The 141,932-nt window shown below is 40.9% G+C and overlaps 2 protein-coding genes and 2 long non-coding RNA genes across 6 annotated transcripts; 2 read left to right on the forward strand and 2 right to left on the reverse strand.

The window, feature by feature from the left end:
* Positions 1–42,260: 42,260 nt before the first annotated feature.
* On the reverse strand, positions 42,261–46,617 carry LOC129212838 (uncharacterized). The gene is made up of 3 exons (XR_008579295.1): positions 46,563–46,617; positions 45,227–45,301; positions 42,261–42,965 (listed from the first exon to the last, which is right to left on the reverse strand). It is a non-coding gene; the product is annotated as an uncharacterized LOC129212838 (long non-coding RNA).
* Positions 46,618–48,203: 1,586 nt separating this feature from the next.
* Positions 48,204–93,429, forward strand: PKP2 (plakophilin 2). 3 transcript variants are annotated; one of them, XR_008574401.1, is made up of 15 exons: positions 48,230–48,578; positions 56,301–56,413; positions 58,983–59,677; positions 65,322–65,460; positions 68,426–68,633; positions 74,055–74,232; positions 82,101–82,218; positions 83,711–83,872; positions 84,717–84,890; positions 85,700–85,853; positions 87,988–88,177; positions 89,206–89,293; positions 90,848–90,965; positions 91,821–91,969; positions 92,204–93,429. XR_008574401.1 is itself a non-coding variant. In XM_054806737.1 (13 exons), exons 1-13 carry the CDS (start codon positions 48,365–48,367, stop codon positions 90,914–90,916), a joined length of 2,499 nt encoding a protein of 832 aa, XP_054662712.1. In that variant the 5' UTR covers positions 48,204–48,364; the 3' UTR covers positions 90,917–93,429. The 3 variants fall into 3 exon arrangements, 2 of the variants coding, with proteins under 2 accessions (XP_054662712.1, XP_054662702.1); XM_054806737.1 differs by having other exon boundaries at positions 48,204–48,578; positions 89,209–89,293; positions 90,848–93,429; XM_054806727.1 differs by having other exon boundaries at positions 90,848–93,429.
* Positions 93,430–114,210: 20,781 nt separating this feature from the next.
* On the forward strand, positions 114,211–121,219 carry LOC129213817 (uncharacterized). Its single transcript, XR_008579543.1, has 3 exons — positions 114,211–114,346; positions 114,487–114,567; positions 118,983–121,219. It is a non-coding gene; the product is annotated as an uncharacterized LOC129213817 (long non-coding RNA).
* Positions 121,220–130,225: 9,006 nt separating this feature from the next.
* LOC129202900 (cytidine and dCMP deaminase domain-containing protein 1-like) lies at positions 130,226–139,953 on the reverse strand. Its single transcript, XM_054816570.1, has 10 exons — positions 139,938–139,953; positions 139,596–139,684; positions 138,335–138,521; positions 136,908–137,360; positions 135,449–135,495; positions 134,455–134,567; positions 133,450–133,570; positions 133,256–133,306; positions 131,422–131,452; positions 130,226–131,022 (listed from the first exon to the last, which is right to left on the reverse strand). Exons 1-10 carry the CDS (start codon positions 139,951–139,953, stop codon positions 130,982–130,984), a joined length of 1,149 nt encoding a protein of 382 aa, XP_054672545.1. The 3' UTR covers positions 130,226–130,981.
* Between the last annotated feature and the right edge of the window lie 1,979 nt (positions 139,954–141,932).

Raw genomic sequence — 141,932 nt, forward strand, 5'->3', positions numbered from 1 at the left:
GAGAAAGGGGAAAGAATGTTTGTTGTTGTTTGGGGTTTGTTCTGGTTTTTTTTCCTCCCTTTTCTCTTTACCTTAAATAAACCCATCCGTTCACCTTCCCGAGCACGCCGGGGCCGGGAAGGTGTTTCAGGGTCCAAGGGTGCCCTCTGCGGGCAGGAGGGCTCGGCCGGTCCCGCCGCAGCTGCCGGCCCCGCAGGGCTCCTGCCCCTTCCCTGGTCTGTTTAAAGCCCAAACTTCTTCGTGAGAATATTGAGCAGAGTCACGATAGGGAAACTGTATCGCTCTCCTAGTAGCTAAACTTCGGTCATTTAAATGATTAGAATGATGTCGACCGGGTTTATCCTGAGCGCTGGTATCACAGGATATTGATGCGTGATTCAATTACTACATCATCAGGCATGCATCAATCGTTGAGCACTCTGTATTGCTACTCTGATTCGGGAATGACACAAATGTGCTATTTGATTCAAAGAGTAACTGAACTCGGGCTGGAGGGAAAAAGGCTGGGTTCACACAGTAGGCAAGACACTTGCACAAGTGTTACTGCGTTTATGCTTTTGATTTTTCTTCTGGGGTTTCTCTCCCACAACGGTGCTCTCTGTTGACACAGATTTACAAATTATACATATCATGAAAAAGGAGATCCTGAAAAGTCACAAAATTGCAGTGTACATTTCAATAAATAAAACAAATTCTGATAGAAGAGCTGCACTAGAAACATTTTTTTTCATTGATCTGCTTCATTTGATCGTCTCACGGCAGCTTCATCGTACGCTGTTCGGCACACTTCAGCAGTAGCTCGCACCCCTGGTCTGGCAGAGGCTGTACTCTGCAAAAACAGGTACACAAGGATCATCTTCTTATTCCCCTTATAGGACTGGTTGCTTAAAAAAACCCTTTTCTTCAGATGTTGGTATCTTATATAAAAATGCTCTCTTAATGAACGCTAAAAAGCAAGTGTCTCCACTATCCTTTATTTCTGTAGCCTGTGTTACACTACCTCAAGTGGCCAACGAATTGAAGAATAAGCCACCAATAATTGGGCAGATTTTTTTTTTCACAGAACATTTTAAAATGTGACATCCTATTGATTCAAAACAAGAAAATGCATTGTCAAGCAATACTTTCCATTGTTGACTTTTTCTTACTTTAATTATTTTTTTTAAAATAATTTTTTTGGAAATGAATTTATAAGGAAATGATATACAAATTTTATCTAGAAAATATTGGAAGAAGACATAAAATTATCACAATTTTTTGGTTCCAAAATGAAACTGGTGAAAATTTGAAAAATGGTTATATTTTGAGCAACCAAACTACTGTGTTAGAATGTAGTTTCTAGGGCCTTTTTTCAGATTATTCTAATGTCCACCATGTATCAGGAATAATAAGATTTTTTTTAGTCCATCTTAAGTCTGTCCCTAAATAAGGTAACAGATTCAATCCTCCTTAATACCATAAAACACTTTCATAACTCTTTGTGTAGTGACATTATTCCCACTGAGACTGCACTGAAATATACTATTTCAAGCGAGCAGAGATAACCGAATCTGCTCAAAGTGAATGTTTCTTTTTACAACGTGATTAAAACATAAAGGAAATCTTTTGATAGATATATTAACATCTTCTGTTACCTTTACATAGGGTAGCACAGCTAAAATTTTCATTTAATGTTACTTCTATTTACCTGACATTTTATGAGCAATCACTAAGCCAAGGCTGTCACAGCTCTTCTCAGGGGTCGCAGCAAAGCACATTCCATAGAAGAAATTAAATCTAAACATGAGCTCAATTTTTATCATGATAATCTCAAAATTACATATGATTTGGGCAAAAAAGTCAAACACTTTTATAGTGCACATGGTTTTCTTAAATAATACTAACTAGTCTAGTAATGCCTCACACATAGAGAAACTGAGAAAGAGGCAGAGAAGCAAAAAAGTGCGCACCAGGTCACCTAGCAGACCAGTGGCAGAGCCAGGGGTAATTTCTGTAGAGTAAAATCTTGATGTGTTTAATCCTATTGAAGTACTCCGTCTGTTTGGCCACAGTAGAACTTTTTATCTGAAGAAACAAATCAGAAAATTTAAAGCACAGTCTGGCAAAGAAATCTCTGCAGACAGAGCCCAATGCCCCAGCACAGACTCACTGGCATAAGTGTATTTGCATATGCATAGAGAGGATCTCATTGCAATACCAGGGCTTAAATCATAAATCACAGTCTTAAACCAAGACATTTTAGCATCTTCCCTCATAATTCTGCCACCAGGTAGATATATGGAGAGGACATATCATTTCTTCCTCCTTTATAAGGTGAGGTTGCAGAATTTGAAATCCTAAGAGGTCTGCATCTTTTATAACTTTGGTGTAACCTGTAGCCATAAACAGACCATGAGCTTCAGTTCAGTCACCTGTGCTGGTTCAGAACTGCCAAATTTAGTCCAACTGTCAAATGCGTAATTCTCCAAGCTTGAGCAATGCATGGTAATGAGGAGAAGATGTATTCAACTTAAGCTGCACTGTTTCAATTTTTCCTTTGAGGATTCACAGCTCATTACAGAACATCGGAAGTGTCTTAACTGCTTATTTCATCAGTCCAGAAGTTTGCGGATGAGGAAGTGTTTATAAATTATTTGTTCAAGGTATGTTGCTCTAATGAGTAGAATCTGTTCTGAGTCAACCAAGAGCCACAGTCAAGAGGAACAAGTGTTCATTAGGATAAACAGCTCCCAGAATGAAAAGAGAAGTCTGATAAATATAAGACTGGTAGTTCTTAATGCTTATTTATGATTTCATGAGATCCTCATTCAGAGTATCATTTTTTGAAAGTATCTGACAGAAACATCTCTCGAGCTTAAGGCTCTCTTACACCCACCTTTTCCACCTGAGAATTTAAGCAAGATCACCTCTGCTGCATTTGAGCAGAGCAGTTTTCCTGCGATTTCAGCTGTGCTTGTTTTGTACTTGTTTTTCCAAACTCATCCACATGATCAGACATACCTTCGTCCCAAGTTCCCAGCATGGTCAGGTCACTCTTCTGTTTAAATTTAGCGTATGTGTGGGAAGGAAAAAGAAAGTAGTGCTTATGTGTTGGCTGCCTTGGATCTACTGCAGGAGGAGCAGAGGATGCCTAGTGCTTGGGAAGGCAAGGCAAGGAAAAAGGTCCTGTAATTTCCCTGTATGCACAGAGCTCAGGCCCTGAACTTCCACCCAGCCTTCTCTCCGCCACTTGGCAACGCACGACTAGATGCCGCAGACATGTCTCAACCCTAATACAACCTCTCAGGTAAAGTTGGTAGCGATGACATTGTTTCTAGGGTATCTTTGAGGGAATATTTTGTAACTTCTAAAAAAAAAATAGCCATTGCAAAGCACTCTATAAACACTGTGCCTCTGAAGCTGCACTGGTGCCGCATCTGCAGAAACAGTGCTGGACCACTAACTTCTGGAATCCTTCCTGCCTCCTTTTTCTCTTGGGCAGCTTAGTTTAAAGGAGACAAGATCTGCTTCTGAAGGCTGCCTACTGCATGCTGAGTTCAAGGAGGTGAAGATGTTTAATTGTTGTCTGATAACAACCCATTATCGTCCAAGTTTTCACTCCAAAAAACAAACATTGTTTCTCCCAACCGCTTGCTTAAACATTTATCCTCATAAATCCCTGGCTTTCCTTGTAGCTCTAAAGCCTTTCTTTTCTCTACTGTGTAGAAGGAAGAAAATGTTGTGTACTTTTGTGAATGTAAACACATCAGTTGCCATGGGAGCAGGTGCTGGAGCTCTGATTACTGCCTGCAGCTGCCACATTTGCTAGGTGCCCAATTACCTTACCTGGTTACTCTAATTGAAGGGAGAATGAACACAATGCACATTATTTAAGCAAAATGCTTCTTGACTGGCAAGTGCAAGATGAGTGGTCCAAAGGGTTCGTGATCTGTTGCTTGCAGCAGCCTGTGTCATGTGTTTTCATTACAGTATATGTTACATAAGGTGATTAACAGAGATGAGAGCAAAAGAAAAAACTGTGATGGAGAAATGTGTTTATAGAATACGAGGTAGCTTTACAGCTTGAGATAAACAGCACTAGAAGTGGTAAGTGTAACAGCCAATCTTACTTTTGAGTGTTTTAAAAAAAAGAAGTCCCTTTTCTAGAATCAAGTAGCATCAGAGCTAGTTCAAAACAGGACAAATAAGTATCAGTGTAGGATGGCTGTAGATGTCAGCCCATCCCCTTCCTTCTCCTAATGCTCTTGTTTACTTTCCTCCTTTTGAAATCCACTCTGCTTCTACCATAACAACTTTTATATAGGGCTGAGCCTGCTGTAATTAGCTGGCACAATAACAGCCAAAATCCAAAATAGAGACCCATGAAGGGTCTGTCTCAGCAGAGATTTCCCTATATGCGTCAGTCAGTGCGAGAGCTAATAAAGACAGCAGAGAGGCAACAGAAAGCCTGGGCTGCACTCACAACCAGCAAAATAAGAGAGGGAAAGCTTTTGAGCCAAATTGTTGGCAAAGCTTTGAAAGTGTAAGCATGTAAACAGTTTTGTTTTGTCTGAACGCAGCAGGAAGCAGGACTCCGTGTCTGCTCTTTGTAAAAGTGCAGAGCTGCATGCAATACTTGACTCCACTAGATGTTCCCTCTTCTATGCAGAATTAATCCCTCTAGATCCAAATTCTGGCTGACAACAGGTCTAAAGTGACAGTGTAAATGAATGCTAAATGGACTAGTGTCTAAAGACTAAAAGTCTGGAATTTTTTTCCTATTCATCTGTGAAAAGCAAAGACCACTTATGAGGTGCTGCACTCTCCAGGTGTTACTATTACTGATGAGAGGACATCAATCCCGGCAAGTAACATCCCAGAGGTTTAGTCCTTTCCAGCAGGTCTTGTCCACACACATTCTTTGCTGACTTGTTACCATAAACATACGTGGATCTATTAGATGAGACAAAATGCAAGATGACTGTAAGTGGTCTAGGCTCTTAAAGCACCTCCAGCAATACCTTCAGGTCACCTCTCCTTTCTGTCCTGCCTCAGGAGCAAGCCCAGTGTGGTAGAAACGCATCTGAGCTGGGAAAACAATGGAGAGAAGAGGATCCTTGGGGTATCCTTTGTGGACAACCTCAGGTGCTCCAGAAGACCTGGACTACTACTTTCAGCTGCCTCAGTCTCCCAAAACCTCTCCCACAAGGCACCTAAACACCCCCCCAGCACCAGACTTCCCACACGCTCTCCCCTTGTGTAATGCCATAGCACAGTCAGCTCGGAGGTGATCTCCTCCCAGAGGACTGCCACCAGGGACTCTGGCTGGGAAAGACCACATGCAGGGCCACAGTCAGAGCCAGGGCCAGTCCCCACTCTGTTGGTGCCAAGGAGAGCGGCACTGACATGATCCAGCCCCGGTGCCGCACTCACGAGCTCGAGATCCCTTGGGATCCATCGGCTCTGCCCTTGCTCTCCTGCCTGGCACTTGGCTCCCATGCAGCTGGCCGAATGCTGTGGGTCATCCATGTAGCACTTGCCTTGTCCCCTCTTTCAGTGCCTTGTGGAAAGTCCTAGTGAGGTCAGTCCTTTTCCCCATCTTCGAACAGAAGAGGACACAAAAGCCTGGAAAGGAACTCATTCACAGCAGCTGGTATTGAGCACTTTTGAGCAGTATTTATTCCAGGCCTGACCTAGGTATAGGTCCTCTAAGAAAGAGGATGCTCAGCAGGCAGATGATGACTTACAGGCATTGCCAGTAAGTCCGGGTATGGCAGTCTCCTTCAGGAGTAAGGAGACTCTTCCTGTGTTATACAGTGAAAAGAAGTTCATAATGGCTGTGGTTTGCCAGATTTGGGGATAAAACTGCCTCTAGGGAACACCAAGGTGCCCATGACATCTTTTCTTCTCCTCGAGTGTTGCTTATCAGTCTAAATATACAGTGGTGTATCTCAGGCAGCATCCCAGGCTGGGTCATTTTTCTGAGTACTGCAGACAAGTTGACGGGAAGGCACAAGCTCTAGAAGTGCTTTGTCAGGTATGTCATAAGGCATAAATGACAAAGTCAAGGATGTGTCATCCCAAGTTTGATGCAGATATGCTCAAAGTCCCCTGAAAGCGTTTCAGTGGCCCAACATAGAGATGCTGATAAGGTGGTTTTGTGCTGAGCACCTTTACAGCGGCAGTCTTTGAGAAAGATTTGAGAGTAAAGCTGCTATATACTCATTAAAAGTTGGTCTGGCTTTAATGTCTGGTTCAGCATATTATAAGTTTAATTCTAGAGGCATTATGCTCTTATCCAATAATTAATGCATACACTTAGATCTCAAAGAGCGCCCTGAAGTTTAAACATGTGCTTAAGTGCTTTGCCAAACTGGGACAGCAGCATGTACATTCTTCTGAGATGCAAGCAAAAGTGTATAAATTAAAAACCAAAAATGTGAATGTCATTTTATGGATTGGTCTACTTTAAGATAATTCAGGTAATAAATTATTCCTTCCTATTATAGGACACATCTTATCCAAAATATTTCTTTTTTTATTTGTTGCTTTGTAAAAGTCTGTAGCATACAAAATTGAATAGGGCCAACTGAAGGTTAACCATGGATATACATGGCAGAAAAAGTACTTGAACTTTCTCATATGCTTATTAATATCTACATCATTAAAACTGCAGAGAAGTATCTATCAGGACTTTTAAAGAATACACAGAAAAGTTAGGAAAGTAAAATAATTAAGCACTTTTCTGAATCCCACTGGATGTGAATCCAACTCTAATACCTAAATATCTCTCGAGGTGTTCCCCTGTATCTAAGGCAATTAATTCTAAATCTTAATAAAGAACAATAGAGCTTCCTAAGGCCAATGTTTAAGGCGTATTAGTGATATAAGGTGTATCTCTGTGCTAGGAAATAAGATTTATGTGAATGAGGTAGAAGCCTTACTATTATTAATCCTTCTTGTTTTAAGACCATTTCAAGTAATTCAGCTCACAAAACATTTTTTAAAGAAAACAATGCTTTTTTTGTTGTTCTTAACACAATAAAAAGTTACAGTATATCAAAAAACACACTTCAGAGAAAAAGTTAAGAAATTCTCTCATACACTGTCTTCTAATTTAATTCATTTGTAAGGTGCAGTACATAAGTAATTAACTTAGCAAGGAGCTGTGATAATTTAATCTGAGATAGATCTAACACAATATAAGTTTTCCCTAATTACTTTATCAGAGAGGAACTGGAATTAGTTTTAAAACAAAGCTGAGAAATTTCTCTGAATGCCAAGAAAATACTTTGAAGATACATGTAATTTGTAAAGTTGTGCAAACCACATTGTTCAACATTTATAGTGTGGGGTCTATAGTCTTATTCGAACAGAAATTACTTATTTAAAGCTATGATTCTGTTCTGGTTTATCTTTTTTCACTAATTAATCATTCAGATATTTTTGTGGACAAGGAAGAGATATCTGTGTTCCAAGTTTAGGATTGCACTTTAATGTACCACCCATTTATATTCTTTGTAAACACAAAATAAGATTGTGATATTCCATCACTGTAGTACAGAATGATGGTTTCCTTCTTGGGTTTTTTTTCCCTTATTCTTGTGGAATTTTGTTAACTGAATGCTCTTAGTGGTGTTTTCCCTGGAATTCAGCTTGTATGCATCTTACGAATTTCTATTTTCTATTTTTATTTATATTTTATTTCTGAATCTTCATATTTAGAAGATGAGTTGTCACAGGGAAAAAAACTGTCCCACTCACATGATTTGATGAAACAATTTTTACTTATTGATAACACAAAAATAACGAGCAGTGAGTAATCTATACATTCAAAATCAGTATCAGCAGTATAACAGATAAACCACAACACTGGGCACTTTGATAATGTCAGTAAACACCTGAAATTTTCTAAACAACCTCCTAAAATTAGTCTCAGAAAGTTATAAAACCCCATGTATGTGCCCCACATGTATTCACAGAGCTGAGCGCCCACGCAGTCCCCAGCCTCCCTCACAAGACGCGGTTATGGGCACCCGTGCCCTTTCCTGGGAGTGTGGGTACTCAAGCATCACACGTGCCCAAGCTGCTCCCTACAACCCACTCATCCTCACGCCAGGGAGCAAACACCCCACAAGGTCCCACATGCATACCCCAAGCGTGGGTCCCTACCTGCTGCACCCCGCACCATCAGTCCAGCAGCTGGGCGCAGGCTACTCGCAGCCTCTGACAAGGGAGGGTGCTCCATCAGGCACAGACAGAAGCCACGGCGCTGCCGGGGTGACTTATGGCAGTGCCAAGCCTGGTTTTGATTTGACTGGTGATTTGGTACCACTTCTCACACCAAGGTCTGTCCCCCTTGTTAAAAATTTTCATGCTTCTCTTACAATTCAACCTTCCTTCTTTTCTCAAAAATGTCTCGGTGATCCCCTGGTCAGTGTTTAATTCTGCAAATGGTCGTTTCAGACAAACTTCATCATTGTTGCTTTCTTCTCGGTATTACCAGTTTGGGGGCAATCACCCTCCCAGAAAAGACATCGTGAAGTATTGCATTCCCGTGCACAGTTTGCACGCCCGCTGCTTTCCTACCACCCCTGGTTACCTATGACATCTTACCACAAGGGGCTGCGCGCGTTTCCCCACAGCGGATCATTTCGGGTAGAAAGGGGCTCAATGGGATTGACATACAGCACTCCACTGACAAGAGTATGACAGTAGGGAAACTAATTTAACTAAATGAGCTAGCCAAGGTCACTTTACAACAGTTGGTTTATAACCTCGATGTCCACAGCCCGCAACTGAACATGGAGCAAACATCTGTTGACAGCAGAGCAGGCGCTGTACCTGTTCATTAACCTCCAGAGCTGAGCACACAGCTTGTTTGTTCCCTTATCTATTACCGAACGCTTCTGGGTACGTTCCTTGCCTGGATGGTCAGGATCATTTGGACAGTGCAAAGCCTACTGGGGGCAAACTAGCCGGCTTCACATTCACTGTTTTGTTGCATGTTAGCTACTGGTTATTTCTTCTTTCTCACAGAGTTACGCAGAACCAGCAGGTATAGCATTTTGGTTTTCTGTTAAAATTCAAAAAGAAAACATGAGCAAGATTCATCCTGATATATTCCCAAACAAACTTGCATTCCAGACATAGCACATAAAGCATTTCTACAGAATATTCAGCAGCATCTCTTTCCTTCTCACCACCCAGTGACAGATTTCATATTGTGCTGATTACAACCAAAGGGAAAATCATCTCAAATTATTTAATCAGAGGCATATATAGGGTGTCCTTTCAAATACTTATTTTAAGTGATATCAACTACTTTCACATTCAGCTGGGTAGTCACGAAGCAGATTTTACATCATACTATCAGCAGCAAGCCATCAATGGGAACCAACTGAAAATTAAGAAGTCATTTAATTGGCTGAAAGCAATTGAGAGCTACCTGTTACCAAGGCAATGCAAATCTTCTGTGTCTGAAAAATTATGTGGTATCATGATGCTTTGATCACCAAAAAACCCTAACATACCTATGTCCAACAACAGCAAGGACTGCTTAAATCAAGATTTTTTAAAAAAATCTTAAATTCCTGGCTATATCAGTACATATGTACTGCAAATCTGCATGTATTAAAGGAGGAAAAGTTGTTAAAGCACTAGTCTGCAATACAAGGGAACTGAGATTTGGTACCCTATGTTTTTCCCATGTTATCTTGAGCAGTTCACTGACAACCACATTTACAACAGTATCTGACATTTAAAGATGCAGGCAGATGCCTGGTGAGATTTGCAAAAGCTCCCAAACCGGGTGCATAACTTCCACAGTTCGTTTTGTTGTTTTTTTTTAATTCAGCACACGCTGGAATCAATGGGCAGCATCCCTCCAACCTCAGTGGATTTCAAGTCTGTGCTTTCCTTGCCTGTCCAGAAAAAAAGAGGTCTTTATTTGAGCTAGTTTATCCCCCTGCAGTATAGCAAATGAACAACCATGATTCACGTAAGATGTATTACTTACGTGATCCCAAACAATTAAAGGTAATTGCAAGCAGGCAGCAAGAGGGAATAGCATGTTATATTACACTCTGTAATTCACAGTGAAGAGAGTGGGCCCCTGATATACTGTGGCTGATATTACTCATACTTGGCCAGAAGCAGGTATTAAAAATCCTTTGCTACACATCTCAGCATTATATGTACACTAGAAGTTACTTATTTAAGCATGTACAGTCCTGGTAGTTCCTTTTGCTGTCTCTTCATTAATTAGATCCCTTTGTACTGTATGTGTTGACTTCTGACTTACACTTTGTTTGACCAGTGTCAAACAGGGGAATTCAAAGTGAAAAGAGTTCACTGCCGATGGAAAGAGTGACTATGAAAATATCTTTTACAGGCAAGTCTTATCCACAGTGCTTTGGCAATAGGCATGGCTCCCAGGCTCTAAACCAGTCATTACTTCTGCTTACTGGACAAATTAAAATCCCTATAAAAGTGATATTTAACTTTGGAAGCCTTCAGTTCTGGATCAATTCATTTGGATTTTAATCATGCTGGTATAATAAAGTTGCACACACTGAGGTATTGGTTGAATCAAATTCTTCTCCTTTGATAGATTTGGAAATCAGAATCTACTTTTATTCAGAACTTGTCTTATGTTCCCCCACATTTTTTACATTTTTGTCTTCCTCTTTTTGTTTCTTCCTTCACTAGATATAAAAGGAAGAAATGTGCACTCTTCTCAATTTCTCAGATTTGTTACAGTGCCAGGTCTTCAATTAGGCACTTATACCAAATGTAGTTAACAGAAAATGAAGTTCTGTAATCTAGCCACTAAAAACAACCAGAAGCAAGAAACATTCACCATAAAATCATTATTTCTTTCCACGTACCTGCTAAAGTGTATTTTCTCAGTGATCTGGTATGTTCTTGAGTCACAATCCTGTCTTTTCTATCATCCTCCATTGTCCACAAGAGATTAGGCAGACATGTTCCTTCTAGCACGAGCTCACCTAGACTGTTTCCCATGAAGTAGGAGGAACATAATTTGCTGCCCTTCTTCCTACAGCGTACCCCAGCAGGCTGGGAAAGAAGGAGGAAGGAAGCCCAAAGAAGTTACGTAGCTCCAGTTCCACTTGGTTTCCCTTGGCAATTAAACCAGGTCACAGGAAGAAGGTGGAAGGATGGTCAAGCACGCACCCAGAGAAGGTCTAAGTCTATGGTTCACTGCCTATGCCATGATTTAGGCAAAGACACTATGTCCTTCAAGCAAGGTCCTGAAGCTCTCAGTGTCATTTCTGAACGTGGGTCTCCTACACAGTAACACAACTTGCTGCCCTTACCCTATACTGCAATTTGATGTGCCAGTTCATATATTTCCAGGGGGTTTATTTCCTACTAAGAAATTAAGGGGGGAAAAAAGAGCAGTGAAGACCTCTATAATGAAGCTGGTGACTTTTTTCCCTTGAGTGAAGTTTTGCCAGTGTATATCTAATTTTACAACTGGATCATAAGTGAACAAAGCCACTTTTTAATGAAAATATTCTTTTTTTCATTTTTCAGACTTTTTCATAGAAGTTACAATAGATTTTGTCTGGGATTTAAAATACCTTTCTCTTACCTAGCAATCACATCTTCATGGTCCTTTCCTTAGAAAACTAGAAGCATTTTGGAGGTTATCTAAGGACAAACTCTGGGAGATGACTCAGTTACCTCCTGCTTCTCCTCAACTGACATCTAGCAGCCTGCCTCCTTGTGCTTTTTCCAGACTTATCTATGCAAGACGAAATTGTCCTTAAAAAAACCACAACAAACAAAAAGTCTCCCACCATTACTAACACGAGCTCATCTGGAAAATCTTAGAAAATTAGGGGTAAAGGGCTGCCCATGTGATCTTTAGCACTGCTAAGAAATTTTGTTTGCAGCTGAATTTACTTTTGTCCTGATTTCGGCTGAGATATAGTTAATTTTCTTTCTAGTAGCTGGTATAGTGCTGTGTTTTGGATTTAGGATGAGAAGAATGCTGATAACACACTGATGGTTTTGGTTGCTGCTAGGTAGTTGTAGTGTCAACACTAAGTCAAGGACTTTTCAGCTTCTCACACCCTGCCAGGTGCACCAGAAGCTGGGAGAGCACAGCCAGGGGGGCAGCTGACCCAAACTGGCCAAAGGGATATTCCCTACCATAGAACATCATGCTCCAGATATAACTGGGGAAGTGAGCTGGGAGGCAAATTCGCTGCTTGGAAACAGACTGGGCATTGGACTGTTTTATTTTCCTCTCGCATGCGGTGGACAATTGCATTTGTGCATAATTTGTATTATTATTATTGTTGTTATTGTTATTACTATTATTATTCTCTTCTCTTGTTATCCTATTAAACTGTCTTCATCTCAACCCACGAGGTTTTTTTCATTCTCCCCATCTCCTTGGTGGTGGGAAAGGAGTGAGCGAGCAGCTGCGTGGTGCTTGGGTGCTGGCTGGGGCAAAATCATGACAACTTTACATGGTGCTATGCAAATTATCTGGGAAACTGAAATCCTGTGTATACAATGCTTTCTAATATAAATAAAATCTTTTGATTTTCAGATATCTTGGTACCACTGTGAAATTCTGCTTCTGTTTCCAGGAATGGACAATGTCTCTGTGAGCTACACCACAGTAAAAGCCACCCAGTATAGCTGATGCTGCCTCTGTCCCCTCCCTGCACACAAACTCCCCCAAGTAGTGACTTCCAAACCAACTCTACATTACTGATCAGCTGTGATGGGCCACAATTCTGTAGAAAATTTGCTTTAGGAGAGCTGTATTGGCAGAAACTCATTTCACCCTATACCAGACTCGGAGAAACTAACTGTTATTACCTCTTCTTGGTAATCTCTGCAGGTCTGGAACAAAAAGTCCTTTCTTCTTCTTTGCTTTCATATGTCTTAGCCCTCTCAGTCCTCTTGAAGAAACTTCTTTTGAAGATCTACAAGTGAATCCTTTGTATCACAAGACAGACACAATTATTCATGGTGGATGCACAGATTACAAGAAACAGCTATTTATAGAGATCACGTTTTTCTCTTTCTGTCTGGTTTGAAAGAAGAAAGAGGAATATTTTGAAGGCCTAAATTGTACCTACGTAGGTGGACAAAGCAATTCACGGTGTGAAAGGCATTGAATTAGGAGCTTTCAAGATCCAGGCTGTCAGAAACACTAAACTTAGAGGCTAAGGTGGAATTTAGGCTGACTGCATATGGCCAATAATCTTCAGCAACATAAAGCAATTCTTGGAAGCTAACTAAGCCCTAAACCACAAGCAATGTGTTCTCAGTGATAAAAGAGTAAGATTAAATGTTTCCAGCATACCAGTAAAATTCAGCTGACGTTTTAAATATAACCTGGATTGAAGATTACCTGTACAGACATATTACTCTATGCACAACCAAAGCTCTGATGATGATTTTTGGTCCGTTGTGACTTTGATGCACTTAGCTCATTAATCCAGCTTCATTCAGATTATTTCTAGCACTGCAGCCCCTGCAGAGCTTTTAGAAACTGCCTCAAAACATCTCACCTCCAGATAAACTTTCCAAAACAAATGTTGGTTTGAGGCATGGGACTGTGTATCATTTAGTTCTTCTGTACCCGAACAAGACTTTTTAAGGCTGGAAAGATCTTTAGACTACTGTAGAAGGGGATGAGTCAACTTTACATTGAGACACAGAGCAGTGGAGTTTCTACTTTGAACAGTTTTAAGATGTGACATAACGCAATTAAAGAAAGAACAGCTCCTCCAGGGAGTTCCCAAACACCTCAGAAACTTACTTCGCACTCTATGGTGCCTGCGCAACTATAGCGGGGGGACCAACAACAAAGATGTCTTTACCATGAAGATGATTGATAGTACTGTCAAAAAAAAGCTTTACTGAAAATCATGCATTAAGTAGTAAACAGATGATGCAATAGTATAACCACCTTCTGGGATCCTCAGTTTTATATTCCTCACTGATAGGAATACCCAGGCTAGTTAAACTTTATCAGGACGTTGTCACACGGTATTGGCAGCAGCGCAGATGAGAGGCACAATCATAAAAGGGCTAACAAGCCTTTCCTGCTACTTGATTGTTTAAGGTGGGCTTTTAAAGAGAGAAGCAAGTTGGATCAAAGAGAAATGAAGAACAAACACACATCGTCTCCCATCTGGGCTGGTTACAGCAGGGAAACGATTGTTTGGTTATTCCAAAGATTTATTTTCTGGATGGTGAACACAAAAATAAACCTTAATGAAAAGCCCTGAATCTGGATTTTGCTTTGGTGGTTATTTAACCTTTCACTAGCTTACTGTGTGTACTTTCCTTTCCCTGACAGTGGCATGAGGCCAAAGTTTTGCTCAGTATCTGCAGCAGGTCCAGGCACAGGGGATTGCAGGAATAGGAAAGAGAAGAAAAGCTTCACTGACCGACAGCTGACCTGCCTACCTGGGAGTACGAGCTGCTGGAGGTACTGAGGCTGCTGCCCAGCTTTATGGTGTCATTGGGAAAAAAAAATTGATCCAGCACTGAAAGCAATTTAAAACTGGATATTTGAGGCAAGAACCAGGAAGAACACACCCACCTTAACACTTCAGTAAATACCATCAGACTTGTTTTAAATGATTTTACATACGTTTGTTGGGGTGTATCATGTATAGAGCAGTGGGTTTGGTTTATTTGCATTGTCATTGCCTGGTTTTAATAGTGTTCACTGTATTTTCTTACACTGAGAGAAAACTTAGTTTAGCTCAGGCACACCTTTTATGACCTTACTTAAAAATTTATGTTTATAGTACCCCTTCACTGTTAATAGCAATGATAATATTGAGAGTCCAAAATAATAGCTTTATAGTAAAATTGACATAGTAATATACCTTTTCAGTTAGTTAAAAGTTACCGTCCCTCTTTTCTAACAAATAATACTTACATTATGGAAACTAGTATTTGAGTGGAATAAGTAAGATAGAAAGAAATCTACTCAGTCTCTGTTAAGTCTGTCATTAATCCTCTTGTCACTTTTTGCTCAGAAATATTTATGAGACACAAATTTATGCTGTGGCACTGTTGCAGTCAATGGCAATCTGCCCATGGGCTTCAGCAAAGTCAGTGTATCTTCTTCACCTTATAATGAATGGTTAACCTAGTGGTAATGAGACAAGAGACAAAAGAGACTCATCCATTTAACTAGCTCCTTATGCTTTACTTGCCTTGTAATAACATCTCTTCTATAACTATACCAGCCTTTAAAAAGCAGGTGTGACAGTGCATTACTTTGTCCAACTGTAAGCTACTCGTGTACTTCTACTTAATGATCAGACAAAATTGTCATCTGGGTTTTTTGTGGGGTTGGGTTTTGGTTTTGTTCTGAAAAGATCTTTTTTTTTCCTGGAAGTAGATAAACTGATTAGCCGCCCTTTTACAGGAATTCCATCATGGGGAGATAGAATACTGCAGCACTAAGTGCTTTGTTATTATTTTTTTTAATTTAATTGTCTTTTGTGCCCTTAGAACTCCATTACAGAGACCAGAAAAGCTATTAGCAGCACAGTATGTAAAGTGGGAATTGTCTCTTGCCCTGCGGCCATGATTTAGCAAAGTACTTAAGCTACTTACCCAACTACATGCAAATTGTCTTAAAGTGCATTGGCCAATGCTGATGTTACTGCTAAATGTGTGCTTCAATACGTTGCTGAAGAGGAATCTAATTATTCATCTGTTTAAAACTGAGCACGCCATGAGCTCTTTCAGTGTAGCAGGTCCTCCTCTTAACTCTCATAGATGTCATAATTATTCTTTTCTTTCTGTTACTGTTTTCTAAGCAGCTACAATCACACTCTGTAAGAAGCCCAGTATTTTAACATACCAGGCAGCCTGGGCCTTTAGGGGTTTTGAGTGTGGCTCTCCAGCGTATCTGGATGCTGGCTGTGCTTTGCTAGGAAATCGCCACCCGGTGTAGGTTTCACCTGGCTAACTTCAGCTATCTGCAAGGCTTATGTCTTCATTTTTGTTGATGTCCCTCACAGTCAGCAGAGAGAAACAGGAATGTCTAAACAACGACTCAAGTGCCTCATTTTAGACACGTACCTGAGAATGAGTGGAAATATCTATTTCTTTCCAGTGATCATAAAGTCAGTCTTGGGGATCAGTTCATATGGTAGATACTAAGATACCCATCACGACCACTCCGTCATATCAGGAGGAACATAAATAGAAACTCAGGCACCCACAAATGTCAGAGTTGGGCAAACGCCTAATGATTTTAGGAGTCTTAGGCATCTCGAATGTCCAGAACTCCCACTGCTCTGTCATGGATATTGCCCCATAGTCCACATTTTGCTCCAGGTGAAAAAGTTCCTGCAACCACTAATCCAGAGGGGTTCAGTATATTCTGCATAGAGACCCTTGAATGGATTGAATCTGAGTGAGCAAGCAAGTTAGAAAAAATGTTAAACAGATTAAATCTAGATTCAGCAGAGATTCATGATTTGTGTGTGCAGTCACTGGATCCATAAATACTAGGTACACAGCTCTAGGCTCTGCCCTTTTGAAACAAAGGTGTTTAATGAGTACATCCCGTTAACGTCTGCACCAGACATATAAATACGTAAAATGGGAAATAAATCACAGCTACTAAAGTATTTCCTTCCTCATAAATCAATGTATTCCTAGTAAGCAGCTTACACATTATGGGTTCTTCACACCCACCCACATGTATTTTATTTCAATTTAAGCTGAAATAAGAATCTGAGATCCCAAAAAGCTTTCTCCTACCACCAGATAAATAATGGGACAGAGCCAAGAAGTCTGTTTTTAGAAATTGTTATTAGAGCACAAATCTCCATTCAGTTCACATAGTACTCATAATAGTGCGCTAGAAAGGCCCAGGACCACAGGTAGCACTGCAAATATCTCACCGTTGTCGGTACCCATCATAGCAAACTGGGAAGAAAACCAAAATGTTTTGGATCAAACAGATCATCAGTGTTCCTCTGTTAAAGGGGTGCTGGCAGAACAGATGGCTTTACGTATGACTATGTTGTTTGAATGGACTCAGATTATGAAGTGGCTGAAATTGTTGTTTATCAGAGACTTGCTTGTTTATTTTTAAAAAACTCCCTGGAATTTTTAATTGCCAAAGAATAAAGTGACAATGTTTTCAAATTTCCTTCAAAAACTTATCATTCCAAGGACTCACTGGAGCTGCCCATGAAAGAAAATTCTCCATTTACAATTGCAGTTTGGTATCTCTGACTTGGAGAATTAGTTGATATGTGCTATACTGATTTTGTATTATTCACGTTCCTTGATCTAACCAGGTCAACCAACCCTGCAGAAGCCCAGGTATAGGACACAGACACAATTATTTCTATAAAATAAGTCATCATAAAAGACACAAACTTAATTGAGTCACATGAGATCAGTTGTTCATAAATTCATATCGATTGACCTTAATTATACTACTTTTGCTTCAATTTGTTACGAGATTGTTCTATTACTTTTCACTGACACTATATCAAATTGACTATAATGAGCCACTTATCCCCTTTACTGCTCTTAGATTTTGGCATCAGCATCGAAACCTCTAGAATATCCCCTGTATTTCAACACAGTTAAATCAGTGCTCTCTGTCATGGTTTAACCCTGGCAGACAGCTAAGCACCACTCAATTCTTGTGCCTACTCGCTGGCAGGGCAGTGTGAGGAGCAGAAAAGGCTTTGACGCTGTGTAAGCACAGCTCAGCAGTAACTAAAACAGCGTTAATCAGAGATAGGTATGTACCTCAGAGCAGCAAGTTTATGTTCCTTTGATAATTCCTGATTTGTGTTAGATTTTGGGTTTATTTTAACCATTCCATGTGTTTTTAGCTTTTGAGAGGCAGATTTGGTGACAATACAGGGTCTGAATTTTACTTATGGTTAGCTATATAGTACACACAGAAAAGCTGAAATTTCAGTTACGCTTATTGTTATAAAATGGGATGCAAAATCAGAACCTGTGTATACTTAAGCCTCTGCTTGAATAACGCCTCTGCTTGAATAACGCCTCTGCAAGTGAACACATTTAGTTCAAAAGGAAGACTAATAATTTCATCAGGCTAATCAGTATGCAAAATATGATTCCATTAAATAAAATGGGAAGTGTGAGGGGAGCAGTTTTTCTTTGGTTTTGTTATCATTTTGAAACCAATTATGCTGCAATTAAACTAATTTAGATGATCTATACAGTTATTAACACATTTCTATGTTAAAAAAACAAACCAACATGAAAACAGAAAGAAGAGTTTCCTATATTAGCTGGCGTCACTGTGTTGGTCTTTACACAGTTACTAATAATGTTTGTTCCAGATGTCTAAATAACCGTGTGGTTTTTCCTCACATGTCCATTGACATTTTCAGAATCACCTGTATATTATAGAAGAAGCTCATACTGTCAATTCGTCTGAGTGAGTGAATGCAGCCAGCCCATGAATCTGTTAGTAACATAATTCAGTTGAAACCAGGTTTCCCATTTTTTCGGCTGGGATAGAGTTAATTTTCACGACATGGCCAGGACAGCTGACTCAAACTAGCCAGACATATTCCACACCATGACCTCATGCTTAGTGTATAAGGCCGGAGCTGGCCGGGGAGGAGGGGCTGCTGCTCGGGACTGGCTGGGCATCAGGCTCTGGCGGTGAGCAAATTGCGTTGTGTATCACCTGCTTTGTATATTCTGTTATAAGTACCATTGTTGTTACTTTCCTCTCCCTTTGCTGTCCCAGTAAACTGTCCTTGTCCCAACCCATGAGCTTTACCTTTTTCTTCCCATTCTCCTCCCCATCCCACGGCACGGGGGGAAGGAGCGAGTGAGCGGCTGCGTGGTGCTCAGCTGCTGGCTGGCGCCAAACCACGACACCAGGACATAATGATTTCTCTTTCAATAGCAGTCATTCACTTTCATTTTTAAGGCATAACATCTGAATTTTCCTAATGATATGTTAAAAATACAATAGAAATTGTTTGGGTTTGAGTTATAAATCGGGCCCTTTGCTTTTTCTACTTCAAGCAGACCCTGTTGCTGTTTGCAATAAATCTGTCCCTTTCAGGAGCACTGCTGATTGTTCCTCTGACTTACCCTTATTAACTCATTTTAGGGTGTCTCCTAATGTTATGGAAAATCTTAGAAAACCGTTTAAGGGATAATATATAGCACAGGCCTGTTAATAGTAAATGTAAGACTAAAACCCAGTCTCATTCAAAATCTTTGTTTGCTATAAATATAACAAATTTGAGCTTAGATAAGAACAGAGGGGTATGGAAAAGGTTTGCTCAGTCTTTCCTATTAAGGAAGTGTGGGAAGCTATTTTGCAGAATGAAACCAAAGAGGTAAGGAGAAGAGAGCAGGAATAATTGATGATATTAAACGGAGTTAGAGAAATAGATGACTGAATGAGAGGTATTTGCATTCTGCCAAACTCTGTCCATTAGGTTTTCCCCTGAAAAAAAAAAAAAAAAAAAACACAAAAAAAAAAACCCCACTGCTATTTTGATGTATATCTCACCATTACTTTCAACTAACAAAAGCGGGAGCACTTGACTAAAATATTTTGGTTTGATCCAGTGTTTAAAGAACAAAAAGGAAGGAATGGAACAATAAAAATAACAGGTCTTAGTGTGTGCTCAGATGTTATTTTCTAATATATGTTTTAAGCATATACTGTTAAATTTCTAACTGGAGTTAGAATGCAAAAATATAAAGAGTTAAAACTCTTCTACACATCACTGTTCTGGGAAATTTCCAAGGAAAATCAAAGTATTTGGTTGCTGCCTCCCTCGTATGTTATATTCTCTTCCCCACATTATTAAATGGATCCTGAGTCTAAGATTGCTGTAAAACAATTATTGTGTCAGTGGTTCTAGGAAAAAGAGATGAAATAGCATTGAAAATTTTATTGCTGTAGTTGAAAAAAATCTCATAAAATATGCAGCAGCATCTCTTTCACTTTCAATATTTAGATGGCTTCTGAAAGACCTTATTAAATCTTTAAAAGACTTGTGAGATAGTGACTTCAGCTGAAACAGCTTACAGGAATGTGCATGATCATCCACATTCTAGCGCCAATCTGCTTTACAATCTCTGCCAGGGCACTTAACCTCTTTGAACTAGTCTCGCCCCACCCCTGATGCAGAGATAAAATACACTAAAAATCCAGAGAAGAAAGGTTCTCGGACAGAGTTTTTACCAGTTTGTTCCTTGTTAAGGTGGAAATCTGCTTCATTCTTGGGGAAATCTGAGTGCTCTGGAGACAAAAGCCTTCCACTCCTTATTCTGTAGGGAATGCAGGGAAGTAGCTGTGACCTCCACAGCAACTCACAGGCTCGTACACAACAAGTATTTTGGCTCAAACCCACAGCACAGATTTCCATAAAAATGAGCTAACCATGTCAGAGTGAGACAGAGGCAAGCTGTGATGCTCCTGTTCCATTCACGCTCGGAGCCGAGGATGTCCAAGCTAGCTCTGGGAACGATCGCATTGCCTCCATTAGTACAGCAGTGGACTTAGGTCTCTATTTATGTATTAACTGGGGCCTTTCTAAAGTTAACTCATAAGCATCTTCATAGTCTTCAGTTTTTGCCCTGTGATGGCTCCACCCTTGTCTCTGTCCCACCGCTTCCATTTTGAGGTGTTGTGTACCGCCACACAGAACAAACTCTCCACAATCAACCATACCATCCAGCCAAAACATTTGAAACAATTTAGGTTATTTTGGATCTGGTGCTTGTTTACTGCTTTGTCTTAAATGGTTTATGTATCCCAAAGTTTACTGGAATTAAAACAAAAAATAAATAAATAAATGCCCACAAAATAATGTGACATATCACATATCATTTATCAGGTATTAGCTTTTCCTGCTTCCTGCTCCAGTGAGACATTTTAAGTAATCCCTTCAAGGATTATTTTGTGTTAGTGCATTTCAGCAGGAAAGGAACTGTGACCTCATTAAAGTCCACAGATGTCTGTAAGTGTGTAAAGTTTCCAAAGTATTGTACTTCTATACATGGTATTTGTCTGCATAATATAAAAGAGTAAGTACTTTGAGTCTGCAAGAGTTAAAGTTATGATGGGATTATCATCACAAAAAGCATTTTTCAACCTGTTCATAGATTCTGAGGGATATTTTATTTTCAATTCATTTTTTCCTGGGAAATAGCCTTTCAAAGGAAACACTAAACAAATATTTTCCAAAGTCCTACTATTGTTTTTGTTATGGTTGTTATTACAATAATAATTGTTGTTGTAATGATAATATTTTTATTGATAGTAGTAGAGGTAACACTAGCAATAATAAGGACTTACCCTCCCAAATGTTTTTTTGCTGCCCCATCATGTGAAAAAAGCAACCCTTTGCATTTTGGCCAATACTTCTGCTACTGTGAGGATTCACTTAGCACCTAGAATACCCAGATTATGCAAAAAGTGAGCAGATTTCTCATACAATAAATCCACAGTGTTTCTAGATAACAAGACATTTAAATCAAAGCAGCTTGACACCTTGAGATGCAGATGTCTTTAGTCATGTAGACTTCTTTTGCATGGCATAGCATCTGCACATGCTAAGAAGCCCTGAGAAAGTTGCCTTTTTCTGTGGGAACACCTGAGGACACCTAGAGTCCTCCAGTTCTCCTGCTGGGAACAGAGTTGCACAGCATTGCACCAGGGACTGCGAAGAATTTCTTGAGGAACATAGTTCTGGCAAGAACAGGATCTGAGGTTAAGCCAGGCCATGCCACAGGGACCCTGGCCATAACTGTGTGAAAAGCAGCTAAAAAAAAGACACCTTTGGGAGTGGTTTTGGCATCGGTCTCAGTCTGGTGGTGCCATCAGTTAAAGTCCCAGCAGACAGAGGAGCAGACCAGATTACTAAGAAACAGAGCAGACAAGGCAGTACTTCATGCAGCTGAGGAAGACACTTGTGGCCATGCTGGCACAAGTATTTGGGCATATTGATAAGACAGACACAGCCCTCGTGTTTTACAGGAACAGATGTCTTCCAGACCACCCTTTCTTCATCTGAGCTGAGCCCATGGTCTGTGTCTGTCTCAGGTTACAGAAGCATGGCCTGGTTGATCTCTGTACTGCTACACCTAGTCTAGGTGGATCAGCTCCCCGATGGCTCCTTGGAGTTTCAGGAAGACTCAGGAATCTGTGATTATCCAGACTGCATTTGAAATACTGATATCAAGGCAATCCCTTGAGGAAGGACATTTTGCATTTGGCCCAACATCACATTATGCCACTGCTACCTGCCAGAAACACAGTATCCAGTCACCCAGTAAGCCATAATTATTCTGGTAAAATATGTGACTCGGGACAGCAGGGAATATGTAGCATCCCTCACCGTTTGGATTAGTGTGATGACATTGATGTTCCTGTCAGCTGGAGGAAAGATGTTGTTTGTTGATCATGCTTAGACTGTCTAGCATTGCAGAAGATGTGGGCATCATGCATTTGGCCACTGTGGTCAGTGATGGTGTTCATGAACTTGCATTTGTGATGAGCAAAAACTTGCACAATAAGGGATTGCTATTTCTTTCACAAATAACTTCTTACACAGCCAAGGACTCATTCATGCTGGTACCAGGTGCGGATATGAATCCTACTTACCGTGCTGCGTGGGTGGCTGTGCTGAGATCACCCGCAAGCAGATAGCAGGTCCCAGGAGCTGCAACATGTTAAAAAAAAAAAAAAGAAAAAGAAAAAAAAAAAAGGAGGGGAGAGACAACTGGGGACAACAGTAGTTCAATCTACTCTTAAAAACCCACAACTCTGACAGAGTCCTGAAGCACCCCCAAGGGGTAATCCAAAATACGTTTGCTGCATTCAAACCTCTCTAGAGGTTTGTTGGTGAAGGAAATGCAAAACATTGGAGAACTTTCAAACAAACGCCCCTGCACTGGAAATGAAGTGCCTGAGTCAGGGTTTCCAGAATAAGCCATCCGAAGCCTAGTGTCCTGTCCTGTGGGAAAAACTGAGCACAGCTTTTAGTTTGTTGGGGAGGCTGCTGCCACCTGTCTTTATTAAGCTTAAATTAAATCTTGTCCCTGTTTCCTGAGTGCCCTTAACTAGCTTAACCGCTCTCTCCTTTGTAAGTTTAATTTCCTGCTACAGAACAGCCTGCAGGACAAGAAGTCCATTTAGGTTCATCCTTCCAAATGCACGTGAGCTTTCCAGGGCTGCCACAATCTCCACCAGTATAATAAACGTATCCTGTGTGCTTGCATAATGCTTAGATCAGACAGTACTACTTTAATGTGTACAACTAAAAATGTACTTTTTTCAGCAAGGCTGGTTAATTAATTTAAAAATTATTCTGTAAAATTCATGCATGAAGAGTTTCAAAGTCCCTCAGGATTTGCAAGGTTCCAAAATAACTTCTTGTTTCTGAAAATATATGTTTTAAATCTATTTCAACTTGTTATCAAACTACTAGTTTATGAAAAACACAAACAGTTTTCAGGGTAAAATTGGCAGGAAGATTAAAATTTACATGGTATCTTTGAAAATTACTTCCATGTTTTGTTATAAGCATCTCAAATATTTCAATGGCATAAGTTTTGTTTATCCTAACGTTTCATTTATAATTAAAAAGGAGGGAGAGGGGGTACTTTTTTTTTTAAGTTTCTCTAAATTTCTGTACAGGGCACTTTTTTATACAAGAGAAAAAGATCCTATACTAAAGTCCTGCTCCAAGCTCAGTGGGAGAGAGGCTCCCTCCTGTGGAATGCGAGGTCTCCATAACTTTTCACTTACACATGAAAAATCCCCTGTGGAAGTAACCCATGCTTTATTTAGTTATAAATTAGTGACATTTTTGATGTAATCAAGAAAATAGCCATTATCAAAATCTTTGAGATTAAAAAAACCTAGGCATTAAATTCTCAGTGAAATCTCAACGGAATCCCTTGCTGAATATATGTCCATGGAGCTGAAATTTCTCCCTTTATTTGTAAAGATTAGCCTAGAAACCTTACTAAATGATGCTGTTTTCAAATTTTGTAAGAGAAGGTCAAGTAGATTTGAAGGGACTCATGAAAAAAACAGTGATGCAGGAATTTCCAGTTCAGAATATTTCCCATTTAAGAAGGGCACCATTCAATAGTTACAAAGCCAAACAGCTGAAGAAGGATAAATCACAAAGCTCCCCTGATAGCATCCTCTCTTTGTTCTTCTTTCCTGTTTAAAAAAAGCAAACAAATAGACTTTATGTATTTAGAGATCTGCAAAAAAAGATTTGCAAAAGGATGATGCTGATCTTAGTTGATTTTCCCCCATTTTTTCTCAGGGAAAGGAACACAAGCCTCTTAAATTCTGAATAAGTAGAAGTTCTAAGGTGTATATTTAAAGCATGATATTAAAGACTTGTTTACCTTATTATCAAAGTTCTATAGATCAAAATGCTAATTCAACATAGCCTCTGTCTTGATTTCCTCCTTTTACCATCGCATGCTTTAAAAATACTTGGAGCATTCTTAGGGCAGTAGGACATTAATCGAAGAAATGAAAATGGTGTTGATTTAATACCATTAAAGAAATTTTAAATCAATTCTGCATTTTTTATTACATTTTGCTTTTGGGTCCTTTTTAATGAATGGTGTAAATGTAATATCATTGCTACGTTTCCAATGCTCCATTTCTTGCTACGCATCCCATTTTTAAAGAGCCTATTGTGATCTGGTTGTATAAGATAATCAGAAAATTCAATCAAGGAGAAATATTTGTCTGAGTTTTTGATTAGTCTCGTCAGATTTTTTTTTTATGTTGCATTGCAACATTACCTAGATATTAAAATATACAAAAAAACCCCAACCAAAACAAAACAATATAGTACATCTATTATATTGTTTCAATTTTTAACAACCTATTTCAGCTTACATGAGCAAATTGTTGTGCATTTTATCCTAGATATATAGGAGCTACCACAATGAGGATAAGCAAAACACTCCTTTAATTTTAACATGCATATCTACTAGGCTTGCAGGAATATAATTTATAAATAATTATAGGCAATGGGTATTTCAGTTACAGAACTCTCATAAAGAATTGGTTTAGCAATTTGAAAGAAATGTACTGTGGTGGATCTCGCTTTTGAAAGTTGTTTACTTTCTTTCATTCTCAGGCCAATGGCTGTTTCTGAGTAGGTTAGTCCTATTCAGATGTTATTGGTTTATAGAGCCAATACTCCCCTCGATAATAAAGATAAAGTTCAGTTTCTGTTCTCAGTGGCTATATTCCATTAATTTCACCACTGTTGCACAGTAGACCCTGGCCAATTTGTTCTTTAAATTATTGTATTACTTCTTAATAAAGTAATCATAGTGTACATTTTCTCTCTTAACTAGAATGAACGAGAAATGTACGTGGAGAGGACGGTAGCCTCAGCTCCGTTCCTCCCCACAGCATTGCTGATCCAACACAATCTTTAAAAACACAACTCCATCCACTTAGACACCAACTTTGATGTCAGTCTCGTGTTGCAGGTTGAGGTTGATGTGTATGTTAGCAGGGTTTTAATTACCACATATCACCTCTGATTGTAAGATGAAACTTTATCTTTTACTGAGACAGAAACGCCTATTTTTATTTTCCAGATAACACGCTGAACCTGTTTCACTTAGGCAAACCAAACCATATTTTTAAATAGTTAATATTTTAAGTGAAATATATAATATGCATTTATAAATAGACATAAACAAACACTGGTATTAGTAGGAGAGAACAATTTCCTTACATGAAAGACACTGAACTTATGCCCGCTGATTTCATTGTGCTTGTACCCTGTTCAAACGATAGATGTCCTATTTCTCAACTGAACAGATATTTCTGTATGTGCCCAGCAAAAGCCAGTGGTACATACATATGTTTATAAAATGATTATTCTAATGCTATTCAGAGAAAGGACAGCAGCATAAGCTAAGTGCGTATTTACAACACAGCTAGCTCCTCAGCTTAAATTCCATCTTGCCATGATAAAGTGGCAAATTATCTCGCTCTTGATCAAAATGGCTCTCAAAAGTCTCAGTAATTACACACAACATAAGTAATTTCATTTTAGAAACTATACAAGAAGGAAAATGAGCATCCACATATTAAAATCCAATACTGCAAAATCAGATGCAGCTGTAAAATTAGAGCTCAAGTAAATAATCTGCTCAGTGTAGCAAGCCTGACTGCAAGCGTAATTACTCCTCTTGTAATTAATTTTAATTAGATGATAAGAAAATAGGTAGACCAGTTTAGTAAACAAATTTTAATAAACATAATCAAGAATGGCGTTGCATCAAAATCACCTTGTAACACTTTCTTTTCTTCTATTAGGTACTTGCATCGATCTATTTTCTCTTAAAATTTGTATATTTAATTGAGTTTCTGTGAGAATAAGTGTATCTGATATATGATTTGGGTTGCAGACATAACTTTTTTCCATTATAATTACTATAGGCTCATATCTTGAACAGGTGGGTCAGAAATTAAATTGCAGACAAATTATACCTTGAGATTAGGCAATATTATTTCAATTACATCTTGGAATTTGATTTGGGCATGCAGGTACCTGGACTGTCAGAATCACAGGCTCACAGAATAGTCGAGGCTGGGAGGGACCTCAGGAGATCATCTAGTCCAACCCCCTGCTCAGAGCAAGGTCAGCTAGAGCAGGTTGCTCAGGGCTGTGTCGAGCCAGGTTTTGCACATCTCCAAGGATGGGAGCCCCACAACGTCTCTGGGCAACTTGTTCCAGTGGACGATCACCCTCCCGGTATTCTTTTACTGGATACCACTGAGATACCACTGAGTGATAAAAATGGCAGCGTCAGGGTCTGTATCAGAGACCCTTGGCACAGGCTCAGTGAAAACCAACGGGGTCTGTGGTGCCACCTTTTCCCATTCATCCAGAGTGGGTGCGGAGGATTTCACTGCATTTGGGGTTGGAGCGGGGGGGGTTGCTCTTTGCCAGTGTGTATTGGCTTCCAGACCCTCAGCTGTGCTCAAGGTAGGGTGGGTGCCACACAGATGTTGTCCACTCCTTGCTGCCCAGTTGAGAAAGGAGACCAAATTAAGTCCTTCCCAGCTGTATACGGCAACCTTCGTTGTGCAAAGCTATTCTGACCCCCACGCCCCTCTCATGGTGCCAAAGGTTATGACTTGGGAGCAGTCTCAGCCTGTTACTTTAATATAAAGGATGTTTTGGCAAAGTGTGCAACACCTACATGCTTTTGCCACATTGCTGTCTCACCTGAGCTCTGGCATCACTGTAAAGTCTTCTCAGCTCTGGCCACACGTGGAAGCATTGTTTCCGCATGAGCACACCTATGCAAGCCATATTCATCTGTGAGCACCTTCCAACACTACAATGTGCACAGCTGGGGGATTTTCCTTCTGTCGAGGACTGAAGCAGGTATTTCTGCTGCTCCATGGACATCTCAAACCAGCACTTCCAAGTGTGCAGGGTGAGGATACCTCACTCTCAATACTCCCAGCTGGAGGAGTGTGGTGTGAGGGTGACCAGCCCAGGGATCCTTTTTCCCTTACTTTATACTAGTTTGCATCTTGTTGATGGAGCAGATGGTTACTTGTGCTCTAACAGTAGGTCGTTCGTAGGAAAATAAAATCCGTAGTGAAATGAAGAACAGTAGTAGTTCAGTAGTATGCCGAAAGATCATATTCATACTGACTTGGCACAAACCAAAGGAAGGCTTGATAGAATGTGAAAGGGAAAATGTCTGTACAGGCTGTGCTTCATTTGTTTACAAATCAGTTCTAGGCCAGTTTGCAAGTTGTACTTTTGAACTCCAGGGAGATTTCTTCAGCTCTGTTTTTCTTACTCAGGTGAGGATAAGTGCATTTGAGAAAATGCATCATTCCTTGTATTAGCTAATACTTTGAGGCAACAGGAAGCTGAATTTATTTTACCATTGAAATTTAATATTTTGAATTTTTCTAATTACTCACGACAGTGACACAATTAGGTGCTTTTAAGATCAGGAACCCTGCTTTATCACAGAAATGGTGTGGCAGATGGAACTGAAGTGTAAGATAGTCCAACATTACAATTTTATCATCTGCCTTAACCAAGGTTTAGAGGATTTTGGTTCCAAAGAAAAGAGTGTAAATAAAGCTGTGATGGTCCATTGCATTTTTGGTCTCTGCTGAGGCTGAGAATAAAGGTCACTTACAATGATTTGTGAAAATTACCCCGGTCAATTAAAAATTAGCCTCATGGCCTCATCTTATCTCACAGAAACAGTCTAACGCAACAGAGCAATAAATTCCAGTCCCTGAGAGGCCAGCACCGGGGTTCAAACTGGTATAAATTCCTTAAATTGTCAGCCCTAGACAGTTTTGATTTCCCCCTTCTCTTGCCTCGTGAAAGTCACCACAGCTTGGAGCACACAAGAATGAGCAGATCTCCAACTCCTGGGTCAGCATCCATAACAATAAGAATGAAAGGCCTTTCCTTGGCCTTTCTGTTTTACCCCAGACAGAAGACGCAGCTTGTGTAGTATCCTTTTCTGGAAGCCTACGGTAGAAGAGCTGTGGCTGACGTTTGAACCTCAACAATATCTATATAGCCTTCCCTAACTGTGTTTTATCTTTTTTTCATCATATCCTTGGACAGCACATGGCAATATTTAACTGATCTCAAACCTTTCATAGAAAAAGAGAAGACTGAAAAGGGTTGTACAGAGGGATCACGACCCATGGCCATATACTACTTCTTCCAGAACACTTTTTGTACCATGTTCACTATACAGACCAGTATTCACCTGAAAAGTTGTTTTCCTTTGCTTAGGAGTTCTTCTGTAAGACACACGTTGAATTATATTTTTGACATAAGCATTTGCAAGTTTAGCGACATCACTTAACCATCTGGCAGTCTTAACATCATCTCCCTCTCCCCACAGGCTTCTCCAGGACCCTCCTTTGAGCTCCTTCTAATTTCAATCTTTTATTTTTTAACTACAGTTTTGTTGACAATCATAGCAGTACACGTGAGCCAAAGTCTGTAACAGCTAATTGAGATTTTTCATTGGCATGATTTTGGATTGTATGCTTCACTTCTTTTTACATGACAATTACAAAGTTAATTAAATAATTCTGAACACAATTAAAAATTATAAATAGGCAACATATGAATTGATACTAGCTTGTACATCCCACATAATACTTGTAAAATGCCTTTTCATTTGTCAGCTGCAGGGCAATTAGCGTATCTGTGATTGTCAGATGATAGTTTAATAATCTTTGAGCATGAGATTAAATTGGTGTTTAAATTAGCCTCACGGTTTGATTTGGTTTTTAATAGAGTACAATTTAGCTTTCCCAACAGAAATTTTCTTGTGTAGGTTTGAAACACCTAGAACAAGAAACTACAACAAAAAATAAGATAGCTGCAAAAAGACCTAATTTAACCCAGGAAATGAGATTTAGAGTTAATTCCACTAAAAATAAATATATGGTATGGAGAGCCTAACTTTATAAGATATCTCTTCTTCTACCTTCTCAAGTTTCTTTATGCTGATCACTTAGGTATGTGACTCTGCACTGGGACAAAAAGCATTCCCTGTTTTACGAGCATAAAAGCCTCAAGATAGTATGCACCACTGTTCATATTAAAGCAGCTGTTAAAAAGAAAGAAAAGAAAAAAGTGTGCTGCAGCAGTCCTTTAAATTTTTAGTTTATTCCCTGTGAAGAGCCATTTTTCTATGCCTTTTCAAGCAAAATTAATTTGAAAGACAGATAAAGTATTTCTCTTGCTGTCTTTAAAAACCTATAGGATTCAACCATTATTCAAAATAATACAGCATCCTGTTGGAAGAGCAAGCAAGCAATCGTTTGCTGGATATCAAAATAAGTCTGATGTAATCAATGGTTTAATCCCTATGAATCTTCAAAAATGAAATATGCTGATGGCTTCTCTATTGCCAAGTAATTAAAGTACCCTGCCCTCCCTCTTTATTTGCAAAAAATATTAACGTTGCTTCAGACACTTCTGATGTCACTGTGGGTTACACTACTGAAAAATCAGCTAAAGCAGGCATCAGGCAGAAGATAGTCTAAAGCACTATAAATCAGAACATGAAAGCATAGCTGACAACAGAAGGGTGGCTGGAGATAAGTGTTATTTCAGCTAATGTTACCAGCCAGCCGAAGCAGAACTGGGTAGAAGAGCAAAATGGAAGAGCTGTTTTAAGAATGCTGCTAGCATGCATTAAGATGGAAAAAAATGTAATAAAATTACCTCCTTTTAGCACTGCTCCTAGTAAATGCTACATACAATATTGAGATTTTCATGCACGCTGTTTTGAAATAGCTTCTTTAAGATTTCACACATGTAGGATATAGAATTGTGTCTCCATTTTATATTTAATTTAAAAAAAAATGTTGTGAGATTACACAGAAATGCTACAGGTCAATTATTGTCCATAGGAATAAAATCACTTCTGTGATTTATACTTTCCAGTTGATGGCCATGGTAGATATTAAGAACAGCCCCTTGGGCACTCAGTTACCCTCAGGTGACATGGAAAATACACACAGAATGTTCATACTCAGCATTTTCTGGCAAAGCCAAATTCCATTTCCTTCATATCGTAGCTTCTTTTCCTTCTCTCCAGTTTTATTTGGGGAATAAAAATGTGCTTGCAAGATTAATGTCACAGCATTAAAGTTTTGCTTCCTAAAGAAGTTGGAGTTTATTGCTGCGATTGGATAATCCTTCATTTGAGTCATTTTGAAAATTCAGCTTAATGCACTCAGGTTCATATAAGATTCCTTCAGTTGTATGTACTGATCAAAATCTAAAGTTCTTATCATATCAACAGGCATTCAAACAACAGATGAGTCATTTTGCAACATTTTGGAATAGCCATTCACTGTCCTATGCTGTTTTTCCTTCCATTGTTTGCTTTCTTGCCTCTTACAGCTGAAAAGTACCTTTGCCCTTAATTGTTTACTCTGGCCCTTCCCATTGTAAATTTTTCCTTTAAGTTATTTATTACCAGATTTGTGTTGGCCAGGCTAGAACTGTACATATTGTATTTGTGTCTTAGTTCTGATATTTCCCTCACTCAAAATCTTTTGATTTATAACCTTAGTGTTCATTTCCCATAGTCCTTTCAACTTGAGATGCAAGCTCTAATTGACATCGTCTGTCAATGATTTGAGAACTTTTATGCCAGGTACTAATTCCCAAGGCAAAGGACCTTTCAATGTTGTTAACTGTCTCCTGTGAGTGGATGTAGTGATTGCAGGTCCTCTTTCCTCTGGCAGTTTCACAGAAAAGTCTCGAGAAAGGGGAGAAGCAAAATCCAGTGAGCACTGTCTCCAGCCCTAATATTGTGTGCACTATTGCCTTATTTCAGCAATAAGTTCTCAGTAACAGTCAGAAAAAACAAACACCAGAAGCTGACAAGTATTTTTTGTGTTCACAGAGCCGGGTCACCGCCTCCTCCTCTCCCTCTGCACTTCCACCCTGCTGGTCTCTCTCCCTTTCTGCTGCGCCGTCGAGGCCAGCCATAGCACTGCTCTCACATCCTTTCCACTCAGCGTGACTTGTCCCCTGTTGCTTCTTCTCCTTCAGCAGATGGCATATGCACGGCTAATAAACACTAACACATGTGCCCAACCAGCCGTTCCTCGCAGTCTCAGTCGCGCTGCTGCTCCCTTTGGAGCTTCTCATCCCTGCCAATCTTCCTCTTACAAAATAAAACCACCAAAATGACTGCATCCTAGCCTTGTGGTTTAATACAGACCTGCAAAGATGGAAGAGTCACGTGCAAACTATGCGATATTCTTGTGGTCCACATTGTTCACACAAAGCACAGAATTAAATGCTCAACAGCCTGCAAGAACTTGCTTTCCTACGTTGCTTTTCTGGGAAGTTCAGGGGAATGCCATCCTGTTGTAAACTTTGTACAGGCTGGAAAGGGGTAAAATCTGATAAAAGCTAGCAAGACAACAACTCCCAGGGAAGAAATTCCATGTTTCATAAATACCCAGAAGAGTGGGGAAAATCATGCAGACATTGCGTGGCAGCACAGGAAGAACAAAGAGCAGCAGACCAGAAAGTCAGACAGAAGAACTGTGTGTGTAACACTACTAGCATGGATTTGAAATCTCTGCGTGATGACAGCCTGATTGTCCTTAAATGTCCCTGACAATAATGCAGTAGTTCCTCTGATTTCAAGGACTACAGTTTCATTTTTACTTCAGTGACTCCCAACCTAAACTGATTTAAAGAAAGAATAAAGGCTGACCCCCCCAGTCTCTAACTTGCTATCACTTTAGCTTCCCACCAGCAATGTAACACAAGCAGTTACAGTGATGGTAATGATAATGTTGCTAATTTCTATATATTCTTATATCTTCTTTACTTTATATCTAGTGCTTGCATCAAATAGAAGCCTACTTGAGGATTATTTTTAAGGTTTTTTTTCAATTATTTGAAATTGGGTTTTCCATATTTCCCATCAATATTTCAAGCAAGATGGTGCCTTTTTATTATTCTTTCTTCTTTCTTTCCTAGCTTCTTTCCTCTTGATGAGAACAGATGGGAACTCTTTCCCCATCTATATGCTGGAAGCAGATTCCACCTTGCTCAAGGTAAGCCGTAGCTCCTCTTCTCCTTACCTTCTGATGTTTGGTCCTGCCTAACAAACACTGCCCGTTTGAAGTCAAGAAGCTGACATGCTTCTCAGCTAAAAAGAGGACATCAAAGTAAAACTGTTCCCTTTCAGAACATATGGAACTGCAAAATCCCTTGAACCTTGACCATCACTGATAGTGCCAATGATGCTATCTTTTTTCTTCTTCCTTTCTGAGGACTACCTCAATAGCTCTTGTCTTTAGTTCTCAGTGGGCATCCCCTAAGATATGCCTAAATATACAGAAACTTTCTTTCTTCCTATCAGCTATTTCCACATGGATCCACACAGTAATTTGAAATCTATCCCTTGTGCTTTCCTTGCTTCTTACTTTTATTCTAGTAGCCCTGTAACACCTCCTGCATTTACTGCATTTGCTGCAGTTTACTTCAGCTGGACTTCAGATGTCATGAAACACACTCCTCACAACAAAGCAATAAATTCCTATTGACTGATCTGGTGATGACTTTTAGCCCTGGGCTGTGCTCTCCTCAGTCTGATCCTCTTCTGTGTCATCAAGAGCATAACAGCTGCTGTTGATATAAAGAATAAACAGTGCAGATCATGAGTCAGTACTTCTCTTTCTGCCATGTCTGCCATGTCTGATGATTGTTTCTGTTGGTGTCCCTCCAGCAGAATTCTGCTTCGTCATCAGCAGAAATTTCACCAGATATTCAGTCTTCACTTGCATTTTGCTGCTGTTTCTTTTGACAACAGTATTATAGCAGTGCAAAAATTCAAAAATGTCATTAGCCATATTCTAAGTAGCCTTTTTCTAAGTTTGTAAAAGGAAAATAAACAACACTTTGAGCAATTGTAACTTTAATTGGAGATTCAATCCAGGGAATAAATCTCAGTGCTTTTTAATTTTCTTCTCAGTAGGCTACAAGGTTGTATAATTTCTGAAAAGGAATATCACTGTTTAAGAAAAATGGCTGACAAGTGCAGTCACACTTTTCTTCCATGTACAGTAATCACCAAGAAATAATGTCAGCAGTTATAAACCAGTTTTTGAAAAAGAACACAGACAAGACCTTCTGTTTGACAACTGTAGTTGTGTTTAAGCAACATAATCAGTGTTTGATGCATAGATTCTTTCTTTTTGTTAATCACATTTATTTCACACTGAAGCCTGTAATGATATATACAGTTATCTTTTATAAAATAGAGGATATTATTTATCTTCTCAAGTACTTCTCCTTCTGGAAGAGCCAAAAAATAGGGACAGAAGATTCTCTTACCTAGCTGAACAACATTATTGCTACATGATAAGGAGTCATTTGATGATAAATACAACAGATATGGCTCAAAGATTCAAGGAAATTCATAATTAAAACAAATAAATTGCCAGCAGAAGGGTTGAAGTCCTGGACTGGAGCTCAGGATTCAAGACCTGTATGACTTTAGGCAAAGTGAGGTTGGAGGTCTCCTAGAGATTTTTTAACTGGCAAGCTGGGAGGTCTATAGAGCTTTTCACTGCCCTGTCTGCTCGACTGACTTATTGTGGCTATTTCTGAACTGATGAACTCCAGAGTGTTTCTGAGGTGGACACAGGCTGTGCCCTGGCCAAATCCCAGCTCGTGCAAGGATGCAACAGGCAGTAGCCCCACCTTTTCACTCCCCCTCTTCACACCTTGACTTTCAGGTGAAGGAAGTGTGGCCACACAAAGCTAAACATTACGGTGTGCAGCCATGTTATTCTGTAGCCTAATTCTCTGTCAAATGATCAGGACACCAGGACACCAGACAGCAGCCCAAGACATTTTTGTCCCCCACCCCTAGCGCAAACAGCAATCCATGAGAATATATAACAATAAGCTCTATACTGCTATGCTTTTGGGAATATGTTAATAAAAAAGAGTTAAACTTCTACACTGGTATGGATAAAACATGCATTCCTTGGTCCACATGCAACCAATGAATGCATAAATCCATGCTCTTCACATCATAAATTATTTGTTCTTTGGTCTTTTGTCCGTGTGGAATTGCAATGAATTTAAAGCTCAACATCTCTGAAAACTATTTGCGGTCCTGTTCTATAGCTATAGACAAGAAATCCAGATTTTCTTCCTCTCTAGCCAACTCCCCTGGACAGAAGAATGAGAGTATTAGTCTGCGCTTGTCTGTGCATACCTCTCTGTGCTCATACACAAAAAAGAAGAGTCACATCACCCATTACTAACATACTGTCATATCTCACAGCAGAACACCACCCAGCACTGAACAGTTGGTCAAAAAGCTCAGAGCAGCTTGCACAATGGGGTAGAAGAGAAAGTAGGGGAAAAAAAAACCCAACCAATCCTAGAAAGCTGATACAGCACCAGAGATCTATATAACCAGTATTCAACTTTCTTGATCTGAAATATTGCCAAGAACTTGTTTCAGAGCTGTGGAATATAGCATATATCCTCTGAAGACAGAGCCTTTTTTTCAAACATCTCCCTGTGATGGAGAAAAAGGAGCTAAATTAGTCAGGGCGGAAGGGAATAAACAAGCTGTTGGTGATGGATCCCAGTAGCGAGAGGAAAGCTAATGGAAAGTAACTCATGCATGTTTTCCAACTGTCTGCAGTTTCTACACAGACACTAATTTTCCTCTTCTTTTTCATCTAACATGCATACAGTTACATGTATGTATTTTACATATATGTATGCCTATATATTTTTGATGAAACTACTTAATTTGCTTCCAGTACCGTGCATTCTCTTATGTTTGGCATCTTGCAAGAGAGCAAGGTCCGTCTCACGTGGGCTACTGCACTCTGAGTTATACCAAAGTCTTTGGAGACAGGGAGAAAGGAGAAAAAAGCATGAAGCAGCAGCAGGGACTGAGAGACTCCCAACAGACGTGAGGGGCAGCCTGCAAGAAGGAGTAGACCCGTAGCCGTGCAGTTTCAAGTTACCTGCCTGCTACTGCCAGATTTGATCCTGCCCCTCATCTGCCAATCTCACAAAAAAATAACCCAACAGAAATTTTGAGTTTTTTCAGCAGCAGTAAGGTAAGCCTTCTTACCCTGTGGCCAAACTACTGCTACAGCCAACACAAAGGATAAAGCAGAAGCAGCTGATTGAAAGTGCAAGGGAAGAAGTCGGAACCACCATTTCAGTGACAAACCATGTGAGAGGTGACATGAAATGGTACCCTGAGAAGTGGTGAAAGACAGACACTTCTTTAGCAACCCAGAAGAGGCTGTATGGGTTTGTTCAATGACAGTTGATGGACAAGGGGAAACAACTAGACCTGCGAGGATCAGAGTGGGCAGGAGGGAGATGTATTATATTTCATATATAATGAAATCTATATATATATATATAATAATCTATAAGAACATCTTAAATAATTGTCATGTCTTGATTTATTATTTTATATTCTAAATGAAACATTGATTTAATAACTGGAAGCCTTTGGTGTCCTTTCCATGTTAAAAAACAGAGTTTGGGGAAGAAATTCCAGTCCCTGGCTGCACACGATTCCAGGTCTAGTGAGGAAAACTTTCAGCAGGGCTTTTAGAGAGGCTGGCAGGAGGCTTGTCAGTAACAGAAGATGCCCACAGTGATCTTTCTAGTTAAATTACTGGCCACTGCATTCCCAGGAACTGGCAGACACTGCTTAACTTTGTGTAGTCCCTTCTTCCAGCTAAGATCTAGACAAAAAATGTTCTTGTCTGCTTAGACTGCTCTTCAGCTGAATATTCCAGTTTAAATTGCCTATTGAGATATGGGCTTTTTGCAGCAACAGGAAATAAGTTATCATCAAAAGCATGTCTAGGGATCAATTAAGTTTCATCAATGTCGGAAAAAGTACAGTTCGAATAAGAATAGCCAGCCTGGATTCAGATTATGGAGAGACTGACTGACTCATTTTACAAAAAAAAAAAATCATAAGTGTGTTGCCAAAACCAAACGAAAAAGATTTAGTGGACGCCAAGGCAATATTCATTGTTGCTGTATCTCCGTTACTGCCACTGGCTTCACATCAGGGAGATATTTGGCTGGATTACTTCAGATTTTCAGGAAGTGCTTTCCAAAGCTCCCATATCCCATTCGGAGTTATTGTCTGGAGTTGACGAAGAGGAGTGAAATCCAGTGGCTGCTGGCGCAGTATATCAGAGTAATCTAAAGTGTACAAGAGAAGGAAATTCCTATAGTTAACAATTTTCATTAAGCTAAAAATTAAACAGGATACTACAGAGACCAAAATGGGACTGCATACATTTCTATAATTTATCTAAAAGATTCCACAAACTGGCAAAGGAAGCAATGACATCCAAATCTCCTGTTAATATTAAAATGATACTTAACTTCAGAGACATAGCACATAGCAAGGAACAGTCCACTGGCACAGAGAACTTCTACTGTTTAGATCTAGCACCTGGATTAACAGATGGCAGATGCTGTGATATTGATAAATATACATGAATTTATTATGCAACAAAGGAGCAAAGAGTAGGGAGGACATAAAAGTGCTTGAGTAAATTGATCAAGCCACAACTAGAGCATGTTTGTAGAAAAATCCCCACAGTTTCATTTCATTTTGCAGATGGCTGCAGGTAGGGAAATACTTGCCAAATATTCTGTTTTGGTGATGTTGTCAAGTTTAGTTCATGAATACTTTTTAAACATTTTGCAGTTTTTGGAACAAAGCAAGCAATTCAGCTTTGGAATTCTTCCATCGTTTACTCTCTACACATAAGGACTATGTTTCTCTTGAATATTTTGGGTTAGTTCCTTTTGACCTATGGCTCTTTTTCACAAATTAAAACTATGTGATTGTTTGTGTGTTTACACACTTGACCTTCCTCGTTAAAGCTGATGTGTATTTGTGTTGGGTTTGTGTGGCAAGGTTTTGGTAGCGGGAGGGGCTACAGGGGTGGCTTCTGTGAGAAGCTGCTAGAAGCTCCCCCTGTGTCTGATAGAGCCAATGCCAGCTGGCTCTAAGACGGGCCCGCCGCTGGCCAAGGCCAAGCCAATCAGCGCCTCTGTGATAACATATTTGAGAAGGGGAAAAACACTGAGAGGGAGAGCTTTTGCAGCCGGAGAGAGGAGTGAGAAGATGTAAGAAACTCTGCAGACACCAAGGTCAGTGCAGATGGAGGGGGAGGAGGTGCTCCAGGTGCCGGAGCAGAGATCCCCCTGCAGCCCGTGGTGAAGACCATGGTGAGGCAGGCTGTCCCCCTGCAGCCCATGGAGGAAGGATGAGGGGGTGTAGAGATTCCACCTGCAGCCCGTGGAGGACCCCATGCTGGAGCAGGTGGAGGCACCTGAAGGAGGCTGCGGCCCGTGGGAAGCCCATGCTGGAACAAGTTCCAGGCCGGACCGGTGGACCCGTGAAGAGAGGAGCCCATGCCAGGGCAGGTTTGCTGGCAGGACTTGTGACCCCGTGGGGGACCCCACGCTGGAGCAGTTTGCTCCTGAAAGTCTGCACCCGTGAGAGGGACTCCATGCTGGAGCAGGGGAACGATGAGAGGAGTCCTCCCCCTGAGGACAAAGAAGCGGCAGAGACAATGTGTGCTGAACTGACCGTAACCCCCACTCCCCGTCCCCCTGTGCCGCTGAGGGGGGGAAGGTTGAAGCCGGGAGTGAAGTTGAGCCCAGGAAGATGGAGGAGGGGTGGGGGGAAGTGTTTTAAGAGTTGATTTTATTTTCTCATTCCTCTACTCTGTTTTGCCTAGTAATAAATTAGATGAATTCCCTCTCTAAGTTTGGTCTGTTTTGCTCGTGACGATAATTAGTGAGTGATCTCTCCCTGTCCTTATCTCGACCCACAAGCGTTTCGTTATGCCTTTTCTCCCCTGTCTAGTGAATGAGGGGAGTGAGAGAGCGGCTCTGGTGGGCACCTGGCCTCCAGCCAGGGTCAACCCACCACAGTATTCTACAAGACCATCGACACCACCAAAACTACAGCAGTGGTTGGATGTCCAATCGCAAATCTCGTACAGAAGTGTCAGCCAAAATATTTAAAAGTAACTCTCAAGACAAAGTACGTACATTACCACCAATCTGGTCAAGACAAGGACAGTTAACAATAGTGACAAGCCAGGGAAAAATCAGATTTGGAGTCTGCCAAGACTGGAAATACCATAATAATAGGAAAATTTAACTAGTCTTATGTAGATTTAAATGCCACACTGGGGTATTTTTAGACACTGTACATGAATATTTCATGGATAAGCTAGTCAGGCAACTCAAAGAGGAGAGTCTGGTTTTGACTCTCTTCCCAGTGGTATTTCTGGCTTGTGTCACAATGTCACTATTAAGGGAACTAACTCTGTAATAGTAACTAAAATGTTATATTCAACATCCTTGTAGGAAGTCTGAAGGCCTGACAAAGAATCCTCTGCACTGGTCTTTAACTTCAAAACGTCAGCTTAGAAGCAGTCAAAAACGCTAAATGAACATAAAGGAATTTTGAGGTGCAGAATAGGGAAGAAAACAAGAAATAATGAACATATCACTGTATAAATACATGGTGTATAAATCCAAGGCATCTTAAATGCTGTGTGCAGTTCTGGTGTCCCCTCTTAAAAATAGTAGACCTGAGCTAGAAAAGTGAAGTCTGATAAAGATGATCAACAGCCTGAAACTATTTGCATGCAGAGAATCATTAAAAGGTTAGGACTTTTCAACCTGAAAAACCAATTGCCGAGGAACATAATCATGAACTGTATAATCAGTAGCACAGAGAGAATGAATAAAAAACTGTTATTCTTTTTTTTTTCATAATACCAAAAAGAGATGACATCAAGTTAAATTATCATCTAGCATATTCAAAAAAACACAAAAGGGAATATATCTTCTCATATCCTATAATTAAGCTGTATAACCCATTACAAAAGGGCAATAGTGATGCAAAAAGACATTATTCAAATTCATGGATGGAAAATCATTAAAGACAATTAAACACAAAGGTACTGCCTCTGACTAAAGATATCCCTGAGCTGCACATTACGGTAAGCTGGAGAAGTATACCAAGGGAGTGCTGGTCCATGTTTGTGCTGGTTTTGTACTAGGCATTCACAGACTCACAGAACAGCAGGGGTTGGAAGGGACCTCTGGAGATCATCTAGTCCAACTCCCCTGCTAAAGCAGGATCACCTAGAGCAGGTTGCACGGGATCATGTCCAGGTGGGTTTTGGATATCTCCAGAGAAGGAGACTCCACAACCTCTCTGGGCAGCCTCTTCCAGTGCTCGGTCACCCTTACAGTGAAGATGGTTTTCCTCATGTTCAGATGGAACTTCCTGTGCTCCAGTTTGTGCCCATTGCCCCTTGTCCTGTCACTGGGCACCACTGAAAAGAGTCTGGCCCCATCCTCTTGACATCTGCCCTTTAGATATTTATCTAATATTTTAGATATTTAAACCCAGTTCTCTCAGCCTTTCCTCATACGAGAGACGCTCCAGTCCCCTAATGATCCTCATAACCCTCTGCTGGACTCTCTCCAGTAGTTCCCTGTCTTTCTTGAACTGGGGAGCCCAGAACTGGACACAATATTCCAGATGTGGCCTCACCAGGGCAGAGTAGAGGGGGAGGATAACCTCTCTCGACCTGCTAGCCACACTCTTCTTAATGCACCCCAGGATACCATTGGCCCTCTTGGCCACAAGGGCACACTGCTGGCTTACGGAGAGCTTGTTGTCCACCAGGACTCCCAGGTCCTTCTGTGCAGTGCTGCTTCCCAGCAGGTCAACCCCTCACCTGTACTGGTGCATGGGATTATTTCTCTCTAGGTGCAGGACCTTGCACTTGCCCTTGTTGAATTTCATTAGGTTCCTCTTTGCCTAGTTCTCTAGTCTGTCCAGGTCTCACTGAACGGCAGTGCAGCCTTCTGGTGTGTTGGCCACTCCTCCCAGTTTAGTATCACCAGCAACCTTGCTGAGGGTGCACTCTGTCCCCTCATCCAGGTCATTGATGAATATGTTGAACAAGACTGGACGCAGAACTGACCCTGGGGCACACCGCCAGCTACAGGCCTCCAACTAGACTCTGCACCGCTCATCACAACCCTCTGGGCTCTGCCATTCAGCCAGTTCTCAATCCACATCACTCACGTCACCCACACTTCCTAAGCTTGTCTATGAGGATGTTATGGGACACTGTGTCAAAAGCCTTACTGAAGTCAAGGTAGACAACATCTACTGCACTTCCCTCATCCACCCAGCCAATCAAGCCATCATAGAAGGCTATCAGATTGGTCAGGCATGATTTCCCTTTGGTGAATCCATGTAGACCACTCCCAATAACCTTCTTTTCCTCCCCATGCTTAGAGATGGTCCCCAGAATGAGCTGTTCCATCACCTTTCCAGGAATGGAGGTGAGGCTGACTGGCCTGTACTTTCCCAGGTCCTCTTTCTTGTCCTTTTTGAAGACTGGAGTGACATTGGCTTTCCTCCAGTCCTCAGGCACCTCTCCTGTTCTCCATGACCTTTCAAAGATGACGGGGAGTGACATAGCAATAACATCTGCCAGCTCCCTGAGCACTCGTGAGTGCATCCCATCAGGGCCCATGGATTTGTGGATGTAGAATTTGCTTTTCACTGTTGGCCACCGTGACAGCATGGTAGGCTATCTAGATCTTTGATCTGATCCAGGACAGCCATTTTTCTGTTCTTATGGCACTCCCTAAATTGTGCAGGAAATGCCTAGCATATGAACTTTTTGATTCTATTATACACACTGCTGCCTATGCTAACTACAAAACTTAAAAAAGAGAAAGATTTATAGAAATTGGAAAGTATAAGGAACAAGGCAGCTATTTACACTGCAGAACTGGTTGCATTTATTGTGAGCCAGGACCAGGTTGGACTGTACTTTTCCTGACCTGGCTCACCCATGACAAATTACTACCAAAAATGTGCACATAAAAAGTTAATCAATCTGACTTCCTACCCCCCCCAAAAAAAGGAAGAAAAAGAAGGGAGAAAAAAAAAAAAAGCCCATTGGGAAATCATTGTGTTCGTAGAGCAGCTCTTGACAGCAGTTCTTGCTGGCCAGCTGGACCTGCTGGTCTTACACACAGATTGCTTATAAACTATTCTGGCAACTATCTGAGATTTTTCCTTTCCCAAGGAAACAGGCCAGCCAGCTTTGTGACTGCTTTGTGCACAAAGCTGCTAAAGAAGAGTCAAGGATCCAACCCAGAATGAATATTCATGTACACTTTGGTTTTCTTCCAACTTAATCTCCTGTATGTTTTAGTGCGCTCTGTCATTTTCTTATGGTGACTGGTTTGGATGCATTAATCTGGCATTATGCAGCTGAGTGTCTATTATAATAGAACTTTCATCTGTGCATCTTCAGGTTGTGGGAAAACAGTATGATATAGAAATAGCCTCCCATTATGCATTAAATAACATTGTAAAAATTGATTAGCTAGGTATGTGTGATATTTTAGATATAGTTAATCTCACTTCACAGCAGAAAATGAGTAGATGTCCTCCTCAATCCCCTTCAGGCCTGTCTTCTACAACTTCACAAAACATAATAGGAAAAGAAATCAGGATATTTTAATGAAACTAATGATTTTATTTTTGCCTGTAGGAGGGGTATTGACAGCTCTTATTAAAAAAAAAATCCACAAAATTTTAGTGTTATCTCCAAAGATGCTTTGATGGGGGAAATACGACCAGTAAAAACCTTTCTACTAACACTAGAAAAAAGATTGTTTTAAAATGTTGGTCTGTGTCCTCAATAACAACATCTCCTACATCATAAAATTAGGAGCAAAAAAGATAAAAAATTATTTTCAATTTCTGGATTACCACATTTCTTCAGGAATAGCATTTTATTCCTCCACCCCTGACTTGTATATGAAGATGAGACATCAGTCATTTGGAAGTATTGTTTACTTGTACAGAAGACAAAAATCTCTTATATTTAGCCCCTATCAAAAGAGGGCCTTGATAAAATTCAGAGCCTCTAGATGATACTGCATGCAATAACAACTCCAATAAACACTGGTATTGTGCTCCTGTGTCAAAAGTTTAAGAGTATTCATACCTCCACCTACATATATGACATCCATGGCCTGAGACAACTGAATAAGCGTGTTACTCAAAGCATTGATCACAGCTTACTGAAATTAGCTCTGCTTCATTCCTTTCATTCCAAACCTTGCAAACAAGTCACATTACATTGTTGCTCTTTTTAGCATAGCATCTGATAAGACCATTTGAATATGTCTTCCTACATCTTTCCTGGCTGTCTCCCCAGCACCCAGATGACTCAGGAAGTGATAGATGCAGAGCAAAACCTTTGTTCCAAAAACTGGTTACGTGCATCTCTGAGCCTAAAAAGAAAAAACCGAAACAAAACAAATCATACTTTTAAAGTATTACACTTGGTTACTAAAGAGAGGAACTAGGAATGGTAGGATAAAACAGAGCACAGGGACCTGGAAAGAAAAGAAATACGGACAGGAGAGCAGGCCTTGGGCACAGGCAATTGCCTAGGGCAGCAGGAACTCCGGCAGCAGACAGACAGCATACATGCACAGGCCATGCTGTTATTTTATCAACCCTTAAATGCAGCATTACCAACTCTGCCCATGCTTCCCTGCTGCTCAGTTCCGCCTGCTTTGCTAGCAAGCCTTGAGCCAGCTGTGATAAACTGTGTAAGAAGAGAGCAGTCAAAGCAACGTTATCCACGAGATATTGACTGGCTAAGACAGAATGGGCTTTACCACCTTCCCTCAAAACTTACTGCCCACCCCCTTCAGTTCACAGTGTGCAGCTGGTCCTGCCGAACACAAAGGATCTGTAGGGAGATGGAAAATCTAGACTAACACTGTCTCCTCCGCTCTTGCTCACTGAAAAATATCTTCCCAATGCAGCTGTGCAACCAGGCTCTCTCCTACCCACTGTGCAAAGAGGAGTCCACTAACAAGTAAAACCGGCCTGGACCCCACTGGGGAATCTCCACAGAGGTGATTCATAGTCAGGCCTCTTAAAAACCTTATCTCAGTTCTCTCTGTTCCTGCTGTCTCATCCATTGTGTCCAGACCTTTTTACAGCATCACAGAGAAGGACAGCTGTCATCATACACAAGGGCAGCCACACACCCCTCCCTTTCTCTTGGAGACTGCTCTGTCTACTTCATGTATCAGAGTATGATTGAACCCCACATCTTGTGCTGGGCATAGCATCTGAAAATATCCCCTGGTTGAATGCATCCCAATGAAGATCTCTAAAAGATCTCTAGCAGTAGCACCCCATTCCCATCAGGTCAAGCTTGGTGTGGCAGTGACAGCATGTAAAACTGCTCAACGGTCGGTGGCTCAGGACTAGCTCAAGCTGAGATTTTACCAGGGCCTACATCAGCCAACATCAGCTGCCACCCTAGTATAGGTGGGCTAGATAACCAACACCTCCAGCTGCAGGAAGAAACAAATTGAGGCAAGACCGATGAAATGAACACTGCTTTATCACCCAGGTCAGGATGCAAGTTAATCCTGTCCTACTACACAACAGAACAGCCATATGCCTGAGGAGCCACTGTTATTTGCAGCTTCAGGACCATCCTGAGTTCCTGCAGTCATTGGCTGTCTTGAGACATAAAGCAAAGCTCATAGCTATAAGGTAGTTTTGATACAACATTTTGCAAGTTGGGAAGTTTAGTCTGCTCTAGGCTCTGGCCTGGCTGTCCAAAAGCAGCATTTGCACACTCACCTCACTGAAGTGAGCAAATGAAGGTTTGTGACATTCCAATACGGATCATTGAGTGTGTGCGTGCACACGTGTGTGAGTGTTTTCTTTCCTCAGGCAATTTGCTGCTCCCTTGAACTCTGTGTAGGTCAAGGTAGAGAGCGCCCATCACAGCTCTTACTGCTTTTATTGTCACATCTCTGTCAGGCAGAGAACTGCTATCTCACTCATTTTACCAATTAAAAAGTTGTACTTTTCCCCTAGGTGGCTCTAAAAAAAAGTTTACTTTACATTATCCTACAGGACAAAATAGATGATATTCTGTTTCTCTGCTTCCAAAAAATGATGCTGGGGTGAAAGAAATAGGTATGTCATTGGAAGACAGTACAGGAAACAAGTGCCCGGTGCAAAAGACAGACGGACTGAACTTCAGTTCTACCTCCTGTAACAGATCAAATTGCAATAAAATACGGATCTCGGATTTTTAAGCATGGAGTTAACTCCTTCCTGGGTACGCTCTGCAGGCTTTACCTCCCTAGGAGCAGCGGCAGGAGCGGGCTTGGTCGTGGCGTTCCAGCAAGGAACACGCGGTGGCAGTGCGGCCTCTCTCCTCGCAGGGGTTTCGGGCACGGGAAGGATTCGTTCCCTTTCCCTCGGCGGGGTGACTCAGGTGAAACAAGGGTAGATGTAGAAACAGTGAGGCTATTCCTGACTAACCTGCACTTGCATATAACACCTTCAACCATGGGATTCAAAAGAAAAAAAAAAAATCCTGAGCGAATGGCACTTAATTTTTCATATGGTCCTAGAGGTACACATAGGAATAATTTTGTGGGCATTTAAGAATGAAACCCTTGCTGTGGAGCTATTTCACATTTAAACCAAACACCTCAATGTTCATACTTACACCCGTTTCCTCTAAGGTTCCTGCAGCTGAAAATAATCTGTTTCCAGGGTACGAACCCAGCTTGATCCGTAAGTCCTAACACAGATGGGGGGGAGGGGGGGAAGGGAAAGAAGAATGAAAGGACAAACTACTACAACTTTAATATAAATAGTATTTGTGGAGGACTGATGGAGAAAGGTTACATGGTTTAGGCCGAGCATATCTGGTCAGAATAACAAATAAGTCTTATAAAGAAATACGGGGTTTGCTGATCTGCTTGACTCCATCAGACACTGGACAGAAAGCAAATGGTTTTGTATGTCATTCCTCATCCCTTAGTCACTATATGCATCATAATTAAATCTATTTTTCAAAAATCTACATGAGCAGTCATCCATCACAAGTTGTGGTCCTTTCAGGGATAATCCCAACTATGTTGCTTTGCATCTGCAAATGGCACTGGTAAAGTATTTCCCTCTCAAAAGACTCCGGTTGGTTTTTTTGCAATTCAGTCGAGAAGAGGTGTTAATCCAACATAAGTCAACTTCAAGGAATTGCTATCAGTTACACGATATTTTCTTATTTTCCTCAGGTAAGAAAGAGCTTTAATTCGTTTGTATTTCAGATCTTGGCTAAGCATTGTCTGAATTGCTGTGCAGGCAAAATTCTTTCTCTCTCTTCTCCTCCCACCCCCCCAAACTTTCCAGTCAGCATTCCTAGTTACAAGGAGAGAAATCTGTCTCAGAAATCTCATTAAAGATTTTAAAGCCCACAGCAAACGGCAGTTTCTTTTGCCACGGATCTCACAAGCACAACTAAATGTACATACTTGCAAAATAAAGTTAATAAAAATTTAACATTTCTTCCAACAGAGTCAATGTTAATGTGTGTGTGTATACAGTGTCAGACGCATCTGAGGACATACACTGCAAGAGCATTTTCTAAATCCTGAATCCATTTCAGGTGTATTTTATGTGTGAAAGCAAAGTTTCAACTATTAAAACTATCCAGAATTCATGTTTGTGCTAGAGTTCAGAAATGGAGAAGAGGGTAGGGAAAAGGAGGAGAGGAGGAAATGTCTCACATTTTTTAAACTATTTTCTAATCTCCTCAGTAGTCCTCATTCATACGTGCAAAGAATGTAGTATCTGTTGTTTACTGGAAATGCTTTTGTGACTGTCTGTATGTCAGCAAAAGGGTCTAACATAGTTTCTGACATAGTTTACATTCCTTCCTGGCTGTGATGTGTCTTCCCCATTGTTTTTCCTGCCTTATCCTGCCCTTTCTTTCATTTTTTTTTAATCCTTCCACTTCTCTGTTACATTTTCCCCCTGCCCATTGTAGTTCTGCCACATACCTCCAACTTCCTTCTCTCCGCAAATGCCTGCTCCTCTTTCCCAGCTGGTACCCCCACAGCTTATCTCCAACCTTTCTGCTCCCCTACATAACCTTTCCCCATTTATAAGGAAGGAGTGTGTCACTCCATTTCTCTTCACCAGTGAAACTATTCTCACGTATCATTAACATGACCTCTTTAGTGATATGCCACGTTAGAACAAAAGGGAATGACATTAGCCAGACGAAGTGATGAGAAAGGCCAGAGCTCCCTCCCCCTCTTAAAGAAAAAAAAATGGGAGAGAGACAAAGAGTAAATCACGGGCAAAAGGATTCCGGACTCCTCAGTGTGGAGGCAGTTCCTCCTCCCCATACTGAGTTATCTGAGAATAAAGAAGGTGCTCTGGTTTTTTACGTTGTGGTACACCCTAAGACAAGGATCACCCCAGTTTCTCCCTAGCCACCCTGTACCCTCACTGCTGTCTGAAATTCTGGTGAAAAGCAAGCTACGTCAGCTCAGTTTGAGTCCCAGCATATTTGTGAAACAGTAGCACAGGAAGTTAAAAGCCACATTAATTTTCATTTGCTTTTAAGAAATACTAGCTTTTCTGTTAAAATACTACATTTAGTTTGCTGGGGATTTTTCTTTTTTTTTTTAATCATGCAACCCTGGATCATCTACTTTTTCTAAAGCCCGCACTTTTCTATCCCCAAGACTTTGCATGTTCCCTTTTTCCTCCTCCTTTCAACCCACCATGAGTAGAGTGTTTGTTTAAACAGTAACTCCAAGCTGTGTCCTGAGATAGCATGAGAACTTCAGCCTTCCTCCGTCTCGCCTTCACCGAGCCCTATTTCAGTGTGTAAGAAGCCACTTATGATCACGCAGGCAGGCACAGACCTTTGCAGGGGCACAGCCAGTCAGATTTGGGGGGGGGGGTTCAGCCTTTAATTCCGCAATTCCTTCACCACCTCTTTACAACGAAAGGGAGAGAAGGTGGCTGCAATTCCTCTCTCTGCAAATCCTCAGGACAGCCTGAAAAACACCGGAGAGCAGGAAAACCTCCCAAACCAGCTGCTCTAGAGCCCCTTAACACAATCCCGCCTGAAACTTTGATCTTCACAGCCAGGGACCACTCTATTGAAGCAGTGAAGTTTCACATCTTATATTTTAGGTTGAAACTTACGTGCATGTGCACAAAATGCAGCCAAGCGTAACATACAGAAGTGTCTTATATCTATACCATGATGCAAACGATCTATAAGGGACGACGCATGAGTACAGTGTATATTTATATGTTTAAAACGTGTGCATGTGTTGTCCCCGCGGGGTGTACGTGTGCCACAGGAACCCAGTTCCCCCCCTCCGCCCCCCGGGGGTCCCAGCCCGGCTGCGCAGCCCCTGCTGCCCCGGGACACCCCGGCGGGCTGCCGCCCGGGCCGGGACCCGCTGCCGCGCGGGGACAACGGGGACAGGCGGTGGCTGCCTGAGGCGGCGGCCGCGCCCCGCTGGCGAGGGCTGGGCCGGGCCGGGCAGCGCCTCTGCGCCGGACCCTTCACCCCGGCGGGAAGGGAAGAGAAGGAGAGGGGAGGGGACGGCCCGGCCCGGCCCGGCCCGGCCCTGCCCCGGGCGGCCGCGGCGGGCGGAGCGGGGGCGCGGGCCGTGCCTGGCACCTGCGCGGCGGGCGGGGCAGAGCCCGGGGCGGTGTTGGGCGCTGGGCGCGGCCCGGCCCGGCCCGGCCCTCGGCGGCTGAGCCCCGGCGCTGGGGAAGCGGCGGCGGCGCAACAGGTTATCGGCGCGGAGCGGAGCGGCGCCCGGCTGTGCCCATGGAGGGCCGCGGCCCCGCCGCCGAGCAGGGCTACATCCGCACCGTGCTGGGCCAGCAGATCCTGGGGGAGCTGGACAGCTCCAGCCTGGCGCTTCCCTCCGAGGCCAGGCTCAAGCTCTCGGGCGGCCGGGCCGGGGAGGAGAAGGCGCTGCGGATCCACCAGCAGGTCCAGCAGACGCTGGCCAGGAAGAGCCGGGGCTTGCTGCACAACGGTGAGTGCCCGGCCCCGGCCCCGCGCCGCTCGGTGCTGCCTGGCGGCTGTCGGTGGCGGTTTCGGAGGCGGCGGGAGAACGGGAAGGGGCTCCGGGGCGGCGGCCCCGGGGTGAGACCCGAGCTGCCCCCGGGCGGCCGCAGCCGTCTCCGCGGCTTCCCCGGGAGGTGCGGGCTGCTGGGGGCAGCGCGGTACCGGTCATCGGCCTTTACCGGGTTTGACGGAAAACCGTGGCTCTGTCGCGTCTTCCCTTTCGTTTTTCCCACCCAAGTGAGTCAGAAGTTTCTCCCTCCCAACCGCCGTAACTTGGTGAGTGGCGGGGGCTGCTCCCGGTTCACCGCCGCCCGTGGGATGAATCGAGCCGAGATTCTCCTAATCCAGCAACCGCTTGCTGTGCTTGTTTTAATACCTATACCTTAGCTTTACCCACTGGCTCTATGTGCGAAATAAAATGGGGAGAAATGTAGGAAATGTCCTTCCTTGTTTCAGCTGGAAATTAAAAAAAAAAAAAAAAAACCAACAAAAAACTAAAAGGAAGTTTGGAAAAGTAACTCTAAGAAAGGCGTGAACGGGAAACATGGAACGATAATGCTACCAGAACTGTATTTACCTCATTCTTTGACGTGCACGATACAAACTGAAGTCAATCAATCCTTGCCTCTAAGATCTTGTAGCCGGAAGGCCAGATCCGTCAGTAAGGTCTGCACAGTCGTGCCTTTTGCCAGGGTGCGACTGCAGCGTCAGGCACCCACGGGGTGACTTTGTCAGGTGCTGAGGGTTAAAAGCAAGCTTCTCGAGGGGTTTAGTCTTAACTATTAACGGTGAAGAGATGTGTTGTTTTCAAAGTAAATTAAAAAAAAAAAAAAGCAACCCTTACCATGAAAACTTCAATCCTGTTTTTAAATAGGAAGATATTTCTGACTTACAGGTTGTATAATCTGTTGCTTGGTTGTCATTAAAGAAGCTATACTTTACTCATCCGTCTTCTCAGGCAGAGGAATGTTGCCTTGTACTTCATCTGGCTTCCATCTAAAAAACAGCTCATGGCAAAAATACATACAATGCAGACACAGACATACTCTGCTCGGACAGATTAGGTACACACATTGCATAAACAGGTATACACAGCTATGCAATGTGCAGCTACACATGCAAGTCCTTAGCTTGGCAGGTCTCATTTAAATAAGCTTTCTAAACACTTTTAGAGTGACTTGATTTCTTTTTCTCTTAATAGCGAGCCTGGGAAAAGTTTTTTAAGCAATAGTTAATAAATTAAATGGTGTCATGAACTGAGATCATGTCTCTAAACTATGTATAAAACACTATGAAGACAAAGCTCCATCCTTCTAACTCATCTTCTCTGAAATATATTAACGGACCTGATGGATTTGAGGGTAGTTGTCTTGCTTTGTTTTTCTAAAGGTCAAGTATTTGAGCCCTTTGCATTTCTGAGACGCCCAAATTTTTAAGCTTCAGGATCAGGAGTGGCAAATGTCATGTCTGTTACATGTATTGGTCATGCATAAAATCAACTTCTCTTCTTTCAAATATATTCTTGTGCCCAACTCATCCTGCATTTTTTTTAGTCCCACTGCAAAACTCAGAAAAAATAAATGGAACTGGAATCTATTCCATATAGTTATACATGTGTGTATATATATGTAATATATGCATGTATAATTGCATATAACTGTCCATCTATCTGTCTCTCAAATATCTATAATGCAAATCAAATGCCTATCATGTATTTAATATGTTGACTTTCCTGAGAAATACAGATATATACACATGTGTATCCCAATGTGCTTTCTTCATGGACTTGCTCAAAATTTGACTATGCTTTGAGAAACATTTGAATTTTTATATGTAAGGTACTTTTTCAAAATATGCGCTGTTTTACATGCAAAAACTCACTTTCTCTGAATTATAACAGTTTTCTAGATACATTCACCAAGGGTCCCATATTGTTTACTGTTGCAGGGAAGACAATACAAAGATTTAGAAGGAGCAGGAGCAGGCCCCTGTGATATAACTGTCGTATCTGCAGGAGTATTTCAGGCCCCGTTCAGCAAGGTACTTAGCACATACCTAACCAGAGTATTCACATACATGCCTAAAATTAGCCAAGCACATAACCACTGGGTATGAAAAATCAGTGGTAGTTAAGGTCTTACCCATCTGTGCACACCCATTTTCCACTGGAACTCGAAGCCTTGAAGCTGCAAGAAGTAGTTTGTCAGGCAGCATAATTTTTCCTTAAAGTTTCGAATTAAAGGTGTTTGCTTAGCATTCAGCATTACCTTTTAATGGAAAAACATCTTTTTGCCTCCTTCTCCCATATTGTTTGCAGGTTTATGCCTTTTGCCCCCCTTTTTGAGGGTGTATTTCTTCTTTTTTATAATAGAAATTCAGGTCATCCTCAGATTTGAGGATTCCAGCAGCTGCCAGATCACTGAAGTCACGTACTGCCCCAACTCCTTTCAAGACTTTGTCAAACGCTGTTAATAGTTTTTCAAGCAGTAGTTTAACAACAGCTGCAACTTTCCCAGTTCATCAGTTGCTGAACCTTTATAAATTGGAGATTACGCTGCCCTGAAAAATTTTGAACAACTAAGCAGCTGCATCAAATTTCTGAATGCTATTTAAAGGTGGAAATGGGATGGTAGATAGTTCAAAGAACTATCAAAGAACTGTCAAAGAAAAACGGCATTCAGAATCATATACTTTAACGACTGGTGTTTTTCAGCTCACGTATGATGCAACAGTATTGATTACTTTATGTTCACTGTAGTCTATTAAACTTTATTCTGTTTATGAGTCCACTTGCCTCTGATCTTGTTCCATTTGGATTTTGATTGGCTTTTAAAATTAATTTGTGGTATTCCTTTTATTTCTTTAGTATAATCCCTTGACTAAAGTCTACTTTCCTGTACCTCCTGTACATCCTTACGAGTTCCATTGTAAAAAATGAGGGCAGAACTGGGTAATATATCATACAAAACCAAGCAACCTGATGTATTGCTGTCTGTGTAGAAATTCTTTCTGGAACACAGGCTTTTATAAACACTGTGTTTATAAAAAACAGAATTAAAACTTATGTGATTTCCAAATCAACAGCATGAGATACAAGACGGTTGCAATCAGAGCCTTATTGATTCTTCACATTTCTTCATTTCTAAAATTCTTAGTAGTATTTTTTTGTTAAACTTGCTTTTAGAGGTTTTGGGGGAGTTTTTTATCCTGAGCCTTCTCTTTTGCAGAATTCTGACCATATTAACTGCTCTGCAGTGATTTTCTGTTTATCTCTTTGTGGGAAAAAGGAAGGAGAAAAAATTCCTTGTTAGTGACTTCCACTTCTTATTGGTTTCATTACATCTCTCACCTCTGCTTCCTGAGCCAGAAGAAATCAAATTTTCTTAAATTTGAGCACTTGTGTAAATGTACTGACCAGCACAAAGTAAAAAAATGTTAGAAAAGCTCCTTTGAGACCAGGCATGTACTGGCAGAATGATGAAGGAGCATGATCAGAAAGAAAGCTCTTTGATCTGTAGATAAAGTGATTCAGTGAAGTTTTTGATATGCCATTCTTAAATGTCACCATCTCAGTCCGTAGTGAGTGGTAGAGTATAAAAAAGGATTAGAAGTTGACAGTCCAGGAACACTTACGAGTCTCTGTCGTGGATATAATCACCCACCTGCCCTGAGCAAGAGCGGACAATGGATACTCGGCAGGTGGGCACTCAGGATGCGTGAAAATATCGCAGTCCTTAATAGACTTCTGTGTAGAGGGTACAGCTACATAGATGCCTGCAGTGGCGGGGTTTAAAGCCAAAATTTGGCTTTCATGGTAACCATTCAAATATGAAAGCACTGAAAAAGACTCACAACTGAGCGTTAACAGTGCACATGATTTAAGGGGAATTTGATACACCTAACTCCTTACCAGAGGATAATTGTCTTTTTCGTATATCATATATCTTAGAGATGCCTCTTGTCATTGTTACTTTGGAAAGCCAAGCAAACAGGAGATTGATCTGTCTGCAGCCATAGGCAGCGATTGCTGGGGAGGAACTTTCAGGGACTGTGCGATGTTGGACCTGTCACATCCAGGGGAGCAAAGGGGGCTCGAGAAGAGCCTCTATGAAGACGGATGGGATTTTTTTCCTCAGTTATCCGTACAGTCTCTCTCCTGATAGCGTAATTATTTTGTCAGATCTCAAAATTTGGTCATAACTGTTGCGATATCAGGTGATTTTTGTGCAGCTTTTATTTTAGGCGTGGAGAAGAGCAAAGGGGTTTGGTTTTCCCCCTCCACTGACCACATCCAAAGCGTTCCTGAGCTGCTTTAGTTCATACCGACAGGGGAGAGGGGAGACTGTGATAAATGGTTCCACTCAATTGCCCACACATGGGTGGCTACTGCTGCCTGAGATGCCTGAGTTTTCCAAAATGTCCTCATGGGTTGACAGACATGACGCAGGGCCTGTAGGAAACCCATCCTTTTCTTGACTGGCTGCTGGAAATCAAGCGTGGTATCCTATGGCCTCTCAAATGGCATTTGTCCCCTATGGATGTGTAATTGAATTGTGTGCATATTTTCCGAAGAGGGAGTTTTTGTGAGACTTAAAACACTGAGTCTCACAGTTAGAAAATATTAATCCTAACAGTAAATGAACCCATAATATAAAACTAAAAAAAAAAAAAATTAAAAAAATCAGTCATTGCTTTCTCCTTTTTTTTTTTTTTTAAACCAGTGCCCTGAGTGTATAAGAACTGCCTAACGATTTTTGAATAACACAATACTGAGCAAATGTGAAAGGTGTGAAAAACATGTAGGTTTTTGTAGTATGGTGAAAATAAGCTGTAGGAAGCCTCAGTGACAGAGGCAAGTTTTCGTTAGATCACCTATTCTGCATCTCGTAACTAGTGGAAAGACGCAGCATTTTAGTTACCACTTTTTCCTTTAACACGCTGGCTTTTGGCACAAGTGAAGAGGACACGGTAAAAAGACATACATTTTATGGCTACCTAATTAATGTACAGGTAAAATGCTGACAAAATAATTTAATTTACTTGTGTAAGAGCAAGCAAGAGATACTGTAAATGCGAAGTGAAATTCCGTAAGCTAACATATAGTGTGTTTATCTCTGAAAGAGAAAAATGTTTACTGACGGATAGTTTCACAGGGAGACTGAAGGTTAAAAAAAGAGGACTGCTTGAAGATAACTGAGTGTTGCAATTTCTGATTGGCTGTATTTTGCTTTTGCAAAGAGAGAACTGTTAGATATGTAGTTTATCCTCAAATAGTTCATGGACAGCCTTGTTATTTTTAATTTATCCTCATTTTTTTAATAAAGACAGGGAGTTTAGAGTTACCTAAAACATGCACAAATTACTTGCTGAAAGGGTCTTTATGCCCTAAGTAGATAAATGCTGAGAGTAAGTTCTCATTAAGTAAACTGGACAATAAATACTAACTATAAAGAAACAGAAATGTATATGTATTTAAAGACTTACTATGTGAAAGTACTTTAATATGCAGCAATGACTAAAGCAAATCTTTAAAAAGCAGGCACAGGCAATAGGCTGAGATGGAGTCTTATTGGGCACCTGAAATAGTACATTGATATGGGAATTACATCACACAAACGAGAGATTAATATGAATTTGTAGATTTTGGATGTCGGTGAACATTGGAAGGAATTCTTTTTCAATATAAAACAAGTTTCCTATTACTGCTTTCTCATGTACTTAGGTAACCCTCGGGCTATGGCAACCTTGTAATGTCACGAAGGAATTATTACAATCCAAATCATGAGTTTGACCAAGCTGCATCATTCCACTCTCATGATGCAAAGTTACCGTGAATGTGTCTTAACAAATCACCTAATACATGTTTAAATCTGTCTCGCATGGCCAATATGAGAGAGTTGGAAAGTATGATTAAATAAGCAAAATAACTGCAAAGTATGATTGAATTAGGCTTCAAATTATCGCAGTCTTCTATTGTATTGTATTGTATTATACTATATTATATTATACTATACACAAATTTGGACTTATCCAGGTAGCTATGTGCTAGTGAGAATCATTCATAAATTATTCTTGTTGCATGAGTCTCGTTTCTTTTTATTCTTGTCAAGCCCTTTACTAACTACAGACACTAAGGATCAAGGATACAGGAGTACTGAAGCTCCTAGGGGCACTCGCACGCACCTAATGAAGCCCGGAGTCTAACTGCGTGACCTGAAAGTCTCAGCTATTTACCACACATACACTAGGGGCTTCAAAAATCCCAGCAGGCACTTGCCCGCGTGTTTTTGGCACCTGAATTCCCATGGGCATATGACTTCTACTATTTTTACAAGTGGAGACTTCATCAGTTTGACCAAGTTAATGACTGGTTCTTTAGATTTCTTTTCTGTAGTATCTCAGGTAATACCTGCTATTTTGAAAATGTGTGTCCAATTACCTTCTTTATTGACCACTGTTATCTGTTCAGCCTGAACTTCTGCAGCACACACTGGCCCCATTTATGACCGATTTGAGGTGTATCTTTCAACTTCTGCTTCACCTCTTTAAACTTGTCTATGTTATAACCTGTGTTATTTATATTCCTATATGCAGATTCTCATAGTAACACAGGAATTTCGTGAACACTTATTTCACCAGTATCTGTTGCTTTTAAAAAAAATTATTAATAGAAGCACTTCTTCTTTGAAAATGTATTGTATCAGTGAAAGAGAAACAGCCTGAAGTTTTTTGTTTGGTTGGTTGGTTTTAATTAAAAGAAGAATGAAGTTTTAATGAAAGAAATAATCACAGTGCACTGTTCTATTTTCAAAGCTGGGTTGTGGGAAAAAAAGAATCAGAGCAGATACGCTGTGGATCTTCTGCGTTACCTGTAGGTGCAGATTTGAAGTGTCATTAAACAACCCTGCTTTACAGCATCATATGCCACGTGCCTCCATAAGCCATGGAATTTGTTCATGGACTCTTCGTGCTCTTTGGGTAAAGGACTGAGAACTTTAGTGAAGCATTACTCACTCCAATATATTATCATTAAACTAGCACCTAAGGGACAAGAAACATCAACAGTTGAGGTAGACAACAAAGAAATAAACAATCTGTACTCAGTGTGTGCTGTTTATTGACAGTGGTACGTTGTGAAAATTGCATCTCTAGGGTGCACAGTAAGAGAGGCATGTCAACCCCTGTTTCTCATCTACAGTCTACAGCTGTAATATTTTAATTTCTTGTGTACTGCACAAGTTATAGTCAGCCTCTAATGTAAACCATACATATATGTTCAAAGTGGTTATAGTGGAAAATAAGTGTTCTTAGTAGCTGTTCAGTAATACCATTTCTCGGTACTTAATAATGTCATTATCTGGGATATTCAAAGTATCAGCTTGCTATGTTAAAACATTTTTCGTTAAATAGCTACATGAACAACAAGACTTCTGAAAGTTAAAAATATGTCTTAAGTAAAATAAATAGGAAACTGAAAAAAATGGCTTGTGTCCTTGGAAAGCTTTGCTTCACCATCTTTTGAATGTGATATACTGAATGCAAAACTCTTTCCATCATTTTCCTGTCTGATTTTCAGTTTATATATATTAATGGCAGTGCAGACTGGGACATTTCCCTAGTACTGTAAATCATCCTTTATAACAATATCATGTTTTGTTAAAATCTTACTAATATTAGTCTTTGGTTACAGGCAGTTTGCACCGTGCATCCAGTGTTCCAGAGCGTGTCTATAACATGGGACTTACTGAAAATGATTTTGCACCAAGAACTTCCTATGGTTTCTCGTATTATCAGTCAAACCAGGTGAGGAAAAGAAGACAAGAAATAGAAATAAATATCATATGCATAGTTTATCCATTTTGTTACCACAAACGATAGCATGTAGATGGTTTTTCAAGGGTTGCTTGCTCACTTGTTTGCTTTTTAAAGCCTGATTTCTAGAAAAGGAGGTTTTTACAACTGAGATTTGTTAACATTTTTCCCCCTTCTGGTGACATCTGAGCCCAATAGCTAAATCCAACTCAGTCATATAGATGGGCTCTCTGCAATCTTGTTGGTTTTATGAGAATTGGCATCAGGGTAGAAAGTGAAAAACTATATTAACACTCCACTAAGGCAAAGGCTGTGACAAGTCAGATCTTTGTCCGTCCCAGCAGGCAGCAGGTCAGCCAGCATGTCCATAGCTCAAAGGGCTGGAGGCCATGCTGCCACTCACCCAGCCCAACAGTTGGAGGTCACTAGAGGAAGTCCAGCGATCCCACGGGGTAACGAATGACATGGGTAGGAGCTGGGAATGTGGTGAAAGAGGTTAGGAAATTAAGCATCCAAGACCACAGGAAAACAGATTGCTTTAGTTTCACGATGACAGGTAGACTGTTTCTTATCATTTAAAATAATCCTGTTGCAACCAATTTTAGCATTACAAGAATTTCAGCAGTACAGTCCTTGCAATACAATGGGGTTTCTAAACTATCTAATCATAAATTCACTTGTTATTTTGACCAACTTTTCTCAGGTTCATGGCCTGAATGCTAAGATAAGTAATTGATTTTCTGCAAGGTTTGTGACACAGCTTATAACTGGTATGAATCTATTTGAGGAAACAACCATATGACTTGGAAATCCACACATAGCTCAATAGCAACGCTACTGCATGATCAGTATTAGTAAACCGAAACCAGTTCAGCTTGGGAACAGAAACATTTATTTAATAAATAGCTGTATATGTAGAGCCAATTCTTTCTTAATTTTAGATTACTCAAGAATGGCTTATTCTCGTTAAAGGAAGTAGCCCAGCTTCTGGCCAGTTAATGAAGCAGCTCTGGCTCTGTATGGGTAGAGTTAGAACCATTTACTTCTTAAATACATTTCCTTCTCTGTCCTCCTATCCTCTGTTCTCACCTATCATCCAGTCCATAATATTTGATGTGAATCTCTTCTTTCTAGAAGACAAGAGGAAAACTGAAGGTGACATAGGAACCACAAGAATATACTATAGTATTCCAGGCAGGAAAAAAAAAAAATAATAATAAAAGACAGACTATTTGTCCTGTGTGAAAGCCAGAAAAAGCCACAAGGTCTAGTATTTCACAAAAGCATTAATTTCCTTATCCCCAAACAAAAGATAAAGATATCCTTGCATAGTTTCTGTAAAATAAACAGATATATCCAATGATCCTTGCCTCAGCCTACTATATTCAGCAACCTTTACTCCTTTTGTGAGTTGATTATCACCCTCAGTAACTCCTCAACAGTGAAATTATGGGATTTCAGTCTGGCCACTGCTAAGCACTGTCCCTTCAATTAATAACTTCTGTAAGCTTCTCAGCTTAACTTAATAAATGCCTTTAATATTAAAAAAAACTTTAATACAACATAGAAATAGAATATATGGGGCTTTGATTTATGGCTGGATGACACTATGCTTACTGATTTTTTAAAAAAATTGGGCCATAATTCCTTTATTTCAAGGTCAGATAGGCTCCCAAGTTGATTTAGTTCTGGAAGGTCTTGAATAGAGTATGGTGTCCAAGTGAGAGCATAAGAAAAAGGTAGAAAATTCGAGAGTCCCCATATGGCACCTAAACAGTAAGAATCTTGAAGACACATCCTGCAAAGAAAGGTTGAAGGAATTGGGTTTGTTGAGTTTAGAAGAGAGAAACTTATAAAACAAGATGGTGATCCATTACTGTCCATGCCCATTAGGGATAGGAAGAGAAAAATCATCTTAAATTGCAACTGTAGAATTAAGGAACCCTTTGTGATGGTGAAATGGTCAGTTTGGTTTCCTTGGAATGTTATGTAATCTCCTTCATTATTAAGAGGTTAGACAAACAGGGAGGGGACTGTCTCTTCTTACTAGATCCTAACACAATGTGAACAGGAGGGCTAAATAACCTTATATTAATAAGGTTAATAGCAATATGCAGACACTTTAGTATAATATTTTAATATCTGATTAATTTTCTTCTGTCTATTGGACAGCCTTGAATTTAATTTTAGTAGCAGATGTGGGTGTTAATCCCCACGGAGTTACAAACTGAAACTAAAATCTCCATTAATAAGCAGACTCTTCACTACCAGGCAAAAATGACTTACGCTTCTATTTTGAGTTAATGAGAGAAGACTAGATGCTTAGACTTTTGTCTCCTAATGTTTAGACCATACTTCTTTGTTAGGCAGATACAAAGAAGTGTTGCAGAATTGCATTTAATACACAATTTTGGTGATGTTCACATTTTGTTTTCTGATTCTGATAGCAGACCTTAGAATTTTTATTTGTTTGTTTGTTTGATTGATTGATTGATTTGCTATTAATTCTAAATGCTGTGATCTTACTGTGACACCTGTTCTTTTATGCACCCTTGAACAGGTGGCCTCACCATCCTCTTATACAAATGGCTGGGGGACAAGGATTACTTACAAGACAATGGAAGACAGAGCTCAAAGACAGCCTCTGAAGAGACTAGAGGTTTCACCCCAGCGAGATCCTGAAAGATTGGCATATGTGTCCAATGATTTTCCCTATGACAGAGGGATTTCAACAGGATTCTCCATGAGGCATGGAGATAGCAGGAGATCCAGCAGGACTGTGCCACCAAGATACGCTCGGTCTGAGATTGTTGGTTACACTCTTCGTGATTCAGTGAACAGAGGACGCTCTTTTAAGAGACAGTCCCAGATGGCAGCTATTAATAATGCTGTCGTTGATGGTGTCTACCCCAGCCCCACTGTACCTCTGTACCATCAAGCAAGCAACAGTCGCAGTATGACTAACCTTTTGGAGAAAGAGAACTACCTGACCTTGGGCAGTGCGATGGGACAAGTCAGATCACCAACTGCTTCCCATTTGGGGTCTCAAAACAGGCAATCTTCAAGGTCCAGCTGGTACCAAACTACTTTCAGAAGCACACAGACCAGGAGGGAACCTTCCCAGCCAGCTTCAATAACCAGTGTCACTGCAGAAATTGATGGGAAGAGGATGCCATTAACAGCTGCTATGGCAGCAGCAGGGAGAAATGGTTTCCTGCAGAGCGAACAAGTCACCATCAATGGATCTCAGCTAGGGTAAGCACGATGCAGGACCTGCTTTGGTTCTGGGGTGTCACAGCTGAAAGGAACCTGTTTATTTAAAAAGAGAAAGTAAAGTGACAGCTCATAGCTCAGCAGCCAACACAGTGTATGAAATGTCAGTGTGGGGGATGCAGAAGGTAGGTTTGCTTTAAAAAGTCCACTTCCAGTGCAACAGAGGAAAGGGAGAAAAAATGTACGTCCACACCTCCTGCTCAGATTTGGGACCCCCTTTTGCCAAGAATTAATCAGTTTTACAACACATGAAGTAGTCACTGAGTAATTTACAACCTAAGTCACAATACACAATAATGCATTGGCAAATTTATGAGACCTGATGATTTCAGCCATGGTTATCACAAGAATAGGTCAGAAATGTTCCAGCGAAGCAGCTTTTGGCAGATTGACAACTTCCAGTTAAAAATCCTTCATGGTTTCGAAGAAACATTTTAGTTTTGATAAACTTCAGTTAAAACACAGGCAGAAATTTCTCTTACCACTCTAGCACCATCCATCCCTAGAACAAATATAAACAGCTCTAAATCTCAGCATACCAGAGCTTCTCACTACCATGAGATCCTACATGCTCTGAGGATGCTATCTTAATTTGAAGCCCTATTAGCTCCGTGGCAAATTCCCAAAGCTGCCATCAAACTTTAGGAAAATTGTTCAGAGTCTTAGAAGCATTAATTATTATTTTTTTCCAAAATTACTTTTTTTTCCCCTGAAATTCCCTTCCAGAGAAGATTTCAGAATGTCTAAAATCAGTTCCGTCTTCAAAAGAGAAAATTTATCAGTTCTGAAATTCCCCTCAGGAGTGAATATTTTTTTCACTTTAGAATTATTCTGATTGTTTACAGAGCTCTTAAGGCTCAGTGGACAGAACAAACCACTTTGTAAACAGGAGATGGTTACTTACACTGTTTACTGTGGTTTCTGTTGTTTTATAATCCAAATAGGATCCCAAGGCTTCTTATGTAAGTTAATCATGGTGTAATTTATAACGGCGTTATTAAGAAATGTCTCTTTTTCCATAACTGTGTATCTGTTAAGTTCATTTTTCTGAAGGCCACATCTCTTCTTTTTTTAAATTTGCTACTGTGTGAGATGAGGTATCATCTGATGTCACTGGTGTGTACAGGTCAGATATTTTCTGTCAACTACATGTTGTATGTAATGATGAGACTGACAAAGATGTATGGTCTTGTGCCCACATCTGATCTGGATTGAAATTTTCACCTCTGGGTGATGCAGGAGTTAAGAGATCTGGTATCAGTGATGTGACTCTTAAGTATCCAGTCTTTATAGCAAGTAAGTCAGTCCAGAAAAAACATCTGAGAGCTCACAACAGCTGAAGAATTTGGAGTAGTAATGTTGAAAACAGGTACCTGGGAGGACTTTGTTTCTCAGTAAGACAGGCATATATCCCATTGACTTAATTCACTTAACTTTAAGCACATTCTTGAGTGGGTTTCTGAGCCACAACCAGCAATTTTGATATTTAATTTTGTGTAGGAGCAATTTTGGTTCTTCTTTTGCAGGTGCAGACTGGAGTCTGGTTGTCTGCCTGCACAAAAGTGTTTTTCATACCTGGAGATGTAAACACCTATCTTCAGTCATTGTGCAAGTGGCTTGCTTGAGACCGTGCTGAACTCCCGGTGGAAGATTTGTGACCTAATGGAAATCTTTTTGACAGCTTAATTCCTTAAATGCCAGTTTTTAAGCTCAGCTTTTGCTGGAAATTACAGAGAAAAACAATTGGAAGTGCTGTGAAAGCTTCTAAAGTTCCTTTTGCAGATGTTTATAGATTTCATTTGTCTCAGTACTTCTATTTAATTTACTTGTACATATCTTGTTTAGATTTTCAAATATCCTAGGTTCTATTTTAGTTTCATAGCTAGGTTTTTGGGGGAGTGAGGGGCTCTTTATTCTACCCAAAGTGTAAAAAAGTCTCTGTAAAATACATTAGTGAAGAGAATGGTGAAAAGCAGCATGTAAGATACAATTCCACAAGAGATTTGCACCACTAGATTCTTAAATGACGAGGAAGAAACTATAGCCATTTTAGCTGACTGAAGTCAGCAATTGTTACATATGCTTATGTACTAACATGTATATGACAGCCACATACATTATTGCTGTGTTCAGACATCCAAAATACAGATTTAATAACTCCTTTTGTAATTCTTGTCACTGGAAGGGCTTGCTGCAGAAATCCTGTTTTGGTTGTATTACGTTCTGGTTCATCCACATCTAGCTACTGCACAGTTTAATGCAGAATTAAGTATTTAAAACATAATAGATGACATTTTGCTTTGGGGTATACACTGCAGTCAAATCCGAGATATTTCATTTAAGTCCATCATTCTACCAGTAGTAGAATAATTTCTTCTGACAAGACTTCTCAGTTTAAGAAGTTAGTAGAGACTTTCACATTTCTTGTCATTTCCCATTCTCTTTGATTTTAAGGTTGCATTATGTGATACATTGCTGCCTTGCCTGTTGCTCGCTTAATAATGGAAGGGGGAGAAAAAAGATAACCCTGTTTTCTGAGTAATTTGACTTTTCCAGAAATTTGTACTTTTTCTAGTAAATCACAATTTAGGTCTTTCCAAGGCTAATTAAGAGGATGTAAAGTAGTTGTGTAAGGTTAAAGAGAAGTAGTGGGCTAACTGTATATAGCATTTGAAATGTATATAAAAGCATTTTCAAACTTTCTGTAGAAGAATTAGCTGATGCTATGAAATCAAAGTAGGAAAATCAGAGTATAGAGATGCTGTCTCTGTGTCTTCTGGTAAAGTGAAGCAGTTAAAAGCATCCTCATATCAAGGGCTTAGGAGAGAGAGAGATTCAACCTGGAGCTGTTTGAAAAACAGCTGCTTACAGAATCTGACCTCTAAATGTGCTGAGAGCTGTCACAAAATGATTAGACAACAGTGTGTATATCTCTCAAAAATGTTAAATTCTGGCAATTAAGGTGAAGTCAGAACTTGTCAAATCATTGTTCTGTTTAACAACCATTGCCTGAATGTCTATTTGTTTGTCGTCATTACACACGCTAATCAGCCACACGGCTGTTAAGTTTGCCAGTAAATGTTTTGAGAGTAATCATTGCGTCAAATTCTATTTTGACCAAAGTTAAGGTGCTGCAACTTTATGAATACCATTGAGGGACAAAGATTATATTGCATCCTTCATTACCATCAGATAAAATGTTAGCGAATGTTCTTTTTATCCAGTGTGAAACAATCCTAGTACGGCCATGCACAACAGGAGAGAAAGATTTTGGCTGCTGCACATGAAGGAGTATCAGCCATGGAGAGAGAACTCTGGTGAATGGTGGGCTGCTCTCAGTCTCAATGCAGATCTGCACACCCAACACTTAGAAATTTGGTCTCTGGCTGTATACGCATTTATCTCAGCCTGGCAGTGACTGCTGATGGGCCTTTACTACTCGAGGACATCCTTGGCATCCTGAGGCTGAGTTCCCTTGTAGGTTCTCTGGTGTCCCATGGGGGATCAGGTCATGCAGCAATCTCGACCTTGGAAAGTGCATGGATGGAGTCCTTCTCTGCTGTTAGTCACTGAAATGACTCACCATTTAATACATCAGAGATGTCTGCCACTCTGTAGAAGGTGACTGAATTTGGTCAAAGAGCTCCAAAGTTATTGCAGTGACCAACAGGCAGGTAGGTGTGCTCACACGTGTACGTATACAATATGGTCACAAAACCCTTGTTGATTTAAGAAACCTGATTAAACCCCAAGCTTGAAAAGCCTGTTCTTCTCTTCCACCTAGAAGAGAAAAGAAGAAATATGATCTGGCTTTTTTCCATTACTCATTGTTCAAGATGTTTAAGTAGGTTTCTGATCAGTACATTCGACTTGCAATTGAGTAACTACTTTGTTTTTAATCCGGGCTGAAGTAAACTCTGAAAATCTGGAAGCTGTAAGCATTGCCAGACCAGAGCCCAGGGCATTAGGGACACTAACCATAGTTCTGTCTAATTTTATTTTGATTTAACCTTTCCATTGACATCCTCAACACACTGTCCCCTTCATTTCATCTTTGTCTTGCACAAGCATGCCTCAGCACCTATAGATACAGCATATTTGCTCAAAACGCTATCTCAGAGGAGGGGAGAAGACAAGAAATAACATGATTTATACCAAAGGGAAATATACAGGCAGGTGGAAACCTCAGGGCATGGGACTATAATTTCATTTGCAACAGGTGCATCAAAATTGTTGTTCATTTTTTTGCTGTCGTTGCAGCTATACTAACTGTCTTTTGCCTGAGCAAAAGCAAGCAGCAGATGTTGATTTACAGTGTAGCTGGTAGGAAAAATTCCAACAAAATCCATTTTTGTCTCAGAGGTCATGAGTTCATCATACATATTTTGGGGAAAAGAGACAGATTTTGATGCATTTGTAACAAGATTTCCTGTGAGAAATCTGCCTGATTTCTGCCTGGTTTGTCTACCTTGCTCTTCTGCAGCCCATTGCAGGCAAGCCAGGGCTTCCAGGCTCTTTCACTTCTGCCAGTCCATTATTGATACAGTCACAGAGCTGTCGATTTTTTTTATTTTAGATGCACTTACTAAGAATATTCTCAAGTAAGCCATTCTGATTCTGGTAGCTCTGAAGCAAGGAGTTATTGCCAATAACTACTTGTTTCGCTGTGGTTCACAGACTGCTCTCTCATCCCTGTCTGGCCAGCCTGGGATCTGGTTCTACAAAATAGTTTGGTTTAAAAAAAAAATAGAATTCTCATGGTTTTGTCCACTTTTTTTTTTTTTTTTCCTCGGGGTGGAGAGTGTTTGAAACAAAAAGTAAATAAAAAGGCTGGGGAACATAACCACCTGTCTCAGAGCTAATGCACCTAATTATGCCATGAATTTGTTTTATATTCCATTTACTAGGGAAAAAAATGGGTAAAGTCTGGTGACTTCTCTTTCCATTTTTTAATATGGTTGTCTAACACAATTATCATTCAAGCAAACATGCTGGAAGTTGGGAGGAAAATGGTCACACATATTTTTAATCCTACCACAGGCGATGTACATAATTGATTTAATCAGTGGTGTTTTTATTTTGTCCCACCTGGAAAAAGGCTTTGCCCTGAAAAAAGGCTTTGCCCATCTATTTCAAACTAGAACTTCTATAAGCTTGAAAAAAGCAGGTACTCAGCCCTGCATATGTGTAGTCTGAGGACTGAGAAACTGAAAAAAGGCATGGAAATAAATATAAAAAAGCAGTCATGACATTACTGAGAAAACACTGAGGTATCTTCACGATCAGTAAAAGACACTCTAATTTGGTTATGGCCTTCTTTGGATCTTAGTCCTTCATCCACTGATGTTTCCATTTTGTTTTTATAGTTTGAAGCACGACTTGCTTTGTCCAGAGCCTCTCATTGTTGCAACACTTTCATTTATGATTTTCTCTTCCCCCAGACTATTAGTATCTCTTAAAGCTTTTTATAGTATTTTCTACTACTGGAAAGGGAATAATTTTCTAAGAAAAGCTAAAGTTAACTTGAAAAATATTAAGATCTTGGTATAACAAGAAATTTCACAGGCTAAATGTTAATTTTTCTGCAGTCTTGCTTCACTATGTTTCCTCTGCCTGTACTTTTAAGGAGCCCAGAAGGGGAGATGACTCTGGAGCGTGCAGTGAGCATACTGAAGAGCGAAAATACACAGTCTACACCTAGGATTCTTGCTGCAGTGACTTTCATACAGCATGAGTGCTTCCAGAAAGCAGATGCCAGAAGAAAAGTAAGTAATTATTTTTATGCTGGTTACAATCAGGTAGAGCAAATAATTTTCTATACTGTGTGCCAACATAAAAAAAAAAAAAAGACACTCCAAGAAACCTTGTAGGATACTGATGTTGAATATTTGCCCTAAAATATGCTGATGCTTTTTGCTGTAGATTCTTTTAAATTCATGGAATGGCACTGGTCTATGCTAGTAAAAATTTGGTCTTTAGCATTTTGTGATAGGAGACATAGAAATGTAGGGTAAGGATTCACCCAAACCATCTGTAATTACAGATGTTTATGACCAACTTTTAAAAAAATCCCATTGATTAGGATCCCACAAGCTCCTGCAGGCAGGCAAAGAGCTTTACCACCCTTACCAGTTTTTCCTAAAGTATAACTTACATCTCCCTTTCCCAAACTGAGTTGATTAGTTTCTATCCTGTCTTGATGGATATGGAAAAAGTGTCTTTTTTTCTGTCCCTTAATGGTTTTACATGTATTAAGGCTGCTAAGTGTATGCCCACTTAGTCTGCTCTTTTCCAGGCTAAACAAACATAGTTCTTTATGAGTAAGTCATAGAGTCTGAATTTTTTGTCAATATAATTGCTCCTGTCTCTCATTTTTGACGGGAATGCTTACACCATTGGTACAGAAATATCCCAGAAAAGAAAACACTGGGAGTACAGTGCAAACTTATCCAAGCTTCAGGGTTTGCTAGGACCACACAAATGCATTAATACGGTGTATGGATTAGCCAAAGTGGTAAGGGCTTCCTGGGACTGCTTAAATGCATTAATACATTGTTTGGATTAACCAAATTTCTTAAGTCTCTTACAAGTTTTTTTGAAAGGGCATATTAAAAATATTGTCGTCTTCCTTTTCTTTAAATTTCACTATCGAACACAATTATGTCTCTCTTGCTGAACAGTTCTGTACATTAATGTGTAAGGTGGTTGTTTATTTCACCCATTTAAAAAATTTTCTTACACCTGTTTTGTTTCATAATTTACTTGTTATTATTCATACGTAATCTCAGCCTGTATTCATGTATATGCAGTCCAGGTCAGTGACAGCCAAACATCACTGAGTCCTTTGGTAGTTTTGCTTCACAGTAGATCAAAGTCTGTTTTGGGAAAAAAAAAAAACCAAACCAGCAGTACAATTAGCAGCCTTAACTTCAGTCTGAGGACAGAGCTTCAGAATTGAATGTCTGAAGGTGGTTTATTATTCAGACCTCTCTCAGCCAGCTTCCCTGAAAAACAAGTGGATGAGTAAAGGAGTTCAAACTGGAGCAGTCAGCCTGAAGCCTTCTTCTGTTTTCCTGTCTATCCCACATATCCTAGCTGAGGTTTTTCTGCTTGGTGCCCATCAGGCTGGTTCACATTGGCATTCTCGTTTCCCCTTTTTAGCCTTTCAGCCTGCATTTCTTTTCTTTGTCTCCTGATGCTTTGTTCCCTGATACTTGATAGTTTGTGGGTCTAGTGGCTTTTTGTTTTTCTTGTGAACTTGTGGTCTTACAGTAGTTTGGCGAATTTTGTCTACCGATGAAAATTTAGACAGACAATTCAATAGCTTTTGTAAATTCTCCTCTGCACATTAGGTCAAAATCGCACCACTTCTTTTACAAGAGATACAAATCACTTAAAATTACCAACAGAAAGTCTGCACAGATGTTTAAAAAAAACCCAACCAGCTATGGTATCTGTGTCAAAAGGGCCTATCTGCTGTAATAAAATAGGTTGATGTGTCTTCAGCGTGTTTTATGCTCCACTTACCTTAAGATATATTTCTGTATTTCATTCTGTTAGCAGCTAGATGGCTGTTGAATCAGGGAGAATCAGGTCAGCAGTGCAGCAGCAAGAAACTGTGCCTTTTGTACAACAGAATCAGAGGAAAGGCAGGCAGGCAGTGTAGTTTGTCAGGGCATGAACAGCAAAAGGTTTTGTTACATTTCATTTCTTCGTGTTGGCAACACCTGTCGGTCATATTGAATTCTTTTTATCATTAAACCGTGGACTACTCAAAACGGTTGTATCAGATTTCTAAGTCTTTCACATGCTGTTGATTCTACACAAGGATGAGTTTGTCCACAAAACCATATGGCATTTTGAGATGCCAGAGGAAACTGTCTTCAAGTTTACATGAATGTAAGTATTTTACATAGTAAACTCATTCCTAAATGAGCCAAGGCTTGCTTATGCCACATCACAGCTCATATTGTATTCATCATTTGCCACAACATGTAGAACTTGGAAACTATTTGTACAGCTGCTGTAAAATAACATCTTCTTAATTCTTCATTCATTTGGGGCCAAAACCTGATTTTTTAAAGAATTAGACACTGAAGAGTACGCTTTGTTAAATGTGGGTGGTTCAGTAGTTAACTAGCTTACAATGTTTAATTATCTACAATTTGAAGTTTACTAGTTTACTATTTCTTCTCAGTATGTAACAGATAAGTACTAAGTAGAATGTACTCTTATTTAATATGCTTTCAATGCATACACAAAATAGAGAAAAATACTGTCTTTCCATCAGGCTGGCTGCTAAGAAAAAAAAAGCAAACTTGGCACATCCAGAACATTTTACATCCAGAAATCTCAAAGCAATTTATAAATGTTCCAGAGTTAAATCTCAAATATCCATTTCACCAACATGGACACTAAAATACAGAGTAATTAAATGTCTTGTCAGAGAGTACAAATCTGCAGTAAAGCTGGAAGAGATTTAGTTTCATTCTCTTACATTAATTATTAAAATATGATGCCTCCCTTAGTTGTGGATTTTAACTGTGACTCATATGAAAGCCTAGAAATTAACAGTCATGTCCAAATGATTAATGATCTGTACTTCAAGTCCTTCAAATAGGAGCAAATGAAAACAGTCCTTATGACTATTTAAAGGTTTGCTGGGGGGAGGGTGGAGTTTGTCATTTACAGTCTCTAACTATTCTCTGCTGTGTTTTGTTTTCCTCACAGGTTTTCTTCCTTGGTGGCATCTCCAAACTTTTACAGCTTCTTGACGTTCAGAACGAGGACATTCAGCGGGCAGCATGCGGTGCTCTGAGAAACTTGGTGTTTGAGGATAATGACAACAAACTGGAAGTGTCAGAGCAGAAAGGGATCCCGCTCTTGCTCTGCTTACTCCGACAGACCAGGGATGTAGAGACAAAAAAGCAAATAACAGGTAGTGTTTTCTGTGCAGCCAAGCACGAAGTGCTTTAAGTAGTGCACAAGCTTTCCATGTGAGGTACATGATTGTTTACTTAGGCCAATGTTTAGTGACTAAGCATGAGAACGTTGTCACCTATTCAAAGCTATTCCCTCAGGGTGAAATTCCAAAGTCCTTACTCAAGACTAGACCTTAAGACAGTAAGAAGAGACTAGGAACTGCAACTTCCCCTCTTAAAGCTTCTTCAGAAATGAGAATCTGTTTGTTTGCAGGAAGCTGAAAGTCCTTGACACTCCAGAGAAGAAAGTGAGGCTCCAAATAGCAATTTCTGTAGAACCGTCTTGGTGAGCAGTGTTTGGAGTAGCCCCAGAGGTGCCAGGGACCATAATTATGGCCACTACTTATGCAGCAGCTCAGCCCTCACTTACTGACACTTTGCTGCTGGTCCATGCTGGGAGCCCCTTGTTGAAGACTGTCTCCCTGAACGGTCAGGTCCTGTGGATATACAGTGGGTGTCTTACTCCCCACAGACCCTACTGCCCCAAATTCATACTCTGAGCTCTCTCACTCCTAGCTGTTTACACCCCAGAGTCTGTCTTCTCAGACCTGTGACAAGCAGAAAACTCTGCCACGGCAACACCAGGCTTCTTTTCTGTGTGCATGGGAGAGAATTCCTGCAGGACATCCATTTGACTCTAAAGATCATATAGTACCATCAGTGGAGTGACCTGCCTTCTGGATTCAGTCTTTGCAGGGCTTATGTTCTCATCCTTTTAGTTCCAATGTCCTTGAGGAAGAACTGTTAAAAATGAGTAGGACCCATTGCAATTTTGAAGGAAGAGGCTTTTGGATCAGAAACCCCATATTACACCTCTTGTTGTACATCAATGTAGCAGGAACAGTGGGGAGAAATGTCTGCCACTTCTCACAAAGAAACCTGTGCCTCTACAGCAGCTGGTTAAGAAATGCCCACCACTTAATCCCTGCACTCATGTTTGACCATGGTGTGTCTCTAGGATGTCAACCACTTGTGACCCACGTTCATTCTAGTTAGCATGCAAAGGAAGAGCAGGATTAAATTTTATACATGGAAGAAAACATTATGAATAAATGAATGGGGATTTATTTCAAGTGATCTTTAAAGATACCAGGAACACAAGCTATTAAAGTAACAGTGCTTGGAAAGATACAGAAGGTGTCAAGCAGCCCTGCCTTGAAGCAAAGGCATGTTGAGACCTTCTGTAATTCTGCATTCTTTTAAGTCTTTGAAATACTGGGGTCCCTAAGCTGGAGAACAAAGCTTTGTATTGTTGGCTCTTTTGGCTCAGTTCTACAGCTCTGCAACATTAAAATGTTTTAAAGTTTTTCACATTCATTAGATGCAGAATTGGGTCACTTAGTAACTTATTGCATAGTGTGTTGTCTCTCAGTGCTATTACGCACCAGTGAGGGTAGCAGTGGCCAGAAAGCTAATGTTCTTTTCTTGCTAACGATTCATCATTTCTGACAAGAACTTCATTTGTGCAGGATAACTCATACAGATATGGTGAATATTACTGTCTTCCCCTTCACCAGCATGAAAATGGATGAAGGGGCACCTTCTTTCTGCAGTTACTGCTCTCAATGAACATGAGTATTTACTTATAAAACTTACAAGCAAAATATTTAAGCAATATTGAGCAGGATGTTGTAGTTTGCATAAAGCAAAATATTCTGACATACCTTAATGTCTATCAGCTGCAAGGGATGGCTTTAAAAATCCAGGAAAAGATAAGTATTTCTTGCTTTGTTCAAGACCAACTGTGCAGTTAGGAGGAAGTACACTGGGTCCCTTGGTGAAAATGGCACTAGGGCATACTTTTTGCCATCACTTGAGGAATTCTTCCAGCTCCCTAGCAAGCTGCAAGGAGCCCACAGGGCAAAAAGCAGCCTGGTTGAATGAATTTCTATGAGAATATAAACTTTGCTTCCAGCCACTTTTTTTCCCAGCCCACACTTCAAAGACAGGCAAGGAGCGGGCTGCAGACAGGAGGTAGACAGTCACTGTCAAGCATATGCTTACTAAGGTCAGTGCTTCCAGATGATCTTGGCGTGTACGGCGATATTTAGGAAACACTGGAATTACTGTCCTGTGCAGATTGACTACGTAGCCAGAGAAGGGCTGCAACATAAGGCTTTTCCAAGCACAATGCAAACCTCTGAGTGCCTTTCTACCAAAATGGTTAAATGCCACTGAGCAACAGTTTCCCTGACTGGTGGCTCACCTACAAGTTTTGTTTCTCCTCTTGCATTGCCTTTGGCTTCCTACAGGACTGGTGGAGCGTCATAGCTATGCATGCAATCACACTGCAGTGTTGTAACACTTCCAGGAAAAGGTTAATGCAGAACTTTGGGCTTCCAACTGGTCAGCATGAGAAGCCCATCTGTCTTTCCACATCATACTTATTACTTGCCTACTTTGACTGTAAATTAGAGACTTCCAATGTGTGATACGATAACTAGCTGAATGTCTTCTCCCATAAGAGATTAGTAAAATAATCTTGGTACCTGATAATACCACACTGAACTCTGGTGAAAGGCTCCTGGCCAAGGATCGAAAGCATGTGGTACTCATTAATAAAGATGTCCAAGCTCAGCAGAGGAAAGCTTTTTGTTTCTACTGCTGTGTAGGAAGCATAGTACCAAAGCACTCCACTTGATAAAGTACACGAAGATACGGAAGTTGTTGGAGAGAAGGAGGTTAAAATTTCATGGCATAGAAGTTTTCTCATACCATACTTTGTTACCTGTCAGAAATATGATCTAATACTTGTGCACATAAGTACATCTCGGCCTTAGAAACTTATCTTTAAGGTCACTGGCTTATTAGTACCAGCTGTGTTAATACAGACAAATATTAAGCCATATCATATCGTATCATATCATATCTTCTCAAATAATATTTTGATGGCCTGTATTTTCTTCTGACCTGTTGTACTGGCTGTCCCTCCTCTTTCTTTCTCTCTCACTGTGCAGAGAGGAACTAAAAAGCCAGTAACAGGAAGGTAGGGAAAAGACCTTCCAGGATCAAAAATGTGACTCTCTTGTGTATTGATTTCACCACACATAAGAACCTGCAGCTGCTCATTCCTTTGAATATGCTCCCATAGGCACACCAGAAATGGTGGCTAAACCATGGCACAGAGGCAGGCCAAGAGCTAGGCTGAGGAATACAGTCTGAGCATCGTCATGCAGTGTGCCTTGTATTGTCCTGTGAAAAGACTGAAAGCAATGAAAGTGTATGGACATAAATGCTGACTATAGCAAGCGCTGTGTCCTGCCTCACAGTCTGTGCATCCCAGGAGAACACTCAAAAAGCACCAAACCAGTACCCCCACCAAAGTGGCTTTGTGCTTATGACAGCTGTTTGAAAGTTGCCGTGGACCAGTTTACCTAATGCCCATGTGCAGAAAATAGCTGACTGGTGTCTCTGTGCAATGTCTCTGCTTGTATGACTTCTCCCTAGGGGGAATGAGACCTCTTCAAGGTCACATTGACTGGATTTGCTAGCTTCATAAAATCATTGATACAAGTAAAGAAAAGCAACCATGGGCTCTGTCCTTTGTTTGACAGACAAACTTCTTGCAAATCTCTAAGAAAAGGAATAAGGTTACTCCTGAATAGTAGGAGAGGATTTCACTTGGAGACAATGCAAGAGCCAAGACAGGAATGGCATTTTCTAGTATTTGGAGAGCATAGTGAGGAACAGAAAGTAAAATGGCTGTGGCATGAAAAAAACAAGAAATACTAGCTTTTGAAGGTAAGCCAGATGAGCCTCCAGGGAGTATCTAACCTCTTGATCTTGTTATCATGCAGCATAAATCTAAGAAATGAAAGAAAAATTTTCCTGCAGGGAAGATTACAGCACAAACAGAACTGTCATTAAAAGAAATATAAATTTAAAAGGAGACCCCACTCGTTTTCCCAAATAACCATCTAAGGGAAAACTATGCCCCTATGAATACATTATAGCATAGCTGCAAGGAAGGAAAGAACCCATTCCTAAAGACATTTTCTAATGTGATCAAATTAATCCACGCCGAGAATGCCACTGAGGGAATCCTTCTGAGCCCAGTGAGACAGTGCCTGTGGGTAAAGGAAAATTTACAGTGAGAGCAACATCTCAAATGCTGTTCTGACAATTCTATTCTAGGTATCTGTAATTCAAAATGCACTTGTTCCTTTTAATATGATGTTCTGTCCTTGTGCCCTTGCATTTGTGCTATTCTGTCTTAACCTGCTTCCCTCACCAGTGCCCTTTGTACTGCACGTCTGATTTTCTATAAGCCTTATTTATCCTTCAGGAAAATACATTCTTCCTTTTATCCCCTAATTCAGAGGTTTATGACTTGATGCCAGAAGAAGGAACGGGCCGCTTCTGGCTGGCTTTTGTTTTGATTTTACTATTGCTCACAATAGCTGTAATTAAATTCAAAGTGTAAGGGGATACAAAAGAAACATTTTTTTGTTGTGAACTGATGAAAGGAATATTCACTAATACTCTGCCAGTGTTTGGAGGAGGAGGTCTGTGAAACTTAGAGTAACGAACTGGGGAAATAATGAACGCCTTTGTAGTGAAATGCAGAAATACATGTCTTTTTTCCAGGGAAAGAGTGCTTTAAAAAGAATTGTCATCTGTTGGAATAGAACATAAGCAAAGCTAATCAATTATACAAGACTAAATTTGAGATTTGTTTTGGTGTTTGGAAATAGTGAGTAGACAAAGTGTATAGCATTACTTAATGATTTGTTCAGTGACAAATGTCTGGACAGTAACAGCCAACCAGTGTTTAACACTTTTCCCTCCTATGAAGAATTTTGCTATCAAGTGATAGAGGAACTTAGTAATGGGCATCTCCTGACTTCCAGCAGATTTCCAAAGACCTGTAAACTCATTCTCTGTACCTCCCATCTACCTCTTTGCATGCAAATTTATTCTCACACTCATAGGTCTTTACTTAGTACTTGGAAGTGCAACTAGTCGTGCTGGGCATTCAAAAGGGACAAATTCCTCCCTGGAAGCGTGGAGAATGATTACTGGTGGCGGTGGTGTTAGGTCTATTTAGTTTGTGTTACTTTGGTAGTGCAGAAAATGATTGCTGCTGATGGGCAATGCACATGCAGAGCCATGGAAAACTGCACTTCTTGGTTGGGTGTTAGACTGACTAAATAGAGATCTGACTTTAATTACATGGATAATTGTGCCCCTTTTTTTTTGCTCCATTTTCATGTCTTCAGATCAGGGCTGCTGAACTCTTATCACCCCCTTCTGCTCCTCTTCAGGCTATCAAGTGATGAGCAGGCTCCTTCACGCATTAACTTCAAGGAGTCTGAGATTAGGTCTTTCAAACTGTGGGGGAGTCTTTTGCCGCTCTGATTTTATTTTGGATATTGCAGGTTTGTTATGGAATTTGTCCTCCAATGACCAGCTGAAGAACCTGTTGATTAGAGAAGCCCTGCAGACGCTGACCGAAGTTGTTCTCATCCCTTATTCTGGCTGGCCAGATCGTGATTACCCGAAATCAAGTGTTTTACCTGACCCTGATATCTTCTACAATGCCACAGGATGCTTGAGGTGAGCACTCAGGCTACAAGTACCCAAAACAATAATGATGTTAAAACAGGCTGCACACTTATTTTCTTTCTTGCTTTGAACTTTGATGGCTCCAAGTTAAGAGTTTGCATACAGATGATGTTTTGAAATATGGCCTCATGTACGTCAGACCAGAATTACTGCTCAATACAATGAGAACAACTTTCTTTGTAAGGCTCCTATATATTCATTTGATGGATACTCCACAGACTAAATATATTTATAACAGAAGATAGTAATCAGAGGTCTGGTTGCAGTGCAGAGTTGCGTTGAAGTCAAAGAAATCCTTCACTGAACAACAGATGTTGGTATGATGTATAAAATTAGCCCTGACTGATGATGATAGTAGTTGTGAGAAAGCTTTTTTAAATAGTTGTAGGAATTGTGTTACAAATTAGCACTGGAGAACTAACAGTAACTTAGAAGAAAGTTTAAACCTGTGTGAGCCTTTTAAAGTAATTTTAAGACTCTAGTGCAGTGGTCTCCAAACCTTTTCGATCATACACCCATATGAGTAAAAAACTTTTGAGAACATTCCCTCAGTGTATGTATATTTATTTATTTATAAATTATATACATATACTACTGTACTAATATATTATGTACATTATAAACATACACAAAAGCAGAAATTTAAAAGGATGATATGAAGATTAAATAAACACTATTTTATTTTTCTAATTTTATTTATTAATTGTACAAAAATATTTCCTTCCCAAACCCCAGTGGACTGTCTTGTGCACCCCCTGGGGAGACCAGTGAATGTATAACATGGTGACCTTTAAAGCCTAGGTCTAAAGTTGTATGATCTACTGATACAAATACAAAAGTGACACTTTCATAGGATGTGAAATTCTTTGACCTATATAAATATAGTTTATAACTACTTTGTTAATACCTTTGTAATAAACAATTCCTGCTTCATTTTAATTTCTAAAATTTATGAAGCATAAGAAGTGACTATCCACTGGAGTCACATAAAATATGCCTTCTCTACAAACTCAACATAATTAAGACTCTTATACGTAGCTTGAGTATGTGTCTATACTTCTGACAGGCGAAACAGATTTATGGTTGCATTTGTTGAAAAGTAACAGTGCAAAACGTCGTGAAGAGTCCTAGGCTATAATAGGCAAAGCAGTAAGGTTTATTTCTTTGTAACACAGTTTCTTAGTTGTGCTGGAGCAAAACACAGGTATAGACAGTAATAGGATTTATCATCGGATGCCTCCATTTAGAGAATTTGATTCTATGTAAACAAGAAACTAGCCTTCTATGAAGAGTAAAGAAAATTCACTATATTCACAATCACTGTTTCAGGGTAGCCTCAACAGAAATTCATTGTGATATATGTTTTATTCAAGGAGTGGTAATGCTGTTTACGGTGGATAACTCATTGTGGGCAGTTCCTCTGAGCACAGTTTCTGCTTCAGACACCCAGGAGTGTTAGTGTTTCCCGTAAGAACCGCAGAGTTGGCAGCTTTCTCTCACAATTTCCTTTCTTTGCACTTTACTGTTGTACAGCCCTGTAAGTGCCATTTGGGCTACCAAATAGGTGTATAGGTCCATTAGTGGAACAACTGAAATGCTCGTGTACCTGGGATTTTCTTTCCAGAGACTGAGCAAGTCATATGTACAGTAACATTAGGTATTAATGGGATGACAATGTTTTCTGCCACTTGTGTTGGGTAAGTTCTGGTGATCTGCTGTAGTACCTGCTGAGTCCTACCAGCTTTACCAGGCACAGGAGCAGTCCTTTGTGTGGTAAGCAGAACACACTCAGCTGTGGCCAAGTCATTCTTTTTTTTTTCTACTTGGCATATAAACCACAACTAATAGTTATATTCAGTAGCATCTCCAAGGGCCCTTTGGATAAATACATGGAGTTAATCTTGAGCCATAATCACTTCTCATCTAAATAGATGACTTGGAAAGGAGACACGGTTACCTGCAAGCACAGAGAAGCATTCAGTTTTTCAGCTGCTGCCAAAGATGCTTACTTTCATGTATCATAATCTATAGCTAAACTGATTGGAAAGTGACTTAACCTAAATTAGGAAAAAGCCATTTGTTACACCAAAGCAAGTCCTGTCCAACTCTTTGCACAAGTTCAAGTAAATTGAGGCCAGGCTTCAGCCATGGGGTGGATGAATAGATTTACAGTTGTGTATTTACTACTGCAATCAGCTAATAGACTCATGAACACAGCAGCAGCTACTACAGAGAAACACCAAACACCCTTAACTGACTGAAGTATAAAAGTCACATCTTTAATAAAAACACCTTTAAAATAACAGTCCATAAAACTGGGGCCCTTTGTGAGTTCAAAGTTATTGCATGTTAAATAAATACGAGTATTAGGGATACGTGTCTGTTGTTTTTACATTCAAAAATGCATGAAAGGACATAGTTTGAAATAATTAATGAGTAATGGATGAGTGCAAAGGCATTGCCTGTGTTTTAAACTCTTCTTAATAAAGTACAAGGAATTAATTTTGAAATTTAGAGGCTGGGAAGCTGCCCAGTTTTGCCTTACACATACCTGCTTTGCTAACATGTCCTATAGCAGAGTAGTTGTATCTGTACTGCATGAATTTTTACTGTGTAAACAGCTCTCTATCTGACTCATGGGTGGTTTCAGAGGACAAATTAATTGTTAGCTATACAAAATACTCGACAATAAACTACCTTTTTCTGCAGGAATTCCTGCACTAACTATTAATTAACTTCATCTCTAAGTAATAATTAACTTTTATTTACTCTGATGGCTTAAAAGCAAATACAGAGAAACATTAACTACTCAAAATATCTCTAGCTAATGCTAGTGGTGTTGTCTATGAAATGAAGCAGGTTGTCTTTTTTCATATGAATTAGCCCAAGCTGCATATGTGTGCAGAAAAGAGTCTGGCTGTTAGCCATGCCACTCTGTGGTGGCATGACCTGCTCCTCTCTTGTGCTTGGACTCTGGAACCATCTCTTCCCAATGAGCCAGCCGATGAGGGCACAGGATCATTCTCAGTACTATTCTTTCTGAGCTTGTTGCAGCAACTTGACACGACTGGATATGTGACAAATAAGGAGTAGCTGAGTTGTTTTAAATTAAACAAAAGTAGATTCTGAACATACCTTACTCTGTACGGAAAGTCAGTGAGTGGGGTTGCTCCAGTTAGCTCTGCAGCCCCAGTGAAGTGTCTCTCAAACTGCCCTTATCGAGATGTCCAAGGATACGTTATCTATTTTAAAAATATTATGTCCATGTTCTAGTCCTTCCTTCTCCTTTTTAAGAGCTTAAACACTAAAAATTACAACTGAGGAGAACAAGAAGGGCTTGAAAATTCACAGGTAAAGTTGATCTGCAAGATTGCCAACATACTTTCTAGCAGGGAATAGTTTTAATGAGGCTTGCCCTATTTGTACAGACCAAATATCCAAAATTTTTAAGATGGATCAGTTTGCTTCTCTTTATTGGAAATTAACACACCTCCCAAATTAGGTCACTAGAAGTATTCTTTCCTTATGTATTAATTTTAAAAAAAAAAATCTCTGCACAAAGAAGTGCTGAAAACTAAAAGAGCACACCACGAAATAAAAAAACTGTGCACTGAGGGAATGATGTTACTAATGAAGATGTTTAAAGAGTGTATGTATTTGCCAGAATATAAATCTGTAATTAGTCCTCCCTTTTGTAATACTGGCATGTTTGTTGTGCATGTTGATAAAGTCTATAGCCTGCAGCTTCTATTACAGGGTAAAAATAGTACTTTGAAGTGCAATACGTTATGCATAGTACCGTACCTGGTTATAAGAGAATGCTAAAACTACTTTTCAAAAATTTACATACACCTATTGACTGACAGGGACACGCACAGTCCAAATCTAACACCATCATCTGACATGGGTGTATGCCCACACAGTTACCGACCAGTAAATTAAAGCTCTCTTCATCCTCTTTGGCAGAATTTCAGAAGGAGAAGGGAATCCATATCTAGCAGATAATATTGCAGATACTGACACTGGAATGAGTGAATGACTAGAACACTCCCCATTCTGCTAACCAGTTATTGCCAGACTTGTGGAGTCCTGAATTTTGGCTGCCTGTGTCAGTGTATGCAGTCACTGATAAGGAAGTCTGAAGTTAGAAGGATTTGTTAATCCCATTTTCTAGGTCTGTAATTTGTCTTAAAGCTTTGCTTCTGACACAGTTTTACAGAAATCATGGGTCACAGAACTTAATACACTAAAAAGAAGCTGTGTACACCACATAATTCTGCATTAGCAGTTTCAATAGGTAATGGTATTGTTCAGTCCTGAAATATGATAAAAAGCACTGTGCCCTGGACAGGCAGAATAAGCCAAATCAAAAGACTTTGCTGGTTGCCTGACAATAAGCTGAACAAGTAAAATTGGTGTACTGAACTATGTAGAGGAGTATTGCAGACTTTTGCAGACAAGTCTTGTTGGATTTTAAAGGTAAAGTCACTTTTTCTTGGCCTGAAAGTCCTACACGTAATAGTTCTGTCTCCAGTTCCAACAAAAATGGGTAGAAATCTTCAAGATACTTAGGCTTTTCCTCCATACTCCTTCTCTAAGTCTGAAAGGGTCAGATGCCAACAGCATGCAGAATATATGGGTTTGAATATTTTTTTTCTATACATAAGTGAATTTCTGGCATGATTCTTCCGCTGATTAAAAGGAAAGCTTGTCTGTATTATACCTTGAAAGCTGATAATGATCTTGTTCCATTTTACCTTGAAATACCTGTTCCCAAAAGTTCTGCAATGCTGAACTTTCCAAAATTTATGTTTAATGGTCACATTTCCTCCTGCAAAATATTTCATTTAAGTGTTGGAGCTAGCGATCACAACTGCTGTGTTTCATTACCGTGTCCTCCTTTTTAATTGCTCTGTAACTGGAACATCCTGTGGCCCTATATATCCTAATTCTTCAAAACTTTCTAGACAAGTATTGCCAGAAAAGTCAGCTAACCTCTCTGTTCCTGGCTCCCCAGCCAGTACAATAGAAGTAATGCTTCCTTTTTCGTTATTATTTTTCATGCTTTGTCTGTCCCAGCTCCCTTTTAAGCTGTTTGTGAATTACACAGTGACCCACAAGGACGGTGGAGAGCTGTAGTTGGAGGAAGTAGTATCATCGCACTTCAGACCAGGAGGCTGTGTAAACACCTACTTCCTTCCATTTGCTCTGTAGAGAAGCGAAGCCAAAGCTCTCACCATGTGTTGAAAAGCATAATGGCAGCTCGGTTTCATAATGGCAGCTTCTAAGAGAGAACGTAAAACAAATGACTCATGATAACAAGTCTTTGAACCAAGGCCTCTGGCATAGCATTGCCATTCCTTTAAATTTATTTCCATCCATTCTTATCTTCTCTTGCCTCCTCTTCAGTTTATCTGCTCCCCCAATTCCTGAAAGGAATTTTGTTATTTCCAGCAAGCAGCTTGCAGCCTCATGCCTGTAGTTACTAAGTAGATCCCCAGATACCTTTCCCTCCCTGTTGCATTTTTGAAATGTATAAGGCATGGAGGGAATAGAATTTCCCGGACTAGTTCAGCAAATTGTTACCACGTAATTGAGTTAAATTCAAATTACCAGTTTTAGCAGAATGAGTCCCAGGAGCAAAAGCCCTCTTCTTATCAGTCATGTGGATCATTCACAGCAGCGCAAAAATCTTTTCCAACATAGTCGGCCAGTGTGTGACTCAGTGCTGGCTTAAAGGGAGTGTCCCTTTCATTTGGTGCCATTTGCAATCTAACTGAACGTTTATTATCTTTCTATTTCTTTCAAAGTCACGCTTGATTTTACTTTTTCTCCTTTGTATTTACCTCACGTCTCTGGATCAAAGCAATAAAGCTATGTGCCCCACCATATTCCTGCTAGACAGCAAGGCCAGGTGATGGCCTCTCCTCGCACAGCCATTCAGCATGATCGTAGTTGCCAAAAGCTCAGGGATTTTTAGAGTAATGTACTGTGACAAAACGAAATACTGTATCAGCTGAAGTGTCTTTGGCGAGGGAAATTCCACGCTTATCTTTTAATAGTATTTTTAGTCTGTGTGCCTCAGAAACTATTTTTGCTATGTGCTAGAAGGGCTGTAACATGTACATTTCTGTCAGCATAACCATAAATATATGAAAGGGTGACATGCCTCGAATGTGACATGTATAGGTAAAATTAAATTCTAAAGTGCTGTCTATAGTAGGCCATATTGAGGAATCTGAATGTTGATTCTGTGATATATAATTCCATGAAAGCATAAATAAACTCATAAATAGGGATATTGTTAAGAGCATGACCTAAAGTAAAACTATAATTGCAATGCATTATTATTTAATCTCAATATATACTTCCCAGGGGGAAAAAACAGAAGAACTGCATTGACAGTATGTAAAACGCTACATTCATTTGACAGTCATAAGCCACAGGAAAGTTTAAAGCCATACCTTACTGGCTTTGTCATTAATAAAATTTTAAGCCATTGTAATTTCCAGTGGGTGAAGTAAGTATGCAAAATAAACACCCTGAAACTATCTAAAGGAACATATCCCTCTCTGTTTGTGATGGATGCTAAGATTGGGTTATATTAAATGTTATTTCAAACAATGAAGCTGGAATGTGATACTGCGTGCAGCCTTTTGGCCAGGAGAGCTGTGGGAGTCCAAAATAATGAGGCCTAGGTTTATAATTCCAGCATTCCATAATTCAGAGTTTGTTCAGTTGTAAAAATAATTATAGCCTAAAATCGTGAGTGTTGTTACTTCCCTGGAAATCAGTAACTTCTTTAGAGCCAAACTTTAAGCAGCAAGTGTGTGCTTGGCTTTTCAAGAGTTTTTAAATCATTTTCATAATTCATTTTCAAGTTGTACTTGGGTTACCGCAAAGCATATAAAATGTTGATTGAAAGCCAGGCAAACAGTGGCTTCCTTTGGGTCTGAAGGAAGCAGAAAACGTGAGGAGCAGTGTCTGAGCTGCTGTGGTAGAACAGCAGAAGCCATCTGACATTTTCCTCTCTGGCCGAGCAGCTTCTGGTGGCTTCAGCTTTTTTCTCCTTAGATGCCAGCAGCTTCTCTGGGAAGCTGGGAATCGGCTGAGCGTGGTGTATTTTTTCCTCTTCCTTGTCTCACGCTATGGGTCCAGCCGCGATGGCAGTGGCAGCCATGTCACCATTCATCCCTGCAGCCTCTCGCCCAGCTATGGGCCTAGGCTGCTGCTCTCACCTACCAGCTCGGCGGCATCCACGTCCCCTCCTGCCCGCTAGCACCCCTTGGAGGATTTCCACAGCACATAAATATCCTTGTGAATTTGGCCCCGTAACTGACATCGGTTATCGTTACATCTTAACATACAAATGTTGCTAAAACTCTCAGAACATGTGTCTGTTGGTGGGTCATCTTGGATCAAGAACTGGTTTGATGCAGGTAAATACTAAAGGACATTTGTGTGTGTGGAAATTTTACAGGGATCTTTCCTCCGATATTTTGGCATAGTTACTGTCCCAAATATTTGAAATATAACTACAAATGGAATAATGGAAAAAAAGTCCTTTTTTTTTGACTGTTTAAAAAGGATTAATTCAACTTCCAGGTGAAGATTTGAGTCAGGTCTTACCTTATCCATCCAAACACAACAATTTGTTTTTCTGGAGTATTTAGTTTTGTCTGGGAGTGCACTAAAGTGACAGTTTTACTTAGCAGAGATTATCTTACAGCTCTGAGGAAAGGAAGCAGTCAGCCTTAACTTCAGTATCTTTAAGATTTAGCTGGAAAAGTTTGTCAGAGGAGCACTAGCAAATATCTTTGACTAAACCTCTTCTCACCAACATATTCCTTCCTGCACAGAAACATGAGCTCTGCCGGCCCAGAAGGAAGGAAAAAGATGAGAGAATGCAACGGCTTGATTGACTCTCTTGTGTATTATATTCAAGGAGCTATTGCAGACCATGAGCCTAATGACAAGGTATTCTTTGAGATGAAAGGTCTTTTCCTAGGAGAAATTGCTAGGAGAACTTTTTTTTTTTTTTTTTTTAGAAACCAATGTTCAGAAACAGTTGTGATGTAACTGCCAAACTTATCATTCTTTCCAGGGCTTTTAGAACTCTCACCAAAGATGAAAGTCCAGTAAGAAGCTTTCTGAAGTGTTTTTTTTGTCCTGCAATCTAAAAGAATAACATGCCTTAGCATTGGGAAAACATTTTCTGAATCACCAGAAAGAGCTAGAAACCTCTGTCTTTTTTTTTAAATATGTCATAAAAATCTCTTTCAGCAATACTGAAATACCCTAAGAGTCAGATACTACCTTTTTAGTTGTTTCAGGGAGCTAGCTAGCTAGAAGCTTAAAATATTAATCTGGTTACTTTCCTGTATATTAAGTGCTATACACCCCTTAGGAAATGAAGAATCTAAATCTCTTTAGGTGGCAGTGTAATTAAGGAGCTTGCTTCATTTAGCATGAGATTGATTTTCCTAAGTTTTTTAGAAGTTATACATTCTGCCTAAGCACGTAACTGCAAGGACATCGACACGTCCAGAAGCCAGTTCTTCTCGTTCTCTTCCTCCTACCATTGACTGCAGATGAACCCCGAACATTGCTTAGACTAGATGTTTGTCTTTAGCTGGGTGAAGTTGGGTGAGAAGACCAGCTGTCAGTTATGAGGTTAGCTGCAGCCTGTGAGGCACTTCTAGCGTGCCTGCTATAACTTGTGCTGTGTAGTGGTAATTACTGCACATTTATAGCTCTATTCTAGGATTAGTTACTTGAGCTTCTCCATCTCCCTGTATTCAGTGCCATTAGCTTCAGGGAGAATCCGGCACATCACACTTGTGCCAATAGCTTCCTGCTGCATTTTGTGTTAAAACCACTCACTCCCTTTTTACTTTCAAAAAAGGAGGAGCTAGTAATAAACTATTTGCCACTAAACTCATCACTCAGACATTGTAGACCTGACATTATCCATGCCCAGAAAGGCACATCTAATTTAGAAAAGTGTTCTACCACAGAAAAGTGCTTCCTCCTTAGCGAAGATACAAAGCTTTCCTTTTGCTGACACTACAGTGAGGTGTATACGTGATCACCTTTACTTTTAAGCTCTTAAACATTCCTTGGCACACTTCTGGTCTGTGCCAAATAGCACTCGTCCAAACAATTCTCAGGCACAATTCAGGAATTATAATGTCCCAGGACCATTTCCAACAGGCAAGCACCCCACTCCAAATGCAAGCCCTGTGTGCCAGTTGGCCTCAGTGCTCAGGAACATCCCAGGGCATGTTTAATTTATCAGTGTAAATGCAGTCTTGTGGATCACTGGCATGAGGACTAGCTCTTCTGTAAGCCATTAGAAGCTCTGCAGTTAGTTGTCGAAGATCCAAAAATGAAAGCTCTTCCCATGTCTATACATGTCCTTTCAACACATGCCAAAGCTTTCAAGATTTCTATTCTTTTGTTATTTTAGGCCACAGAGAACTGTGTGTGCATTCTTCACAATCTTTCCTACCAGCTAGAGATGGAGCTCCCTGAGAGCTATGCCCAGAGCATATATATGCAAAGAAGAAATATTTCTAGCAATGATAAAACACCGGGCTGTTTTGGAACACGGAGCAGAAAAGTGAAAGAGGTAAAGCACATGTTTAGTTACATCTCATTTTGTTAATCAGTTGTAGCAACTTCTGGAGAATAAGGCTGTAATCTAACAATCTGTTATTGATGTATCTGGTAGTATGACACTTACTTGGCCCAAAAATGCAAATTTATTGATAGTCTTTCCTAATATGCATTATCTTGTTCAGCTGCTGATGGTGAAAATTATATAGCAATTTACTGTTTCATTAGTTAAGGAATATTGCCACTCCCTTTCATCCCCCCTGATGGATCTAAGTGGCATCTGTACCATGTACGGCAATTGTGCAACTGCCCTACCAATGAGTGGGCATTGTGATGGTTTCACCAATGAAACCAGCACAAGGTGTCTTGCCACTTCCATGACTTTCTGGCTTTTGGGCTATCTCAAGACCTCTTTTTTTGATGCCATGTGGTACAGATCACAAATATTCTGGCAGCTCGGAATTGCTGGAGAGAAAACAGATATCAGGGGAGGGGTAAAGCAAAAGAAAAGGATTGATGACCCGCATTTATTAGTCTTGCTGGAGTGTATTCTGCCTTCTCCCGTTCCATCCACAGTACAACTCCTGCTGGCCATTTATGTTTCTCCTTGGCCTCGGCTCCTACTGTCAGTAGCTGAGAGGTGAGAAGCTTCATCCCCCATACTTATGTCCTCTTTTTGGATGGAGCAGACAGTATAATTAAATATTGAAATTTTACACGATGTCATTTGAATTCACAACTTGTTAATCTGCAAATAACCTGGTCATAGAGAGTTGCGAAATGGCTAGTTTAGCTTGTGATGTGTTAAGTCATATAAGGTCACTGTTTCTAAAGGCTTGATCTGTTTACCTGTTCAGAAGCAGCAGGACACCCCGCTACCTGAGGAAAAGAGCAATCCCAGAGGTGTCGAATCGCTCTGGCATTCCACACTGATTAGGATATATCTCTCCTTAATAGCAAAGAGTACCAGAAACTATACCCAGGAAGCATCCCTGGGAGCTCTTCAGAACCTCACAGCTGGCAGTGGACCAGTAAGTCAGCTTTTTTCTTTTTCTTGTTGTTTAGTTCTTAATGTGAACGCATCGAGTTTAGGCCTGAGTGAGTGCAGCAGTTCACAGCACTGAGATCAGGTAACCACTGACAGGTCACTGTCTCACAGACATGATCAAGGAAATCAAAGAACATTGAAGGGAAAATCATAACTGGCAGTGCAGCTGTTTCTTGCTTGGCAAATATGGGGACTGCTTCTTCACCAAAAGGGTTGTCAAGCACTAGAACAGGCTGCCCAGGGAAGTGGTTGAGTCACCGTCCCCAGAGGTATTTAAAATATGTGCAGATGTGGTGCTTAGGGACATGGTTTAGTGGTGGACCTGGCTGTGCTAGGTTTATGGTTGGACTGGATGATCTTAAAGGTCTTTTCCAACCAAAATGATTCTGTGATTCTCACTCTTTGTACATCTCTATGTGTGGAATTTTGCCTATTCAGTGCACAATGAGGGATAAGTAGACATTAAAAGCACAAAAAATAGAAGTGGCTTTGTGGAACATAATCAGTTCCCTGGGGAGAGTAAGGCTTTAACACAACCACACATCACTTTCATGGTGAAGAAACTAATGACCTCTGTCATGTCTTGGCTGAGGAGCTGGTCAAAGAGCATGTGGGAGAAAGAGGGCTCAGAACTTCTTTCATGTCACCTTCCTTTTCTGTTGCAGCTCATATGTAGCTCTGGATTTAAACTATTTTAAATGTGCTTAAATTGGTGTAGAGAAGCTGCTGCGGTTGTTTATGAGGCTGTACATTCATGGTAATGACACACTATTGCCACACGCCTTATAACAGATGCCGTTTGCGGTGGCCCGGACTGTTGTTCAGAAGGCAAATGGCCTCCCAAGTATTCGAACTATGCTGCATGTAAGCCACCCAACAGTAAAGAAGACAGCAGTCTCGCTGCTCAGGAACTTATCTCGCAACACCTCTCTGCAAAGTGATATAGGTGAGCAAAGACTAACATTGTCTCTTGGCATTTCTTTTTCTGTTCTCTTTATGTTAAACTTTCCTTCTTTAAATAAAAAAAAAAAAGTGGGGTTTTAGGTCAGATACTTGCAGTCATTTTACAGGGTTGAAAATAAAGAGTTTCGCCTAAGAAAGACTCTAACCTCAAGTTCTCTCTAAATTGTGCATTCACCATCAGATACTTCCATTGATGTTACTTTCAGAAAATACATAATGGAAGTAAAATCTACACAGATTTGGAGAGGGAGTTTTTCTGCTGCTTATAATAGGGTAAAGGAAGGTGAGTGCTGAGTTCTGTGCTGCCACAGCTTTGTAATCCTTTGGGAGAAATCATAGCACATCTCCAGTTCTTCTGGCAAAAATAATATTTTCTTTTTTAGACACAAAACTTTGGAAGCTTGTAGCTCACGCAGTTTTCCTGCGTAGGTTTTTTGAGAATGGAAGCTAGAAGATGCTATAGAGAAAATAGTTCAAACTTTTTGGATGACCTTATTCCTCAAATGCTATAATTATTTTCACATCAGAAGCCATTTCTATTCCGAATATTTTTTTTCAGTTCAAAGTATATTTGAAATTTTTTCCTACTGATAGGATAAAATAAATTCACATAATTTGTTGTCTATTCTGTGTTCCCACCGGAGGAGGAAGGGGAAATCACAGGCATACAGCTGGTTCGTGGGGCAGATAAACCTCCAGAATTCTGCAGAAGTCTCCTGGGCACTGTTTAATCCTTAGAGAACATTTCCTATTAATGAAAATATTATAATATGTTGTTGGGCTGATTTCACAGGGATAATCCATATGGTGTTAAAAATTACAAGTGGTGAATGCTCCAGAAAGAGTAGGAATTAACCCGAGAAGAAGAAATTGGGATTTCATCAGGAAAATAGTTTATGAAAGAATGTGGGAAAGACAGAATAGCGTGAAGCTTTGGAGAGATGTGCTTCGTCTTGCACATTCACATTCATTTTCTTGCTTTATCCATGGTAGGAAGCACTGGGAGAATTTCAGGTAAACCTTTTCTCCATGAAAAGGTGTGAATTCAGGTCAAATTCTCCAAATAATTTTGGCCAAAGGAAAACATTTGGAAGAGCATACTGTTTCCTAGATAAAGTGTCTGTATTTATCAAGCAAAATGAATCTTTGATATGAAATTGAGATTAATTTAATATAAAACATCTCTAAAAGTTAAATGATTGCAAAACATCAGAAAATTTCCTATTTTACTCGAAAAAATAACATTCATTCTGAACAGATGTTTTCAAGACACCGCCAAATGTATACTTTCTAAAAATCCCTTTCCTTGATTTACCAATGGAAGAAAAAATGGGCTATCATGTCTGACATAATTGCTTTGACTGATACTTAGCATAACAGGTGGTTCATCCAGTTTTAAAGGTCCTTTCCTAAATTGCATGTAATTTAATGTCAGTGTACATGAACCTTGTCACCAACCCATCTGGAAGAACGAACAGAACTCACACAGAGCAAAGCACTCTGTCCAAGTGAAACACTGGTCACGGAGGGAAGAATAGCCCAAAATGCCCCAAAATGCCCAGTGCTCCTTCTTACAGTGGGATCAGCTGGCTATGTCCTATTGCTTTAATTTTCTCCATCCACACAGCACAGATCTCACAATATACAGTAGGACTCAGTTGCTGTCCAGAGCTGCTGTTTGCTGTTTGGTTGGCTAGTAGGGTCACATCCAGTGCGGTGTTTCTTGAGTAGGGACAGATTTCAGAACAGGACATTCTTCTCAACACACCAGCTCAGAAGGCTGAGTGTGTGCATCCCCTTATAGCCGACCATTGACAAGTTCAGCAGTAAAAATTGTGCTGTAGTCCCCCTTTCTCGGTGTGCTGTATATCACTATACCCATGATTACCTATAGGACACACAGGGTTCCTCAGGAAGTGGCAGCCCGCTGCTAGTGTGTGCCTAAGGACCTCACTACAAATTGCGAGGATGTTATGTAGGTTTGAAACCATGACTCTGCTGTGGGAGCACACAGCACCCTGGTAGGTGATAACGGGAGGAGCAAGGTCTTGCGGGACCCCTGGATAAATAATGCACCTGTTAGTAATGGAGTTGCTTGTCTCTCTTCCAACTTGTAGCTAGAGAAGTTTTGCCTGATTTGGTCTCAATACTTCCTGAGTCTGTCCCAGGGTCTGATATTGTTTGTGAAACCACAGCGTCCATCTGCTACACCTTGTACAATTTGACCCAGAGCAGTTCTCACAACGCACGGCTTCTCCTGAGTGCTGATGGCATACCGAAGATTATTACCATCAGCATGAATGACGGGTAAGATGGTTGAGAAGCCTTCCTCACCCCCTCCTTTCCCTGGGGAAAAAAAGAAACTGCAAGCTCGGCCACCTGGGGGGAAAAAACACTGCATCTTAAGGTATAGGACAGCTTAAACAAGTGACTCTGATCTGAATAGAATTGCGCATATTGGGAAATACAGAAAAATCTCATATAACAATTGTTCCATCCACAGCTAAATTTGCCATGTTCCAGCATTTTAAATAGTTCCTCAGAAGATGACAGCACGATATTATCTGTATTCTAATATATGTATTGGCTGACCATCAGATCTTATCTATCCCCAAAAAGTTTCTATAGTTCCTGTTCTTTGTAACACAGCCCTGATAATCTTTAGCAGAAAAGTGCGGAGATAGATACATTTTATAGAGCTGATAGAACTGTACTTAACAATTATTTATGAAAGGGCATTTTAGATAATAGATGTTGAATTTCCTTTAATCATTATTTAATATGTAATCACATGGAACCAATGTTTACTCAAAAGAGAATAATTAATACTTTGTGAATATGAATAATTATTCTGTTTGCCTTCCTCTCTCTTTACAAAATAAAAGAGGAAATTCATCTCAGTAAAGGAGGCCTCATGAGCCTTTGAATACTTTATAGCCTATCTAACTAGGAGATTTTAAAACCAGAGATTCTACCTGCTGGAAAGATCCTTTCAAATGCTTGTTATGTTGAGGTATATTTTCCTGAACTGAATATGAACAGTATGATAACTGCCTTAAGATGAAGGCTATAGAGTACTTCATTTCTCTCTAATTTTGAAGAATGAGTGATGCAGGGAGGTATGTTGCATTTGTTTCAGTAGTCAGGACAGCATGAAATGTGCTAGAATACCCAAAGAGCAGTAAAACAGCATTTAGGAGGAGAGAGAGAGAGAAAAAAAATACTATGAGGTTACATTTGCTGAAGTTTGCACATGCACTGTGATTATGAAGTGGGAATTTAAACACATTTTATGTTTTTCTTCCCCCCCCCCCCTCCCCCCCCCCAAATTGCAGTAGTATGTTCAGCAAAGCTAGTAGGGCTGCTTCAGTCCTCCTCTACTCCTTGTGGTCACATACCGATCTCCACAGTGCTTACAAAAAGGTAAGATGTGAGTTCGAGCAAAGGTATGTAATCTGTCCTTTTGGACCGAGAACCCTCTCATTTGTCCTCTGGGGCCCTTAGCACTTCTGTACTGTTAAGAAACAACCTACAATAGGATTTCAAGTGGGCTCTGAATTTGATATTTCTGTTACTTGTACTTAATCCTGCAGAAGTAATGCATGCCATTAATTTTTGCTCATCTGTGTTCATATTCTCTCCCTCTGCGGTTTTTATATCCACTGGTAAAGTTTATGAAAAACATTGCTGCTGCCTGCCAGAAGTCTGAGGCGGTGAGAAGGGATGCGCAGTAGGTGTCTGTCCACCGCTGACCGAACCAAGCTGACACAGAGGCCCTCAGGTGCCAGCAAAAGCAAGGGCAGGGCGAGGGAGCTTCCTGCTCTAAAGCCAGAGCAGTTTTGTTTTCCTTGTTGTTTGTATGGTCTGCGAGCCCAGGTGTTAGTTATATTCAAACAAAAAGGTAGGGCCTGGGAAAGGTGTTGGCAAATGTTTACTGCGACAGTCAAAATCAAACAAAAAATGACCAGCATGAATCAGCCAACAAAACAGTTTGTTCCTTTCCTTTTGAAGCTCTGTGGCTGCTTTTTTTTTTTTTACTTCAACCTACCTACCTTCAACCTGCATTTCAAACTGTTTTCATTCCTTGTTTTCTTGCTGTTCAGAATTTGTCACCTAAAATTCCCTATAACCTAAAACTATTCCATTTCTAAAAGCTCTAGCCTTTAGCATTTATTAGTCAGCTTGTTTCTTCTTGTAGATTTTTTGTTGAAATTTGCTCAAAAAAAGTTTCTTAGTGTAGTATCCCTTGACAGTCTTACATCACACTCAGCAATACACTGCCCCAGAAACCAGAAATCTGCGTTGAAGAATAAGGGTGTTGTACCCACATAAACTCTAACCAGATTTTGATGTTTCTGGGTTTTTGCAACTACATTCCTGACTTTACTATATAGCAATATCCCTGATGGCATGAATTTTCTGAAGTCACTGGTACTTTGGGTATGCCTATAAGACACATTTGTCAGGTCTGAGTTTCAAAAAATGCTGATTATTTGCTGTTCCTGTGCAAATTGGGTCCTCTGCAGACATCAGGTACAACACTGAAAACTGCAGGCCACCTAATGCCTAGACATTTTTGAAAACTCAGTCTAATAAGCCAGAGAAATCACTTGCTCAAACACAGCTGATAAAATCCTGAATCATTTTGGCATTGCTCCATACTTTTTGTTCAGATAGGGTTAATCTCAGCTGACATTAGTCACCTAAGAGTTAGGAGTCTGTAGAGCTGAGCTAGAAGAATAGGCTCCCCGTACAGCCGGTGGAGAGAGTTAAGCAACTCCAATGATTCATCTCACCTGACTTAGACTGGACAGGGTCACTCCTGGGAGATGCCTATTCTGTTGCTGTTGACTGTAGAGGACTCTGCCTAGACCCTTACCATGGCACCATATCTCGCTTTTAGGCAGTGGAACCCACCCTTCACTTGCAGGATCAACACTGAAGATAACGAATTATTCTGTTTCTTTCATTCCAAAGGCTGACTTTAAGAAGGCGGATTTCATCAATACCCGGACCACAAAAGCCTTTAACTCACTAAAAGATTGAATCAGATCATAACACCACTGAAGACAAATGAGATCATACGTCAGTTAACGTAACTATCTTCACGCGGTTGGTGTTGCCATCATGAATCAGAAAGTATCATCTCAGAAAAAAGAGGCTGATTTTATATAGGACCTGAGTGACCAGAGGATAGCTGTTTTGTGTTTTTAATCCTAATCACCTTGTTGTCACTGTATATATCAATTTAAGAAGCTTATTTCAATATAAGAATAACCAAAGATGGATTCTTCAGGATGTCTGAGGTGAAGTTTCATCCAGGTTGACCACTAGTCAGAGCTTCAGATGACTGTCTTTAGTCTAACAGGCATTTTTACAGAGAGGTTTGAAATGCTGATTGGCAGCAAATTCTTTTCAGACTGTTTTATACAGATAGTTTTCTACAGTGGGTAAGCATCAAGTGCACTGCTCAGGACATAGTAATTTTTCACCCTTTTGTTTCTTCCCACCTGCTTAATAAGAACCTTCAGTCTCTGTGAGTATACACAAGAAGCTGTTTCACTACCTGCATTATAAAAGCACCAATGAAGTTAAAATGATTATTTTTTTATTGCTTGTATTCATGTGCTCACTGATTCTTAAGCCTCTTTCCTTTGAGATTTCATCAGCAACAAAACTGATTTTACATAGGTCATATCATCCCTTGCTCCTCTCATCCTCCCTCACATGGCTGTTGGAATTTATAACTGTGTCCAGAAAGGGTTTAAACTAGAACCACTATGTTTCAGACACTTTGGGCTGAACTTAGACTCATCATTTTTGCTAATAGGTGGAAGAGTTATTTGCTGGTGTTTCAGTGATTATTGTAAGAAAATTGTGTTGTCAAAATGATTCTGTTGATAATCTATATATGGTAAAGGTGTGGAGTCTTTCCTTTATTTTTGAATAGATATACACACATGAGAGGTTAAACTCCGCGCTGCTTAAAGAATTCATCTGATCCTGCTTCATACTCTCTTACTTGAAATCATCATCCTCCCTACAGCAGTTACATGCAACGTGATAAGTGAAGGACTGTGTCTGCACATGTGGGAATAGGTAAGAAGAGGAGAAAAATTCCTAAGCACCTAAAGGCTGTTCCTATGATATGATCCTCAGAGAGGGAAAAGCAGCACTAAAAAACTCCATCTGATAGCTTTAGTGAGATTTATCTCAACAAACCAGTAGTTAAATTGTCGATTAAACTGATAGGAAATTCTTATATAAATATATAAATCTCTGTCAAATTGGATTATCAGATGATGTGACCTGGCATTACTCTTCTGAAATCAGGGGAACTAAGCTACATTTATGGCAACCAAGACTTTGGCATATGTATTGACAAGCCGTCCTACACAAATGGAGCCCATCCTGTACCCCCACGCTGAACTGCTGGTGCAGGAGGTATTACAGCTGTTCTTATCTTGAAGGGGATGCACAATCCTTCGAGTAGGGACATCACAGAGGAGATTATCAATCAGGTCTGTTCATTTCATCACTCATGGCCAAAGGTCTAGCTTCTACCAGAAACCTGCAACCAGCGGATTGTGACATTGCACTGTGCCTAAACATATTTCCGGATGTTGGGGGGGCTAAATTCTGCTGGTAGGTGCATATAGTTCCCCTAAGGTTCCCAGGAAGTCCTACACGTGCATGCAGAACAGAACATGTCCTGGGGAGTTAAGCAAACAATGCTGCTCTCCCATCACAGATCATTTTCATAGGTCTGTTAGACCTCCGCATTTGCTTTGAATAACTCAAATCAAATGCATTCCAGTAAAAGGTTTTAAAAATACTATTGTTTTTTTAAGAGGTCATTTTCAAAATACTCCAGGTCCAAAAACAACACAGGGGAAGGGAACTTACAGCACTGCATGTTGAGGAAATTGTTTTTATAATTTTTTTAAAAATATGATAGAAAACAGACAATTAAAATCTAACTTTTTCTTCTAACTTGTTAACCCAAGTAACACTGCATATGCCATGAATGAATAAACACCAGGAAACCTGGACAAGTTTACTTTTACTGCCCAAAAAGTAGTGGTAGGCAAAATTAATTTAAAAAGAGTAAACCTAAATATAAAGTAGCATGAGAATGAAGAACTGCAATCTAAAGATCAGGAAGGGGGCTTTTAGAAATACCCAAGTATTGGTTTAGCTCTGTGAAACTCACAAACTAAAAAAAAAAAAAAAAGCCCAATGCTGGGCATTTTCAGATGCCATACTTTTAGTATATCTGACTCCCCGTAAGATGTCCTCAAGAATGGGTTGCAAACTTTTTGGGTTGTTTCTATTGATAGTGTCCCTTTAAAATCAAAGCAGTGTTCAGAAGTCACAAAGAAGAATATCAGACCTGGCAACAACTGAAAGCTATAAACAGGGATGAGAAACGACGACACACCCTGTTACAACTGATCTCCTACTTGTATGCAATCAAAAACATTTCAGCAGGACTCCAAAGAAAGCAAAGAATGTTAGTCAGAGAAATAATAAAGTGTTCTCTCTAATGCAAAAAAAAATTGTCTTTGGTCTTTGTTGTTATTAGTGAGCCTGCTTGCTGCAATGCAGCAAATGTATTTTCAAGCCTTAGCCCTTCCTTTAAAAGGGCAAATTCATTTTTAAATTAAATCTAGGTACAGAGACTTAGATTTTTCTACAACAGGAGACTGTTACTGAAGGCAATCTGTGTAATGCTCCTGGTGGCATCAGAGTGCTCCTGCAAATAATTTATTTTTACTTACAAAATCTGCTACAGCTCTCTGTCCTATATTGCTGACCTATCAAAGCACCCGGCATCCTCTGTCTTCACCCCTCTTTAGTTGTTCTTTGCCAGTAAATGTTACCATGAGCCATATCACCACTGGAGATCTCAAACATAATTGAGATCATCCTCACCCTAGTCTTGGACTTGGGAACTATGACCTCCTCACTTGGTCTTTTACAGAGAGAAGATTTGAGACCTTGAATTTAAACATACTGGGTAGCATCCAAAGTGTCTTTGGCTGAATCAGGAACTGACCCCTGGGCCTCCTATCTTGAGATAGTGTCTTAACCACAACCCAGTTCAACAACCTTCCACTGAACTGTTTTAGTAGAAACTCTTAATTAGTATGGATAATGTTGTAGTAGATAACACAGAATATAGACATTAATTCATTGCAGGTGATTAGTCATTCCATTCCCCATTTGATCCTCATACCTTTTTTCTACTATCACTGCTCCTAAACATTAATGCTTTTTCTCCTCCCTCTCTTGCTAAACAGAATTCAACTATGTAAAATATTGCATTATATTGTGCACAGACGCAGGGTTTAGGTTACTTGGCTTTTTTAGGGGGGAGGGAAGGGGGATGTTCTTTTGAGTAGGAACATGCTATATATTAAGAAACATTCAGCCCTCATTTCTGGGCCCATGCAAAACTGCAGGTGAGATGAACTGGCACCATCATGAGCCGTGATACAAGACTCCAGGCCCTTTCACTGGCTACTGCTTAGCCTGGCAGTATGTCCTCAAAAGGCAGCTCATTAAAGCTGAGGGTATCTCAAGCTGCCTGTTTGCTTGTTACCATGTTTAGCCCTTAGGCTCCAGCTTGACAGAAGTGTTACATTTTCCTGTCTTTAGGGTTCAAGACCAAAGAGCCCCACAGTATTACTTCACAGCCCTCTTGGGAGGGTGGTTCATGACGTGATAGCCTAATGAGCACAGTCACACAAGCTATGCAAAAAGTGATGAGACTGATGTTTCCTAAGTTATTTCAACTCCAGCAGCTGCTCTTCCATTCTTTCGCTTTAATTGCTACTGATTAAAACCTCAGTTTGCATTCCTGACTCATATTCTAGACCCAGCCCATGGGGAAGATAACATGACCTTAAGGCATTGTCTGATCTGAGACAAAGATCTGGAAATAGCAGGAGAAATCAGACTGGAGAAAAAGCACGTTTGCGCTCAGCATCACAGTGCATCAAGGACAAGGCTTGAAGAATCAGGTGTAATATAACCATGTAAGTCTACGCTTAGCATGTTGGTTTAGATGTTGCACAGCATCTGCTCACTGAAAACCCAGCAGGGAGATTTGTTCAAATATACCAAAGACAAAAAGGGGTGTATAGCAGATAGTATAAATAGAGCAGGGTTTTGCCATTCTCCACGGTCATGCCTTGGATATTTTAATAGATTTGCATGTGACAAGGAAATAAGCCCATTTTATCTTATTTCACATGTTCAGAGCCAAAAACATTTTATTATACACAATAGAGGTATTGTCAGCTCAGGATCAGAAATTAGAGTTTGCTTGCACCCTTTATTCGGCTGTATCTTCCAGTGCTGCGTCCAGTGTGACTGCAACTAATTCAAGTTTAGGAATTTAAGATTTGATACTATTTTTTTTCCATTATGCAACCTAAGCTCCCATTCCCATAGCTGTATCCTATTATTCTTAGTGATCTCTCAGACCAGCCTAAATATCCACGGATATGACAAAGAGGAAGCAGGCATTTGCCTTACATGACCTTAGCAGCTGCAGTTTGGAGCCAATACTGCAAATTCCCGCAAGGTATCAGGGCCTTCTGCACATGCCCGTGCCCTTGGTCACAGAGCAGGCACCACCATGACCACGAAAGGTAACAGGGACACCAGCCACAAATACAGGGCTCGTCATTAGGCTTTTTATCTCCATGCTGACCACATATTCCCTCCAAAATTGTGCAAAGCCATCTTACCTATTCCTGCATTTTGCAATCTCTAAGCTGTAATCAGCTGTAGGACTATGAGCCAAGCTGCTGTCACTCACATCTTGAAAGGTGTTGGCCTCAAAGGTCCCTGGCTTGCTCTTGCTTTCTGGGGCTCAGAAGGACACCACTACTGCCTTGAACATATTTAGACATCTGGGAGTCCCTGTAACTTAAATAAGACATTTCGGTTCTCCCTCAGTTCTAGAGAGATCTAAGGGCATTGTCTGACCCTCAAAAAATATGTCTTACTGCGTGTTGACCAGGAACTGAAACAGACAAACTTGAACCATTAGGTGAACACAGAAAAATGATGAAGAGTGAAAGGGGTTTTTTAGCTGCTGCCTAAGAGGGTAATATCTTTCAGAAAGTTCAGAAACTTTCTGAAGCCCATGAAGGTTATAAGATAATGGGCCCCAGCCAGAATAGCTGTGTTTGGCTTAGAATAACAACAAAATAAATCAGTAACGTTGTAGTATCAGTGTTGAGCTCCGCCTGGAAAGTACACTGCGCTTCAGGATACATAAGCACACTTGAGTTTAACTCAAAACACTGGACATCAGGCATAGCCCAAAACTATGCATGAATTTAAACCCCACACAGTTAAGGCTGGAGAAGCTTGGATGTGACGTGCAGGATGAATGATCTGTAACTGACATTAAAATAGACCTTGTAGAATAAAAGCTGTTAACTAAAAGCAAGGAAATAGTGTAAAGAGGAAATATGCTTTTTCATCATAAAACTTCCCCTTTGTAATAAAAGTATTGCTTGGTGGCATAGCTGGGGCACATTTGTGCAGTGCTTACCTTTGCGTTTGCATTGCAGTTAACAACACGGTGACACGCAACCACACGTGAGAGAACAATGGAAGCTTTCAAAGACAACCTTTATCCTTGAGGAGGGACAGGGCAGCCATATGGGCTGTCAGCTCTCTCTGCGAGCACATTGGATTAGGTGTGTTACCCGGCTCCTGCTTTGTGCTCAAAATGAAAGCTGGGATTCCAGGAATTTTAGTCTGGTTTTTTGAAAATTAAAATAAGGATCCTTAAGAAGTTTTCTGATGCAAGGAAAAAAGCTGCTCTAAACTTATGATACATATAGCCTTGAAATAATATTTTATTAATAGGATCATATTTGTTGTTTTGAAAGCATACAGACAAAGATTAGAGGTTTTAAAATAAAAGAAGGTGTGATGAGGAGCCCAGGCCTGATGATATACACACTGATGAAAAGGAGAATCTACAAACCAATATTTGCAAGCAGCATTGTTGTAGGTATTTTGGGGTTTTGTTTTGGGGTTTTTTTTTTTTTAAATGTTGCTACTACTCAACCTGAAAATACTTAAAACCTGGGAATCCAGAACTGATGCTTTGGATAGCTGCAATGTTCCTGCAGATGTTATTGCAAAAGTTTTGGCACAGCTTAAATGACACAAAGAGATGGAAGAAAAATTGTCTTCTGGTGTAAAAGACTGAAGCAGAGGCATTTGAAAGAGGTGTGAGTGCCAGAGCGGTTCATCAAGGAAGGGGCAGGAAAGCCGGCAGGCGGGGAGGGGGCAGGGAGGGAGCTGGCTTCTCTCTGCTGGCAGGGGAGGGATGCTGAGCCTCCAGTGAGAAGTGTTACCGGACAGGGTCAGGCAGCAAATGCTGTCCTGGAAAAAAGTATGAGATGGGTAAACTGGGAAAGTGAGAAAGGCTAAGCAATGTGTTTGCAAAAGAAAGGAGAAACTTCAGAAGCTCTGAAATTCGCTTGGCAGAAAGCAAGACCATCTGGATGCTGAGTCAGAGGTGCTTCCAGCACCTCCAGCAAGGACGACTTACCTCGGGAGACCCTCACTGCAAACCATGACAGGATTGCACACAACTCCCTTCCCAACTTGTACGTGGAGCCAACGAGAAGCTGGAGTGGATGTTGCCACGGTTTAAGGGCTGGGCGTTGCTAAGGGGTTTTGGTTTGCAGGTTTCTGAAGCCCTGCACACTGAGCTGGGAGATGCCAGCATAGGTCTGGCACTGGCCTCTTGTACAGCCACATCTGCGAGCTGGCAGCCTGGCCAGTGCCGTGCCTGCTGAATAAACACTGTGGATTACCTGTCCACCAAGGACTTTCTTCCTAATTAGATCAGTTATTTTCTACTGTTACGAAGAAAGGCAGACAGATTTACCAGTACCTGGGCTTAGGGTTGTAATTAAGTTATTGTGGAGGTAATTATGGATAGTAAATAGGGCACAATGAATTCTGTAGTCTATAATATGCTCACCTGTAAAAGAAGTGGTATTTAGTACACCTGAAAGACATGCACCTGCATTTTAGAGGCAACCTCATGTTCTTCACGTCTACTGCAGTGGCTACAGCTGTAGATATGAAAGATGTAGATTTAAAAGTTGGGCACCACTGTTGCCATTTTGTGTATTTTTAATGAAAAAGCGCTTTCAAATCCTACTGTTCTGACTCAGAGAGGCTAAAAAAGAAGCCCAACCCCCCCACCCTGATCCACCGCAGCACAGCACTGGAGCAGCTTTGAAGGAACGTTTGCTAGTCCACGTGCAAGTTTTGACTTCGACAAAATGGCAGGCACGTATCATCTGCTCTGTCACTGCATACGCAGGGCCAGACAGCAGTTTGGCTCATGGCAACCACCTCTGGCCTGTTCTTCAGCCCTGTGAGGCTCTACACATCTGCGTATGGTCCTGAATCAGCGCCTTGTTTTTCCCCCCGACTGCCGCAGCAAAAGCGATGCTCTCAGCTAGCCGCATGCTGCACGTCGGGCTGGCTCCCCTCCAGCACCCGCCGTGACAGTGCAGGGCAGGACGCCATGCAGCGGGGACACCCACGGGGGGCTTTATGGAGCAGGCAGGTGGCCTGTGGGACAGATGTTTTGGCAAGGATTGTACAAACAAGCTTGGGGTGGGCACAACATGGCAGCCTGGGGGGGCTCTGAGCAGCGCAGAAGCGAACGGCTGCTTTCCACCTGTCCTGTGGGCACTCACTCCTTGTGGAAAACGCGTTTAGAAGCATCGATCAAACAGTCATGTTAGCTGCGGCTGGCAAAACCCTTGGAAAGTGCATGTCTGCTCTCAGGTTCTCCACTAAAGTCAGCAAACAGCAATTAGTTCATTCCCAGCCACGAAAAAAAACAAAGGTAAATAAGGTGTAGCCCTTGACAATGGTTCCTGATCTCTCGTGAGTTTATACCAACCTCCTGCAGCAGATGTGTATTTTGCTCTGCCACTGTTTCCACTCGTGCAGTCTGGTTGTAGGGCCTTGGCTAGGATTTTTTTCTCTGTAGACACGCAGATTAAAAAAAAAAAAATCAGTGTAACATCTCAAGCCGGAGCAATCTTTTAACAAAATTCTTGTTAATCATGAAATTCTTCTTAAACACTCATGACCCTGTAGCTTGGGCAAGAAGGCATTCTCCTACCTGCTATCAGCATCACTGGCAAGGTATCTCTCCTTCACCCCGGGCAGTCCCCAGGATGTTTAGCTCTGGCTGCAAGCAAAGCCCCAGCAGGACCTGCCACCTTCACAAAAAGAACAGCAAATAGCCCATAGTTTACACTGACTTGTGCTGCCGCCCATTAAGCAAAGGCATCCTGATTGGAGGGGGCCAGTTTAATTTCTACATTCATGCCATGTAACAATAGCTTTTTCAGGGTAAGAAGAGGAAGGAGAGGAGGAAAAGAAAAGGAGTGTTTCTGTGAAGATCTTCCCAACATTTTTTCTCTTTCTAGGTCATAACAATAACACTCCTCCTAAGCTAAGCAAAATATTATTCTTCACCCACCCCCCCTCCAAGATAAAGCAATTAATGTTTTTTTGAGAATCTCTTTGTACCACGGGCTTGCTGAAAACTGCAAACATGCTGTAAAGTACAAATCCTTTTTGCTTTGGCTTGGCAGACACTCTCTGAAGGTGACATCTCACTGGTGCAGCTGAGACCAGAAATAATCCAGCAGTCCCATCTCCGCTCCCACGTCAAAGTCAGTTCCATCTCCTGTAAATTTAGCAGTGAGGTCAGGGTAACATATTGCTTACCTCCATATAACCCAAAGTACATTCCCAGACACAGAAAAGTCAGGACAGGGTGGAGGGAAGGGAGGTTCCCAGAACAAAGGATGTTGCAAGTGTGGCTAGAGGATTTTCTTCCCAGAACAAAGTGAGATACATCCGTTTGGGTCCTTCTTCATTACAACATTAGTTGTGTTAAAAAACACACTTGGGCGCATGCATGCACATACATGTTTTGCAGTACCTCTATATACAAAGAACTGAATCCTCCAGGAGAGTGAGAGGGGATTTAAGAACATGGGCCCTGTAAGGGATACCCCTGAAACAAAAGGTAGCTCATTGCCAGTGGTAGGAGGTTTCAGAGGCTCTCAGGATTGCTTTCCAACCTGCCATTTCACTCGAAAGGGACGTATCAAGAGATGCAGCCTAGATCACTGAAACTTTGTTCGCATGCAAGGTAATTTCTGAAGGGACAAGAGAGCCATAGCAAATGTCTTATGCCTATTTATTACTCTCTGAAGAGCTTTGGTGGGAAGCATCTTCAGTAATATTGTTCTAGGTGTTGGACTCCCATATTTCCCCAAACATACTTCTCAGAAACGTACCACGAAGTCTGAGATGGTGGTTTGTGGGAATACCCCAGCATTTCTGTGTAAAGTGGTATTTTAAAGCCCTGCGTGCTCATATTCCTTCTTGATGCCAGCTCACTTAACTGTCACTGGCTTTCGCCCATGGCTGAATTTAGCAGACTGTCCCCATATTGCATCACTTGCCATTTTCTTCTCCCCGCTATGACTTTTTCAAACCTGTGAACCCTTCCCTGCATAGCTCTGACCCTTGTAATTTACAGGTAAGGAGATGCAACAGCTTTCTCACACCTGTGCTGTAAAGTACATGGTTCTTTGCATCTGATTGATTGATAATTGCATCCACTATAGAGATTTCGTAGGATAAAATCTGTTTGGAGTCCTTTTTCAAAGGCTCCTTATATGAGACACCTGTCCCCATAAACAGCTTTCTACCCTAAGGGCTTTTAGGGGTGCAGGAGGGGTAGTTCTGTAAAAGCTGAGCTTGTAGTTTGATATAAACAACAATGTGGTAAAATTGCAGGTTGTAAAAAAAATATAATAATTAAATCACCACACTTTGGATTTTCAAGATCTGTTAAAAGCTTTCTGTAACTGAAGCTATAACTTTTTTTTTCCAGCAATAAGGTAACACACAATTTAGACTGTTTAAAAATCCTTCATGTTCATTGGCCTGTTGTTTTTAAATACTTCTCCTTAAACACAACCAGGTTTAGGGGCTCAGGAGCTTTGCCATCCTGCTCTTTCATTAGTGTCCCAGACAGGCATATTTGGGTAGAGCATCTATCCCCGTTAACATGCACATTATACGTTATGGATCATTACAGGTGGTCAGCTCTTCCAGACACACCAAATCAACTTATCGCTGTCCAGAACATTTCATTTCTTTTAATATGTGTTCTTGCTGGTCTCTGCAAAACACAGGCATGCTGCTCTCACAGTCACACTGCTACTGCTAATGCCTGCACTAGAGGCAGATGCAGGGTTTGGTCAGGGCTTACTACTGGAGATACCAGTGATTTTGTCATCCAGGAGTATTACAAGTAACTGAAAAAGTGTAAAAAAACCTTCAGGTTTGGATATGAATATTATTCAAGAGAAACAGGCTGTAAGTTTTGTGAAGTCAAGTTCACAACCTGAAGGTTGGAACCTGAAGGTGCACAAGTCCATGGGACCTGATGAGATGCATCCGTGGGTCTTGAGGGAAGTGGCGGATGAAGTGGCCAGGCCACTCTCCATCATATTTGAGAAGTCCTGGCAGTCCGGTGAAGTTCCCGCCGACTGGAAGAGGGGGAACATAACCCCCATTTTTAAGAAGGGTAAAAAGGAAGACCCAGGGAACTACAGGCCGGTCAGTCTCACCTCCGTGCCTGGCAAGATTATGGAGCAGACCCTCCTGGAGACTATGCTCAGGCACATGGAAAACAAGGAGGTGATTGGTGACAGCCAACACGGCTTCACTAAGGGCAAATCGTGCCTGACAAACTTGGTGGCCTTCTATGATGGGCTTACAGTGTTGGTGGATAAGGGAAGGGCAACTGACGTCATCTACCTGGGCTTGTGCAAGGCATTTGACACTGTCCCGCACAACATCCTTGTCTCTAAATTGGAGAGACATGGATTCGATGGATGGTGGATAAGGAATTGGCTGGATGGTCACACTCAAAGAGTTGTGGTCAACGGCTCAATGTCCAAGTGGAGACCGGTGACGAGTGGCGTTCCTCAGGGGTCGGTACTGGGACTGGCACTGTTCAACATCTTTGTCAGCAACATGGACAGTGGGATCGAGTGCACCCGCAGCAAGTTTGCCAATGACACCAAGCTGTGTGGTGTGGTCAACACACTGGAGGGAAGGGATGCCATCCAGAGGGACCTTGACAGGCTGGAGAGGCGGGCCCATGTGAACCGCGTGAAGTTCAACAAGGCCAAGTGCAAGGTCCTGCACGTGGGTCGGCGCAATCCCAAGCACGACTATAGGCTGGGCGAGGAATGGATTGAAAGCAGCCCCGAGGAGAAGGACTTGGGGGTATTGATTGATGAGAAGCTCAACATGAGCTGGCAGTGTGCACTTGCAGCCCAGAAAGCCATCTGTATCCTGGGCTGCATCAAAAGAGGTGTGACCAGCAGGTCGAGGGAGGTGATCCTGCCCCTCTACTCCGCTCTTGTGAGACCCTACCTGGAGTACTGCATCCAGCTCTGGGGGCCTCAGTACAGGAGAGACATGGAGCTGTTGGAGCGAGTCCAGAGGAGGGCCACAAAGTTCATCAGAGGGCTGGAGCACCTCTCCTATGAGGACAGGCTGAGAGAGTTGGGGTTGTTCAGCCTGGAGAAAAGGTGGCTCCGGGGAGATCTAATTGTGGCCTTCCAGTACCTGAAGGGGGCCTACAGGAAAGCTGGAGAGGGACTGTTTATCAGGGAGTGTAGTGACAGGACAAGGGGTAATGGGTTTAAGCTGAAGGAGGGTCGATTTAGATTAGATGTTAGAAAGAAATTCTTTACTGTTAGAGTGGTGAGGCACTGGAACAGGTTGCCCAGAGAGGTTGTGGATGCCCCATCCCTGGAAGTGTTTAAGACCAGGTTGGATGAGGCTTTGGGCATCCTGGTCTAGTGGAGGGTGTCCCTGCCTGCAGCAGGGGGGTTGGAACTAAATGATCTTTAAGGTCCCTTCCAATCCAAACCATTCTATGATTCTGTGAAGTTTCCTAGGAATACTTTGGCCTTCCTCAGGAGTGGAAACAAGACTAAGCTGCGTCAGGATCTACAACAGGGACACCCTCATCTTGACACACAGGCTCAAGTAGTGGGACAACAGAGATGTCAATTTTCAAGAAGTACAAGTCTCTGCACTGGGGGTGGAATAAGCCCAGCCATCAGTGCCAGCTGGGACTGACCAGCTGAGCAGGTGACCTGCTGAAAAGGGTCTGGCACTTACAGTGGACACCAACTGCAATTGGAACCAACAGCACACCTACATTGTGAATTGGGGACGTGGCATAACAGGCTATGTTAGGAGAAGCATGGCCAGCAGACCTAAGGAAATTGTTACCCCCATTCGGCAGGGAGTAACACTGCACTGGAGTGCAGTGACTTGAACCCTCCCAGTTCAAGAAAGGGCATGCCAAGAAACTGGAGAGAAACCAGCAGAGAGCTACCAAGGCAGTGAGGAACCTAGAGCACGTACGCTGTAAGAAGAGGCTGAAGGACATGGGCTTGTTTGGCCTGGTGAAGAGGAGGCAAAGCATGGATGTAAAACAATCCACCAGTACTTGCAAATAAGCCCCAGAGATGACAGAACCAAACTTGTCACAGTAGAGATAGGTGGTAAAGCAAGGGGCAACAGGACAACAACATCATTCTGAGGTTTGGGAGATTATGGGTAGGCATTAGGAAAAAAATTCTTACCAGGACAGTGATGCCACACTAGAAATGGTTAGAGATGCTCCATCCTTAACTCTTTTGAAGACTTGGCTAGAAAAAACCAGCATGGTAACTTGGTATTTCCTATTCTATGCATAGTGCAAATGGTGACATCTCCAGTGCAACCAAGACAGTTGCTGACAGCTGGTGACATTTCAATGGTGCTTCTGTGTTTGCTCCCCTTTAGTACTATAGAATCTCTACAGGAATTTAAAAGCTTCTTGGCATAAAGTGAAAGAATAACAAACTAGTTTAGGTTTGTGGGGACAGAAAGAGAAATTCTTCATGCTAACTTTAGCTTAAGACTAGAAAATATTTTCCAGTTGAAGATACTCTCATGCACTAGTTGGGAATCCAAACACCACATGGCCCTGCCTAGCTGCAAGAAGCAGACGAGAGCAAAATTTGTTCCAACTAATATTAACATTAACTTGACACTAAAACAAGAGGTTTTGACCTTCTAGTAGCATAAAGAAAATCCCTTTCTTATTTCCTAGCACAAAGCTTAGCTTCACAGCAAAACAGATAGTTTTTCACAGTTTTTGAATGCTTCTGTACTTTTTTGCTGTTGTTCTAATCAAGCAAACAGCTCTGCCTCCATGAAATTTCATACAACTCTTACTTGAAAAGTACATGTTGAGAAAAAAACCCAAACCTAACTTACAGACTTTCCTGAAGTGGGTCTTAAAATCATCACTCCAAAAGAGCTTCCTTATATCTATTTTCAGAATCTACCGTACTTTCGCTTGAGCCTTGATTTTTCACAACACTGATAGCTTCCTTTACCGCACTTCTATCCTTTCGTCGTCTCCTTTCAGTATAACTCTCACATTACAGCTGTAATAGCCGCTATCAGTCAGACTGGGCCAGCCTGGGAAATTCCTTTAGTCAACTCACTAATCAGGAGCTTATATGTGAGCCCCACATCAAGAAGCAGTCCAATCTCCTAAAGGACTTTGAGTCTTGCCTAGACGATGAATGAGCAATGCAGTCAATTGTGAAAAAGGTCTCAGATAAGGAGGAAACCTAACCTTGTTCATTAGCTGTTTTCACCAGCTATAATCAATGGATGGTTTCCAGGCAGATTGAAATCTTAGGCCCTCAGTGCAGATGTTCATATAATGTGGCATTTGTTTATCTCATTATAGTTACTGTGGATGTAAATTACCAAGTTCAGTAAGTAAAAATATTAGAGGTTATCATTAGTTAAAGTGCTAGGACTGGGATGTGTAGATTCATTTTGGTTTATGGGCCTTCATTCTTTTCATTATTTTTTTACCCTAGACATAAAATCAGGGAGGAAAGTGGAGAAGAAGAATAATGTACTGTAGATGTCTGCTTCATTTGAAATTTTGGAGCTTTTTGCAGTTAATGTTGTAATTAATATGATAACTTAGAGATCAGTTTTATTCCGCTTCTGTTTTCTTCAACAGCTATGAGTTAGAGAACCTATCTTATTTGGGAACCTAGATATAAACAACCAATGGGTTAAACAAGTACCCATGGAGGTTAAGCCTACATTTTAAACATATTTAGAAACCTAGTTCCTACTTACGTAAGCAGAATGGGAAAAGATCTGGGCCTGTGGGTAGCAGTTAATAGATGGGTAAAGTTTGTATTGCATCTGTCACTTAGCAAATGCTGAACAAAGTGAAAGGAAGGAAGAGATATCAGAGCTTGGGAGGGAACAGCCCAGTTTTAAGAAATCATATGAAAGAACTTCATACTGAAATAATTTACTTGTTATGCCTGCAAGGCAGAACACGACAGTAATTCTAACATTAGTAATGAAGTTGGAGGTAGTTTGTTCACAAGATAAACCATAGAATCATAGAACGGTTTGGGTTGGAAGGGACCTCAAAGATCATCCATTTCCAACCCCCCTGCCATGGGCAGGGACACCCTCCACTAGACCAGGTTGCCCAAAGCCTCATCCAACCTGATCTTGAACACTTCCAGGGATGGGGTATCCACAACCTCTCTGGGCAACCTGTTCCACTGCCTCACTAGCCCCATTGTAAAAAAATTTTTCCTTATATCTAATCTAAATCTTCTTTCTTAGTTGATGACATAAAATTTAAGGAATATCTGCTAAAAGCCTCATATCTCAGCAGTTATGCTGTATTGACCAACCTCAGTTATAGTTCTGTGAAAATATAGTAACTAGTCAGCAGTAATTACAGAGGAGTTAGTCCTGGCCTTAGAAAACTGAGATGCTTGCTACCCTGCAGAGCCCAAGCAGAGTCCAGAGACAAGATAATTGAGTAAGTAGAGGTAGATGTTTTAGGAATCACCAAAGACCTCATCACATAGGAAGTCTTTACGCTGGAGTCTTCCTTTTGAGATGTTTGAGGCCTTGAGAAGCCTAGTTGCCATCATGAGTCGCATATAAAAACTGGGCTTTTTATTCCTAAAGCATGTAGTCACTTTAAGAAAAAAATCATAGAATGCCACTTGGGGACAAAACTACCCTTTAGTATTGCATATCTAAGCCTCTGCATACACAAAAGTACAGAGAAAATAACAACCTGAACACTGTGCTCAAATCTTATTCCCCATATAAATGTTATGGTTCAGAATGTACCGCAGGAAGAGACCAACAAGTTTTACCTGTTCTTGAAGAGTTTACTGGATTCCTGTACCCAAAGATAATCTATTTATTGTTATTGTTGCTCATCTGTCAGATCAATTAAAGGCTCTTGGCATCAGTAAAATCTGTTATGAACTTGGTGCCCTTCAAAACAACCAGTCTTCCCTGGAATCATCTAGAAAAGCAGTGGGTGAATTAACCTCACCTTTGCCATCTCAAACACCATAGGGACATAGCTCCATTCTACTCTAAATTATCCACCTCAGGTTACTCACCAGTACTGATGTGGTATTTTGTTGTTGTTGAAGTAATCTTTTAATACTTTGGAAAAGCTTATTAAAAGGACTATCGTTGCACCAAGTGGAATTTTCGCGGTGTGTGCTAGAAGCCCACATGCATGTGAAATGAACGGACAGGGCTGTATGCCACCAAAAAAAAAAAAAAAAAAAAAAAAAAAGTCAGATACTACCAAAACTGTTCTTTAGGGCAATGAGAATATCCATAGCAATACAACATTTCAGTTTAGAAACAAAACAATCACCATTCCTGGCAATACTCATCCCTGTGGAGCTGGAGGCAGTAACAGCAATATCAATCAAATCTTTGCATTAAAAAATGCACAGTTATATGACCATACACTAACTTGAAAATCTGCTGCCCTTTTTTTTTTTTTTTTTATATTCCTCTCTGTTTTCAGTAGATACATCACAGAGGTTCTTTACTGATGTCTTGTAGCAGCAGTGGACACTGTGGAGCTCTCGTGAGCATAAAGCACATGCGGATGCAAGACCGTACATCACCTTCCCATTCTTGCCGAAAGAAATAAGAAAGGGAAGGTCTGTGTAACTTACAGTTATAGAATGGGCAGGCATTTGCTAACACAGAAATGTATTGGTTTAGTATTTTTTTTAATAATATATAGTTTGTTCTTACTATTAAAAATATAAATCATATTTTTTCCAAATGTATAGGTAATCCATCCATACTACAGCTCAACCTACTTGAACTCAGCTGTATAAACCAGCTTGATGCAGACAGTCCTGCAGCCCAGACTCAACCTCAGACTAAAATTAGGAAAACTACACAATTGCATCTTGGCCATGTGACCAAAGAACTGAAGAAATTTTTCAGGAGACCAGAAAGGCCACAAGGATATGGATAAATCTGTCACTTAAGACCACTTTTTTTCACAGTTTGCATGGACTGTAATTTTGGTGATTTCCATCTCCCTGATCTGACTTTGGCCATTGAATACTTGAAGATCACTTCAATACTTAGCTATTAAACAAACTTGATATGAAAGAGCATCAATGCTCTGAGCAGCAATACCTGCGTTCATGAGCATTCAGACTGCTATAAGCAACTTCAGGAGTTGGTTGGGTGTTACTCCACCTTCAAAGTCAAATAACTATCAACTTCCTCTTTTTTTTTTTCTTGAGATTTATTATTTCTGACAGACAAATGTAGATTAAATATATTCAGCAACTCCCACACATATTTATTGTAGGAGCTTCCTCATGCAATATGCTAGCTCAAGGGCACCCTTTTGCCAAGAGAGCTTTCATATCACCTAGGTTGTTTCTAGAAAGGTGTGAAATCTATTCAGGCACACTGAATTCCAATGTCTCTCCCTATATACCTGTGTGTGGTTTTGTGTGTCTATACAAATTTATGTACATTGGTTATAGGAAGAATGTCCTCAGGAATGAGGGGAAAAAAGTCACGCATTGAAAGTTAGGAAGGACCAGCAGTAAAATTACATTTTTTAATCTGTCCTCTCATGTTTCCAACATAAAGTATGCATTGAAACAGAGAGGAATAGTTTAATCTGTGTACTTTACAAGTAACTCAGCCTGTGTTGGCATTAGCAATTTTTGACCCTGCCTTACTGCTCACGAACACTTCATCTCGTTGAAACGCTTAGATGCCAGCTGCATATTGGCAGCAGACTGTAGTTCTGAAAATCAGCACACTTTCTTTTTCTCAGCATTATTAAAAACCACACAGGATAATTACGGCAGTTCTGCAACTCGGGCAGAACGCTGAACCTGCCTGAGCCATTCTCTCACTTGAAAGTGACATACCAATTACAAGTTTCATTTGGCTAGAGGCTTTAATTTATTACATTTCAACATTATGCTGAAGTTGTAACTTCATTTTACACTGCACAGGTCTATCCTGTGCCAACAGCGGGCCAGATGCACAGATAAATGCTGAGGAGAACTTACTCTGGCAACCCATCCCCACAATCCTGGAAGGAGGCGTTTAGGTGCCAAGTTTAGATATAAGCTTCTGCTACATTTTGATTGTTGCCATTAAAACATGACTGCAGTGCATGTACAACCACAGAGTGAAGTCCCGTGCTAAAAGTTACCTGTAGGAAAGTGAGAACGTGGCATATTCACAATATTACTTTTAAATGTGCTCTGCACAGACAAGAGCAGCAGTGACTCCTCTACCTACCAGCTCCCTAAATTCACCTGGCACCTAAAAAAATACAAACATAGAAAAACAAGACTGTTTCTCGCTCACGTTACAAAGGAGAATTAGAAGGGTAAACAGCTCAGATAAACTAGAACAGCTGGTTTTTCTAGCCCAGTTTGGGCAAGGAACCTCTTGTTAGAAAATAACCCTTTGTATTTCAGAATACCCTTCTCATAGCAATAATAATAATGATACATGAAAGCATCTGCCAGAAAAAATGTACAAGAAAATGGATTCTTTTAACTTGTGAAACGTTGAAGAAGCTACTGCTCATCTAGGCCAGTTTTGAACATTTCCAGAGGGAAAAAATTTTACATTGGCTGCAGCAGAGATGTGTCAGCGTGTCAGAGCAACTCTCTGGCTCTCCTGACAGCTAACAACAGTCTTCCCACAAGGCATGCCTGCGTACGTGTGTGCGTGCATGCGTGTGTGCATGTGTGTTTGGTGGGGAGGTTGCCTAAAAGCAACACAGTCTTTATAGGCAGCCTCCGTACAGAAATCCCCACCCGGGGCTGCGGCTGAAATACCTGTGTGGCATTTGACTACCTGCAAGGGCGAGAACCTGTCAGTGCCACCGCCGTGCTGCCGTCCCCTGGGAGCACACAGCCAGGCAGGTCTGCCTGCCAGGGAGGACAGCATCCAACTGGGATATTTTTTAAGAAAAGTCTGGAGATCCTGACTGCAAACTGCTCCCCGTTCATGCTCAGAGCATTTAAGGCTTTGTGCAAATATAGCTCCTTTCATGGCAATACTAAAAACATCTTCTAAGCATTCAAGAAAACCACATTTCTAGCTTGCCCAGAATGGAAGAAGCTTAATTAAAATGATCAGATTTTCAGTCAGAGAATAACATTTTGTATTTCAGCTCTAAAGTTTTATAGCTCTGTAGAAATTACTTGGCAGCTGAGATCTGCTCAGGTTTCGTCTCAGGATATGTTTCCTTTCACAGGGAACGCTCACCTTAGTGTTTATGCTCATAAAATCATTCCTCATACTTTTATTTCATCTGTGCTGTATATTCTTTTCCAGTTCTAAAATAAAGAGGCAAATGAAGAAAATTGTTCCAGCAAGGCCTGTAGCATGTCCAGCTATGTAGCCATTTAAGAAGTTTGAACTGTATTAATTTCAGTGGCCTAACTGCTTTCTTGTTAGCCTCAGTACAGTTTCAGAATTGGCCAAGCCAAATGCCTAAGCTCATTTTCAATTTTTCACATAGATCAGGCAGTGCTCTAAGAGGACCCTCGAGCAACACACAAAGTCTTGCTAAGATAAAGGAGACAGATCAAAGAAGACACATTGGGTGAAAAACAAGTTAAGCACTAACCTAATAAAATATACATTGCTGTTGTTAGGGTCTAGTGAAACATATACTAGAATACTTAAACTGAAATAATCTCTGGAGATAACCAATTACCTCCAGCACAAGTGGTGAAGACCATGGCATGATAAGCATAATGCTTATCGTTAGAGAGAGTAAAAGCCAGGCCAGAAATTTTTAGACCAGTCACACCAAGCTAATCTTTGGTATATGAAGCTCCATTCCAACAATAAATAAGGACAGAGACCAAGAGTGCCTGACACGCTGCCTGCCAAGGATTTACTAGGTGATCTTACAACAGCTTCTCTCATCCAAATTTGAAAAATGCTTCTCCCATTGAAATTAAGCGGGAGCAACAGAGAGTAGACTCCCTGATTTGCTGTCACCACTGAATCTTCACACAAGCTCATCAAGAGAAGACTGACAGCAAGCAAGAAGATGTCCTATGATTTAAGGTGAGAATTAATTGACTTTGAATTGAACTGAAAGAGAAAAAAAACAAATGGATGAAACCAAAGAGATTGCCTGAAGGTATTATGAGCCTCTGGTTAATTGTACTTTGACTCTCTTTGTAAAGAACACGTCTCCAGTCTGATCTGGTTGCTGATTAGTTTTCAACTAGTTGTAAATTGCAAGTATTTGCAAGGCTTCCTTAGGGAGATTATTCAACACATGATCATTCAGTGGTTTTATGGAGCACTTAGAAGGCTGAAGCTTGCATTGAAGGACGTTTACTGAGGACAACAAAGACAGGGAGCCACAACAGCATCATACAGGACAGGGAAATCCTCTGTTTCGATCTGGGTGTCACTGCTGGCTCAGACTGTGGTTTTGCAATAGTTTAAACCAACTTAAACAGCTGCTGTTTCCTCCCTCATGACTACTCTTTCCCTTTGCCTTCTCTTGCATCAATCCTGACATTAATTTGACACCTCCTTCTCTGTTTTTCACCTTCTTTGCTGTGGTTCCTTTGAACCTGTGTAGCTCTCCAGACAGTTTGACTGGGTGTCAGGCATGCGTGGCGTTAGGCCAGGTCAGGCATGCATGGCCAGGGGCAGGCTGAGGCTCTGCCGGCAGATGCTCCGGCACAGCTCAATCTGGCGCGTCACCAGCCTTGGCTGTGGCTCTGACATGCGTGACCTGACGGGCACCTTACTCATCAGAGAAGGAAGACTCTTGCTGCAGTCCTCAGGAGAAATCAAGACCACAATGACAGTAACTGGGTCTCTTAGCTATCCTCTTTCTTGCTATTATTTCATGCAATTGATTTTTACGTGCCTTTCAGTGAGGTCCCTGAGTCCCATCACAGGTCTCCAGCTGGTTCGCAGTGCCACAGCTGCAGGTCAGGGCTTTCAAGGAACGACAGAGTGAGTCAAGTCCCGTGAAATGCAGTGTTAGCTAATCAGAAGACAAGCACTCCAGGAAAAGAATATCTCAATGTTTGCATGCATGCCTGTCATACCACGCCATCATGATCCGGTCATGTGGTGAGCCAGGAAAGTGGGTCATAACCTTATATGTTCGAAACTGGAAAGAGCTTCTCCTTTCCTCTTTTCTTCAGAGGACAAGAGGAGTCATCCTTTTCAAGTCTCCTCTTGCTTGAAGCTATTTGACTCAGGTCCCAGACCTGTACTTCCTCCCTAGGAAGATGAGAAAAACCAGAAGCCTTGTTGATTGCATTGTTTCATGATCATGGATGATGTTAATTGCCCCAAAAAGTAATTAATTTCAGGAAGCATTCTCTTAGATTGCCCACTGAGTCAGGAACACAACCACTAAACAAGCCATAAAGATACATATCATAGCCCATCATTTCATTAATCTTGGAGAGCTGCAGTAGCATGTATTACGTGCAACCCACAAACGTTTGCTGTTTGAATATTACCTGGCAACTTAAAGCCTGGGTTTTGAACCACTGGCCAAAGCAAGCTCCTTTGGATTAGCTGAGCACTTGCGTGATGGAAAGTTGCAGCATCAGACCTCCAAGAGGGTACAGCACCTCAGCCACAGGTGGGCCATGCGCTGGTAGTCCCTAGTCAGGGCCGTCATCCCACAAAAGCCAACAGAATTTAGGGAAGGACTAAATGAATATTTGGAGGCTTGAGCAAAGTGTACGTTTCCAAGTCAAAAGCTGACCTTGACAAGAAGAGACTCCATTAGCTACTGCCAGGACTCACTAGGATAATTCCTGTGGAGAAACAAGAACCAGCATTTGGATTTTTATTAAAAGAAAGGTTTGGGTAACAGGCTGTGAGTTTTCACCTCACCTATAGCGGCCAGTGAAGAGAAAATCTGCAATTCTGATGACCAAAATATCACTAACTAGTGCTACTGCACTTCCCTGGTGCCCCCCCACTCTTCTTGAACAAGCCTTAGAGGAAGAAAACAGAAAAAGCACCCAAGGGGAGCCTGCCCCAGCTGTGCAGGTTTCAGCCCTTCCAGATGTGGGATGGGAACGGGGGTGCAGGTCTCCAAATGCCACTGCTCTCGAAGGCGCTCTCCTTGCTCCATGGCTGCCTGAGCGCAGAGGAGTTAAAAGCTCGGGTGGGACCATATTGACACGCTAGCTCTGCGCCATATGCACCGGGGATTGCCTAGCACGGTTTCGCTGCCCTGAGTCCTTTGTCTACAGCTGGGATTTAGCACTGTGAAGCACTGCCTATCTACGCTTGACGAGCGATATCTGATTACTTGCAGGAATAAAAGGCTGTTGATGCTATTTCATTTACAGCTGGCCAGCTGAACTCTAGACAGGAAAGCTGCACCCATCCTCAGCTTCAGTTTAAATGGGATTACTCTGGTTTTTCACATGTAATTTCTACTGAAGGTCTCTCCCCTGCTTTACTGCAGCCACAGCTTATGTATGAGAAATCAACACATCCCTGTGAATTCACAGCTGTAAGGGAAATCCCCCACAGCAGGAGGAGAGCATTACCCCCCTCCTGCCAGCGCCAACCTATGCCTGGCACAGCCCTTCATTGCTGCTGGGACCAACCCACAGGGTTTGCTCGAAGCCAGCCCAGCGCAGCGGGGAGGAGAAGGTGTTGACCTCCGTCTGGAAGTGCCACCTCGGAGCGCGTGGTGACTCACCTGGCACTGTTTCCACCGCCACACCTGGCAGGCTTGGGGCTTTTCAGGAGGGGCAATAATTTTCAGTAGAGTCATAGATGAAAGGAACCAGCCTCGCCGCTGGGGCCTTGCGCTTCTTGCCATCTTACCTATCATGGCGGCTACAACAGCAGCAGCGTGGCTACAGCAACGCCGGGTGCAGGGACTGAGGGTGCACGAGAGGCAAGAGGACTGCACCGAGGCCTTCTGCTCTTCTGCGCCCTGTCTCCCCGGGAGTCACGATGCAGAGGAGGCACAGCCCCAAGGGCTGCCCTGCTCTCCTGAGACACAGGATCGCCTGCAGACAGATGCTGCACGTGGCAGGTCCTCGAGGAAGGGGGACACCGGAGGCACCCCCAGCCAACCTCACAAGCCTGGGCTGCAGCACCCCCCCACAGCATACCAGGTGGAGGGGGAAGAGTGGTGCCCCTCTGCTCTTATCTACTGGTTTTAGCACAGGCAGTTCTGTACCCCCAACTCTACTCAACCCTGCATAACTTTCCATACTTGCTGGGCATGCACTCCCACATTGCCGCTGCAGAGCAGATCCCCAATAATATTAACCCATTTGCCCTGGAAGGGAACCCAAATATATCTTATAACCCAAATCTCAACCGTGTCAGGTAAGAAACCACCATTTCAGAAACCCTGAAAAAGGTTTCAATTAAGATTTACAAGAAAAGAAAAAACATCTCATTTTGGGGGGGGAAAAAAAAAGTTCTATTTTGGACTGAACAAAATATTTTCCTACTTCTAGCTTTTCTTTTTTTTTTTTTTTATTACCAAAAGCAAAAGGAAGTGGAGGCCACAAAAATATGAAAAGGACCAGAGATGCCCAAAAGTCTCCAGTGACCTCAACGGTAACACACCCCGGGGTGGGAGAGCCACAGTTAAACCTCTGCGGCTCACGTACCCTAGAAGCCGACAGAGCGCATACCAGCGGGCCCCTCCGCGATACAGTGTGATAGGTCCGGCCAATCTCTCTTTCACAGACAGTGCTGTAAATATTTAGGCCCAAGGTAACAAAACAAAACAAGACTGAATGCTTCCAGAGCATTGGCAGGAGGGACCAGGCAGCCCAGGTCCTGTTCCAGTGAGCTTTTCTCGTGAAGGTGTAACACATCACTGCTGGAAGAAATTTGCCCGGAACTACTAATCACAGAATTCCTGTGCTGCTGAACAGCAAGTTTCCAGAGGTAACAGCTTGCTTCTCATGAAATTCTTTGGCTAACAAAGTACCACTAACCCCACCGTTCCTTGAACCCGTCCTAGTTTCTTCAGTAGGGTGGACTCGTTTGTGCTTTCCTGATTGCCAACGTATTCATCACTTTGCCAGGAATTTTGCAAGATGACACGTAGCCGCATAAGGCAATTTTAGTGAATATGAGCTGGACCCAAAAAACGTTTTGACATCAAGGTTAGTAGCTTTGACATAACAGAATCAAACTATTAAAGGCATTTAGGGTGTGGATGTAACTTAAAATATATCTAGGAAATAAAACCTGACAGGCAACCACATAACAAAGTAGGAGTATTGTTTCGGGATCTCATAGGGCCTCTGATTCTGATAAGAAGGAGTCCAAGTAAAACAACAAGAATTATGACAATAAAATCAGTGTTTCCCAATCAAAAGTTAAAAACTATTATCTGCAGTTTCATGTGCAAGTGCCCCTGTTCCAAATGTGAAAACTACCACTAAAAAAATAGAAAGAGGAAAAGATGCACTCAGCCTAACAGGGTAAACACTCTTGTTACTTTTCATTATACAACACCTTTGATAGGTGAAACTCCTCTGTGACAGTTTGACAGTCCTTTTAGATGGTATTGAGCATTTGACACTTGGTGGGGAATGAGAAAAAAAGTTGTTGGGGCCAGAGCTGCTGCTGTCAGAAGTGTCTCCTATTTTCTACAAAACAAACGTGTACAAATGAGGAGAGAAAGGAATTAAGCCAGAAAAAGACACTTTTGACCCTGGCACTTTATTCAACTAGCAATATTACTGCTGAGGAAATAAAAGCAGTTTAACTACAAACTCCCTCCCACATACAAGCAACTGGGCTTTTAAAAGCATGATTTTAGTGCCTCGTAGCAGTTCTGTAAGAGTCACTTTGGCCAGGGGTTGCGGGGTAAAAAAAAGAGTGGGGGATTGGAGAGATTGGGAAATAAAAGTGGGATGACGAGGAGCACTATGGGACCAGGGAGATGGCAATTCCAGGTTCATATACAGTAGGTGAGTTAGCCAAAGCCAATGAGCCTCTTTGCTGGAGGGCGCCTTTTAGCTCAAGCGAAGACAACCTGGCTGGGTCGTAAATTGTATGTAAACTTTGATTCTGAGGAGAGTAAAATGCCAGACAAAAAGGAAAGAAAGAACTGGAGCCAGCATGACTTTGGCAAAAGGCCCCTTAGCCAGGCAGACCGTGGCTGGGTACCCCACACCAAGTTTGTAGAGGAGGATTCCCATTTCTCATGGGGGTAGAGCTTGGAGAAGGGGGAGAGGAGGATGGAAGCTAGGGACACGGGATTTCCTCTTTTCCAAGCTGTGGCAGGTTTTCTTGGGCTCAAACCACGGAAGGGGGTAGCCAAACAGAGAGCTACTGGGAAGGACATCGTTACCCAGAAGTGTTGTAATGTCTTCAGCTGGATAGAGACAAAAGATAAATAAATCACATTTCAGATGCCAGAAATGCTGTAAAAAAAGACAGTCAACCAAACAAACCCACAAGCAAGAAACGATGGAAGGCTACTGGGCAGCTTCCTTATTAGCACTTCACAACTGTGAAAGGAGAGCTTGAGGCCGGGCCCTTCACCAGCATACCTGAAGGGAATGCATTTATTGTGCTTGAAGAATATTACTCATCAAGGTCACCTGAACAGATGACCTGGGAAGAAGTGAAGTGATAACATGAAAACTTCACGTTACGTTAAGAAATCTGCCTCAGCAGTTGTTCTCTCTGTGTCTCGGACTGAACTGCATTTCTGTATTTATGCCAAGTAGCTTTTCCTACATCATATATCTTTGCGTTTAGCCAGACAAAGGGGAAGTAATAAATTTGAGTGTATAGAACAAGGGAATAAAATGCAGAAGTTTTATACTGCTGTCCCATCAGCCTGAGAAAACATATGAGATCTTGGCTCAAGAAACACATTGAGCAGCATTAATTCCTCTTGAGTGCTTTATTGAGAAACAGATTCTCTTATCTTAGCCCCAAAGTTACCTCTGTTCCTTGCAAATTTCTGCCTTAATCCCAGCAGAGGGATAGCTATGTCTTCAGTAGTGAAAAATTGTTTACAGAGATAACAAACCTACTGGAACTGAAGTGACAGATGGAACTACTAACCTCAAAGGGAGGAAATTCACAGAACTCAAATTTTCCCATTTTAATCATTTTTGTGCATTTCTCTACTCCAGCAATTCATCCCGCGTTAGCACTGACAGCGTGGGGTCACAACATATTCAGGGCATGCTCGCACCAATACCTGAACTTGGTTTTTGTGCTGTAAAATCTGTTTTCTTTCTGGATTGCAGGAGGAAACATGATCTGCACAACCAATGTTTCTAAATCTGATGGGAGATTAAGGCTGGTTTTATATGCAGCCCAACAACAGATTTATATAGCTTTGAAATATTTAATAAAAAAGTTTTTTCCACTAAGGGCTAGCCTTTGCCTCTTCTGGTTGATACATCTGGGTTATAACATCCTGCAAGGAAGTCTGTGTGTTGGAACCACAGCCAAAATTTTAACCAGATAGCCACAAGCAGGTGTTGGGTGAAAGTCACGGGTGTGATTTGCGTCAGATGAGTGTTACTATCGCTGTGCCAGAGCAAACTTGATAGAAGCTGGTTTACCGCCCTGGCAATATCAAACAAGAGAGCAATTGCTGCTGGGCCAGACTCCCAGCACACTTCACCTTCTCCTGGACCAGAACAGGTCATTCAAAAGCCCAAAAAGAGCAGGATGAGGCCCTTTATAATTCTGTATGCACATACAAGCTGTCCCAAAAACCTCTGCAAAAAATGAGCAAGCCCTTCTTGGCCAGGGGCAACACATTGACTCTGTCTGTTTACCTCAGTAGGGAATTATTCCCAAAGTTGGCCTCCATTTGTTACAAGGAACCAACTTGCAGGTCAGGGCTTTCAGTATTGATTCTGCCATCCTGTTAAAATCACATTCCTACGCAGCTTATCCAAGGAGATATATCGTTTTAATATAGAAAAGCTACAATTCCAATTTTCACTCTCCTAAGGTCTGTGCGAAACAAAGCACGCAGTAAAATGACTGTGTTTTGCATGGGGCACTGTACACATTTGGAAGCAGACTTTATCTTCAGTATTTAAAATTGATATATATTTAATTTGCCATTTTTGCTGTACTTGAGAAACAGTAATGGGACCCCCCCAAGGCTAATTTAATATAGTTTTGTGAACGAAACATCTGCTTCACATCTCCAAGCAAATGAGTTTAAAGTCTTTTACAGAGTGGATTGCATTAACCTTTCTAATTATTTTTCTCCTGAGAAAGCACTTTCAGATTTCTCCTGACAAAACATATTTCACTCCTGAAGCATATTTACCACCAATAATTAAAACCAAAATGGAGCAAACATACACATGCTCTTGTAAAATAGGCAGCCCAACAGCAGAACTGTGAATGCTGAAGAGCCTCATGGCTCCCTACAGCCTTGGACCTGCCTGTAACTATGTCTGATAACAAATTCCATCCAGCACAATATGTGTGCTAGCTACAGATTAACCAAAATAACCAACCCTTTCAAGTTAAGGTCTGACACCAGGAATGTGTTTAGTCCTCTCATTTAAAAAGTCCTATGTTTGTGTTAAAAGCAGATGCTTGATTTGCTCCAGCGGAGCACTGTCTGTGCATTCCAGTGTGGCAGAGGATCGGTATTTATCACCAAAACAACTCCAGGAACATCCACGGGATTTTTAAATGACTGAAAAGAGAGCGTGTGTCCTCCCTTTTCCCCCCTACCCCCAACTGTATACAACTCTGTTTTATGTTACTCCACAGAGCAGCTAAGACACTGGAGTGGTGTCTTCCTATGTTAAATACCGGCACAAATATTGGGAACTCAGCCTCTTCACAAAAGGGCAATGAACTGAAGGACAGTGCAGTGAGTCAGCCAGTGGCTGCTCCCTTTGAAGGGATATGGAAATCGGAGACAGCAAACTAGAAAGGATCACCTTTCCTCTGCCTCTGTCAATGCCATTCACATACCACTTGAATTTTTAGCTCAAATCTATGAAGGAAAAAATTCGTTCACAATGGCCACATTGAACTGATAAACAATGGAAAATTGCTGATTTGATTCTATTATAAAACACAGAGAATTATTTTCGACTAGGCATAATAGCACTAAATTCTATTTCAGTATAATTATAACTGGCCGTTCATATGCTGAACTTACATCAAAGAGCAATTTATTTTGAGTAATAGCACATAATTCATCCTAACGCATGTAATTAGAAATGAAATGCAACATGTGCCCAGGCATCACATCAAGGGAGAACGGGAAGTACAGACTTTGAATTCATACTTTGTAGGAACTGCTTAATGAAACAAACGGTAAAGATTAATCATCCATTACAGTGCAACAGATCAGGTAATATTAAACAACCAAACAAAAAAAAAAAAAAAAAAATCAAGCTGCTCAGCATAAAGGAAACCCATTATACACACAGTGTAACACACAGTGGAAATTATACATGCCAGAGCTTAATTAATTCCTTTTATAACTCCACTATTAAGGGAGGGGGTGAAAAAAAAAAAAAAGGAAAAAAACATAAAAAATGCACTTGGCCCTCTGTTTCTGCAGCACATGGTATTCCCAAAGACAGGCTGAAGCTTTGCCTTGGCCAGAAATGGAACCCATCCTTCCAGGACCCCAGCCCTGGAGCAGCACCCCTCTTACCCCCCAGCTGCACATCCGGGATGGCAGGAGCAACAGAACAGAAGGACAGCAAGGGCAGGCTGGAGCCCGCCACCCGCCCCCTCAGCAGGACCATAGGGGCCACCACGGCGGTGATGATTAGGGTGGCTACATCCACCCGCCCAGCTGCAGGAGGCTCCAGCAAGCCCTGAGGGGTCTCAGATGAACCATTGGCAACTGCTTGGGCTACAGTCATCCCCTGCGCGCCCACAAGGAGCGTGGGCACTCTCCAGGGGTCCTGGATCTGTGCTGCCACTGCTTTTCGTGTGTTATGGCTAGCCAGGTGAAACGACATCTTCATTTGTCCTGCAAAACTCTCCACACTCTAAGTCTTTTTCCATCCCAAAAAGGTCGACTGACCGGCAAGTCGACTTTTCCCCCTTCCTAGTCTTTGCACATAGTTACCATGATCCTGTAGATACAATGACCATGCTACTGTGTACCAGGCAGCAAACAAAAATAATAAATAAGCTGAAGGGAAAATGCTGACATGGAAACCTCTTTGTAAACTGGAAAGAGCGAGTGGAATACAAATGAGCAAAAAAGCTTTCAACTGTTAAAGTGTAGTCTTATGAAAACAATACCGCCTGCAAAATACGGTGACTTATCTGCTTCAAACAAAATAGATGAAGTGTAAATGTCACTATGATAAAATGTCTCTATCATGTAGCAGACGGGGAACAGTCACTATTCTTGGCTAATGTCTGCCTACCTTTGTAAGTACGTACTTTGTCCCAGTTGCTGCATGGTATCTTGAGCTGATGTGTCACTGAAGACTCTGTAACTGATTTATAGTCTAATAATTCTGATTTCATTTAATGGATTTGCCATTTACCTTTGAATGGCTGGATTTAAATCCTTTTTATTGTGATCATTTATCAGCATAGTCTTTGATTCTGCTTTACTATCTGTCATTCAAATCAACACTGAAATTTGGCTTCAAGAAAGCAGGGGCGATCTTTATTTACGCTGAGACACAAACGTTACCTGACCTAGGCAGCCAGGCAAGGGACTGCAGTGAACTGAAAGGTCTCCCTTCGGATTTCAATGGTTTTTACAACAGGACAGTAGCCACAGAAAGGAAAAATCAATTGTGACAAAAGGCTGAAGAGATCCTGGTCAGACAAAGACCACCATTCTTAAATCTCTCAGGTAAAAAGAGTTTCTCTGAAATATCTTTTCCCCAGCTGTTTTTTCCCCCCACCTGACTTAACTGTTCTGCACTCTTCCCATTCCCCAGTTCCAATCTTGTTTGTTCCCGGGACCTGTCATCAGTTTAAGCTGAAACAATACTTTATGGCGGGCACTTGGCTCTGAACATCTCCACCTCTTGCAGTTGGGAAGAGAGGGCAAGAGCAGAGGGCTTTTTGGAAGCTGTTGTGGCTGAAGATAGGGGGTGGAGAGCTCCAAAGAACCGAAAGCAACTAGGCACAGTAAGTGAAAAGGTGGACTTGAAACATTTGTCAGTCCCTAGTAACTATCTCAACATATTTTGGAGGTAACTAGCAGTTGCTCTGGATTACCAAGGTTTCAGTAGCACTTGAAGGATCATCTTAGCAGCTGCCAAAGCTGCCCGTGCTGGGTGCAGGCACTGCCCTTCTGGGTTTTTTGGTTTGGTTTTTCAAAAAGTTGGCTTCTGAAGTTACATGTGCTCTTCCTTTTTTTTCTCAAATGCATTTGACCAAACAAGTGTCAGCAGGCCATAATCCAATTCTTTGGAAGACAGATAGCAAAGAGCCAGCTGCATTAGCTTTAGCCAGCTGGGAAAGTCTCCAACAGTGGGGTTAACCTCCCCGTGCTTTGCTCTTCCCTCCTCACATGAACTTCAGTGTATTTTAAAAGGGCTACAGTGTTGTATTTATGTATATGTATGTGTAGGTGTGTATATTCATTTTTATACACAGGGTTTTTAAAAAAAACTTTCAATATATATGTACAGATATAACCTAAAAGGTTACAGAATAATCGTGGTTATTGCGAATACATGTTAGAAATGATCCACTGGTTGTGCATAACCACAATACGAAAGCCACACATGCAAGAGGCTCCCTTACCTACCACCGTTAATGAAATTGCTATTTATAGAAAACATGGTTGTTTATGTGCTCATGATAGAGACTGAATAATGAATTCCTCAGGGTTATTTGAGGTTCACACACACAAAAAATTAAAGTGCTTACACAGCTGCACCTGGACTTCTTCCCTTCTATTTGGCAGTCAGGAGTTATCCTGGGCTCTGGAACAGCTTGTCTTGTTTAACATTAAAGTTAAGCAATGTAAACAGCTAACAATGCCCTATAGTAGGCCATAATGCTAAGATACACATTGCACTAAGGAACCCTCACTCTCCTTACTCGCAAGGATAATTAAGTAATTGCAGACAGGGATATACAGGGTCATTGTTTGCCTGGTTTGCACGTCACTGGGGTCCTACAGAAATAAGGAGGATTGTCCATTCCAATAGTGTGTTTCAACAGGTTAAGGAAATCTTTAAGTCTTCATTACCCAAATCATGACTAAGCAGCTTCAAATTCCACGGACATCTCCCAACCTGCAGCTGCTGCGTAGTGCTGGATTGGCAAAGGGAAGGTAAATAATGGGCCAAACTCCACCGCTTTACAGCTCTGGGGACATGTGGGACCACAACCATACTTTCAGCTGATAATGAGAGCAAGCATTAGGCTGACCTAACGCTCTTTAGCAGCTATCGCCTCCAGGAGTTTGCTTCTCGCGTTGATGGGAGGCGTTATGGCTTGGATTGAATCGTCATGGTTAAACTGGTATTTCTGACCGCTCTTCAGTCTCTGCTGACTTGGTCTGGACAACATCATAACTTCACAGCTAAAACAAGGATTCTGGGCCGACAGATGCTTTACCCAGACACTCACTGCAGCTCATAGCCAGAAAACCTCACTGCCTCCTAAAAACATCATGGTTCTGGGCTATCGATTTTTACCAGTACCACATAAAAGTGCTGAAGTGTCCTTGCAGTGTTAATAACTCCAGCTGCGATGAAGCTGACCTTGCGGTTAGCTTCAGGCAGGCAGGCAGGAAATAGCCGTAGCTTAGGGGCTAGGAGACACATCTAGGAACGGGCTCATACTAAAAGCTGCAGAGGAAGGTAGGTATTTATCAGGGAACCCAGAAAATAAAATGCACCCTTCTGAGACACCCAGCATCCCTATGCATCCTGCGTTTCGCTGATGGACCTGCCTTTCTTACGCATACCCCGTAATGCCACATTCAGGCTGCCCGGCACTTTGGGGAGCCACATGGAAGGCTGCCCCAGGATGGGGGACAAGCAGGGAGCTGAGGCCAACCCCTACCTGACAGGCCTCATCAAGGGGCTCAGCCCCACAGGGTCCATGGAAGGGTGAGCCAGGACCAGGGCGTCCCATCAGGAGCCGAAGGAGATGGGGCTGGAGACAGGGCTGGGCAGGGGCACCCCTGTAACGCAGCCAGGATGGGTGCCCAGGGCTGAGCCGAAATGGGGTCCTGGACCTCAGTTAGGGTGGGGAGGCTGGGCAGGGCAGCGAGGGCTGGCAGTGCCCTCAGGGGCCAGGGGTGCTCCTAAAAGCAGGACTCACACACGGAATTACCTGCTGTGAGGCCTTAACTCCTGAGTGCCACCTACCTACATGGGTCTCAGTTTTATTTCTGCAAATCTACTGCTCAGTTGCTGCCTGCCCTGGCCATGCCAAAGGCCTCTGGCTGCACCATGGTCTTTTACCAGTGAAATTTCCAACACATGAAGATCTTCCCTGACAGATCTAGAAACATTTAAAAAAAAAAAAAAAAAAAAAGACCACACTAAAAGTCATAGTGCCTAACCCTGGAGAGAAGGGCTAGGCATCCCTCCACCCGTCACACCAGGAGGCTCCCAGACCTCGCTTTACGTGAGCGGAGCACAACACGACACGCCGTCCGCACTTCCCCTGGGTTCATCCACAAGCCCAGTGTTACCAAACTCTCCAAATATCTGTTTGATACCTCATGTGAGCAACTTGAGCCTCATGTCCAAATCCTAGGTGAGAGCTGTAGTTAATGGATTTTTAGGCAGAAGGGAGACAGCTGGTGACTCTGATGCTTGCACATAGAGAGAAAGACCATGTGGAGGGGCTGATCTCCAGGAGAGAGCAGACCTAGCTATGCCATCTGGTGACAGGTACACCATCCTCCCACATGGTACGTAAATCTCTCAAGGGTGGGGTTTAAGATGTCTCCGGTTCATACCTTTTGTCATTCTCATTTGTGGTGGATACTTACACGCTACTGCAAGCCTGTTCATTACGTAGGACTCATTTTACTGGGAGGATAGACAAAAAAATTTCACTGGTATCAGTTTTCCCCATGCTTGAGCTATCTGACATAAACACACAGATGTGCAAGGGAATTTAAAAGCCTTTCTTAAGCCTCAGCTGATAAGAGCAGACATTGCATCTGTACACAATTTTGCATTGTGCGGAAACCTCAGCCATTTCTTGGACTATTATTGTAAAAAGACTGACATGTCTCTCCAAAAATATCGAACTGCAAAGATACATTTACATTCATTAGCCTAAATATATTTTCCATCATGCTGCAATTTAGACTGTGACTGTCCATCATTTCCCATAGTGTCTTGATTTTCTGTGACTGTAGCAACTACTGCTTCACTTTTCATTTGAGCTATAAATACATTTAGGCACAAACCACCTTTATTTTCGCTGTTTGTAACTGGGCCTTGTAACAAAGCATTTCTAGTGACAGAAGGTACAAGTGGTTTTCCTCTTAGTGGATTCTGCTTTTGAAACAAAGACTTTTTCTTACAAATCTAGCAGAAACATTAATTTTAAGGTTTCTCCTCCTCCTGAATTCCATTCAGCCCTCATTCTGATGTCTCTATGATGTCTGACAAGCCAGATTAGATACAACAGCACCTCGATACATAGCAAGTCTCTAAACGTGATTAGATAGGAGCATCTTGAAATGTCTTTGGGGGCTGATACCATCTCATCATCATCAACCACTCACTATCCACCTACTTTTCCACATTGTTTATGGGTATTTCAAACAGCACTGAGCTTAATGTAGATCCATAAGGAATTCCGGGTGGTAATTCCCCTCCATTGCAAAAAATGAACATTTTTCTCTACCTTTTATCAGTATTTGCAGCTTCCCTTATCATGTATGTGGAGAAGTCTGTGACATGTTGGAGGAATTCGCTCAGGTCTAAAGATTTCAGGTAGAATCCCACTCTATAATTTCCCCTTATCACGTAGCAATACACAGGGTATGAATAGCTTGGACAGAGTGCATTGACTAGCAATTCCTGGGAAGAAAGGGCAAGCATCTCCCTTCCAGGAGTGGAGCAGGAATGTAAATTATTAGCTTTCAGACTACAAACCCATCAAATTAATCATCTGTGAACATCAAAGACAGCTGTTTATATATGTGATGCATTATAAAGAAAATAACCACCAACCTGGAATGAAAGCTGACGCTGTTGTCTACATCAGGAAACATCATATTTCATCACTTGCTTAAGTGGTCACCAGGTTCTTGCTCTTTGGTTTAAATCTATATACTGAATACCTTAAATCAGAAACGTGCAATACAACAAATGTTCCGTATCCATGTCAAGACACGCACAAGCAAAACAAACTACATAGTAAGAGAAGACACAGCATCATCATGTTATGTACAAATGCCAAATGCTGCAAAACGTTCCAGGTGTTTCATGGCAATATGGAGACATGCTATTGATAGTTAAAGTTTACTCAGTTCAAAAACTCTAGTTTGCTTAGAGTTTCAAAACCACATCTTGAGCCATAAAAGCAAAGGGAAAAGGAGGTAGGAGGGAGTAAGGAATATTTTATCATCTGCACTATATCTTAAAGAAGATATTCTCACCCCAGCTCACTGAATTTCTTAATGCATCAAGTCGAAGCAGCATGATGTTTTCTGATATTAGATAAACACAAGCTAAGTTCTAGCAGGATTTTTTTGGATGTTGCTATTTATGGTCAATTAAAACATATCTGCTGACTTCATTGAAAGCTGATTCCCAGCTCGACAAATGCAGAACAGGTAGACAGAAGACTGGAGGAACACAGCTAGAATTAAGTTTGCTGCTCCGAATAGAGCCTGGAAAGCACTTCATTGCCACTGCCCCAAGCCCCACTGTAACACCTTGGTACAGTTCAGGACGATTTTTCAGGGTTCTTCCTGGCAAGATAAGCAGAAATATTTCAGTAAAGCTTTCTATGACTGCCTCCGATTGCTTAGGTTCTTGCCTCTTCTCTGCCTTTTTCATATCCTACCCACGCTAATGAGCGGCAAACTTTACAGAAGAAAAAAGTGGCTGCTATAGGAAGCAGTAAAATGCCCATTCTCAGAGGAGAATTTACCATACAGAACACTGGGCATTTCCAAGAATGGCTTTTATTTTTCTGGAAGTATATCACATGTAGTCTCTCTCCTTAGCACTGTACTTTCAGGCTAGCAGTCATACTCTGCTCCTCTCTTCCCTTATTAATTCTCCCTTCCCAGGCTTACATACAGGCTATTCTCTATAGTAGCAGCTGTCAGGGTAATGTCCAAAAGCCATGGATTAATAAAAGCAGGAAATTATCTCCTTCATTTGATGCTATAAACAAGTTAGGTGGATAGAAAGGCTATCTTATCAATTCCAACCAACACTGAGTTGAGTTAGCCTTCTGCTGGTACAGCCAATTGCATGTGATCTCTGAGAAATGGCTCCCATCAGGGTTTATATCTAACACCTCACCCACAAGCTGGTGAATGTAACTAGAGAAAGCTGTAAGGGAAAAGCTCCAGCCACCCAGTTCCTCAAACATCGTGTCCCAAAACTCACTTTCATTTTTTCAAACACCAGCCAGCCTCTTAAAGCTTATTTTATGTAACCTGCAAGGAGCACAGCCTGGGGTTTGTGTGGCTGCAGGCTGTGCAGTGTGTAAACAAGAGAGCTGATACGCGCACGCAAACAATCTCCAGAAACAGAAGAGGCCTGAAGCACATTTTCCCCGAAGAAATCTGCTGTTATCAGCTCTGAAGACAAAGTTTGTTTATCATCTGTCTAAGCAGGCAGCTTGACATTAACAGATAGGGTTAGAGATACACCGCAGCCCAGGTACCTTTCAAAAGTACGTGCCCCTACCAAATACAGGTCCCCATTTGTGTTAACTGTTAAATCCCACGGTCAGTATTATGCAGGGGCAGATCAGCCAACTGTTACCTTCAAGCCTTAGAAATTGTGAAACCTGAATTCTGAGAGGGCAAGGGCATGCATGTGCCAATGCCCCTGGCCCAGCAAAGTGTTTGAACCGACACAGGCCATGGATGGACTTGCAGGAGTAGCTACAGGTTATCCAAAATACATGGCAGACTCAGCATGTGCGCCCACAGCAGACCTGTCAGTCTGAACACCCGACTCACAGGCAGAATTTAATCTCAAATCCTTCTGATAGAAAACAACTTTTGAGATGTGAGCTTCTTCAAGGCTTCCTACTGCATTCCTCTCCTTTACATTGCTATCCATTTACTAAACCACAAACTTGCATGTATTTGAAAGATGCAACACACTGACTTTTCACAATGTATCATCTGATTGAAAATAAGATTTCCCATAAAGTGCTCAGAGGAAAACTGGTGCCATGCCAAGAGAAGATAGCATCAGGCTGTTATCATATTTGCCCAAAATAACAAAATGCACATCCATAATAACTTCCCTATGTGCAAATAAATACTGCAGTGAATATAGTGACACGAGACATCTGCCAAGTCCACAATCCATCTCTTAGGCTAGAATTTTTTTAGTCTGTCTTATTTGAATGAGAAAAAAAAAACAACCCACCTTCTGAAAAGCTGTAGCTTTGACTTCTGAAAGAAGTTAACACTGAAATAGAAAATACATTAAAATACTTTCTCCATTACAGTGGGTGTCCTTGAAGGTAAGTGTAGAAAAGAGAGATAATACAACTTCCCCTATGCCTGCAAATGACACAAATACTTTTAATTAGAAGAAAGGATGAAAAAGGCTGGAAATTAACTATTTCCACCTGACCCCACTTTTGATTCACTGTTGAATGCTCTTATGATGCAGGAAACAAGCATCAGCCATGTCAGAAAAGTGAATGAAAAACCTGGGTGGCAGAGGCAGGCGTTTGAGGCAGTGAAGCAATCAGCGCTCTGGGAGATCCACACGTACGAGGTGTCTAGGTCCCTTTGGGCCTCAAGGGAGGTCAGGAGTTAAAGCCAGAAGACTCACAGTGGGACAGCAGTATGTCATCAGTGCATCCCCTTTCCTAAGATGTTTTGCTTTTAACAGCACAGCTGAGTTCCTAGCATAACATCCTTCATTGACTACTGAGCCACTTAAATAAAGAGATCAATTATTAGCGACATAAAAGGCATAAGTTATTGATCCAGAAAATCAGCTTAGTCTTCCTTGGATTTTGCATAAAGTCAATTATGCAGATGCGGAGCACGTATTACATACTGGCAGAGTCAAACTCTGCAGTAATACTGCAAATGCATTTACTTAGCTAATACTCCAAAGCCTAACCTGCTTAAATGCTATAAATGCCACCAGAATTTAGTATATCAAGCTCTTGCATTGCCACCTCGTGGCTAATGCTTGTATAACTTCACTTTGTTGGGAGGAGAGGAGATAAGGAATTCTTTGTACTGCATAGCTGTAATAATAAATGCTGGCATAAATCAAAGCAGAATTTTAAATTTAGTTATATTTAATAATGATACTTTGCAACGGAATGAGATTCTTCTCTGCCAGAAGACTATGAATCAAATATTAGGTGAAAACTTAAGTATGAAGTGAAAACTTAAGTAACCACTCTGGTTGTGATGTGTCAGTTGTGCAGTCCTCACTCGGCTTGGCATTATTGCTGGTGGGACACAAAAGACAAATTGCCACTAGTAAGTAACTTCACAATTAAGCCAATCAAGTCATCCTTCTGGGAAATTCTTGTAATTTCGAGGTCTCCAGGTGATTTGAAATTCAACGGAGATAGAGACAATTGTGGTTTACAGGAAATGTTACCTTCTTTTGAGAATTAGATCCCACGATATGGGAGTAGTTGAATTTGATTATGTCCACATCTACTTGAGAATAAAGAAAGGCAAAGGAGCCATGGACCCAGTGAAGAAAGAGGAGGAAAATGTAGGTGGAGGGGTGCCTACTGCTGCCAGGGGCATCAATTACTGGCCAGAGAATTGTGTCGGTGCTCACCAGTCTCCACAGAGGTCTTTCATACCAGCATTTTATATCTGCTTTAATTTCACATAGCAGTTCCCTGGACTCTCCAAGGAATTTTCTTCAAACCACCAAGATGTTTATATACCTGCACTGGCAAGGAGAGGGGCTTTCAGCTTTCACATGTGTTCTTACAGGGCTACTCTGAAAGCAGAGTGGTTTCCTCCTTCTCTTCAGTGTCAGCACCATCCAGAATTCAAAATCAGACAGCTGGGATAAAGGCTTCATCCTTGAACAACTCAATTGGAAAAAATAACATTCTGATTCTCATTCTTAGCTCTCGTTCTAATCTATGTTATTTATCCAAGTACATTGTCATGAAAATAATTATCCTTTTGTGGCTGTACAATTTATCACAAGGAAGGCTAAGCCTTTACTATGAATTCTGTATTTTTTGTGCAAATGCTTGCAAAATGCCTGCAAAGATCATTTGCTTACACGGCTAAGATAAATTGCTTTATGATTTCTAGGAAGATGATCACACACAAAGCTTGATGATTTATAATAAAAAGGCTAAGTGCCTTAATCATCTCTGTATAACTGTGTCCACATTTCTTCTGCTTAGGCTTAGCTTGTCTTCTAATAGGATTAAGTCCTGAACACTTCCTACTTTCCCCAGTTACATTACTGGTATCCCATAATACAGCCAAGAGAGATCACTGTAGGCTTTGTCTTAGTCTTTTAAGTGAATGGTTCTTAGAACAAATAATTTGACAGTTATGGTATGGCAGGATGGTGAAGTATTCACAAAAATTTTGTCAGTAATGCCACAAGGAAATATTTTGTTAGCAAGTGATACCAACCTGTAAGCTCCAGGGGAAAAAAAGATACTATGTGTATACACACATTGTGTAATTACTTAAATTTCAGTGTCATAGTATGAAGCTTTTTAAAAAAATATACATTATATCCATACACATAAAAATATGCATAATTCAGTGATTAAAAAGGCCAGCATCTGACACGTACGAACATCATCTCTGATACAGGTAAGTTGTAGTATTGTGCAGTGGGTTAGATGCAGTCTGACAGTGCTGGCTGGAAGAAAATGAGTCCTTTCAGCAGTCTAGCATTCTTTGCAAACTTCTCCTACACAAGTTCTTGCTCCATCTTTGCCAGGAGCGATGAGCATGCACTGAAAACATCGGACTGGGATGCAATTGCAATGGGGACTACACTTCTGATCATTTCATGGATTTCTCCATGACCCGGGGGAAGCTGTTGCAGTTCAAATGGGAGATGCACAACTTTCTTCCCAAGACTTTATCATCTCATTTGAAAATTAAGCCTGTGCATGACCGTTTGTAGAGAATGGAGAGATTTTGGACTTATGATATTATCATGTTATTTCTACATATAGCATTTAGCTCTGTAAAGGTCCTCTTACAGGATGCCTGTAGCATTGTTTAGTCACACCTACATCGTGTAATGAGTGGCACGTCCTTGGAAATTACAGCCACTCTTCACACCCTTGCTGCATGCATGCACACACACACGCTGCCGTGCTACCCTGTATCAAAATCCTCTTTCTGCTGCTGCCTTCTCAGTTTCCACACTAAGCAGAGAGCCTACACATGCTTTCATACAGGTTAGCAGAGGGAAAAAGGTGAAATGAAGAACAGAGGTTTGTCCAAGGCTTGCATGTACCTTGTGTGAGGGAAGCAAATACATGCCCAGTCACAGCAACATCCACTCCAACATGAGTACCAAGTACTACCATGGCGTGGGCCTTGCCATTTGGTTTGTGATGGTCTGCTCTTACCATCTCCAAAGGGAACACAGTCAGAGGACACATGTTGAAAACTGCAAACAAATTTATTTTTTTACAGTGATATAATCTTCAGTTTAATCCCATGCAAAACCCTTTGATGATCTTACTCTAAAGAGGCTGTGTAAAAGGAATAATTGCTGAAAGTTAACAAGCCACAAATAATAGCATTCTCACAATGATTTTTTTTAAAAATTGAGAGGATTTTTATAGTTGATTCTGGGTTTGGAGTCATCCTAGAAAATCCCGGTATTGAAACTGCAGTTGAGGGAGTCTAGAGTCCAAGGACAAGGACAAAAGCAGCTGTCACCACTATAGTCTGCAAACCCCCAGCTCATTTAGAGCAACATGATTTAGCCTGGAAAAATATGAAAGCATATTCCACATTAATTGGTCTGGTGTTTCAAGGTCAGAGATCAAATTTAAGTCTAAAACGTGATCAACATAGCACAAAGACCAATTAAAAACAGGTATGTGCCTATCAGAGGACATATAAGGAGCTCTGACTAATCCAAGAGAGGCTGCAGAGGGAATGAGGACTGCAGAAAACAACCACTGTCTTCACGGCTACAGACACTGCACAGTTAGGCATGACCACCCCTTAGAGGGACATCAAAAGCAAATGCTTTTCCACCTGCAAGCCACAGACAGAAGCAAATTCCTGCAGAGCATAGTGGAAGCAATAATAAGGAGTGGCAGGGGGATTGGTATGAGCTGTGCTTCTGGAAGGCAGTGGGCACAACCAGAGCGGCTGCCATCTCAAGATGATTATCCCAACACCACCAGATATACTGGGGGGTCTGGGGTGTTGGATCCTAAAGCTCGTGTTCATGTTGTGGAGCCTTATGCTGGTTCACCATCAGCAGCAGCTGCAGCCTGCCCCTCTGAAATGAAAGCAGAAGTACAAGAGACATGAATAAGGAACAACTGATAAAGATGTGTTCTCTAACTGAATTAACTAGTTCATTGTGAAGGGACGGATGCTAACCAGAAGTAGCATCTCAGTAATTCCAAAGAAGTAATTTTATGCAATTACTGTATCTTTTCCGCTTCCAAGTTGGTGTGAGCTGTCCCTGTTCTAACAGACTGTTCCCCATGGCCTGCGTAATCAAAATGCTCATGCCTTGGTCTCACATTTAACCCATGTCATGACCTCACATAGTTTAGTTGCTTCCACTCCTCCTCTGACATGGTCATATTTCAGATTCAGTCATAATTGTAGCTAAAAATTAATATGACTTATCCTTTTCATATTTGCTATTATCTTATTTGGACATCATTACCTGAAGGATCTTCAGTTAATCCTCTGGGTTGCTAAGAAAAGAAAACAACACAATGAGTGACAAATTTATAACTCACACCATTAAACAGTATGAAGGACTTTTTAAAACAATTTCCTGATTTCATATTTCTATTTTTATATTATCTGACAGGCTTTTTTTAAAAAAACCCTAACTCATCTAGCACATTAATCGTGCTAAAAAGCCTCTAAAAAAGAAGCTCATTAATAATAATTTGTGTTAGAGCTGGATTTTGATAAAAGAAAAAAATAACTCTACTTCACCAACTGTATATCATATTAATAAAACTGTATGGTCTCAGTTCTACAGAGATCTGCACGCACATATCCACTGAGCTGATTTTTTGCAAGAACGAAAGCCAGTAGTAGTCCCAATGCACTCTATTAAATACAGCTGTGTTAATGTAGTATCAAAATTGTGACACAATTTATGGCTGGTGATATAGAAAAAAATTCAAATTTAGATTTCCTGCAGCAACTTTATTTGACTGCTTGAAACAGAGCATCACTTTCTTACTGTGAAAGAAAATTCTTGAATGAAATACATTTCCATGTTCTAATGTTGAATGCCACTTTGTGGAGAAGTTCTCATGCTTTTTGCCTTGTGGACCACCATGCATTCTGTGTTGCTAGTGAGAATTTTGCAGTTTTACAAAATTCTGAATTCAGAAGAGTGCAAGCTGTGACACTGCCTGCTCTGTAATACTTGTTTGGCACCACCGTTCTCAGGCAACACACGTAAGAGGCCTCTTACCTTGCAAGGGCATACATGTCATGCTGGGTATTACATACCCAATCCTGTTCTGATCTAGCCAGTCTCAAGAAAAGTATTAAAAATGTCTTTACTTGCCAAAGAAATGTTTTTCTTTGCTTATATGTGGTGACGAATCAGGAAACACTTGTAATTGCCTATGAATCATCCTATGTTTTTAACACTGTTCCAAACTGGAGTGAATTTATGAAGGTAATTCAGGAAGAGACAGTATGAACAAAGAGAAGAAACAGCAAGGATTACCTGAAGTTAGTGACCCCTACCAGCACAAACAGATTTCACAATTCCACTCCAACTAGGTATTTACCTGACTTTAAAACAAGTGAGGATTTTCCATAGTCATTGCTTTTACTAACAGTTAAATGTGCTACAGAACGCCAGCTTCAGCTGAGTGTGAAAGCGGTGCATGGGAGAACGTTACCAGGCCCTTTACAAGATAATGGCTATTTTTTTGTTTTCTAATGTACAACAAATAGATATTCTCTCTTGTCAGTATTATTTGGATAGTAAATAATCTAAACTTCTCTCATTCTGTATTTTCTCTTACTGTTCTCCCCATTGTATTATCACCACTACACATACTTCTAAGACAGACGGACAAAGATTTTTAACAATGTTTATAAAATCCTTACCACTGTCTCGAAGTCAAGAGCTGCCCCTGCTAGGATATTTAGACTGTAAGACAGGCAAGCACATAGACCCTGGATTTCTAGGGAGCCATACGCATGCCTTTAGCAGAGCATGAGCTGTTCAGAAAGAATACACGGCTTCACAAAGTGGGAGGAACTGCCACTGCCAACACTGTCCCTATGTAGGTGGACAGGAGAGCAGAGCCTAGTTTGGGAGACAGAAGGGCAGCACGGACCCCATGAAGCTCCACCTAAAGGCTATGTACCTTGGTAGGCAGGACCTTCCCTGCTTGCCAAAGGAGACAAAGGATAGCTTGTAAGCATGCCCTTTCATCGTTGTCCCCTTCAGAGTGAGAGCAGCCATCTCTACCATGTATACCCCATGAGAAGTATCCTTCCCTTGGCACTCAACCTACCTCTGGGGCTGCAAACAAGCCGGAAGCTGGCAACGCAGAGGAGGGCCCAGCCTGAAAGAGTGAAGAGTGTGCAATTTACTCCCAGCAAAGAGAAACCACAAGGTTTTCAGGAGGATGTCCTCAGGGTGGGGACAAAAGAACAGCAAGCCTTGAGCCATGACACACGGCTTTTAACTGTCTCAAATACCACCTACACTTCTGTCTGGCAGAGGCCAAATGACTTTTGCTATATTCTTTGCTTGGATCAGTTTCAGACAGTCAGAGCAGGGTTTACATGTAGTGATGAGTTCGGCATTACGCAGGTCTCTCTCAGAACTGAAAAAAATACAATATTGTCACAATTACAAACAAGGTGTGTTTTCAGGAGGAATTATTTCTCTTGGAATCTAAAGTGGGTTCTTCTCCTTTGTTCTGTTCTATCACTGGCCAGGGAGGTGAGTAAGGGATCTCCAGCTCACGACAAGCAAATATTTGCAGTATGTACCATGAGCTTGCCAACTTAGGAAATGGATCTACCTACTCTTTGCGTACTCACAGCACTGTAAAGACAGATATTCTGGTTTATAAAATGTGTATCCAGGAATCATTTCACCACCAGATCATAATCACCTGAATATGTGAGTAGGTGACAGCAGAGCATTCAGTCAACACACTGCCCACTAAGTAGCTGTCAGAAGAGGGACCATCAGCCAGGGACACAAGCACAGATGTTTGCTCTGGCAGTGTGCAGAGAAACTTTCCATAGGCAGGAAACTTCATGAAACTCAGTTTACATGTGTCAAAGGAGGCAGTCTGAGTTGACCACCCAGCTGCAATGCCCTGCATTTCCACACAGAAGCAAGAGCTCTGCTACTGGCTACTGCTGTTTCCAGCAGATGTGAAGGCCCCTGCCCATAACTGCCCACGGGAACTGGGCTTACAAGAGGTCAGAGACAGGGGACTAGCAGGAACCTCTGACACTGTCACATAAGTTTGCTGGGTGTATTAGAATGTAAGATCACACAGACCTACATCTCTGTAAAAACAAATTGCACTCAGTGCCTCGTAAGACTAAATTCCTTTCCATGGTATGTAACATTACTTCTCCTTTCTATGCTTTGGAAATTCCCATGGTAGGTTAGAGAGGTATGTCTTCATGACTGAAGCACCCAACACCAAGACTTTGTCTAATTCCTTCTAAATATTTAATGAGTTCCTACCTCATAATAATTGCATTAGCTTCTGCACATACAATTGCAAAATCAGCATCTGTCTTCTGGCAAAATAAACTATTCAATGCCCCTTTTGGATATCCACTGTAGCCTAGGGCAACCTAGAAAGAAACAACATAGAAAGAAACAAAAGGTAATGTTCTTCTGGGACTTTTAGTTATTCACTGCATCCAACTCCTAAAAGCTGTTAATAACTTCAGTGAGAGTCCTCATGTGATGATGTTTAGCAATACTTATGCAGATCTCCATTTCAAAATGATTGATTGTAGATTCTAATCATATAGGAGTATGATATGTGAAGTTTCAGAAAATCATGAAGACTTTTTTTCCCCAAAAGGATAATTTGTCTTTGTTTCCAGAAATACATTTTACTATGAACATGAAATACAACACTTATAAACAATCATCACAGGAAAAGTTGATTAGCAAATAAAAATTAAAACAAAAGAAGGTGCTAAACACAAAGTCACCGAAAAGACTGGGAAAGTGTTAGCTATGTTTTCTTAGTTGTGTTCATTTAGGAAAACATATAAACTAAAAATAAGCATGGAATTTCAATATGATAATAGTAACAATGTCATCAGGAACATCAGCTCATCACTTTAAAGTTTAGGAAAACATGGGACTTCACCCCTTCTAACTGCTGACTATATATTAAATAATGTTCTGGGACAGAGTTAGGGAATATAAACTTTTTTTTTTTCCACAAAAAGTTGTTTTATATTACTGCAACTCCACTAAATGATTTTTTAAGAGAGTCCATATGACGCAAGTTAACTTCCTCATTTACATGCATAAACACAAGTCTAGTAAACTTAAAGTGCATTTTTATGGCAGAAATGGGCTGGTTTTAAACTTTTCCGTGCCTGACAACTTATTACATAGCAATCTTACAAGTATTATTTTCATATAACAATAGATCATTATTAGACTTTTTTATAAGAAGGGCACAATTTCCTAGACCACAGAAACCTTTACTTACAATGTTGTCTTCCTTGTAGATCACTGTCCCCACTCCAGTATTATGGTCTGAGGATAAACAGTCAATCACAGTTATAAATTCATACAACACTATGATATTACAACAAACCTGCTGGTCAAAAGGTCTGACATTCTTACTCATGCCTGCTGGTCCAGAGAGAGGAAGAACACACCTGTTGGGACAAAAGTTGCTGTTCCTTGCTTGATTGCCTCCAGAAAATATTGAACCAGGTAAACTGCTGACAAGCAGGCTAACCAGGTGTTAGGCTAATCAGTTGCACTTACCTCCAGTCCTCGTAGCTCGCTGTCTCCTGTAGTCCATATTGATTGCCTTATCTAGTGCTCTTGTGTAGAAGTACCAAAATCATTAACCTTCCCCACTGCTAAGACTAGCATGCTTTCTATCACTGCAGCTCAGAAACAGTTTAAAAACTACTTTCTCTGCCTGAACAGCAAGTTCTCTTAGACCTTCCTCAAGGCACAGGCACTTGCAATGACATCTACTGCCCAGGATCTCTCCCACTCTCTTTCCCCTCGCAAGAGGAAACAACCAAACAACCCCCAAAACTTGTCTTTTGTGGGAAAAGGAAAGGAAAACTAGAAATTTTCCACTTTCTGGTGACGCAGGGAAGCTGGTGCGGACGTGATGCTGACAGGGACTGCCTGAGATATTGCTGGGAGCCATAACACTCCATTTTTTTATGTAGGAGTTAAAAGCAACGGTTACAATTATTAAAATCAGTCAAAATCTGCACTGCTTTCTCTTCCATAAAGCAGCCAAATGCATTCAGCTAACAGTAGGAGAAGCACTGGGCAATAGTAGTAGGGATTTGGGATAAAGTGGAAAACATGTCCCGTGCTGCTGAGTGAACCCTATTTTCAACCTGCACAGGTAGGACTGAAAAAAACCAGCCTAATATCTACTGTGTAACCAGCCACAACCAGCCAGCCTAATGGACAATGTGAAAAAGTTACAGATAATTATGTCCAGTTTGGTTTTCTTTTTACCTGTTGTAGGAGTGCTTCTTCAGTTTTGCAAACTAGCCCAACTAAGTATCTACCTGCACTGTGTTTCTTTGGGTCTTACTCAGCCCTGGGCTCACACTGGAGCAACTCCCCCTTCAGCAAAGAAACCTCCATTCAGTAGTGATGATACACTCTGTTTTTTCTTAAGGAGATTTTTGCCCAATTTGCACTACCAGCCTTCTTCAGATAACCTGAATATGTTTTGTAAGACAATGATGCAACATGAATTAATTTTATCACACAGGAAATACCACCGTGATACTAAGGTTTGCTAGATATGCAGAGTTTCATGAATTAGCTAAAAGAATGCAATGCAATCAATTAAACATTTTTTTCAGTACCTTACATCTCCAGGAATACAACTAACAATTAGGTAGGATTTTTCTGCACTGTGTGAATTACTGAGCTAAATTTAGCAATATTAATTTACTTACCACTTCTGGATGCTAATAAATCACAGAGCTGTAAAGCATGGGTGTATTTAGGACTATTCTTTACAGGGGATTCCTTCTCTTCTAGGATTATTATTTCTTCGTCTTTGCAACTTGCCAGAGTTTTAAAACAATTCTTTGCTGTAGCAAGATTTTCTTTATATTTTTTCAGCTGGTTTTTTTTCAGGTGTTCCAGTTTAAAGCACTTTAATATATCCACATCACTCTTCTCATCAAATACAGAGGTAATTGGGATTAGATCATCATGAGATGCTCTTTTATTTGAATTAAGTATTTTCATCTCTCTTTCATTGTCTATTGTTGGTACATATACTGCTGCAACAATGTAGCTTTCTGTAAAGATGGTATTAGTATGTTTTACCAGATCATCCTTTGGGATATTTTCTGCCATTTTAATTTCAAAATTTGGCCAGTAATACACTTGTGAGACTTGTGCTGAATAAAGAAAAAAATATATGCAAGATTAATATTAAATATGAAATATACTAGTGGTCATTTTTCCCATTAATAAAGTGATATGGAATATACTTAAGCAAGCTGAAGCTTTTCCCCACATGAGTGAACTAATATTAAAATATTTTTTTATTAACACATTATTTTTATAGTAAAAAGGGAAACTTTATACACAATTAATGATTTTTTTTCCCAGGTGATTAAACTTTTGTCTCTACTTGTATTTATCACATGGTAAAAATTTCTAAAACAAGGAGATTGTTTTAAAAAGATAGAGGAAGTTATGGAAGTTATTGTAGAGGAAAAAATATGTATAGCAATTAGGCATCTTAAAAAAAAACCAAAAAATTCAACATATAGGTAATGCATTATCATTTGTGAAGTACTACAGATTAACTTGTCTGCAAAAAATCTACCTACCTCCCTTGTTATGTACGTAATACCTGAGGTACATTTCTCATCTGATGAATGGCTGCTTTCTTTTTGTTTATTTTATCAGGTCGATTATCTATGAATTATTTTTTCAGGATTTCCACATCCCTTGAGACCACTCCTTTAAATTTTTTTTCTCATTTAACAAACATCTCTACAAGCTCTGCTGGCTCCTTTTTCATTTAATGACTTGCACTCTTCATAATCCATGTGTTAGTAAATACTAACAATTTGTACAATGACATTATGAAGCACATAATACTAACAGTTTGTACAATGACATTATGAAGCACAGCTTAATATTCTCTAATAAACACAGCTACATACTGTATAAGATATTTAGCTACATCAGCTTCTGACAGCGATCTGAATGATTCATATAGAGTCAACTGAGGAAAAATGCAGACAGCAAAATGGAAGAAAATACAGAGGAAGAGAAATGACTGGCATGACTAGTTTACCAGCTTGCAAGTATGCCACATGTGCAATCTTAGTCTAGGAGATACTTCAGTTCTGATACTGACCTTGAACCAGCAATTTTGCACAGTAATTGCAAGGCATCCGAGACATGTAAACTTCACAGCCTTTCAGTGCATTAGGAAACCTTAACAGCACTTTTGGCACGGCATGAAGTTCCTCTGTTGAGCACCCCAGGGCAATAATCCTTTTTGGCTTGTTCGCTTCACAGATGACAATTCCAGTTTTGCAATACTGCATACACACAGAGAAATAAATGTATACGTATAGAAATGAATGTATAACCATTCAGTGAATGAAAATCCATCCACATTATGTGCACGTAAAGAAATAGCAACCAAAGGATCCCACAGAAAAAGAATGGCACTTGTTGCAAAAGGGTAGGGATCAAGTAGTCTAGAAATGTGGTGATTCCTGCAGACTGTCAGTCAGTTCTGGTGTGTCCACAGCACATAACTCAAATGCTATGTTCTAGATCAACAGCACAAGTACCTTGACTGGAATCCAGGAAGGGGTAAGAGGTAGACCTTTGGAAAGTCTCTAAGTCTGGAAAATCACAGAACAAGTAGGGAGATGAATATCCCAATAGCTGGTCTAGCAGACTACCAAAACAGGAGAAAGGAGTGACAAGGTGTAGTTTCGAACAAATGCCAACAGTATTCAAAGGATACTCACAGTAGGAACCACCAGACATCTATGTAGCTTCAAAAACTCAAACAGCTTTGATTTACCAAAAATTATTATTAGAGTTTAAGCATACAACAGATTAAAATCCTAGCTGTGGGACTGTGGCCCACAAGTGACCTATGCTGGGGCAGGGACGCTCCTGAGGGACCACAGCAGACAACTTATGCCAGGACAGGGCCAGCAGGAAGCATGGAGGAGCAGAGGAAAACTGGGAAAAAGCAGAGAGGAGCCACAGACAAACCATCATGCACACAGCCCCGACCTCCTGCACCACTCGTCACCTCACTGAAGGAACTGGGACCGACTGAGAGTAACCTATGGTGAAAACAAGGGAAGGTGAAAGTAGGAAGGTGGGAGGGTAAGTCTTTGGCTTAAGTTGAACCTGGAAAAACTGGATGGAGGATGTTTAACTCCTTAGGTTTTCTTTTTTCCCTCCATATCCAATTCAGCAAACAGAAGTTTGCATTTATTGGCAATAAACTGAATTAAGTAAAAATTCCCCAAATTAAGATTGTTTTGCCCACAATATCAAGTCAGCAATTTTAAAATCAAGATCCTATTGGACACTATGGCTTTTTTAGCTTAGATAACAATGAATATGCTGAAGTTGAATTAGCTCACGGTTTCCTGTGATTCACTTGGTGAATTTTCCATATGTAGTGCTAAGAACATACACAAGTCTTCTTTCTTCAGGTAAGGAGCAGGAGGACCTAGAAAGAAACAATGGAAAGATGAAAACTTAATCAAAACAGTCTTGGAGAAAAAAGTAGGTAATGTCCTAAAATTGGCAAATAATTACTGGTAATGAAATAGGATAATTATCTAGCTCTCCAGTCCTAGGTGAAAACTTGGGGGACAAGGTTATAATTTCTGTGCATGTTGAACTAACTAATTGTTTCTTAATAATGTATCAGAGCTCAATTGGACAGTTCCTCTGTAAAGAGCCTTATCTTTGCACTTTACCAGTCAGCACATCCATTTATGCCTGCCAGTCCTCCAAGTCAAATGGTAATGATTGTCCTAGGAGCTTGTGCTTGACAGAGTGCAGAGGTACTCTGGATTTCTTCTTTTTTCTTTGTTTGGTTTTTGGGGTTTTTTTGTTATGCTATCTACTCTTTTCTGCTGACATAGGGAACGATTTCTATTGACTTAAAAAGGGAAGAAACAGCATGTGAATATCCAGTATCTGGAATGGCCAACTTTATTCCCCTATGTCATACTCTTCTTCAAAATTTATGTCTTTCAGCTATCATAGTACAAAACCTTCCCTTTCATGTTCTATTTTCTGTCAAGATTTCAATAACATTAGGTAAGACTGAAAAAAAAAATATATAATTACTTATACTCAAAGTAAAATTAAAATGAAGACAAATATGCTGCCAAAGAAATACGTCAGAAGTTTGTGCATCAGCTCTCTGTGCTGTCTAATATTCACTGCTTTCAGGACACTTACATTTATTCAACCCTGTTTAAGGAAATGAAATTAGGGAAATCAAAAACCATGACCATTACTGAAAAGTTTACTGAATTTATTTCACTTTGCCTTCATCATTCCTTCCTTCTGTGCCTCCACTGTCTGTTGAATCACTGGGTACTGGAAGACAGAAAATAAAAAAATCTGATTAGGAATATCACATAATAAGAGATTACACAAAGTGTGGCAATGTAACAGCCCTCCTCCTCTCATCATCAACACTGACAGACTATCCACTGTGAGCTGGGCATTCCAGAAGCCACTGGTTTAGGAAAATGTTTGACAAGTCAGGACATCGACGTCCAGGCTCTGATACTTTATTCAGAAAGAAACTATATTAAAATGAATGGGAATTGCTCAGATACAAAACAGTTAACTGAATTTCACGTAGAAATAAATACGGCTCCCCAGTGGGGGTGGTGGTGACAAGGGTGTTGGGTTGGGGTTTTGTTGTTGGTTTTTTTTTAAAGTTTGAATTCCACCTTTTTAACCTACAAATCCATAATGCTTTCCTCACGTACAGGAGGAAAACACGTATATCCTCTCTCCCTTTGCTTTCACACTCAGGGCTGCGTCTTCTTGTCTTTGATACCGAGTCTTTGTTCATTTCATTCTATCACCCTCCTTACACAAACTTCATCATCCTAGTTCTCATTCTTCCCATCAGTTTGATTTCAGTCTACTGCAAATACATACTGTTCTCCTCTATTTTAAAATAATCTATCCCTTACTCCTCTTCAGTTACACAGTTTTCCCCAATTCACTTGTCCATTGTACCTTCACAATCCATGAAGATGTGGTCAGCAACTTTTCTGGAGTTTCTAATTTCAGTTTTCTTCTAATTCTTTATTTGATTTCAAATCCCTATTCTCCCTCAGTAAAGGCAATGATGCTTCAGCTTATAAATCATTCAGATTTCAAGATTTTAGTTCAGTTCTAAGTTTGTTTTTGCTTAAACCAAGCAAGAAGTATACAAGATTTTGTGTATTCTCAAAATGTTGTGAAGTGTTCTTAAAAACTTCTGTTACTTTTTACTGGTTGTCTAGTCTAAATAAATTTATAAGTTATTTAAGAAAATTTCAGTATTAATTACATCATTCTGTGGTAGGAGACCTGACTCCCTAACTGGTGTAACTCAGAACAACATAAAACCAGTGGCATGGGGCAAATGCTTGAGTCCAGTAACTCCAAGAATTTGGATATATCCATTTAAGGCTAGAAGAAATTCACAGAAAAGGCTTGAAATAAGAAAACTGTCATGAAGGATGTTGATTAGTCATTTGGGCAAAATGAAAAATTAATGACTAAGAGAGAAAGAGAGAGAGAGAGCAGAAACCATTAACCCCAGATACTTGTTATGTTATTCCTCTTTCTTTTCCATTGTAACCAGTTACGGGGTCTGGCCACCTACAGACCTCAAGAGCAACATTTCTGTATAATTCTGCCTTCTGCATATTCAGAAGTATTGTGGCAGAAGTGGAATC

This window comes from Grus americana, chromosome 1, assembly GCF_028858705.1.
Source record: "Grus americana isolate bGruAme1 chromosome 1, bGruAme1.mat, whole genome shotgun sequence".
Taxonomy (NCBI): domain Eukaryota; kingdom Metazoa; phylum Chordata; class Aves; order Gruiformes; family Gruidae; genus Grus; species Grus americana.

Coding starts and splice junctions, on each gene's coding strand:
- LOC129202900 (XM_054816570.1), bottom strand. Junction 133,571..134,454: donor GCTAATGCAATTATTATGAG/GTAGGAACTCAT, acceptor TATTTTTTTCAG/TTCTGAGAGAGACCTGCGTA. Junction 131,453..133,255: donor GCTTGTTTGCAGCCCCAGAG/GTAGGTTGAGTG, acceptor TTCTTTTCTTAG/CAACCCAGAGGATTAACTGA.
- PKP2 (XM_054806727.1), top strand. CDS start 48,365: ATGGAGGGCCGCGGCCCCGCCGCCGAGCAGGGCTACATCCGCACCGTG. Junction 48,579..56,300: donor CCGGGGCTTGCTGCACAACG/GTGAGTGCCCGG, acceptor CTTTGGTTACAG/GCAGTTTGCACCGTGCATCC. Junction 82,219..83,710: donor ACCATGAGCCTAATGACAAG/GTATTCTTTGAG, acceptor TTGTTATTTTAG/GCCACAGAGAACTGTGTGTG.